At 40.1% G+C, this 119,632-nt stretch overlaps 3 protein-coding genes and 1 long non-coding RNA gene across 5 annotated transcripts; 1 reads left to right on the top strand and 3 right to left on the bottom strand.

The window, feature by feature from the left end:
• Positions 1–728: 728 nt before the first annotated feature.
• On the bottom strand, positions 729–28,830 carry dbndd1 (dysbindin domain containing 1). The gene is made up of 4 exons (XM_059993055.1): positions 28,454–28,830; positions 12,829–12,966; positions 11,182–11,322; positions 729–2,357 (listed from the first exon to the last, which is right to left on the bottom strand). The coding sequence occupies exons 1-4, from the start codon at positions 28,482–28,484 to the stop codon at positions 2,188–2,190; spliced, it is 480 nt and encodes a 159-aa protein (XP_059849038.1). The 5' UTR covers positions 28,485–28,830; the 3' UTR covers positions 729–2,187.
• Positions 28,831–31,589: 2,759 nt separating this feature from the next.
• LOC132406922 (uncharacterized) lies at positions 31,590–52,173 on the bottom strand. Of its 2 annotated transcripts, none has more exons than XR_009516311.1 (4): positions 49,170–52,173; positions 44,108–44,241; positions 37,944–38,028; positions 31,590–31,677 (listed from the first exon to the last, which is right to left on the bottom strand). It is a non-coding gene; the product is annotated as an uncharacterized LOC132406922 (long non-coding RNA). The 2 variants fall into 2 exon arrangements; XR_009516312.1 differs by having other exon boundaries at positions 44,100–44,241.
• A 353-nt stretch (positions 52,174–52,526) lies between these two features.
• Positions 52,527–79,606, top strand: gas8 (growth arrest-specific 8). Its single transcript, XM_059993056.1, has 11 exons — positions 52,527–52,657; positions 54,308–54,400; positions 54,822–55,019; positions 60,319–60,525; positions 61,586–61,640; positions 64,503–64,708; positions 65,730–65,897; positions 70,662–70,748; positions 74,245–74,454; positions 76,779–76,844; positions 79,455–79,606. Exons 1-11 carry the CDS (start codon positions 52,655–52,657, stop codon positions 79,602–79,604), a joined length of 1,443 nt encoding a protein of 480 aa, XP_059849039.1. The 5' UTR covers positions 52,527–52,654; the 3' UTR covers positions 79,605–79,606.
• A 7,218-nt stretch (positions 79,607–86,824) lies between these two features.
• Positions 86,825–103,846, bottom strand: uraha (urate (5-hydroxyiso-) hydrolase a). The gene is made up of 4 exons (XM_059993057.1): positions 103,653–103,846; positions 93,998–94,137; positions 88,816–88,951; positions 86,825–88,178 (listed from the first exon to the last, which is right to left on the bottom strand). Exons 1-4 carry the CDS (start codon positions 103,704–103,706, stop codon positions 88,089–88,091), a joined length of 420 nt encoding a protein of 139 aa, XP_059849040.1. The 5' UTR covers positions 103,707–103,846; the 3' UTR covers positions 86,825–88,088.
• Between the last annotated feature and the right edge of the window lie 15,786 nt (positions 103,847–119,632).

Here is a 119,632-nt window from a genome sequence, read left to right on the forward strand (position 1 = left end):
GAATCCTCCTTTTCCTGCGCTGATCATTATGCAGAATACAAGCTGACAATTTCACTTCATTCCCCAAAGATTGACCAAGTTCCTACGAAAGCCATGCCGAAACATCTGATCTGCATCTCCCACTGGAGACTGATAATTCAGTGCAGTCCTCCCCCTTCTGTATGGTGAGTGTGTGTTCTGCTGCTTTCTCCAGTGATCCGTCCAACTCTGTGGTTACTTGCAAATGAATATTGATGCTGTGAATTTATGCTGCGTCTGGGAAGGTATTCTTTTGGCTATGATCATTCTAGAGCCAAACAGTGAATAGCCTTAGGAGATTCTATAATGTAACTGTTACAACCTGGCCTTTGAAAAGCATGAGATGCCATGTCATTAGCTTTGCTGTCTGTCAACACTCAATCTAACTGACATTCAAAAACACAAAAAATGAAATTTGTAAAATTAAGTATTGTCTCACTTTTTTTGCCTTATCAGTGCTGGGTCCTGTTTATCTGCCTTTGTCCTTGAAGAATAGTTTCTCTAATTAGAGAGAATGATTACTGCTGGATTTTAGCTGGTACTGATATTTAAACATTGCTTCATCTTCTGATTACTTTTGTATTCCACGAAGGAGTAATGGTATTGAATATGGCAAATAAGGCACAGTTACTTTTCTAGAAGTACTCAATGCTCAGGAAACAAGGAATGTATGAAAATGCAAAGCTACAGTACAATAAATAAAAATCACACAAATCAAAAACATTCCTTTTTATTGAATTGTACAAGAAATGACAAATGGTCTATCATTGTAACAACTTAACAAACCAATATAAAAGATGACTTGAGCTTCAAGATTATTTGCAAGTCTTAAAGGCTAAATTTAAAACTTGCAAACAAAGACAATAATTCAGGCAGTTGATTCCAAAGCCAAATTTGGCTTGTTTGACCATAACATGTTTTGGTATTGACATAGGCTTCAAAGTAAGTACCGGTAATCCATCTCAATTGATTTAGCACCTGGTTCAAACCATAGCATTCAAATGGAATGAATAAGGATGCAACTGATTATTCTTGTTGAAAGGAAATGAGAGCAGTGTTCTGGTTACATGGATAAACCTTAACTTACAAAGACAGCTTACCAACTAATAAAGTTAGCAATTGACATAAATTGCTCATTTGTACACAAGTTCAACTAGTGCAATATTCTGGTTTAGAGTAATGAATTCTGTACAACAAAAAGTGAAGCTGAATTCATTTTCTTTACCCATGTAGGTAAATCACACAATATCAGTTAATATTTTGGCTCAGCCAGGCCTTTACTTTCAATGAATATGTTTTGTTTTTCTGCATTGGAGCAAGAAGGACAACTACTTATCAAATGGATAACTGTAACTGGAAAGACAATGCTGTATTATAAGCACAGTTTGGGTAATGAAAAAGAAAACCATTGGTTTCATTTAGAAATTAGTCTAAAGATTAATGATAATCTCCGTACAAATAAACTTGTTCAGTATGATATACATGCCACCCAATGATGCTGCCTGAGAAATAAAAATTCTCAATTTCATCTTGATATGCTGGAAAAATTGACAAAATGTATAGACACTTATTAACTACTTGGCTTTCCTTGCAGTGGAAGAGTTCTAACCATCAAAGGTGAGAGATTCCCTATTTCTATTTGCATAGGTTTAATCCCCCTTTTGTGCATCACTGCCTGCATCTGCCCCCCTCTAGGATGTGCATGTTGCAGGCACTACCTGTGTGAAGTGAAAAGAATATGCCAGAATTGTCCACTGAAGCTGCCAAATGAAGACAAGTATTCTCCGTTTGACAGCAAGTGGCAGCTTTTGCCACGAAATGTTTAACTATATATAATGTAAGGATTTTTTGTTTTAAATGAAAGATGAAGCCACCTGATTGAGTTAGTCAAGGCAATACGAAGTTTTAGTTCTGCAGATATTTTCATATGAAGGCCACAGTACCGTCCCATACACAGCGTCAAAAGCATGAGAATGAACTTTGATTTTCACAGCTTGGATGACCTCTGGTAGAAATGTCACTGCAGGGACAGATTGTGCAAGTCTATTTTCATTAATTTAGGTAAAAACCGAAGAATAGCAGAGAGGAAGAACAATTATGAATGAGGCAGTAGAGATATTCGGCACTGTACATTTAGTTCCATACAGAAGCAAAGCTCCTCTCTTGTCCTTAGGGCTTCTTGTGTGCTTCAACTGTCTGAAAGTGGTCAGACATTTTTAAAGAAGCATCTGGGTCATTTGGGTGCTTCCGGTCATGGGTCTGTTCACTCTTGGCTCTTGTCCATGAGGGAGATTTTAAATGCGTTCCATGTGAAATAATTGGATACAGTTGGTTCAATTCTACAAAACAGAAAGAAACAGTTACAGAATAATACATCTCAAAAACTCCAGCAATCTCCATTTTATTTGGAGATTTTTTATTTTTATTTAGAGATGCAGAGTAGAATAGGGCCTTTGAGCTGCAATTCCCAACAAGCCTGATTTAACCCTAACCAGCCTATCTATAAGTTTCAAATCCCTCTTTAATCTTCTAGGTTCTATGAAATAAAGTCCTAAACTATTCAACCTTCCCCTATAACTCAGATCCTCAAACCTGGCAGCAAACATCCTTGAAATTTTCTCTGCATTCTTTCAATCTTATTTTTTTCCTTACTGTAGATAGGTGACCAAAACTACACACAATATTCCAAAATTAGGCCTCACCAATGTCTTATACAATTTCCATATACATCCAACTTCTGTACTCAATACATTGACTTATGAAGGCCAACATGCCAAAAGCATGCTTTATGACCCTATCTACCTGTGACGTAACTTTCAAGGAATTATGAACCTGTATTCCCAGATCCCTTTGTTCTACCACACTCCTCAGTGCCCTACCACTCAGTGTAAGACCTACCCTGGTTGGTCTTCCCAAAGTGCAACACCTCATGCTTGTCTGCGTTAAAATTCCATCTGCCATTTCTCAACCAATTTTCCTGCTGGTTCAGATCCCACTGCAAGCTTCGATGGTCTTCCTTGTTATCCACTACACCCTCAATCTTGATGTTGTCCGCAAATTTGCTGATCAAGTTTAACACATTATCATCCATGTCATTGATATAGATGACAAATAACAATGGACCCAGCACTGATCCCTGCGGCACACCACCAGTCACAGGCTTCCAGTCAGAGAGGCAACCCTCCATTACCACTCTGTGGCTTCTTCCACATGTCCACTGTCTAATCCAATTTACTACCTCAGCGATAGAAACTTCTTGACTAACCTCCCATGCCGGACTTCGTCAAAGGCCTTGCAAAAGTCCATGTAGAAATATTCACTGCCTTGCCTTTATCAACTTCCTTGGTAACTTTCTCAAAAAACTGGTTAGACGTGACTTACCACATACAAAGCCATGCTAACTATCTCTAATCAGTCCCCGACTGTCCCTGATCAGTCCCCTGTCTGTCCCTAATTAGTCCCGACTATCCAAATATTCATATATCTGTCTACTTGAATACCTTCCAATTACTTTCCTACTACTGATGTCAGGCTCATTGACATGACTATGATTTCCTGGCTTATTCTTAGAGCCTTTCTTAAATAACAGAACAACATTAGCTATCATCTAATACTCTAGCATATTATCTACAGCTAAGGATACTTTAAATATCTCTGCTGGAATCCCCTTCAATTTCTGCACTCACAAGGATGTTTGCAGCCAGGTAGGTTAAAAGGCCAGCAGAACACTGTGGGCCAAAGGGCCTGTACTGTGCCGTAATGTTCTGCGTTCTAACCACAGGACAATTTACAATGCCCAGTTAACCTATCCAGTACATCTTTGGACTCAGTAAGGAAACCTAAGGACCCAGAGACAACCCACGCATTCCACAGGGAGGACGTACATAGACTCCTTACAGAGGATGCCGGGAATGAGCCCTGAATTCCGATGCCCCGACCTGTAATAATGTCGCACTAACCACTTCGCTATCCCCGAAGTACGGGATGTACATTAGTTGGTGTGTCCAAGACTGTAGTTCAGAAATAGACGACAGCTTGTGACTAAAGTGAAGAAAAGCCAGTTTAATCTGTCTCACTGAGGAGGATTCTGGCACTGGAAGCTCCTTTCGGTGGACTGCTCTGAGAAGCTCTCGTTTCTTGAAATCAGCAGTAAACTGGTAGATTATAAACAGAAATCTTTACATATATTTGGTAACTATGAGACAACAGAGCCTTGCAGACATTAAAATTAAATGGGGACTGGACCACTTTGAACATTAGTTATATGTACTACCAGTTTCCCATTAAATATGCTGTACCCTGTCCAGTATGAAACTAATGGCAATTTTTCCCCTCCTCTCCCTTCCTCTTCCTCCTCCCTCATTGCCATCCCTTTGCTGACTGTCAATGGGTGGGAGTTGTGCCCAACCACTGCAGCATTTCCATCCTTTGTACATGCTGTCTGGAGTCGAACATGATACAGTGCTCTCCACTGACCGTCCGTTCTTTCATGGGGCTCAGCCTTTATAGGTGAACCAATTAAGGGAATTAGGTATTCCATAGCAATCTCATGAGCAACAGCCAAGCTCGGAATGAAATAAATGGATGCACTGTTCATAATATAACTGTTGTTGGCCACAGTCTTGTGCTTTGTTATGCTTCAGGTTTTAAAATAATTTTCTGGATATTTTGCTAAAACAATTTTTAAAAAAAACACTGGACTCCAGCCTTTACCCAATTACTGAGGAACCATGTTTTATGGGGTAAATGCAATAAAATTTCAATGTGTTATGTGAACAGATAAGATTAATGGTTGAATGATTTGATTGGACCGGTGTCAAACACCATGTGGGCAAATTGTCAATGATACGAAATGCCAACTCTGATTCTCCTCCCACAGATGCTGACTGAGCTACAGCATGTTCGCTTTTTATTCCAGGATTTCCTGTCTGCAATTTTTTGATTTTTCAATCCAAATTTGCTGCATTAATGCCCCTTGTATATCAAATAGAATTAAGCACTTTTCCCTGTCATCTGAAGGTTTCCTTGTGGATGCTTATTGTCAAATAATAACATCGCAGAAGCATAGTACTTTCAATGGAGCGAAGATCACAGAAACTTTAACAGATGACACTGAGCCACGCAAGGAGATTTAAGTCAATAATTCAACATAAGAATATGCTGCACTCTTCCAGGTCAAAAAGACATTATATCAAAGTTTTTTTTTGGTTCAATTGTGTCACCTCAATCTGTTACAAACACCAGACTTGCTTACATACTGCCCATACACAAGAATGAGAAAGACAAGCAGGGCGATTTGCTGGCTGCTGCCTTGGGAACTTAGATGCAGCAAGATCTGAGTGAATGAGTTTAATGCCCTGGTTTAACTAACTACATGTTGCCCTTGGTTGGCAATGTTTTATTTAAATATTTCTGTGTAGCCACATTTCCAACTTGCAAAATGAAACAGAATCAGGATTAATATCATAAGAACATTAGAAATAGGAGCAGGAGCGGGCAATCAGGCCTGTCGAGCCTACTCTGCCATTCAATAAGATCATGGATGATCTGGCCATGGACTCATCTCCACCTACCTGCCTTTTCCCCAACTATGCAAAAATCTATTCAACCTCATCTTAAATATATTTACTGAGGTATCCTCCACTGCTTCATTGGGCAGAGAATTCCACAGATTCACCACTCTCTGGAAAAATCAGTTCCTCCTCATCTCCATCCTAAATCTACTCCCCCGAATCTAAAGGCTATGTCCCCTAGTTTTAGTGTCACCTATAAGTGGAAACAACTTTCCTGCCTCTATCTTATCAATTACTTTCATAATTTCATATGTCTCTATAAGATTTCCTCTCATTCATCTGAATTCCAGCGAGTACAGTCCCAGGCAACTTGATCTTTCCTCATAGTCTAACGGCTTCATCTGTGGAATCAAACTGGTGAGCCCCTTCTGCACCACCTCCTGAGCCATTATCCTTCACGGAAGGAGACCAGAACTGCACACAGTACTCCAGATGCGACCTCACCAGTACCCTGTATAGTTGCAGCATAACCTCCCTGCTCTTAAATTCAATCCCTCTAGCAATGAAGGCCAACATCCAATTTGCCTGCTTGATATCCTGCTGAACCTGCAAAGCAACCTTTAGTGATTCATGTACAAACACTCCCAAGTCTCTCTGAACAGCAGCATGCTGCAATTTTTTACCATTTAAATAATAATCTGCTCTTTCATTTTTCCTTCCAAAGTAGATGACCTTGCATTTAACATTATACCACCGATATAATCATGAAATCTCTTGTTTTGTGACAGCAGTACATTGCAACACAGTAATAAAAATGATAATTTACAGTAAGTAGTATACATATAACAAAATAAATTAAATAAATAGTGCAAAAAGAGAGGGAAAAATACTGAAGTAGTGTTCATGGGTTCATCAGCCACTCAGAGATCTGATGCCAGACGGGAAGAAGCTGGTCTGGAAATATTGAGTATGTATTTTCAGGCTGCTGTACCTCCTCCTTGATGGTAGCAATGAGAAGAGGGCAGGTCCTGGGTGATGGGGGTCTTTAATGATAGATGCTGCCTTGTTGAGGCATCGCCTTTTGAAGGTGTCCTGGATACTTGGGAGGCTAGTGCCCATGATGGAGCTGGCTGAGTTTACAACTTTCTGATCCCCTTCATGCCATTTGGTGATCATACCAGTCAGAATGCTCTCCATAGTATATCTGCAGAAATTAGCGAGCGTCTTTGTTGACATATGAATTCTCTGCAAACTCCTAATGAAATACAGCCATTGTTGTGCCTTTTGTTTGGGTTAGAAAGAATTCTCAGGAACAAAACCTTGTTTTAATCCTAAAATGTTCAATCTTTAGCAAGTTGTAGGGAAGGGACCAGGTCAACTGCAAGGAAGAAGTCTTCCCCTCCTCCCTTTCCCAAATGCAAGAGGAACGAGTGTGAAGAATCATTTTGTGACTCCTGCACTTGCATTGTTGCAATACTTACCCTCAAAAAGTCATGGGAAAAACAGTACAGCTGTTTCCTCAAAGGAAACATCATGTTCTGCTTAAATCCAAGTTTTATCCATGATGCAAAGCAGACTTGTACAGATTTTTTATGCATTGAAATATAAACAAAAGCATAGCAATATGTTGCCTGGCTCACAGTAGTGTTTATTCTGCACGTAAAGTCATTCTGATTCCGACCTGACCTCATCACATATCTATTTAACCAACTTTCCCACCACCGGCAATTTAACCTTTCCTAAGCTGCTGATGTAATCTGTGGATCAATCTTTATCTCTGCAGTATATTCAACATCCACTAATTTCCCTCGCCATCGGGGACATGCACTCTTCTCATTACCACCATCAAGGAGGAGGTACAGGAGCTTGAAGCTCAGCACCCACTATTTTACAAACAGCTTCTTGCTCTCTGCCATCAGATTTCTGAACAGTCCATGGATGCAACATCACCATTTTCCTCTCTTTTTGCACTACTTACACATTTATATACTTTTTGGTGTAACTTACAGTAATGTTCCTGTATTGCACTGTGCTGCTGCTGCAAAACAACAAACTTCACGACGTATATCAGTGATAATAAACCTGATTCTGATTCATCTTCAATTATTTACATATTTGTTATGCAGCTTCATTGTATAAAAATAAAGAAAAAACTATTTAATGAATGCGATACTTTGTGCAAATATACTGTATTTACTTCCCAGTTTGAATCTAATACAACATACAGTGCCTATAAAAAGTATTCACAACCCTACTTTGGAAGTTTTCATGTTTTATAACATTGAATCACAGTGAATTTAATTTAGTAACACGAGTGAATCTGCAGATGCTGGAAATAGATAAAAACACAAAATGCTGGCAGAACTCAGCAGGCCAGACAGCATCTATGGGAGGAGGTAGTGACAACGTTTTGGGCCGAAACCCTTCACCAGGAGAGTTTCAAATTTAAATTTCAAATTTAATTTGGCTTTGTTTTGACACTGATCAACAGAAAAAAAACTCTTTCGTGTCAAAGTGAAAACAGATCTGTACAAAGTGATCTACATTAATTACAAATATAAAACACAAAATAATTGATTGCATGAGAATTCACCCCCTTTAATATGACACACCAAATCATCATTGATGCAGCCAATAGGTTTTAAAAGTGACATAATTAGTTGAATGCAGATCTGTTTTTGGAGACCTGTGAGCAGTCAAGGTGTTTCAATTGACTGCAGTGAAAATATACCTGGATCATCTGGAAGGTCCAGCTGCTGGTGAGTCAGTGTCCTGGCAAAAACAACATCATGAAAACAAAAGTACGCTCCAAGCAATTCCACAAAACGGTTATTGAAAAGCACAAGTCAGGAGATGGATACAAGACAATTTCCTAAGTCACTGAAAATCCCTTGGAGTACAGTTGAATCAATCATAAGATATAGGAGCAGAAGTAGGTCATTCAGCCCATCAAGTCTGCTCTGCAATTCAATCGTGGACTGATCCAATTCTTCCAGTCATCCCTCCTCCCCTTTGATGCCCTGGCTAATCAAGAACCTATCCCTGCCTTAAATGCACCCAATGACTTGGCCTCCACAACCGCTCGTGGCAACAAATTCCACAGATTTACCACCCTCTGACTAAAATAATTTCTCTGTATCCCAGTTCTAAAAGGAGTCCTTCAATCCTGAAGTTGTGCCCTCTTGTCCTAGAATCCCCTACCATGGGAAATAACTTTGCCATATCTAATCTGTTCAGGCCTCTTAACATTCGGAATGTTTCTATGAGATCCCCCCTCATTCTCCTGAACTTCAGGGAATACAGCCCAAGAGCTGCCAGATGTTCCTCATACAATAACCCTTTCATTCATGGAATCATTCTTGTGAATCTTCTCCAAACCATATCGAATGCCAATGTATCCTTTCTAAAATAAGGAGCCCAAAACTGCACGCAATACTCCAAGTGTGGTCTCATGATTGCCTTATAGAGCCTCAACATCACATCCCTGCTCTTATATTCTAATCATCAAGAAATGGAAAGAATATGGCACTGCTATAAATCTGCTGAGAACAGGCCATCCTCAAAAATTGAGTGACTGTGCAAGGAAGGGACTGGTGAGAGAGGTCACCAAGAGACCCATGACAACTCTGGTGGAGTTACAAGCTTCAGAAGCTAAGATGGGAGAGACTGTGCATACATCAACTGTAGCCCAGGTGATTCACCAGTCGCAGCTTTATGGGTGAGTGGCAAAGAGAAAGCCACGGTTGGAAAAAAACCAAATGAAATTTCAGGTTGTGTTTGCCAGAAGGTATGTGGGAGATTCTGAAGTCAGCTGGAAGAAGGTTCTATGGTCAGATGAAACTAAACTTGAGCTTTTTGGCCATCAGACTAAACACTATGTTTTGTGTAAGCCAAACATGGCACATCAGCAAAAACACACCATCCCTGCCGTGAAGCGTGGTGGTGGCTGCATCATACTGCGGGGATGCTTCACTGCAGCAGGCCCTGGAAGGCTTGTGAAGGTAAAATAAATGCAGCAAAATACAGGGAAATCCTAGAGGAAAACCTGATGCAGTCTGCAAAAGAACTGCGACTTGGGAGAAAATTTGTTTTCCAGCAAGACAATGACCCCAAGCATAAAGCCAAAGCTACACAGTAATGGCTTAAAAGCAACAAAGTTAATGTCCTGGAGTGACCAAGTCAGAGTCCAGTCCTCAATCCAATTGAGAATTTGTGACTGGACTTGAAAAGAACTGTTCACTCACAATCCCCATGCAATCTGACAGAGCTTGAGCAGTTTTGTAAAAAGAATAGGGTTAATTTGCAGTGTCCAGATGTGCAAAGCTGATAGAGACCTATCCTCAAACAAGAAAGTCTGCAGATGCTGGAAATCCAAGCAACATACACAAAATGGTGAAAGAACTCAGCAATCCTGCCGAAGGGTCTCAGCCTGAAATGTTGACTGTACTTTCTTCCATAGATGCTGCTTGGCCTGTTGAGTTCCTGCAGCATTTTGTGTGTGTTGCAGAGACCTATCTGCACAAACTTAAAGACTATAATTGCTGCCAAAAGTGCATCTACTAAATACTGACTTGAAAAGGGTGAGTAATTATGCAATTATTTTATATTTAATAATTGTAATAAATTTAAACCAATTTGTAGAAATTAGAAATTAGTTTTCATTTTGACACGGAGTCTTTTACTGCTTATCAGTGTTAAAAAGGCCAAATTAAATCTACTGTGATTCAATGTTGTAAAACAATAAAACCATGAAAACTTCCGGGGGGGGGGGGGGGAATTCTTTTTATAGGCACTGTATACAGTATTGCTTTAACTCTAACTAATATATTTAAGTGATACACTTAATGGTGTGAAAGATTACCATGTGCCATCCAGACTTGGAAAGACATTATCAATTCTTCATTGTCACTGGATCAAACACCTTTAATCAAAGAAACTAACAAAGAGAAGGTAAGAATGCCCTTAGCACAATAGTGCTTGCTTTTCAAGAGCAGTTGGAAACTGGTACAAGTTCTAAACAATACCAACAATCCAAAAATGAAGTTTTGTTTTCAGCACAAGTTTACAATGAGCAAAGACACAAATGGCAGGATACATGCAAATAGTTCCAGCACTCGCCATGTATGGAGGTCTTCCGATTAGTTTTAGAAAATGAAAATTTAGTTTGTCTCTCATCTCTGTACATTGTATTATTTGCAATGTTTGGCAGGACATCATTCTGGTCTTTTTCATTCCAAAAATTTGCTCTTTAAACACAATTGCACAAAGATCATTCAGATACTTCTTTAAAATAAATGTTTCTCTCACAAATTCAGTTTCCACATAACTGAGAAGTTGAGAAATAAGTTGATATGTATAAAGAGTTGTCTGAACACATGCAGGTGAAGAGCCATGAGAGCAGGGTAGGAAAACTGAGAAAAGGTTCACTTTTCAACATCATATTTGCAAAATGTCAATGACAGACCACTGTTTAAATTTAATATCCTTTTATCTGAAATGTTTTAAAAACTTTTTATAAATTATATTCTACTACAAGTTAACTAACAAATAGGCAATTAATACACAAAGTCAATTTTGCTCCTCCGTTTTAAAATGAGGCGGCAGACCCGAGAATTTGCCCTTGTCTCAGCAAACCCGCACCGACACTGACCTGCAGGTGAATCGTGTGGTTGACTCTCATCATCAGAATCAGCAAAAACCTCCGCAAGCTCTTGATCAGACATGTCAGTGAGCTCAGTCAGATCCATGAGGTCAAAGTGCACCTCGAGAGATGAGACGCTGCTCAGCGGCTCTGTGAATACAAACGCAGACAAGCAAATGCTCTGTACGTGTGCAGGCGTCAGCACTCAAGTTCCAGGGTACATCTATAAAACCTTAGCTACAAAATGCAGGATAAGTAAGAACATTACATGCATTTCTTCCACAGCAACTGAATTATGAAAGTGCTTAAGAAAAACATGGTTAATAAAGAGAATTGGTTCATTTTTGGGTTACACTGCTGTTTACAGTTCAGTCTGGTAGGAGAAGTGGAGGGAACAATCCACCAGCCAGCTTGTTATATGACAGAGAAGAGCAACCCTGGAGCTGCAGGAAAAGTGAAGCCTCTCCCACTGTCACACTCACTGATTCCTGTGAAGCTGTCCTCAGACCTCTGACAAGAAGCAGTTAATCTTGAAGGACTAGTGGAATATGTGTGAGTGCATTATGATAGCTTGGCCTCCACATATGGTTAATATGATGAACATTGTGAAGGTTTTTCCACTCTTAGCATTTCTACTGTCTCATCATCTACATCATGTTCCAACTCACTTTCAGATTTTCTCTAGTGACTTTGGATACAGAGGCAAAAATGCCTGAATGGATTTCTGAGAGGCCGTTCATGAGTAGAGGGAACTTTTAATCCCTAGAAGAAGAAATAAGTACAGCAGAAACAGAAGGAATTAACATCTGGCCTTTGTGCCTGCTCCACCATTCAGTAACTTGGCTGGTCATTTACCTCTGCACCCACTCACACCATACCTTCAAAGTTTAAAAAATATCACTCTCTGTCCAGCACATACTATATTCAAACACTGAGGTTCCACAACCCTCTTGGGTGGAGAATTCCAAAGATTCACCACTGTCTGGAAGAAGCTGTTTCTCAATTGTGTTCCAAATGGCTTCCCACTCACTTTGACACCACACAACCCGATTTCAACCGTCCAGCCAGAGGGAACATATGCCAGCCCTGCTTCTATTCAAACAGGTTCAAAACCATCCTTTTAAAGTTACTTGAGGAAAAGACTTGGGAAGAGCTATGGGAAATGAGTAAGAATATTGAAGATCTGACACAGAAAAGATTGTATGTAATTCTATAAATCTAGAGCAGTGATAAAATGCACAGGACAGATGAGGAAAAGTTTTGCTCTTATTTAACAACATTGCTTTCACCATTAGGCTGGCCTGCTAATTTCCTCTTACCTCCTTGAATCTCGTGTTAACTTACAACAGTGAACAAAACTCTGAACTCATGATTGGGAAAGCTGAGTAGGTGGAACGTAGGACAGTACCGCACCATACAGGCCCTTCAGCCCACAATGTTGTGCTAACCCTTTAGCTGACTCCAAGATCAATCTGACCATAAAGAAAGCATTGTCCCAAGTCATGGTACAATGAACAACAATATTAATTAATATTTTGCATTGGAACCAGGAGGATATTGTGAATCAGAATGACTTCCAGTATCTATTACAATAAATCAGATTCAAGATACGCATGCCTACATTTCAGGCAGTCAAATAAGTTAGTTAATACATACGTCTTCTTTCTACCACCTGCAGTAATCCTGATGTGGAAATTGGGATTCCATCCTCCTCATTTGCAGGGGGAATGTGAGATTCTGACTGTTCACGATCCTTTGGTTTCTTCGGACTATGATTATTTTTGTTGTACTCTCCTAAGTTGGGAGAATGCACATGAAGTAAATATATCATTTTTCAAAATCATACAACAGAATTTTAATTCACCTATCACTCCCACAAAGCTGTTTCTAGTTTACCAAGCTTTAATAATAATTTCTAGTATAATATCTTAATTTATAATCTTAATTATTCATACCAAATGCAAATATATAGCTTCTACATGTGTAGAATAAACATACATACACACTTAAACATGTGCCTGTGTACACAGTACATGTTTGGTATCATTGCTCTTTTTTGCGCCTTGTGATACATCAGGCGACATTTTGGCCGTTTCTATAGCATTTGACTTCTATAGCAGTGGCCTCGAAGTCCAGTGCTGATGCCACTATGCCAACGGCTGGCACATATTTAGTATACCTCTAGTGTATTTGCTTGTTAAGTTTATAAGGCAAGAAGAAGAAAACTGCGTTTGATTGTGTCTGTGTCAATGTGTTCGTACATTGCAGATCTTGTTGGCATGAAGCAGAATTCATTTTTTAAATGGGTTAAAATTTGCATTTGTGATGAAGGCTTTAGTGTTTTAGTACTTTGTAAAGTGAGCAGCAGATTCTGGCACCTACACATGCAGAGTTAAACACAAGAAAACTTTAGTGGCTGTCAATGACATCCTGCGCCTTAACATGATGCACTGCTACAGTCTGCAATGCAAGCTATGTGTTGTTTTTTTTTAACATTCTTGCTGGAAAAACACAAAGATGGTGTTTTCTTCAATGTGTTCTAATTTAGTTTTTAATAGAATATTAATTGACAATTATTATTGAGTCTGTCTGCCCAAGAAAATTAATTTCATGGTTAGAGTTTTATCTTAACATTTTTAAAATTATAACTTTTAAAAGAGGTTTATTCTTGATATTTAAGAACATAATTCCACGTGTATGACAGAATCTGAATTTGCTCTCTGTACTAAGAATTTATAATCTAATCTTAGTGTCCATGGGGATATGCAGTTTGAAACGCAACGATTCCTTGGGCCACAAGACTCCTCAGATTGGAACCACATTCAAAATCTTGTCACAACTGAGAAAAATCAGTGGCTGGTGCACCTTGTCCATTGTGGGCAACATAATCAAGGTCAGCAACCAGTACCCCTTCTTCAATGCAAGCTCAAAAATCTGGACTAACATATATTTACATGTGCAATGACACATATAGTTCCACTGTGTCTCTAATGATTTTAAAGAAACAAGTTTTAGAGGAAATACTAAAGTGTATATGTTTGCATTCAAAACAGAGGATCACATGAATATGAGTGTAGCACTTATGAGAAGAATACTGAGTGTCCATAAATTTCACTGTGCAAATTATTTGTATAACGCAACTGCCGTTGGACTTATCTCTGTCTGATAAGGGTGATAATTAATTAATTTCTCAACCAGTACTCATTAAATATTGATAGGCAATTTGGCAGACAGAGTGCAGTGGTGTGTTGCCAATAATTATATTACATGGCGTGAAAAAAAAATCAAATAGAACCCTTTCATATTTCAGTCATGGTGCATGCAATAAAGGATTCTACAAAACCCACAGAAAAAAGTTCTCATTTAAGACAAAGAAAAATAAATAAAATCTGCTGAACAAATGGGAAAATAATTCCATTATAAGATATTGTAAGGTCAGACTATTTTCCCCCTCTGGTGCAATTAGAACTCCTCTAGAAATTAAAATTCATCAGATATTAATAGAGTTCTACCTTGGGTAAAAATAAAACATAACAAAAACATAACAGCAGCCTTCTGCAGTGAAATATGTCAGTTTAATAAGGACATTGAGTGAGCTTCAATTTTAATGAAAATTAAATTTATCAGATTAAATTTAAATTTGAGTCCTTTAAAAACAACATTCTGAATGTGATCTGGTGTCACAGCAGGTAATTTATTTGTTAAATATATAAAAATACAGCAGGATATTTATATTGAAAATAACCATTAATAGTATTGAAAAGAAAAATATGAAATATACAAGTATTGAAAGAGAAAATATGAAATGTACATGATATTTGACAGCATATCTGTAAAAATAAGACACATAGATACTGTTTTCTTGATGATAATTTCTGATACTTTCAGTTTAGTGGAGAGAAGTTATATTTGTGTTAAAGATATATAGATCAGGTTACTGTATACTTACATTAGTAGAGTTTTTGCTTATCTGATGTAAATAAAAGGATGTACTTTGATCAGTTAACATCAGATGTTAAAAAGATGGAATAATAGTGGAAACTAAAAATGTGAAAATTCCTAATGCTGGTTATTAACTCAGCCCTTCCAAGTCCCCATATGAGCACACACTAAATCATTGACCTCGAGCGCTAAATCTCTGCAAGTATTTTCTAGCTTGATTGTTTCCAAGACCACCTGCCTTTGGCCCAGTCTCTGTCCGATAAGGTGATAATTAATTTGATGTACTGGAAGTCAGCTGCTTCCACGAGCCATACTGTGGCCATTGGAGAAGCAGTATGTGGGAACTGCTCACAGAACAAAGGCAACAAGGAAATATGTGAGGTTTCAGTAACCCTTGTATGTACTCAAGTGTGACTTTCTTTATAAATTTAGTTAGAAATGTTTATTTTATGGTGGTAAAAATAGGAAATGCTGAAAATACTATGTAAGGCAGCTTCTGTGGAGATATAAACAGTTAACATTTCAGAATGAAGGTTATTGATTAGTTTGTGGTGAATTCTGTTTCACTGATTAGAAACTCTATATCTCCCTCCACAGATGCTTCCTGACCTGCTGATTCCAACAATTTCTATTTTGACTTCAGATTTGCAGTATTTGCTGTGTTTTGCATTGTAATCATATGGTCCCTGTATTGGTCCACAACAGAGAGAAGGTAAGGTGTGGGTCAGCTGGTGAATGAAAAAAAAATCTAAGGCTGCGATTATTGAAATTGTGCAGAGCAAGTTCTTTGTGTACGTCCTGGGCAGAATAGGGCTGGCAAGGGTTACTTCATACTTCTGCTTCTTTGCTACACACCATTCAGCTAGCGGGACCTGAGGGAAAGGTAGTGCAGTAAACCATCACAAATTCCAAAATTCACATTGCAAAATACTTCAGCAAGTCCAGAACAGTCCAGTCTGCTCTAGGTCTCTTTAATGAAAGCAAGCTTCAAATACAGGTATGGATTGGAGTTGTGCTCCTGTTTGATTTCAGAGAAACTAGCCCAGCAAGAGCTTCTCAGCTAAAGTTTAGGATATTGTTCCTCACTTTCTGCCTAGAGGTCAGGTCATTCCATCTACTTCACCATCCCACTCTTACCACCACCATTATTATTTTAATCCAGCTTCTTTCTAATTTTTGGGAGAGTTAAGCTTTTATTTCCCAATGAGTTATACAGCATGCTACTTTGCCAACTTTTTTGTTTGTTAAAAACCCACTACATTTCCACCTTCTAACATTGCTGTTTCATCAAAGTATTCTGTAAGTGCGATCCTGTTGTCAGCATGGCTGCTGTTAGTTATCAGTGTTATCCATCACATTGCATCAACACAGCAGTGCACCATCCATCGTATATTCCACAATTAAGTCAATTGACACAGAACTCCACACACACAAAATGCTGGAGGAACCCAGCAGGTCACACAGCATCTATGAAAATGAATAAAAAGTTTAACATTTTGGGTCGAGACCCTTCTTCAGAACTGGAAAGGAAGAGAGAGAGATTCCAAATTAAAAAGTGGGGGAAGGGGAAGGAGGACATCTAGAAGGTGATAGTTGAAGCCAGGAGAGCGGAAAAGACAAAAGGCAGAGAGGAAGGAATCTGATAGGAGAGGAGAGCAGACCTTTAGCAAAAGGGAAGGGGGGGGGGGATCCAGGGGGAGAAGAGTCAAGTGGCCAGAGTGGGGAAAAGAGGGGAGGGAAGGGAACTTTTTTTTTTAATTGGTAGGAGAAATCAATATTCATGCCATCAGGTTGGAGGCTACCCAGAAAGAATATAAGGTATTGCTCCTCTACCCTAAGGGTGCCTTATCTTGGACCAAAGGAGGCCATGAACTGACATGCTGGAACGGGAATGAGAACTGGAATTAAAATGTTTGGCCAAAGGGAAGTTCTGCTTTTGACAGAAGGAGTGGAGGTGCTTGACAAAGTGGTCCCCCAATTTATGATGGGTCTCACCAATGTAGAGAAAGCCACAATAGATGACCCCAGCAGGCTCACAAGGTGAAGTGTTGCCTCAGCTGGAAGGACTGTTTGGGCCCCAGAAAGGAGGGGAAGGGGAACTGTTAGATTGCACCTTAAAGGAACTCACAGTATAACAGTTCATTGGATACCGTATCAATGGGATCCCATACTTGTCGCCAGGGTTAAGTGCTGGGGGGGGGGGGTAGATTAGTGGGGAGGGACAAATGACAAAGGAATCACAGAGGGAGCAATCTCTATGGAAAGTGGAGGGTGGGAGGTGAAGATACGTTTGGTGGTAGGATCCCTTTGGAGATGGTGGAAGTTGCAGAGGATGATGTGTTGGATGAGGGTGGTATATGAGAACAAGAGGAATATCACTATTGTGGTGGGAAGATGGGGTGAGTTTGGAAGTTCGGGAAATGGAGGAGGTGTGAGTGAGGGCGGCATCAATGGTGTAGGAAGAAAAACCCCATTACTTCTGCTGTGTTATTCAAGTAAGAATCAGACCCTACATTGCATACATAAATCAAGAAATTTCATTATAACAGCTTATTTTGGATGGAAGGAGATTTTCCAATGAATTCCTAATTTGATATTTTTCACTGATAAATAAGTGAGTATCTGACTTCTTATAGAAAAATACAAAATTTTGAAAGGGATAGGTAAGATAGAAGTAGGAAAGTTGTTTCCATTGGTAGGTGAGACTAGAACTAGGGGACATTGCCTCAAGATTCAGGGGAGAAGATTTAGGACAGAAATGAGCAGGAACTGTTTTTCCCACAGAGTGATGCATCTGTGGAATTCTCCGCCCAGGGAAGCAGTTGAGGCTTCTGCACTAAATATACTTAAGAAACAGTTAGATAGGTTTTTACATAATAAGGGATTTAGGGTTATGGGGAAAAGGCAGGTAGATGGAGCTGAGTTTACGGACAGATCAGCCATGATCTTATTGAATGGTGGGGCAGGCTCGATGGGCCGGATGGCCTACTCCTGCTACTATTTCTTATGTTCTTATAAAATCACCATTGTCCTTGACAGACAGCAAGATTCCCTTGGTTTGTAAATTTTCATTTTTGACTATTTCATTGATCTAAATCTCAACCTATTCCCCCATAAGTCAGGTGCCTCCATAGTGCCAAGTTCAAACCTGACCTTGGCTGCTGTGTAGAATTTGCCTGCATCGGTTTTCTTTGGGTGCTCTAGCTTCCTTCCACATCCCAAAGTCAAGGATTTGGAAGATTAACTGCCTATAATGTACAGATGAGAGATAAAACCTGGAGAAGAGCTGATGAAAAATAGAACAGGATTAGTGTAAATTGGTGCTTCAGTTAGAGATCTTCCCGCAATAAGTCTTTGTACAGGACTTGCCTAACAACTCAAAACAAACCACTGATAATCTAGCAGTTATCAATTCTTTAAACTTCAAAAACAAGAGATAATCTGCAGATGCTGGAAATCCAAGCAACACACACAAAATGCTGGAGGAACTCAGCAGGCCGGGCAGCATCCATGGAAAAGAGTAAACAGTTGGCGTTTCGGGACAAGACCCTTCCTCAGGACTGAAGGAAAAGGATAAGAAGTCAGAGTAAGAAGATGGGGAGGGTCTTTGAACTTAGTTGGTAAGCTCTCCATTCCTTGGTCCATAATCAAGTGAGCGCTATTGTCGCAAATCTCAAAAGATTTCTCCGTGGTATAATACATAATGAAAGAATTTACTCAGACTATGTTCCACGTTGTAGACTACCAAATCTATCTCGTCCCGATTTTTCACTACTTATTGCTTAATCCTTGCATCACAGGCTAGGCATACCGGGGCGCTCAATGAAAGATTACAATGAACTGAGGACCCCTATAACTATTCCCTTTTTACTAACCTCAAACTTACTGCCAACCTCAGCTTCAATTTAGCCTAAGACCATAAGATATAGGAGCAGAATGAGGCCATTCAGTTTATTGAGTCTGTTCCACCATTCTGTGGCTGATTTATTTTCTCTCTCCTGCCTTCTCCCTGTAACCTTAGATGACCCATACTAATCAAGAAACTATCAACCTCTGCTTTATATACATTAACCTCTGTAGCCATCTGTGGCAATGAATTCCACAGATACACCACCTCTGTATGAATGACAATTCCTTCTATTCTGAGGCTGTGCACTCTGGTCCTAGATTCTCCCACTATTGAAAATGTCCTCACCATGCCCATTCTCTCTAGGAAGGGGAGGAGGGAAAAGAAGAGTGCGGTATTGATAGGGGATTCTATAGTCAGGGGGGCGGATAGGAGATTTTGTGGGGAAGATCGGGAGTCTCAGATGGTATGTTGCTTCCCTGGTGCCAGGGTCCGAGACATTTCAGATCGGGTGCAGTTTATTCTCAAGAGGGAGGGCAAGAATCCAGATGTTGTGGTCCATGTAGGGTCCAATGATGTGGGTAGGATGAGTGAGGGGGTCCTGCGTAGGGAGTTCAGGGAGTTAGGTGCGAAGCTGAAGAGCAGGACCCCCAGGGTAACAATCTCAGGATTGCTACCTGTGCCACGTGCGAGTGAGGCAAGGAACAGAAAGATTATAAAGATTAATACGTGGCTGAGAGGATGGTGCAGGAGGGAGGGCTTCAGGTTTGTAGATAATTGGGCTTTGTTCCAGGGAAGGTGGGATCTGTTCCGAAGGGACGGTTTACACCTGAACTGGAGCGATACTAACATTCTTGCAGGGAAGTTTGCTAGTGCTTCTTGGGGGGGGGGGGGGTTTAAACTAAATTTGCAGGGGGCAGGGATCCAGAATGTGAGAGAGGATAGCGAGAGGAAGAATAAAGGACAGGTGGGGACTAGAATATTAAATGTGTAGTAGAGAATAAAGGACAGGTGGGGACCAGAATATTAAATGTGTAGTAGAGAAAGGTGAGGCAGAACAAGTGATAAGGAGGACACATGTACAGAGGGATGGTCTGACGGAACATGGAGTTAAATGTGTTGAAAGAATAAGTAAATTTAGGAAGGACAACAAAATTCTAGGGGCGTATAGCCCGCTGGGAGTTCGAGGAGCTGGGTTAAGCACAATAGGCAGCAATTCAAACAGAGAGAGGAGAAATGGGCTAAAAATTCTATATCTGAATGCACGAAATAAGGTGGATGAGCTTGAAACTCAGGTGCGAATGGGTAACTATGATGTTGTTGGGATAACGGAGACATGGCTGCAGGGAGATCAGACCTGGGAAATAAATGTACAAGGGTATACGTGCTATCATAGGGACAGAAATGTGGGCAGAGGGGGTGGGGTGGCCCTGTTGGTGAGGAATGAGATTTAGTCCTTTGCAAGGGGGGACATATGGTCAGGAGAAGTAGAGTCTGTGTGGATAGAACTGAGGAACAGTAAGGGCAAAAGGACCCAAATGGGTGTTGTCTACAGGCCACCAAACAGTAGCATGGATATTGGGTGCAAGTTGAATAGGGAGTTAACATTGGTACGTGGCAAAGGTAATGTCGCAGTAGGTATGGGGGATTTCAACAAGCAGGTGAACTGGGAGAATCAGGTTGATGCTGGACCACAGGATAGGGAGTTTGTAGAGTGCCTATGGGATGCATTCTTGGAACAGCTTGTACGAGAGCCGACCAGGGACAAGGCTATTCTGGATTTAGTGTTATGTAATGAACAGGATTTGATAAGCAATCTTGCAGTAAAGGAGCCATTAGGAGGTAGTGATCATAATATGGTAAGTTTTTATTTGCAATCTGAGAAGGATAAGGGCAGCTCGGAGGTGTCAAGGTTGCAGTTGAACAAAGGAGACAATGGAGCCATGAGGGAGGAGCTGGCCAAAGTTGACTGGACGGATAGCCTAGCAGAAAAGACAGTGGAACAGCAATGGCAGGTATTCTTGAGAATAATGCACAAGGTACAAAATCAGTTCATCCCCCAGAGAAGGAAGGATTCAAAGGGGGGAAAGGGGCCACAGTGGTTGACAAAGGAAATCAGAGATTGCATAGCATTAAAAAAAAAGTATGACAGAGCTAAGGTGAATGGGAGGACAGATGATTGGGAAGTTTTGAAGGAACAACAGAACTTAACTAAGAAGGCAATATGGGGACAAAAAATGAGGTACAAACGCAAGCTAGCCAGGAATATAAAGGAAGATAGCAAAAGCCTTTTTAGGTATGTGAAGAGAAAGAAGATAGTTAAGAACAATGTTGGGCCCTTGAAGAATGAATTGGGTGAAATTGTTATGGGAAACAGAGAAATGGCAGAAGAATTTAATGAGTACTTTAGATCTGTTTTCACTAAGGAAGACACAAGCAATCTCCCAGATGTATGGATGGGCCAAGGACATAGGGTAACAGAGGAAATGAAACAGATTGACATTAGGAAGGAAACAGTGATGAGTAGACTGATGGGACTGAAGGCTGACAAATCCCCAGGTCCAGATGGTCTGCATCCTAGGGTACTAAAGGAGGTGGCCCTGGAAATTGCGGATGCATTGGTAATCATTTTCCAATGTTCCTTAGATTCAGGATCAGTTCCTGAGGATTGGAGAATGGCTAATGTTATCCCACTTTTTAAGAAAGGAGGGAGGGAGAAAACAGAGAACTATCGACCTGTCAGCCTGATATTGGTGGTGGGGAAGATGCTACAGTCCATTATTAAGGAAGAAATAGTGGCATATCTAGATAGCAGTGATAGGATTGGGCCGAGCCAGCATGGATTTACCAAGGGTAAATCATGATTGACTAATCTGTTGGGAGTTTTTCGAGGAGGTAACCAGGAAGTTAGATGGGGGAGATCCAGTGGATGTAGTGTACCTTGATTTTCAGAAGGCATTTGATAAGGTCCCACATAGGAGATTGGTGGGTAAAATCAAAGCTCAGGGCATCGGGGAAAAGACATTGACATGGATAGAAAACTGGTTGGCAGATAGAAAGCAAAGGGTAGTGGTGAATGGGTGTTTCTCGGAATGGCAGGTGGTGACTAGTGGGGTGCCACAGGGCTCGGTATTGGGACCACAGCTGTTTACAATTTACGTCAACGATTTAGATGAAGGCATTGAGAATAACATCAGCAAATTTGCTGATGATACTAAGCTGGGTGGCAGTGTGACATGTGATGAGGATGTTAGGAGAATTCAGGGTGACTTGGATAGGCTGGGTGAGTGGGCAGATACTTGGCAGATGACGTTTAATGTGAATAAGTGTGAGGTTATCCACTTTGGGAGTAAGAACAGGAAGGATTATCTGAACGGTGTAGAGTTAGGTAAGGGAGAAATACAAAGAGATCTAGGAGTCCTTGTTCATCAGTCACTGAAGGTGAATGAGCAAGTGCAGCAGGCAGTGAAGAAGGCTAATGGAATGTTTGTCTTTATTACAAAGGGAATTGAGTACAAGAGCAAGGAAATCCTCTTGCATTTGTACAGAGCCCTGGTGAGACCACACCTGGAGTATTGTGTACAGTTTTGGTCTCCAGGGTTAAGGAAGGACATCCTGGCTGTAGAGGAAGTGCAGCGTAGATTCTCGAGGTTAATTCCTGGGATGTCTGGACTGTCTTACGCAGAGAGGTTAGAGCGACTGGGCTTGTACACGCTGGAATTAAGGAGATTGAGAGGGGATCTGATTGAAACATATCAGATTATTAAGGGATTGGACAAGATAGAGGCAGGAAATATATTCCAGATGTTGGGAGAGTCCAGTACCAGAGGGCATGGTTTGAGAATAAGGGGTAGGTCATTTAGGACAGAGTTAAGGAAAAACTTCTTCTCCCAGAGAGTTGTGGGGGTCTGGAATGCACTGCCTCGGAAGGCAGTGGAGGCCAATTCTCTGGATGCTTTCAAGAAGGGGCTAGATAGGTATCTTATGGATAGGGGAATCAAGGGATATGGGGACAAGGCAGGAACCGGGTATTGATAGTAGATGATCAGCCATGATCTCAAAATGGCGGTGCAGGCTCGAAGGGCCAAATGGTCTACTTCTGCGTCTATTGTCTCTAGACATTTCAATATTTGAAATGAAATGAGCCGCCCCCATTCTTCTACATTCCAGTGAATACACGCCAGGAGCCACCAAACATTCCTCATATGTTAACCTTTTCTTTGCCAGGGTTATTCACATGAACCTCCTCTGGACGCTCTCCAACACCAACACATCCTTTCTTAGATATGGGGCCCAAAGCTGCTCACAACACTCCAAATATGTCTGACCAATGCCTTACAAAGTCTCAGCATTATTTTCTTTTATATTCTAATCTTCTTGAAATGAATGCAAATATGACTCGACCTGCAAGGTAACCTTTAGGGAATCCAGCATGAGAACTCTCAAGTTCCTCTGCATCTCTAATTTCTGAAATCTCTCCCCATTTACAAAATAGTCCAGACTGTTATTCCTCCTACCGAAGTGCATAACTATACGCTTCCTTACACTGCGCATTCTCCTGATCTGTCCAACACCTTTTGTAGATTCTCTGCTTCTTCAGCGCCATGTATCACTCCACCGACCCTTGTACTGCCAGCAAACTTAGCCACAAAACCATCAATTCCGTCAACTAAATCTTTAACATAAATTGTGAAATAAAGCAGTCCCAACACTGACCCCTGTAGAACTCCTCTAGGCATTGGCAGACAACCAGAAACGTTCCTCTTTATTCCCACTCTTTACTTTCTGCCAGTCTGCAAATTTTGCTAGTATCTTTCCTGTAATACCACAGGCTCTTATCTTACTGAGAAGCCTCATGGTGCGTCACCATGGCAAAGACCTTCTGAAAACCCAAGTAAACAATATTCACTGACTCTGCTTTGTCTATCCCGCCTCTTATTTCCACAAACAAATCCAACAGATTTGACAGGCAAAATTTCTTCTTAAGGAAACAATGCTGACTTGGGCCTTTTTCATCATGTGCATCCAAGTACCCTGAAAGCTCATTCTCAATAATGAATTCTAACATCAACCACTGAAATCAAGCTGATCTTCTAGTTTAAATATTGCCTTGAATACTGCACATACACCAAAGACATTTCTACTGAGAATTTATTCAATATGTTGGGACAATTACACTACACGTAGCATCCACAAAGGAAACAGCATTATGAAGGACCCAATGCACCCCTCATACAATCTCTTCTCCCTCCTGCCATCTGGGAAAAGGCTCCGAAGCATTCGGGCTCTCAGGACCAGACTATGTAACAATTTCTTCCCCTACGCTATCAGACTCGATACCAGAAGCCTAGACTGACACCTTGCCCTATTGTCCTGTTTATTATTTATTGTAATGCCTGCACTGTTTTGTGCACTTTAATTAGTCCTGTGTAGGTCTGTAGTCTAGTGTAGCTTTCTCTGTGTGTGTTTTTTTTTACATAGTTCAGTCTAGTTTTTGTACTGTGTCATGTAACACCATGGTCCTGAGAAACATTGTCTCATTTTTACTATGCACTGTACCAGCAGTTATGGTCGAAATGACAATAAAAGTGACTTGACTTGACTTTGACATTCATAATCGTGCTTCAGTAAAGTGGTAAGGGAGTAAACGCAATGAAACTCATTCCATCAATATAGCACTAACAATCAACTTCTTGTGAAATTTCTTTTGGTGGTTTAAACTTTGTCCCTTTTTCCTATTGGCCTTACTTTGAAATAATATCATGATGTTAGCAGATGTATACACAATTAATCCTACTCTAAACACCCTTAATGCCAAAAAAGCAAAGTTATTTAAAAAATTAAATATTTATGAACTATTGATCTTTGCAATAATCTTCTTATAAATTTATTTAACAATGTCTTGCAGATGGCCTTTTCACTGTGGCAGCAGTATTAATTTCTTTCCTAATTCCTGTGCTTTAGCTCAGAATTATATTCCAATACTTTGCCAATTAGGCCTATAATATTTTCAGCCAAACTGCAATGGATTCTGATTAACTGTGCCATCAGTTAATCAGGGCAACCATTTATTTGTGGCAACTCTTAAAAAAAATTAATAGAGATAATTGCTGGGATTCCCTTCATTTATTTGGGACACTATGCCGCTTAATTGGGGCAGGAGACAAACAGTTTCTAACGAGCATCAGTCATGTACCTTTGCGTGGCTGTTAGACACTACACCCTGCTGAGAAAGAACAGTTTTTAAATAGCTTCAGTTGTGTGTATTTGTGTTCGAAATGCAGTCTTTTCTCACTGATAGTTTGAGAAAAATAAACATTAAGACGATACAGAACTACTTTGCTTACTGTAGTTTCAAGCATTCAGGCTTGGAGAAGCCAGAAACACTGGGAGTGAAAATGAAACTATTTCACTACTTCAACAAATTAGGCACTACAAAGAATTTGAAGGTATTGACAATCCATTTTGAATGTTACAATAAAAGTGGAGATTTGAAGATGCATTCTATGAAGACAGTCTATTATCCGCACTAGGTGCCTGCACTCATTTTGTTTGCGTACAGTTAGTTTAAAAAAACGCGGCAGTATACACTGGATGAATTCCTCCGTTGATAAATATTAGGAACTAATACAGTTTTGTACTACAGTAGTAGTATTGGAAGTGTTACAATTTGTTCTGTATTCATTTAAATACATAATTTATTGCTGAGTTTGTCCTTTTTAACTATTTCCATTAACTACTAAATTGGGCCAAAGTGTACTGTCCAGATGTGTCTGTTGCAACTAACCAGAATCCACTGTATATACAGTCCTATGCAAAAGTCTTCAGCATATAGAGGGTGCACTGTACTGTATTTGTCAACGTGGAGTGGAGAGCGAGATTGTAAATCTGGCAGAGCAAAGGACATTGGGAATAGTGACGGTGGAGCACCATGGGAGGGGTGTGGGACCGCTGGCAGAGAAGCAGTGCCACCGGCAGAGGGTGAGATAACAGGCAGATCATTTAATTCCAAATGATTGGTTTATTGATCATTATAGAGTGTCTCTCTGGTGCTTCCCACACTCTACCTCTCCCTTCCCCTTTTCCCAACAATGATTCTCCCCTCCCTGCTCCCTTCCCGCTCTCGGTCCACAAGAGAACCATGTCAGAATCAGGTTTATCACCATGCGCATATGGCATGCTTTGTTTTGCGACAGCAGTACAGTACAATATATAAAATTACTACAATACTGTGCAATAGTCCCAGCCACTATGCCTCTCTCTCTCATATATCTAAGACTTCTGCACAGTACTGTATTTTACAGCAACAATGAAGAAATCAAGGGAGATGCTGATAAAGTAAGTGTATAACCTCGAAATGCAGTTTATTATAGTTTGTCAAGTTTGGCTAGCTGGAAGCCTCCTGGAAGAGTAATCAAGGATGTTACTGACAAACATTAATGGCAGGGGAACATTTATAAATAACACGTTAGAGGAGTATGAGCAGACATGTCAGAATGGGAATGATACTCTATTACCACAATGAGGCCAAACTCAGCTTGTAAGAGAAACACCTCACATTCTGTTTAGGTAGCCTCTAACCTAATGGCATGAACTTCTGGCAAATCCTCCTGCCCCTTCTCTTTTTCCATTCCCATTCTGGTTATGGTCTCACCCTTTCTCTTCTCCTCACTTGCCCAACACCTCCCTCGGATTCTCCTCCTCCTTCCCTTTCTGCCATAGTCCACTGTCCTCTCCTATTGATTCCTTCTTCAGCTTTTTCCTCTTCTACCTATCACTTCCCAGCTTTTACTTCATCCTTTCCTCCCCTCTGACACCCAGCCCTCCTTCCCTTGCCAGCCGAGTTCAAATTTATTCCAAAATGTTTGACTTTTTCAAACATTTCTATGATTTTTGGTTAATTTGTAAATCATTTCCATGTTTTTCACTGCAGCTTTTTATGTTGATAACTGCAATATTTGAGAATGCAACTAAATAAAACCATGAATTTCAAAATATCCCACTATCAGCAAAATAACTTCACTCTATTCTTATATTTCTGAATAACTCAGAATTTATATTCATTGTTGTCTTGAGACTTAATAAGCAGTTGGTATAACAATGCCTAAGATTCTATTATTGTATTCACCTTCAGCACACCAGATGAATTCAGTAAAATCTTGGTTTTGTAACAGCTAACAGATGTAGGTGAGATAGTGTTGAAGTGGTTATTTCCACAATATTTACTTCATAAGAGCTGAATGCTTATACAATAATGCTGTCCAGTAAAATTCTGCTTATATCTTTCAGAGCTCAATTTATATGTGTTATTCTTTATCTACAGAATGTTTGTAGACAGATTTTATGTTAAATCACTGAATAGTGAACTAATCAAATTGCCTTGACTTCCCTTTTTTCGGTCTTGGAATATATTTCCTTGTACATTGGTTGATCCAGTGACGAGGTAAAAAAAAATCCTCCGTGTGATCATATGGGAGATAAGGACCTGGTTAAACCCATTTTTCCTAAATCCCCTTCAGCAATCAGTGAACACTCATTAGAAACACTATTCACAACACATTTCCCGCCACCCTGCTGCAGAAATAGTGGGTTAAAATACGATTTGTAACTTAAGAGTGTATATGAGTCAGGTAGAAAAAGGATTTTAGAATGGGTGCAATTAGCCTTGGTGCTCCTTGGTTAAAGGGTTGGAAAATAAGTTAGCTAATGTTGTGTGAGAATTTTGAAATGCACCTGCCTGGAAGCGAGGTAAAGATAGAATTTGATTCAGCTGTCATGCTCCATCTGGTTAAACAATTTATGCTATTCTTACTGAAAGTTCACATCTGAAAAAGGGCAAAGTACAAGATCATTGAAGCATTGTTCGGCTTCAAGGGAAAGAATGCGAATCAAAATAATATCCCGTCTCTCCCACCGATTTTTTTTATTCTTGTGTTCTACCAAATTAATGTAACTAATTCAGTCTTTAAAAACGGATTTAAGCTGCATTTAATAAATTGTTAATGTAAAAATTCTAAAGCTAAAATACAATAACGCCATATAACGTGCACATATGTACCTCTCAATGGGTGTATCAGTTACAAACGGTGAGGATATAGTAAAGAGCTGAATTAAGTGTAATATTCAAAAAGTTTTAGATGAGACCTGTATAAGGCAGTTTTCTCTGCTGGAAAATATCACAAAAATATTTATCATCGAAACATTTCGCATGTTATACAAGGAATGTTAGACAAAGAATGGAAGTTTGCGACTAGTTTTTGTGTGGTGATTGTACATGAAAAAAATACAACCCTCCCTCCATTCTGGTCGCACGATCCTTTCCAGTTCAAATGGTCTATAAATACTTTCTGACTTACTCTCAATAAACACAAAAATACAAATTTGGTGAATATCACTTCTCAGAAATAAGACATTTGCACATTCAGTGCTGCAGGTTACAAAGATCCTTGAGTTACAAAGGTTTAACTTTTTTGTGTGTAAGATTTTGCTTACCCTGAGCTACTGCCCCTCCTTGTTTCTCCATCCAGACAGTTGGACTCGATTCCACCTTCCTGCAAACTCCACACCATCAGAGGGGAAGAGAAAACGGGAGAGAAAGGCGAACGCGTAAAAAAAGAAACAGCTGTAGCACCAAAATTTAACACCACCCCGGTCTCAGAGCCAGCATCTCATCTCAAAAATCTGAGCATTGCACCAGCACACACACACACACACACACCAAAAACAATGCAATGCAAGCATATCACATTGCAAATTGGGAGATTACAGTGCAAAGTAAGCATTGCATTGCAAATGAGGATAAGAGACTGCAGACACCGTCTGGCAGCTAGCCCAGATAGGGAAACTGTGAGTGGGGTGTACCATTCAGCACAGTGTCTCGTTCAATAGCCCTATGAATCGATACATAATTCTTAATCATATTCTTAACAAAAGGACTGAACCAATTTAGCCACGTAGCGCTGTGACAAAGGGAAACAGAAAAAAAATTGTTTATCAATCAGTCTTTCAACGTAAAACTAAAACTACCTCAATAATTCATGTGGACTACACCATCTTGCGTTGTATTGTCCCACGGGGATTTTTGTTAAAACCTCGTCTCTTCAATTTTTTGATAGTTTTCTCTGACGAAAATGCTTAAATGGAATGTGCAAGCCGAGGTTGACCTTTTATTCATCATTAAACCTCACCTCACGTAAAATATAGTATGTGAGAAGCAAGTAAAACATTTTAAAAGAAATATTGAACATTTATCAAGGACAGTGCTGTAACATTGAAAGGGGCTGGGCTGGGCTGGGGTGTGCGAGGGTAGAAGATGAAGCGACTGAGATCGTTAGAGAGGGTGGGGAAAATCAAGGGTGCAATGTGTTTTTTGTGGATTGTATGAAAACTACTGTAAAATGAATAGGTTAGCCTGTTATATGTGGTCAGGTACAAGAACATATTTAGATACAAGCCCGTTTTCAGCAAAAGGAACATCCAAGAGATAAAACGCCCCGCCAGAAACAATAAAATCAGTACTTTATATTTAAAAAAAGCTTATGGGGAGGGGTCCCCTGAGTCTAGACGTTAATTTATTCAAAATATATAAGTGAAAAAAATTTAAGTACGTGTCCTTTGCGACTATTTACAAATTTTATTTCTTAAGCAATGTGCAACATTAGCAGGATATCAGAAAATACAATTTGGTATCTACTTCACATATAAACAAAAAACTTGGTCAAAAAAGAGGAGGCTCTGGGAAATTAATAAAGGTGTTAGGAACATATGGAGGGATTGAGGGACAGAATTCCAAAACTTGGGGACTTGGCAGCTGAGGGCGCAGCTGTTGATGGTGGAGTGGCTACAATTAGCTGCGAGGGGTCTGGGCAAAGCTCATGGAGGGATTTGATGACGGGTATATGAATTTTTAAAAAGAGGCATTGTTTAACCATAAATTAATTTAGGTCAAGAAACACAGGAATGATAAAAGAAGGGGACTTGCTGTGAATACGAATTAGGCTGAAGTTTTTGGACGTTAAGATTACAGAGTGCAGGACAAGGGATCCATTCAGCAGACAGCGCACTGGAATTGTCAATCTGGAGGTAACAAGACCTGACTCAACCTGGCTCCAAATTCCTACAATATTTTCCATACCAGATCCAAGCCAAACGTCACTATAAATACAACAATCCCAAACATAGTATGGTTCTGTTTGAGGATGAAAAAAGAACTTGATCAAAAACACAAATATACTCTCAACAGCTCCAATAATTATATCTTTTCAAATATCCTATTTTAGTGAGAGTACTGAGCAGGTCATCAGGATCCAGACACAGTACTGAGCCAGGTTGTAAGGGCATGAAATGGCTCAACCTAACCTAACTTGGACCCAACACACCAATACTGACTCAAACTCATCATACATCGGAAGGTCCCAGTGGGTTCTAGGATAACTGAGGCAAAAGTGGAATCAAAGGACATGACAGGATGAAAAAGCCTCGCTGGTTGTAGCAATGAAAAACAGAGAAGGTTGGAAACATTCAGCCTGACAAACAGCATTTGTAGAAGTGATAGTACAGATGTGTTCATGACAGCATATGTTCCTTCTCTCCACATTTATATTTAAGGTTCACAAATGAGATCATTACTTTAGAGAACATTTTTACATTATTGCATTTGGTAAAATAACATGTCAGAAGTAAAGGTTAATCAAATTAATGTTTGATGCACCATCAATAACTCTCAGAGACGTGGGTTAAGGTAGGCTTTTATTGGCTGGAAGAAAGCACAAACAGCAAGTGACCACCACACAACATCCTGGAGACTGAGGGCTGGGCTCAGGCCTCAATCGCCTTTATACTGGGGTCTGTGGGAGGAGCCATAGGAGCAGTCAGTGGGGTGGGGGGGCGTCCAGACAGGTATATGTAGTTCACCACAATGTTTTCAGTGGCAAATATGTCAATCAATATGATTACCACAGCCCCTGGCTTTCTCTACTGACTGATGAGGCCACACTCAGGTTGGAGGAGGAACATCTCATAATCTATCTGGATAGCCTCCAGGCTGATGGAATAAACATTAATTTCTCTAACTTCAGGTAATTTCATCTCCCTCCCCCTTCTCTTCTTATGCATTCCCAATTCTGGTTCCCCTCTCACCAATTCTCATTTGCTAATCACCTATCACCTTCCTCTGGTGCCCCTCCTCCTTCACTTTCTTCCATGTCTGCTGTCTTCTCCTATCAGATTTCTTTATCTTCAGCCTTTTACCTCTTCCACCTATCACCTTCCAGCTTTTTACTTCACCCACCCACCTTCCCTGTCACCTGGTCTCACCTCTCACCTGTCCCTCCCCAATTATTCTGTCCTCCTCTTTTCCAGTTTTGATGAAGGGTCTCAGTCCAAATCATCAACTTTTTATTCCCCTACCCAGAGGTTGCCTGACTTGTTGAGTTCCTCCAGCATTGTGTGTGTGTTGCTCAGAATGAATGGGAATGAGATAAGAAATTTCTGAAGAAGTTTATCGTTGTTTTAATTTTCAGGCTACCTTGTTTGCTTGGGTCACGTATTGCATTATCTTATGTAAAATAATGCTAATAAATAATAAATAGGTAATGTATTATTTATTAAAAGAAAATGAAAAATCTCACTTTTATATAATACTCTGTCATGTCTTCTGGGCTGCTTGTTGGAGGGATTATTCTTTTATTCCAGAAGATTGAAGAGCAGTCCTTGAGCTAGAGCAGACCAAGTTGAGAGGCACATCAAAAATTCCAGAGCACCAGGGACTTGCATTGAACTAGCCACCAATTTATTTCTTAGAATTAGAAAACAAATCACCAAAAACATTTGTTTGTATGAATTGGCTACAATATCTGAATATATTTGTGAATCCTGAGAGCATTAAGATATTGGAGAAATCTGAGTACTTTCTTGCTATTTTTCAGTCTCATTAATACCCATCTTTAAAGGTAGATATATTTGAAGATCACTTATGCACAGCAATGATACTAATAATTTAGAACATTTTTTGGAAACTCAGTAAAGGGACAGGAGTTGATGTACCTTCACAGTAAATCCATATTATAGTCTCTCTATGGTGAACGTATACTTCTCCCAGATGCATTGGTAGGATTAAATATTCTCTAGAATGCGGTCTCACTGGGAATCTATATGGGCTGGGGTATAATCTCTAGCACGGTGCAGTCTAATTCTTGTATACCCATACACTCAGAAACAAGTCCTTCCACCCACCATGTCCATCTAGACCATCTATACTACTCCAGCACTCTTTCCATAGCCTTCAAATCTTTGTCCGTATACTAACTAAGTGTTTTGAGAGTACGTGCTTCTACCATCTTCTCAGGCACTGTGTTCCAGAATACAACTATCCTCTAGTTATAAAGGAAAGCTTCCGTCTCTTGTTTGTTTTTTGTACTTGATCATTACATCTGAATTATCTATATACATAGACTGTCTGTTTCTAACTTTTTATCATTCAAAGGGGATCTGAACCTATTCTTTTTAAGTCCATTATTTTTATTTTGATGTGGTAATGGAACACTGCTCACACACTTACTTAGAAGAAAAATTTAGTGATTTTTCTTTGTTCTCATTTGCCTACATTACAATCCATTGCCACTATTTTGCTCATACACAAATAATATATTTGTAATGTTATGGTTCTTTCAGTATTGTAAAGCTTTGTGCCAATGACAGTTCTGAATGTGTGACACTGCTATCATCTGGGTTGTTCATAAATACAATGAATAGTTGAGATACTGACACAGGTTATCAGGGATACCACTAGTACCACCCTGCTAATGAGAGTATCTACCAATTACACCCATTCTGTGTCCTGTCAATAATCTGCCAGAATTCCTTCGTGTACGTCTCAGCATCAAATTTCCTTCATTAACTCTCCTTTGAGATTGGATGGGATGGTTTTACATTTAATATTACTGCATAAATGCTATGTGTTATTGTTGAGGTCAAAATCTGCCTAAAAGTCCGGAACTAAGAGTTCTGAAGAGGATTAGTTACTGCTAATGATTATAGATTCTCATAATGACATCTTCTTTAAAGTGTGCCAAGCTGTGCTATCCCATGAGAATCTGTGTTTGTATCTCTATTCATTTTTATTTATTAGCAGTGTAGATGACAGGATAGTCGCATACTCATATTGTCAATGACACAGAGATAGCCGATACTAAAAGCAATGTAGATAGAACCATGTGCCTGGTGTTGGAAAAAGACTGCTCTAACACACTCAGCATTTATTTATACCTGGCAAAGAACATTGTTCATCTAAGGATTAAATTAGACACCAAATATAAGGCAACTCTGTATCACAATCCCATTTACCTCAATTTTCTGTTATTATTGAGATATCCTTTTTATAAGGTAAAAAAAACAAAGGCATTAGTATCAGAAGATGATTTTCTAAAAAGTCTTTTACCATAAATAATTTGAATAAAAATCAAATAATTCTGGATGGATTTTAAAATCTGGATCACAGTAGATAAATGGACTGATCAGGAAGCTATAAATCGACTAATAGAGCCTTGCATTATGAAATTTTATTATAATAAACATAAACAGGAATATCTTTATATAAACAAATAAAATACATTCCTTTCACCACTTATTTTACATGGATGACATAAAACTCACAGATTAAAAAAAAATCTTACTTTTTGTAGCACCAAGTCACATTGTCTGAAGTGTTATATCTTATATAATGAATTTGTGTTTCAAACCCATATCTCCAGTCACATGCTTTGGTTATTTTAGTACTGGCCTACTTTGCTTTTAGCCTTGATGAAAGGATATATCTTGTAACTATTTCAAAATATTGTGCATCATTCTTGCCTCGGCTGCAGAAGAGATGAATTATTAGGACAACACCTTGGAGCAGGCCAAGCTGACACCAATGAACATAGAACAAGCAACAGAAGGGACATTCAGCCCATGATATTCTACCGATCTCAATACCTATTTATACTAAATGTTCTCTTCCTATGTATCATCTATATCCTTTCATTGCCTTTGTATTCACGTGTCTATCAAAAGCCTCTTAAATTCCACCAAAATACCTGCTTCCACTATTACCAATTCCAGGCACCTATCAATCTCTGCATAAAAAAAAAATCTTGCCCCTCACATCACCTTTGAACTTCTCCCCTTCTAACTTTAAAAGCACATATTCTACCCTGACTGTCCACACTATCTATGTCTCTCGTAACTTTAAAAATCTATTAGGTCTCTCCTCAACCTCAGATGCTCTAGGGAGAACAACCAAAAAGTTTATAAAAATAACAATGGGCCAGAGTGCAGGAAGGAGACGGCAGGCCTAGTGACATAGTGTTAATGACAACAACCTTTCCCTCCATGTCAGAAAAACAAAAGAGCTGGTCATTGACTTCATGAAGGGGGGTGGGGGGGTTAGCGCACATGCTCTTGCTTACATTAACAATATGTTTTCCCCTCTAGTTGGGATCGTCACATACTTTTTCAAGAACCCCTCTTGTGCAAAATTCAAAGTAAATGTATTATTGAAGAATGTACAGCTTATGTTTCCATTTACTACTGTAAGATTAATTTTCTTGCAGGGAAAAAATACAAACTATACATAAACAAAGACTGAAAATAACCCATGTGCAAAGGAAGACACAACTGTGCAAATACAGAAACTACTGAGAACATGATCTCTGAAGTGTCCTTGTAAGCAATGGGAACAACATTGTCTGAAATTGACAGACTGCAATGTTGTTGGACTCCAGAATGGTTTTAATGTAGAACTGTCCAAAGGTACAACTTTCCAGTCTTCTAAGCTAAGATTTAAACTCCTGCTAAATAGCATTATTGTGATGGATGGTGTTTTGGAATCAATTAGTTCCACTGTCAAGAAATGAATTAAAGTGAAACTGTAAGAGGAAAAAATAGGTAAAGCCATTTATCTGAACAGAAAGTGAAAACCATGTAAAGTTATCAAAGTCAGGAGATGTAAGATGCTTGATGTGGACAGAACAAAAAGATTTTCTACAAAGATGTAGCAGCATCCTTACTACACTGGTGATGATTGTCAGTAGTTCCATTATGACAATCAACTGGATAGAAAGAAATTTCTTTAGAAATATTCAATATTCTAAAAGAAGCTGTGATCTTTAATATTATACTTATTATTTTAAACTGGTGTTATATTACCAATATAAAATGTTTCTTTATGTTCATTTACAAAAGCTCAACAGCAAGAGAAATAATTTATAGCTAGATACCAATGGAACATGCACCATTATTTATTTCATATCAGTAAATATTCACAATTAGACAGACCCCTATTAATCTATGTGCCCAGACTCCAATGTAACTTTTTTCAGAAGCAGCTGTGCCACAATTCTGGTTGATTATTCAATTAGTATTAAGATTGATGAACTCGTATCATACATATCAGAATTGGTGTAACAAAAAATGCAGCCCTTTGAGAGTTGGGTCACGTAATTTTCAATTCATTAATGCAATGTGAGCCTTGAATTTGTAGTGTTAACTTCTGCTTTCACAATCTCAATGTGACAATGTATGAGTTCATGTATAGACCAATTTATTTGACATATAAATGGTACAGAAGTCCCATTCAGATTGCTAGGCTAGTATTTGTGACTTAGACATCACTGCAATAGCTCAGCCATTACTCTTGAACACAACAACTCACTAATGGATAAAAGACCCGTCACTAGAGACTGTCATGGGAATTTTACTTGACTCAGTAACAGCACTTTTTACTCTGATTCAGAAGGCTGTGGGCTGAAGCTCTTGTCCAAGACTCGAGTGTATAATGTAGGCTGACACCTCTGACCAATAATCAGTGTGATCTGATTTTCAAATGGAAAACTAAACCAAACACCTGTCTCCCACCTCAAATGAGACTAAGGTATTTTCAAAGAGCAGGCACAGATACAATAGCTTGAGTGGCTTTCTTCTGCTCAGTGTGATTGTATGATAATAACAGTAGCAGCACACTAAAAAGTAAAGCTGTTCATTGACTTTTAAGTGGTTTGGGTATGCTTCAGGTTGAAAGTTATGCCCTATAAAGATTTTTTTGCTTCTTGCAAAGAATAGTAACATTAAAAACAGAAAATGGCTGTAAGGGTTGGAATATTTTTATTTCCTATATTTCCAACTGACATTACTTTAGTCCTAGTATTAAAAGAAAGGCATAGATTACCAACTGGAAAATGTAAGCATGAAAGTTGATTGTGAATATATCAAGGCAGAGAGTAATGTTATTAGATAATTTCATGATGCCCAACAGATATTAATTTTTGAAACTGTGAATATCATGATTCAAAGATATACTGCAGATTCTACTTGGAATGGATAAGCTTTTCAAGGAGTTGTCATTTTACCATTCTGAATGAAATATGTATTTAAAACACATTTATATCATGTTTATTCAAACAATATAAAGCTTATATTTACAAGTATTTTAAAGATATTTTAACAATGCTCAGAAAGATATGATTTGTTAAAAGGAACTAAATTATTGGAGTTTTTTTTATTCAGATTGGTTTACAGCCTTGTCTAATTGTACGCTTTGTTGTGGGTTTCTGGGAGAGGTATTCCAGCTGCCCCTGAATCGGAATTGCATGCTGACAATTAAGCTGTCTGCTGTTTCAGGCAGCTGCTGTCTCAGATCAGCTCACAATAGAAAGGAAGCACTGCACGTTGGTTTCCTCTGTTCACAGTGTGTACATCCTTAAAGGGGCTGTGCTTCAGAATTTTCTGTGCTGGAGCTTTCTAAATCTTAGCCAAATCATCGGAAAACATGTAAAATGGGAGGCTACATGTTTCTGGAGAGAAAATCAGAAGGCAAGCCCCTTCAGGCTTTTAAGGGGCTATGCATATAGTGCAGAAATGGCAATGTGTGTAGTTATGAAAAAGAAGCAGAATGAACCAAAAGCTTTAAGTGGCTACATTCCAATCAAACTGCCTTGCAATATGTTTTTAACTGCATTCATTCTGTTCTTTCTTATTTTGAATTAATGGCACTAATCTACAATTTTGTACTGTCTTGCTGCAGATCTTTGAGTAGAGTGCCTATTTTAGGAGTGAGGGTATATGAACAATAGTGGTCTGCCTCTGAAATTCCCACTGTGCATAAATTTTAATTATTAATACAAGTACATTGCACCATTAATATTGAAGACATTTTACAACAATTTTCAAGGTAGTGGTGGGATGGAGTTTGTCTAACTGGAGGTCTGTGACCAGTCGTGTTCTGTAAGGATTACTGTTGGGATCTCTGTGGTGTATTAGATCTGGATGAAAATTTAGCTAGTCTGGTTAGTAAGTTTGCAGACAACACAAAAATTAGTGGAGCTGCAGTTAGGGAGGATGGTTATCAAAGGATATTACAAACATGTCTGCTACATTGGTATTGATTATGGCACCTCTGAAGTCGCCTGGCACATCATCCTGTTGTCCAATTTGAGAGATGATTGGGCATATACTCTATAATTTAGAAGAATGAGGAATTATCCTATTAGGTTTGGCAGTGCCATTATGAACCAGAGCTTATAGTCTCAAAGTAAGGGAATGGTCACTCATTGCTGAGGTATGACGCAATTTCTACATCCAAAATCTAGAAATTCTTTGGAATACTTTCTCCAGCTGTTAAGTCACTGAGTATGTTTAAGGCTGAGATGAATAGATTTGGATATGAAGAAAATCAAGGGATACAGGGAAAAGGAAAGCGGCGATACGCTAAAAGGTAATTGCAACCATACTGCATGGCTGAAAACAGTGGAGAGGTTATCAGAAAATTCAGGTCAGGAGAGACAATGGATCTTTTAACTACATTAACTTTCTACATTGTCCTCTTAAACACACTCAGGGTTGATGTTATTCTATTCATTCTGCTGGGAAATATGTGACATATCACATATAATAAAGGCCTCTTTACTGATCAAACGTATCCTGAGAGAGGTAAAGTATATCTGCCTACCTTTGAATCTTTGTCGAACAGTCAGAAGATGGAGCTTTGCTTCACTTCCACTGCTCTTCACATTGATAATACATGACATTATCCTCTTGACCCATTCCACAATGGGGGCATGAAAGAGAACAAACAATTCTTTCAGGCTCACTGTAGCAATTCGTTTTCTGCTTGCACGGATTGAAGCTGCAATACCAGTGTCAATTTTCATTGACATTCTCGTTCTTTCATCATTTACTGGTGCACAGAAAGATTCTGTAGTATTCTAACCTATCATGAAGAGTCCGTACAGCCCACTCAGGAGACTCCTTCTTCACTTAGATCATTTGTACAATTTGATATGGAGGACTATGGTCCAAGTGCAGGTGGATGGGACTAGCAGAAGATTGGGTTGGCATGGAATGGATGGGCCAAAGGGCCTGTTTCCCTGCTGTGGTACTTTATGCCACAAGACTCTTTACTATTCTTTCCATTACGCTTTGTACCCTTTCATTTCCTGAATTTGCCATGGTCTTTCTTTGATTTCAAGGAAATTATTGAAATGGCAAACAGACTCTGTGTTTTCTCTAATTAGTTCGGTGCTCTGGTGTTTCCACAGTGATAACATGATCCCTTTTCCTAAAGATGCTAACAAGTCAGGTAAACAAGTTACACTTTTGCTGGGAGATATTCCAACTTCTACACTTGCTTCACCATTGTCTCCACCACTTGCACAATAACAAATGCTTGTCTGAAATAAATTTTCTTCTCACTAAACAGTCGCATAGTGGATTTCAAAGTTATGTGATTCTCAGTGCTACTCCAAAATTACAGTATCCTACTGACAGCATGCAGAAACTGATCTCAAATCTATGTCAAAATCTCCAATAGTTTCACCTGCTTGTTAATTCCAGCTGCTAAGCTTTTACTACTGAACTATGGGCCTGACGGATTGGCACACTAACATTCTTCAATAAGTTTAATCAAATATTTGAATATCTTGCCGTCTGGTTTGACTAGAGCCAGCAGAATTTTTATCATAAACACAAGAGATTCTGTAAATGCTAGAAATCCAGAGCAACACACACAAAATGGTGTTGGAACTCAGCAAATTAAGCAGCATCCATGGAGAGGAATAAGCATCCATGTTTTTGTTTGAAACCTTTCATTAGGACTAGAAAGGAAGGGGGAAGAAGCCAGAAAAAGAAGTGGGGGAGGGGAAAGATTACAAGCTGGCAGGTGAGGGAGGGGGACAATGAAATAAGATGCTAGGATGTGAAAGCTGGAAGAGGTAGAGGGCTGAAGAAGAAGAAGGAATCTGATAGGAGAGGCAAGTGGACCATGGGAGAAAGGGAAGGAGGAGGGGCACTAGAGCGAGGTGATCAACAGGTTAGAAGGAGTGAAATGGGAGCCAGAATGGGGAATGGAAAAAGAGAGGAGTGAAAGGGGGGAAATACTGCCAGAAGTTAGAGAAACTGGCACCTGTGAGGAGACTTGACTACAAAAAGAGAAGCAGGACTGCTAAGATGAAAAATACCATGAGCTAAAAGACATACTGTAATCAAATAAGGCCATAAGATATGGAAGCAGCAGTAGGCCTTTCAGCCCATCGATTCTGCTTCCGCCATTCAATCATAGGCTGATCCAATTCTTCTAGACATCCCCACTCCCCTGCCTTCACTCCATACCCTTTGATGCCCTGGCTAATCAAGAACCTATCTATCTCTGCCTTAAATGTGCCCAGTGACTTGGCCTCCATGGCTGCTTGTGGCAACAAATTCTACAGATTTACTACCCTCTGACTAGTAATTTCTCTGCATCTTTGTTCTAAATGGACATCCTTCAATCCTGAAGTCGTGCCCTCTTGCCCTAGACTCACATACCATGGGAAATAAATTTGCCATATCTAATCTGTTCAGACCTTTTAACATTCGGAATGTTTCTATGAGATCCTCTCTCATTCTCCTGAACTCCAGGAAATATAGCCCAAGAGCTGTCAGACGTGCCTCATATGGTAACCCTTTCATTCCTGGAATCATTCTCGTGAATCTTCTCTGAACCCTCTCCAATGTCAGTATATCCTCTCTAAAATAAGGACCCCAAAACTGCACACAATACTCCCAAGTGTGGTCTCATGAGAGCCTCAACATCACATCCCTGCTCTTATATTTATATCTCTAGAAATGAATGCCAACATTGCATTCGCATTCTTCACAACTGACTCAGCCTTTAGGGTATCTCGCACAAGGACTCCTAAGTCCCTTTGCATCTCTGCGTTTTGAATTCTCTCCCCATCTAAATAATAGTCTGCCTGTTTATTTCTTCCACCAAAGTGCATGACCATACACTTTCCAACATTGTATTTCATTTGACTTCTTTATTCATTCCCCTAAATTATCTCAGTCTCTTAGCAGGCTCTCTGTTTCCTCAACACTACCTGCTCCTCCACCTATCTTTGTATCATTGTGAAACTTATCCACAAATCCATTATAGTCCAAATCATTGACATACAACGTAAAAAGCAGCGGTCCCAACACCAACCCCTGTGGAACTCCACTAGTAATGGGTAGCCAGCTAGAATAGAATCCCTTTATTCCCACTCTCTGTTTTCTGCTGACCAGCCAATGCTCCACCCATGCTAGTAACTTCCCTGTAATTCCATGGGCTCTTATCTTGCTAAGCAGCCTCATGTGTGGCACCTTGTCAAAGGCCTTCTGAAAATCCATGTATACTACGTCTACTGCATTTCCTTTGTCCACCCTGCTTGTAATTTCCTCAAAGAATTGCAGTAGGTTTCAGGAAACCATGCTGGCTTTGGCCTGTCTTGTCATGTGCCTTCAGATACTCTGTAATCTCATCCCTAACAATTGATTCCAACAACTTCCCAACCACTGATGTCAGGCTAACAGGTCTATAGTTTCCTTTCTGCTGCCTCCCACCCTTCTTAAATAGTGGAGTAACATTAGCAATTTTCTAGTCATCCAATACAATGCTGGAATCTATCGATTGATAATGCCTCCACAATCTCTCCAGCTACTTCCTTCAGAACCCAAGGGTGCATTCCATCAGGGCCAGCAGAGATATCCACCCTCAGACCATTAAGCTTCCTGAGCACCTTCTCAGTTGTAAATTTCGCTGCACAAACCTCACTTCCCTGACACTCTTGAATGTCTGGATGCACAATACACATTCAGTTCCTCTGCCCTCTCTGCATCTCTCATTACAATATCTTCAGCATCATTTTGTATTGGTCCTATATCTACTCTTGACTCTCTTTTACCCTTTATGTACTTAAAAAAGCTTTTAGTATCTTCTTTGATATTAGTCATGTTTCCTTTCATAATTCATCTTTTCCTTCCTAATGACCTTCTTAGTTTCCTCCTTCAAGTTTTTAAAAGCTTCCCAATCCTCTAACTTCCCACTAGCTCTGGCTTCCTTGTATGCCCTCTCTTTTGCTTTTACTTTGGCTCTGACTTCACTTGTCAGCCACGGTAGTGTCCTTCTTTTGTTTGAAAATTTCTTCTTATTTGGAATATACTGTATCTGTCTTGCACTTCTCTCATTTTTCACAGAAACTTTAGCCATTGCTGCTCTGCTGTCCTTCCTGCAAATGTCCCTTTCCAGTCAAATTTGGCCAGCTCCCCTCTCATGCCATTGTAATTTCCTTTATTCCACTGAAATAACAACACATTGGATTTAATTTTTTCCCTCTCAAATTTCAATGTGAACTTGATCATATTGTGATCACTGTTCCCTAAGGGTTCCTTAACCTTAAGCTCTCTTATCACCTCCAGATCATTGCACAAAACCTAATCCAGCACAGTCGATCCCCTAGTGGGCTCAACAACAGGTTGTTCTAAAAAGCCATCTCTTAGACATTCTATAAATTCTCTCTTGAGATCCAGAACTGACATGGTTTTCCCAATCCACTTTCATGTTAATTCCCCAACAATTATAATGACATTGCCCTTCTGACACATCTTTTCTATCTCCTGCTGTAATTTGTAATCTACATCCTGGCTGCTGTTTGGAGGCCTGTATACAACTGCCATTCGGGTCCTTTTACCCTTTCCATTTCTTAAACTCAACACCTTCTAATCCTATGTCATCTCTTTCTAATGATTTAATATTATTTCTTATACACAGAGACACACCACCCCTTCTGCCTACTAACCTATCTTTCTGATACACCATATGTCCTTGGACGTTCAGCTCCCAATGGCAGCCGTCCTTAAGCTAAGTTTCAGAGATGGCCACAACATCATATTTGCCAATCTGTAGCTGAATTTCAAGATCATCCATTTTATTCCTTATGCTGTGTGCATTCAAATTTAACACTTTCAGTCCAGTGTTTGTTGCTTTCTGTTTTAACTACACCACACCTCTATCGCCCTGTAACTCATGTCACTGGCTGTAATTAAGCCTCCTCTCCTGCCTGGTCTTTCTAAAATCTCTGTTGCACGCTATCTTTGATTTATTTCTGTTTTCCTCTTCATCAGCCCTTACCACTCCGGTTCCCATTCCCCTGCCAAGTTAGTTTAAACCCTGCCTAACAGCTCTATTAAATATGCCCCTAGGATATTGGACCCCTTTGGGTTCAGGTGTAACCCATCCTTTTGTACAGGTCATACCTCCCTCAGAAGACACCCCAATGATCCAGGAATCTGAAGCCCTGTCCTTACACCAGTCTCTCAGCCAATCATTATTATGACTGATCATGCTATCCTTGCCCTCGCTAGCATGTGGCACAGGCAGCAATCCTGAGATTACTACCCTAGAGGTCCTGCTTTTCAGATTCCTACCCAAATCTCTGAATTCTCTTTAGGACCTCCTCCCTTTTTCTACCTATGTCATTGGTACCAATGTGTACCAAGACTTCTGGCTGTTCACCCTCTCCCTTCAGAATACTCTGCAGCCGATCTGAGACACCCCATACCCTGGCATCTGGGAGGCAACACATCATGCATGTATTTCTATCAGGCTGATAGAACCTCCTGTCTGTTCCCCTCACTATGGAATCCCCTATGACTACTGCATTCTTCATATTCCTCTTTCCCTTCTGCACCACGGAACCAGGCCCAGTGCCAGAGACCCGATCACCATGGTCGTCCTCTGTCAGGTCATTCCCTGGATTGCATCCAATATGAGATGATGATGACTGAGGGGGATGGCCAAGGGGTGCTCTCTACTATCTGAGCTCTTCCCTGACCATCACACACTTATCAAACTCCTGCATCCTCGGGTGACTAACTCCCTGTAGCTCCGCTCTATCTCCTGCTCACTCTCCCTAATAAGCTGTAGGTCATCGAGCTGCAGCTCCAGATCCCTAACATGGTTTCTCAGGAGCTGCATCTCGGTGCACACGTGGCCATCTGGGAGACTGTAAGATTTCCAGTGTAAAGGGGGTTTCTTCTTTTTTCTCTTTGTTACTGTTGGGAAAGGGTTTCTTCTTTTTGTTAACTAGCAGGAATGCTAATTTACTGATAACGAGAATTGATTGTATTCCTTTGTAAACCAAATGGGGATTAATGTTCTTTCTTCTGAGTCTGTAAGCTTTTGTTGACGGGCTTTTGGGCAGATCGGCGCGAGGGGGTCGAGAGAGAGGATGCAATGCTGTAAGCTGGGCGAGGATCGGACCCCAAAGGGGGGTCCGAAGCCGGGAGCTACTCCGAGGAGGGGAGATGAAGCTAGATGTGCTTGGTTGACCACTCGGAGGGTCCTGAGCTGCGAGTCGAGGAGTTCGGAGGGGATCGAATGGTAGCCAGAAGACTTCAGTAATTGAGCTCCAACAGTTGTGCACGAAGTGGTTTGGACTTTGATAAGTTTGGCGCCTTTTCTTTATTTTTTTCTCTTCAGATATACTGTATCGTTATTAATCACTTAGTTATAGTAACCTTTATAAATTGTACTCATTTAATCGCATATGGTGTACTGTCTGTTTTTGGGCGAGCGGGGACATCACACAGCATCCACACCAGCTGATTACCCAGTTTGGCGGGGCCGAAGGCTGCTCCCCCTAGACGAGAATAAGCTGAGCGAGCCTGAGGCAACCCAGGGAGTTACATGGGAGACTGGAAGATTTCCAGGATACCCACATACGACACCCAGAGCAAAATACTAACCCTACTGAATGCTCTCTATTCCTAAAAAAAATGCAAAGAGAAACCAGAAACGAAGTCCACCGACCCACTGACCTTGCTGAAGCCTGAATGAGCCAAAGCCTGTTGCAATACAACGACAAGACATTCTATGATTGGCAGTTGCAACATTCCTGAAGGGAAAAGGAACACATCAACAAGCACTTGAGGCAGCGGTCCAGTCAAGAAACCTAAAGAACAAGGGGATAGAATGGAAATTTAGCAAATTGCTAACAGGAATAACATGCATAGTGACAATGATATGTCACCATCTGCTGTGCAAATGCCAGTGCCCAGGATTGGAAAGAGAAGGGGGCTGTAAGGTCAGGCAGCTCCATCATGGACACTATAGTCTCCCCACCATCTTCACAAGGTGATGCCTTACCATTCATCATTAAGAGTCCTCACCATCCAGGATGTGGCCACTCCTCATTACAAAAGATTAGCTTTATTTGTCACACACACATTGAAACATACAGTGAACTGTGTTGTTTGCATCAAATCAAATCAGTGAGGATGTACTGGGTCACACTTCCAACACCAACCGAGATCAGGGAGGAGTACAGGAGCCTGAAAACGCACACTCAAGAGTTTTGGAACAGCTTGTTTCGCTCCACTATCAGATTTCTGACTGGTCCATGAACCCCATTAACTCTAATTTGCTCCATTATTGCATTTCTTATTTTATGTATTGCATTGTACTGCTGCCACAAAACAGCAAATTTCACAAAATGTGGTATCAGTGATAAAAAAACCTGATTCTGATATTCTTCAGCACTGTCAAGATGATCTATGGTACAAACACCCAAGACCTCAAACAGGTGAGAGCCAGGAATAAAGGGGAATATTAAGCACAGTGATTCAATAAATCCCTGCTGGAGGGATTGCTTCAGACTTCCTCATCCATGACTCTGTGCTTGATGTGAGTGGCCTTGACTCCATTCCACAGCACTCTATTCAGCTCAGCCTTGCTTTTGCTCCAGACAAGTTGCCAAGTCTGTATCCTGTTATGAATGTACCACAGCTCTGAGGGGCCAAAGGGGTGGGAGCAGCCCCCTCCTTCCGGAGAATCGCAAGAGCACTATTAATTCTGGTCTCGGACCCAGGAAAATGAGAGTCAATGTAACGGTTTTGGCCATTGCTCTTAGAGACACCTGTGCTAAGTGTATGACCCTGCTACGTGACAGCTACCACGGATATGGACAGCCTCGGGCAATGTGGGGATGGGGATTGCATCACCCTACTTTGATGGACATCTACAACTCTGCAAGTCAAGATAAAAGGGGACTGCAAAAGGTGGTACCCCAGAGAGACGCACCAGAAGGACTCGATCGCTCAACGTTCCCGTGATAGCTGGAAGCCATTCAAAAACCACGTGTGCTCCGTAACTCCTTTGCCTGGGGAGTGGGTGGCTGATAATACCGAGAAGGACTTCGAGCTAATAACAGGGAAACAATGCTCCCCTGATTCAACGGTGTTGCTTCATCAAAGGCCCGGGCAAGTTTTTCTGTTTTTCCTCACTCTCTCTGAAACACGTGAAACCCAGCGATTCCCCAAAAAGACTGAAGCCTGCAGACTTCTGAGTGACTTTTATATTTCCAACGGACAAAATATATTCCCCTAGACAACAGTCGAGATTATTTCTTAATGATGATTATTGCTATACCCGCGCTTTAGGTTGAGTTTTGCCGATGTATCTGTTCTGAATGTTTGTATTAACCTTACTTTTGTGTCCCCCTTTATGAATAAAACCGTTCGAAAATAGTGCCATCAGACTCCAACAGACCTCTCTATCTTTGCTGGTGAGTTATCCAGTTACGGGATACTTAACAATCCCAACTAAAATATACCAAAATCTTGTAACCAGGTAATCCTCCCTCTGAAATTCTAAACTCAGTATGGGTTTCAGTTATGAATCTATAATTTAATACACCAGAGGGTCTCAGAAAAACTGTGATAATGACTAGCTTTAAGAAAGAAGAAAAATCCAACTATATTGATTATGGAAGGGCTGCTCAGCTCTCTGGTGCAATGTAGCTTTGGTACACTGATTGTGATCTTCGCTGTCTCCAAAACAAAGAGCAGCACAGTAGTGTAGTGGTTAATCTAACACTATTAATAAGACCATAAGATGTAGGAGCAGAATTAGGCCATTCGGCCCATCGAGTCTGTTCCAACATTTCATCATGGCTGATCCATTTACTTCTCAAGCCCATTCTCCTGCCTTCTCCCTGTAATCTTTCACATCCTGACTAATCAAGAACGTATCAATCTCTATGTTAAATATACCCAATGACCTGGCTTTCAAAACTGCCTATGGCAATGAATTCCACTCACCACCCTCTGACTAAAGACATTCCTCCTCATCCCCATTCTAAATGGATGCCCCTCTATTATGAGGTTGCACCCTCTGGTTCTAGGCTCCCCCACCATAGGAAACATCCTCTCCACATCCACTCTATCTAGACCTTTCAAACATTCAACAGGTTTCAATAAAATACCCCCTCATTCTTCTAAATTCCAGCGAGGAAAGGCCCAGAGCCATCAATTGCTCCTCACATGATAATCCTTTCATTCCCAGAATCATCCCCGTGAACCTCCTCTGAACCCTCTCCAATGTCAGCACATCCTTTCCAAGGGGCCCAAAAGTGCTCCAAGTGAGGCCTCACCAGTTCATCTCAGCATTACATCTTTGCTTTTATATTTTAGTCCTCTTGAAATGAATGCTAACATCACATTTGCCTTCCTCAACACCGACTCAATCTGCAAATTAACCTTTAGGGAACCCTGCACAAGAACTCATAAGTTCCTTAGATTTTTTAATTTTCTCTCCATTTTGAAAATAGTCTACACTTTTATTCCTTCTACCAAAGTGCATGACCATACACTTCCCAACACTGTATTCCATCTGCTACTTCTTTGCCTATTCTCCTAATCTGTCTAAGTCCATCTGCAACCTCCCTGCTTCCTCAACTCCCTGCTACCTGGCCCTCCACCTATCTTCATATTGTCCACAAACCTGGCCATAAAGCCATCAATTCATCCAAATCATTGACATACAGCATGAAAAGAAATGGTCCCAACACTGACTACTGTGAAACTCCACTGGTCACTGGCAGCCAACCAAAAAAGCCCCCCTTCATTCCAGTTTTTGCCTCCTGGCAGTCAGCCAATCCTCTATCTCTGTTAGTATCTTTCCTGTTATACCATGGTTCTTAACTTATTAATCAGCCTCTTGTGCGGCATCTTGTCAAAGGCCTACTGAAAATCCAAGTACACACACCAACAGGTTCTCCTTTGTCTATCCTGCTTGTCATTTCCATAAAGAATTCCAACAGATTTGTCAGACAAGATTTTCCCTTAAGGAGACCATTATGACTTTGGTCTGTTTCATCATGTGTCTCCAAGCACCCCAAGATCACATCCTTAACAATTGACTTGTGCATCTTCCCAAACACTGATGTCAGTCTAACTGGCCTATAATTTCCTTTCTTCTGTCTCCTTCCCTTCTTGAAGTGTAGAGTGACATTTGCAATTTTCTAGTCCTCTGGAACCATGCCAGAATCTAGTGATTCTTGAAAGATCATTATTAGTACCCCTACAGCTACTCTTCAGTCTACAATCTCTTCAGCTACTCCTTTAGAACACTGTGGTGTAGTCCATCTGTTCCAGGTGACTTAACTACTTTCAGACCTTTCGGTTTTCTAGGCACGTTCTCCCTAGTAATAGCAAACTTTTGGTATCCCCTTTGTCCTCTTTATTGGCGAGCTTACCTTCATATTACACCCCCCAGGGCTCTTTGGTTGCATTATGTTGGTTTTTAAGTTTCTTAATCCTCCAACATCCCACTAATTTTTGAGCTATTGATTGCACTCTCTTTTGCTTTAATGTTGGCTTTGACTTCCATTGTCAGTCACGGTTGATTCAAACAGCCTTTAGAATTATTGTTTGGGATGTATCTACCCTGCACCTTCCAAATTGCTGCTCTGACATCATCCCTGCTAGTGTTCCCTTCCAATCAGTTTGGCCAGCTCCTCTCTCATGCCTCTGTTATTCCCTTGACTCCACTGTTACATTGATACATCTAACTTCTCCCTAAAAGAAATTTCTGCCAGTGTCTGTAAGGAGTTTGTTCTCCCTGTGACCATGTGGGTTTCCTCCAACATTCCAAAGACATATGGGTTAGTGGGGTAATAGGTCATATGGCTCGTTGGGCTGGAAGGGCTTGTTACCTGCTGTAACTCTAAATAAGTAAATAAACATGCAGTGAGTGGCATGAACCACCTGGGCCAAGCCTTTTCCAACCTCGTTAACCTGTGTGTGACTCCGTCAACCAAGAGGGACTGTGCAGCACTCTCAGATTTTAAATGTTCTTCATGTAACTATGCAAGCCATGTCCTAAACTACAGAGCCACAGCACAGACATCCTTGGTGAGGAAGACTGTCAAAGGAAGATACATCATTCCCCTACACTGGTTTTTCAATCTTACTGACTGGTTTTGTTATTGGTAGATAATGGTTTATTATTAACATGCACCAACTCCAATAAAGTTACCTGGAATGGAGCTAATAAAAACTAATGTAAAACCATGGCATCTACACTCTGAACCAAGGTTACCCAAACCTCAGTAGCTGAGTTGCATTATGCAGATGACACTCACATTTGCACAGGCTAGGAAGCCAATGAGTCATCATAGACTTATTCGCAGTGACATTCATGCATCAAAAATGAATATGAGAAAAACACGAGAAGCTTGGAGGAGCAAGGGAATTTAGTCTTTTTATGTGGAAATCAGCAGTTAATTCTGCTATTTACCTAATGTTATTATGTGCAACCTCTAGGCCTCTTTTTTCTGCCTTTTTCTCCTGACTTCACGGTGAAACATTTAGCTTACCAGGTACATATTGTTTATGCGATATTCGTTATGGATAATTGTCACTTCAAGGTTGTTACCCCTTTAAGTGTTACTTGCATAACTTTTATATGGGCTACAAAATTGTAGAAGTTTCCAGAGACAATCTGATAAATTCATTGAAATAAAAAGTAAAGGTTGTTGGAGCTCCTGAGTTTGTCAGTACTTCACACTATAGTTAAAAAGAGAACCCAAATACCATGTACCTTACACGGACTTCCACAATATCCATCAGCAGCCTTATGGTGTGATATCATTTTCTATTAATAATCATTTCCTGTTTGTACTGATGTGCTCTAATGACTGCATCCCATGATTGTCTGTCACGCTTTGCATCTGAGAAAGACCAGTCACGGGTGCAAGGCTCCAAACTAAGTCCTGCAGTCTGCTGAGATTAGTAGTGAACAAAGTTCAAAGTACAAGCAAAATTGTGCTGAATAGAGTGCTGTGGAATGGAGTCAAGGCCACTCACATCAGGCACAGAGTCATGGATGAGAAAGTCTGAAGCAATCCCTCCAGCAGGGATTCATTGTCTTCCTGGAGTCCATACACAGCCTTGAGATTCATCTTCACAAAACAAAGAAACACAAAAGAATCCTCAAAAAGGAACGACACCACAAAAACTATCAAACATCCAAGGTGTGGAAAAAAAAGCAAACCGTGCAAACAATAAAAAAAGTGAACAGATATTACACAGAACATGAACCACAAAGTCCACAAATGTGAGACCACAGCCACAAAGCCAGCTCAGAGCTGCAGCCGGTCTAGGAGCTCGGTTCCAGAGTCAGTTCAGCACAGAGGTGAGTAAAGCCTCATGGTGTAATGAGCTGAACACCGGTTCTACCTTTGCCACTCGCCTGGATGCCTTAATCTTTTTAATCTGGCTCGGTGCTTAGATCGGATAATCATTGGTTTGTTACTTGTTCCTGGGCCTGGGTTCTGAAGCCTCAATCCAGTCTTACGTCCACTATAACAATGGCTGCTGTGGCCATACCTACATTCAGCCCCAGGAGAGATATCACCAGTCACTGGCTAGTACAACTGTCAGATATAGACTGAGAGGTGGAGTAAGTGTTCCCCTGGGGCACACTGAAAGTCATATTAATTTTTTGTCTCCGGTGACTTTGAGGCCTTCTCAATGGCATCAGCTTCTTCAGTGCTGCCTTTTTCAACTCCCTTCTCTGCTGTTGGTAAGGGAAGTCTAAGATTTGTACCCAGTGACAATGGAGAAATAGCATATATTTCCAAATCAGTATGGTCCGAAGAATTGTTGTGAATCTACTGTCTCTGTCTTCAGTTTAACCACCTCTCCATGTCATGCTATGCAATACCATTGATCTAAGAGGAGGGTAGATGATTTAACTCATGGGACACAGAGCTGCAGGGGAACATATTTCCCCTCTGCTCCAGCATGGAAGGAACAGCAAATTTGCTTTTACTCTTCTCAACCATATGCTGTCTGATAGTTGCAGAATATATGATGCTAAATCTGTAAGCAGGTGATCTCTGAAGTATTAACCATTCTGTGGAACCAGTCAAGAGAATAATGAAGTTAAACGGTTGACTGTTACTGAAAATGCATAAAATTGGACTCAGATATGACTGTACAGTTACTCCTAGAGCATGCAATGTCATCTTCCATAAAGAATATTTTCATTTTACCTATATTTCCTTTCTCTACTTAGAAGAGGCAGATATTCTACTCCCTGCTAAACAATATAATCCAGTTAGCAATGTGTAGTTAAAAGTGTTGTTTATATTCACAAACATTAAACTGTCAGCTTGGATCTACTCCAATTTGCCTGCTGGAATGGCAGGTCCACAGCAGATACCGTCTCATTGGCTCTTCACCCAACCGTGGAACATTTGCACTGCAAAGATGCATGTATCAGGATGCTCTTTATCGATTACGGCTCAGCATTTAATACCATCAACTCCTCAAAACTAACCAGTAAGCTCCAAGACCTCGGCCTTCTTTACCTCCTTGTGCAATTGGATCCTGGATTTCCTCACTGGTAGACCCCATTCAGTTCAGACTGGCAAAAACATTTCCTCCACAATCTCCATCAGCACAGATGCAGCACAGGGAAGTGCTTAGCTCCCCTGCTCTACTCACTTTACACCTATGATTGTGGTCTAAGTACAGCTCTAACATCATTCAAGTTTGCTGATTGTTGTGGGCCATATCAAAGGTGGTGATGAATCAACATATAGGAAAGAGACTGAAAATTTGCCTGAGTGGTGTCATAAGGACAACCTCTCACTCAATGTCTGTAAGACCAAGGAACTGATTGTAGACGTCAGGAAAGGAAACCAGATGTTCACAAGCCAATCCTCATTGGAGGATCAGAAGTGGAGAAAGTCAGTAACTTTAAATTCCTGGGTGTCATTATCTCAGAGGACCTGTCCTGGACCCATCATATGAATATAATTGCAAAGAAAGCACAACAGTGCGTCTACTTCCTCAGGAGTCTGCAGAGATTCAGCGTGTCATCAAAAACCTTGGCAAACTTCTTTAGGTGGGTGGTGGAAAGCGTATTGACCGGTTACATTATGACCTGGTATGGGAATACCAATGCCCTTGAACAGAAAAGCTTACAAAAGGTAATGGCTTTGGCCCAGTACATCATGGTTAAAGCTCTCCCATCCATTCAGCATATCTACATGAAACGTTGCTAAGTTCTTTTCTCACTGCTGGCACCAGGTAGAAGGTACAAGTGCCTCAGGACTGGCACTATCAGTTTCAAGAACAATTACTACCCTTCAATCATCAGGGTCTTGAGCAAAAGAGAATGATGACACTCATCTTGCGTTATTCCCACAGCAAATGATCTCACTTTAAGGACTCATTATTTTGTTACTTCATGCTCTACTGGATCCTTCATTGATCCCATTTATGGTTACTTTTCTATTGATTTGCTGAGTCCGCCCTCAGGAAAAAGAATCTCAGGGTTGAATGTCCTGATATGTATGTACTCTGATAATAAAATTTACCTTGAAGTCACAAATAACTGTTATTTTTTCAGCATGATGATGATGTGTTGTTTTTTTTTACAAGGATGACAAACTTGTCTGAGGTTGTGTTCCACTTTGACCTGAGCACAATAACCTAGTTTGGCATGCTTCTACAATACAGCTGATGGTAGCACATTTTTAAAGTTTCCTCAGATGGACATAGAAAATCACGGCGTAATTTTGAAACCGAGCAGGACCATTATTTTCCTACCCAAAACTTCTCTATTACTGACATCAAGCCTTTGTCCCAAAGCTGTCTGTGGGACGCTGAGAGACCATTAACCGGGTCGTTATAGGCCGTGAAACAATTTAATAAGTGGCGACCGGCTCCCATGAAAACGGCGGAGAGGGCAACCCCGCTTTCACCGCCTGGAATTGCAAGTTGCTCCAGCAAATGGGTTTATTCTCGCGGTGCTCTGATTCGACATGTCTTTCCCCCCATGGATTGGGGAGGGGGTGGGTGATGCTCCAGCCTGTCCAAGATTAACTTTTGCGCAGGCAGGTTCCCTACAAAGAAACACCCCGCCCGTTTCCCGAAACCTCCGTCCCACTGCCCCGCAAAGGTATGGCGGACGTAGTCTCGCGGTGTTTAGTGCGCCGGGCTCTCGCGATGTCTCCATGGCGCTGTTGGTAAACAGAAGGCTCGGAGGAACCCGGAGTGAGCGCCGCCGGCAGCATGGTGAGTGGCAGCTGGTGTTGAGGGAGAGTGGTTTGTGCCTACCGAGAGGGAAGGAGATGGGCTTACACCCACTCCGCCCCCCGAAGGCACTGATTCCTGGCTGGCCGCTCTGGTGTCCCGTGTTCGACTATTAAGAAAGTGCGGCCGTTCCACATCATTTAGTCCGTTTGGGCCAGTTTGTGCCTTCACCTGGTGCCCACGCATACACCCCTTCCAGCAAACGTTTCATGCTTCCCTTTGCTCCAGTCATCAGGGCAAGGGTCCTGCGCTAGCTCTTACCCCACTTGCCTCAACGTGAAACAGGGACATAATCTTTGTTTAGTATTTTATCCACTACTACCGCATCATTCCGTCTGTTCAACCTATAAGATTAAATAATCTGAAAAATGCTGTTAAAGATAGATGTCCAAACAAAAAAAGAAATTGAAAGCGAATACAGGTGCTCAATTTATGAAAGATTTGCAAACTTGGAAAAAGTTTTGTTAAAAAAATCATAAATCATAATGCCATTAGTTTCAATGTAAAATTTTGGTTGCATTCCAGAGCACGAAGATTTCAGAGGAAATGTTGCCTAACACATCATTATTGAAAATAATAAAATACAATTTGATTATCAACTAAGTTTTAAAATTAAGATAAAAATACGTAATATACCCCAGATGACATGAGGATGTTTGGTCTTGTGGGAGAATTTGGAACAGGGGAGAGGGAGATTACTGTCTCTAAGGCAGAGATGAGGTGAATTTTTATATTCTCTTAGAGTATCAATAGTCTTTGGAACTGTTTTCCTGAAAGACCCGAATGTTCTTTGAAGCAGATATTTGATAAGCAAGGAGGTGAAAGGTTATTGCAATGATACAAGTGGTGGTCTCCTAGTTCATGTTCTTGTATGTCAGTGGTTATAGTGCTTTACGTTGAGTTGTCAGTGCAGGAGATGAGAGGCAGAGTTGTCACTGGCGTTTGGATGATGTCAATGACTTTGATGGAGTCTGTGAGTTTGATGGCAACCATCATTCCTGTGACTATTTCTGGCTAGCTGATGAATAATGACTATAATAGATGCCAGTGGAAATCTGGACAACTTTCTCTTTCATCTTACAAAGCTTACAGCAAAACACAGCACTTTCTATCATGTAACCACATTTATTATTTCAGATCATCATCTTTGAGAATGACACTTCTTAGAATGGGAACTAACCTCTCTGAAAGTCTTTTGATCATGAGATGTGTTGGTGATGATACTGCTATATTGTTGACTTCTAGTTTCTCCTGTAACCTCTGTTGCTCTTCATTTGTAATCTCTCTTTTGCCTTATAATTTTAATAACTGTTCCACATTAATCTGGTCTACTGTATCAAACCCAGCTTCATTTGCCAATTTCACGATGTGTTTTCAAAGAGTTTTAAAATTTGTGAATCCATGGGAGTTGTTCGCCCAATCAAGGCATAACATCCTCCATACAACTTTCATTGTTGCAAGAATTACATCAAGCCAAGAGGCACAATGCTTGTCTTGATATCGTACCTCTGCAAAAGAAAACACATCTTCAATATTAAAGTGAATAATGTCAGTTTGACTGGATAATTTCAGCATACTTAGTTGCTTATATCAAAACAAATGTAATAATAATGAAAATTATCCATTAAACAGGCACCAAAGAAGAAAAAGGGGAAAGCTGGCAAGAAAGCAAAAACAGCAGCTGTGATCGATGGCATTTCCACAGAGGATATGTCTAAGGAGCAGGTAACATTCTTATGTTCTATAAAATGAAGCTTTGCATGAACCTTATTCAGTGCACCCCAGCTTGCACATTTAGTTGTTAAAAAAAACAACTTTGGTTGTTTGAGTCCACTCTGGGAAAGTGGTTTTATATTTGTAGGAAGGCAATTCAGAAAAGATCAAGAGGGCTAACGGGGGAGGGGGGGGACACACTAATTTATCATCCCTTTCTTAAGAGTTAGTAGAAGAATTTTCAAAAAGAAATTGGATAAATAATTGGAAAGGAATAATTTACAGCACCATGGGAAAAAAAACATGGGAGTGGCACTAATTTCTAGTACAGGGTTTATGAATGATGGGCAGAGTTGTCACAGTGATTTATTTTAATAATTTATAGTTCAAGATTTCCAATAGGTTAAAATAATTATTTTCTAACTGTTCATAGTTGGAAGAACATATTGTTCGGCTACGTGAAGAACTTGACAGGGAACGAGAAGAACGGAATTACTTTCAGCTTGAACGTGATAAAATCCATACATTTTGGGAGATCACAAAACGGCAGCTGGAGGAGAAGAAGTCAGAATTAAGAAACAAAGACCGAGAAATGGAGGATGCAGAGGAACGGCATCAGGTGGAAATTAAGGTAATGCTGTAATTCGACAAGGTCACTGGAAAATTAATATGGAGGGATGTATGCTTCCCTAGACTTATTTTGGTATTTAATATCAGCAATTTGTATCTAACTTTGTTCTTGGGTATCCATAAGACATAAAAGAATTAGCCATTTGGCCCATCAAGTCTGCTCTGTTATTCAATCATTCATTTTTCTCCTCCTCAACCCCGTTTCCCAGCTTTCTCCCTGTAACTTTTGATACCATGTCCAATCAAGAACCTATAAAATCTCTGCCTTAAGTACACCCAACAATCTGGCCTCCATAGCTGCACGTGGTAACAAATTACCACCCTTTGGCTAAAGAAATTTGTCTGCATCTCTGTTTTGAAAGGGTGCCCCTCTATCCTGAGGCTTTGCCCTCTTGTCCCAGACTCTCCCACCATGGAAAACATCCTTTCCACATCTACTCTGTGTAGGCCTTTCAACATTTGAAAGATTTCAATGAGATCCCCCCTCATCCTTCTGAATTCCAGCAAATACAGACCCTGAGCCATCAAACGTTCCTCGTATGATAACCTTTTCATTCCCAGAACCTCCTCTGGACCCTCCAATGCCAGCACATGTTTTCTAAGATGAGGGGCCCAAAACTGTCAAAGGTGAGGACTCAGCAGTGCCTTATAAAGCCTCAGCATCACATCCTGCTCTTGTATTCTAGACCCCTTGAAATGAATGCTAACAAAAATCCCTGACCAACAAAAATGTAAATATTCAGGTTTTTGAATAATCCAATTCAGCAGGTTTCTGGGATTTCAATTCAGCAGATTTCTATCGCCTTTTGGGGAAACATTTAGTTGTTTTTTCCACAATTAAATGTGAAGAAGTTAACAATTTTTCAATGTTGAAGTTCCCATTGAAACTTACCAAATAATTAAAGTCCTGGATAGAGTGGATGTGGAGACAGGATGTTTCCATAAGTAGGAGAGTCTAGGATCTTGGGGCACAGCTCAGTTTTAAAATGACATCCCCTTTGAAATTGAGATGAGGGAGAATTTCTTCGGTGAGAGGTTGGTGAAACTATGGAATTCGTTGCCTCAGAGTTCCCTGGAAGCCAGGTCATTAGGTGTATTTAAGGCAGAGGTTCCTGGTAGAAAAGGAGATTAATAGTCACGAGTAGAAGGTGAGCGAATGGTGGTTAAAAGTCAGCCATGATCAAATTGGAGAGCAGGCTTGATTGGCCAAAAGGCCTAAATCTGCTCTTTTACCTTCCAGTCTTATGGTCTAAATGTTGGCTTTTAATTGGCATAACTCTGATTTTCAAAATACTGAATTCCTCCAGCAGGAAAAGTAGTTTCTCTGCATTTGCACTGTTACAAAATCTTTTCACTTAACATATTGTTTGCAGACTACTTTGGTCCCTTTCCAAGGACAATATACCTGTTTGAAATTCAGTGTCCAGTACTGCAAAGCAGAATTTCAAGTAGGTTGTGTACAATATCTCACTATTAAACTCCAGCTCTCAGGAGTTAATATTTCATTTTCTATTTTTAGTGATTACATAGGCATGTAAGTATCTTTACTTCCCTACAGATCAGAATTCTTTAGTACTTGCTTCATTTTTCGGTATCAATAATGTTTAAGGTGAAAAACTGAGATGTCAATACACGTTCTTGGAGAAGACCACTTGCCATATATCAGCAATTGAAGAAAGTTTCTTTTATTGCTGTTACCTATATCCTATTGCCCAGCTAATATTAGATTTATGCCATATGCACCACTTTAAAAGGCATATCCTTGCCTGTAAAGACTTTGCAAAGTGTGATTGTATGAGACTAAAGTGGAGCAAGTTGGCCTGAACACTAAGCGGTGTGTGTGGTGTAAATTTAATACTGTGGTAACACCATCCCTGCTGTAAAGTATGGCAGATGTAGCATTATTCTGTGGGGATACTTTTCAGCAGCAAGGACTGAAAATCTGGTCAGGACTGATGGGAAGATGAAGGTTACTAAATACAGAGAGACCCTGGATAAAAACCTCCTGCCTCTACCAGAAAGCTTAAACGTGGAAGTAAGTTTGTCTTTCAGCAGGACGATGACCTAAAGCACAATGCCAGAGGGGCTTCAAATGAAGAAAATCGATGTCTGTGAGTGGCCCAGTCAGAGTCCTGATTTTAACTCAATCAGACATCTGTGGCAAGATCTCAAGTTTGCAGTCCATCACCATTCTCCAACTAACCTGGCACAGCTTGAGCAATTTTGCAAGGTGGAATAGGCAAATCTTGCTCCATCATGTAGTGCAAAGCTAATAGAGATTTATCTAAAGACTGCAGGCTGTAGTCACAGCAAGAGGTGGTTCAACTAAGTACTGAGCAAAGGGATGAATACTTTTGGACTGCTGACATATCTGAGTTTTAATTTTTAATTTTTCATCCTTTACAATTTTTCCCTGTTCTTTTCGGCTCTACTGTGAAAAAAGGAGCATGTGATTCATAAATAAAAATGATCAATTAAATTGATCAAAATCTCTGGTTGTAATACTCATTTTTGTGAACAAAGGGTTGCGGGCTAAATGCTTTTACAAAGCATGGTATTGTCTTAACTTTTTCTGTGGTGTCTTAATGATATTCAGTACTGTATCCAATTATAAATGTTCATTTTTTTATTATCCAATATAACCATGCCTATGTTAATCTTTAATGAACCCATATTTTCTTTTATCACTCTTAAATGTTTATAAATATTTAATAATTCCTTGAATTCATTTTTAAAATTCCTTTCTGAATCTTTTATTACTTTTTGGTATCAGTTTCTTATTTTTGTTGGGCTCGTTTTGCTGGATTTAATCTTTCCCTGGATCAATATAAGACATAAGCCTTGGTTATTATGGCCATAGGTTCCTTAACACTGATAATTGCGATCCAGATGTGGAAGTCCTGATGCTTGCCATCTGGCTTCCCAGATGATGGTTCCTGCTCTTCTTTTCAACATACCTTTGCTTCAGTTGCTGTGCTTCCTTTAAACTCACTGCAGCACCAGTTCCTACATTTCCTATGGACACTCTCAAATTTTGGTCCCTGTGCTCTCTTCCAACTGAATGGAGCTGCAGTTCGTGCTCCCTTCTGACTTATTGTTGATCATGGGGACTTAAACATACAGGTATATTGGGAAAATTAAGTTGATACTGGATCCCAAAAGAAGGAATTTGTAGAAAGCTCATGTGATTGCTTTTTTAGAGCAGCCTGTAGTTGAGCTCAGATGGAAAACAGCAATTCTGGATTTGGTGTTGTACAATGAACCAGATTTGTTTAGGGGGCTTAAGATAAAGGAATGCTTAAGGGTCAGTGATTATAATATCATTGAATTCACCTTGCAGTATAAGAGGGAAAAGCTAAAGTATCAGTGTTACAGTAGAGTAAAGGGAATTGCAGAGGCATGGGAGAGGTGCTGGACAAAGTTAATTACAAGGTGACTCTACCAGAGATGACAGTAGTAGTAGGCCTCCGTTAGTCTTGATAGACCATGGATTTGCGCCTTGGAAAGTTTCCAGGGCACAAGCCTGGGCAAGGTTTTTTTATGGGAGACTGGCAGTTGCCCAAGCTACAAGTCTCCTCTCTCCATGCCACCGATGTTGTCCAAGGGAAGGGCATTAGGACCCATACAGCTTGGTATTAGTGTTGTCGCAGAGCAGTGTGTGGTTAAGTGCCTTGCTCAAGGACACACACGCAGCCTTGGCCAAGGCTTGAACTAGCGACCTTCAGATCACTAGATGAATGCCTTACCACTTGGCCACGCACTAAAGAGATGACAGTAGAGCAGCAATGCCAGAAGTTTCTAGGAGTAATTCAGAGGATGTAGGATTATTTTATCCCAAAGAAGAATTCTAAAGGGAGGGTGAGGCAAGTGTGGCTGACAACAGAAGTGAAAGACACCGTAAAAGTGAAAGCGAGGGCATGCAATATTGCAAAAATTAGCAGGAAGCTAGAAGATTGGGTAGTTTTTATAAACCAATATAAGGCAACTGGAAAAAAAGCAGTAACAGGAGAAAAGATGAAATGTAAAGGTAAGCTAGCCAATAATATAAAAGAGGATAGATAGCAAAAGTTTTTTTTCAGATGTTTAAAATGTAAAAAAGGCAATAGTGGACATTGGATTGCTGGAGAAGTAGTAGTAGGAGATAAAGGAATGGCAGATGAGTTCAGTATATATTTTGCATCGGTCTTCACAGTGAAAGATGCCGCAAAGTGCCAGAAATTACTAGGGAGAAGGTGCTTGGAAAGCTGAAGGTGGATTGGTCACCAGTGATATGTACCTGCATCATTGGATGTTCAGCTCCCAGCCATGATCTTCTTTTAGTCCCACAACATTGTATTTGCCAATTTCTAACTGTGCTTTAAGCTCATCGACCTTGTTTCCTATACTATGTGCATTAAAATATAATACCTTTAGTCCTGCCCACCGTTGAGCACATCTACAAGAAGCAGAATTGCAGGAAAGTAGCACCCATCATCAAAGCCCTCCACCATCCAGGTTTTGCTCTCTTCTTGCTGCTGCCATTAGTAAGGATGTACAGCATGTTCAGGAACAGTTATTACCCCTCAACCATCAGGTTCTTGAACCAGAGGGGATAACTTCACTCACCTCCGCACTGATCCCTCAACATATAAGACTCACTTTCAAGGATTATTCAACTCATGTTCTCGCCATTTACTGCTTACTTATTTATTATTATTATTATTTTGTTTATTTTTCTTTTTGTACTTGCATAGTTTGCTGTTCCTTGCACATTGGTGGTTTGTCCGTCTTGGTTGAGAGCAGTTTTTCATTGATTCTATTACGTTTCTTTGTACTTACTATGAATGCCTGCAAGAAAGTGAATCTCAGGGTAGTATATGTTGATAATAATAAACTTACCTTAAACTTTGAACTTTGTATTCATCACCCCTCTTAAATTTATCTCCATGTTGCCTGAAGTTCAGTTCTTAACCCTTTTTAAACTTTCTTATATTTTGTTCTGGACACCTCAGTAACCTTTAATAATAATGTAAGTAAAGTGTAATGGGAGAATTTTCAAATTATGGAGAACTCAATTTATTAAAAGCAAATAGTTTATTTGAAATTTCTAAATTTTACAATTCCTATTTTACATGTAAAAAAATCCAAGACTAGCTACTATTGCTGCTTATTTTTACTTATGCTCAAGGAAATTTAACACTGTTGGATAAATAACCACTACAAATATAGGGGTTCATAATTCCTTAAAACTTCTTGTACATAGGGTTCTTAATTGCAAAATTAATTTGATTCCTTTACTTTGGTTTACATTCTTTTAATAGGTCTACAAGCAAAAAGTCAAACATCTGTTATATGAACACCAGAATAATCTTGCTGAGGTGAAGATAGAAAATACAGTGGCCCTGAAACTGGATCAAAAGGAGCATCATGATCAGGAACGTCATTTAGTAAATGATATGAGAAATCTAAAGCTAGAACTGAGGGAACAGGAACTCTCTAATGAAAACATGGTGAAAACCTTGAAGCTGGTACGTTTTTGCAGAATCATGGTTAAGTCCTTTTAATGTGTTTACTGCAAATTCAACTGTAAATTTATAGGTGTTGTAATGATTAGCTAGATTTCAGATCGGCATTTAGAAGTATCTAATATCCTAAAAAATTCAAAGCAGTTGATAGATGATAAATATTTAGGCTGAGTTGAGAATGGGAGCAAGGTGGTGGTCTTGGTGAAAGATGTTTGAAAATTGTGTTCCAGAATGAAAAAATATTGGGGTCAATATCTTTCTGTATCACTTTGAGTCTAAAATGTTCTCCAAGATGTCTAAGTTGGGGAATATAAACTTTTGAAAAGTATTGAGAGGAGAGGTTAGAATTAGCTAAGACCCTTTTTATGAACAGATAATTTGAGAAGTGCAAACCCAGAGCATATTTAAGGATATCTAAAGCAAATGTGGTTCAGTAAGTATTGATAAAAACTTTGAATACTTTGCCAGATATCTTGAATTATTTGAATACTAGGACAAACATTGAATGCATTATTAGAATACTAATGTTTCTGGTGGAGAAGTTATTGGGAAAAAAAATCAAAAGACAGGATTAATCTACGCTTGGAAGCACAGTGTCAATTAAAGTGAATGGATTTGCTAGAGCCAAATTCTGCCTGCCAATGTGATTGAACTTTTTTGAGATCACAAAATGTATTGATTAAGGCTGTACAGTTATATGGCTGTACAGCGCATTGGACAGAGGTATCTAAAACTAGAGGGTAAAGGCTTAGGGTAAGGGATAAGAGGTTTAAAGCAGATTCAAAGAAGAAAATTTTCACCTAGAGGGTAATTGGAAATTGAAGTGCTCTCCCCAAGTGGTCAGCAAATCCAGGTACTCTCACAACATTTTAGAAGAATCTAGGCCAGCAAGTCTAGATTTGCTGACAAGACAAGACTTAGAAGGCAAATGGTAGCAAAATTCTAGAAAATTCTGGAATTCTGAGGTAAGGACAGAAATGCTAGAAGTCTATCAGTAAAAGTTCATCCTTCACTATTGCTGTAATACATTTGTGATGAAAATTTGCTTCATGTTCATCAACAGAAAAATGATGAAGAAATTACAAGATTGTGGAGTGACTTTGAGAAACAAATAGAAGGTTGGTATGGTTTATCTATTGGTAGATTTTAAAATGAAACCTATATTAATCACATTAAAAATTCAGATCTTTGTAGAATGCAGAAGGCATTGAGTTCTAACTTGTCAATAAAAGTGAAAGACTTATGATTACTCAATTTAACTAACTAGCAAAAAGGCAGGGGAGAAAAATAGGCAGCAGCCAAGATAACTTTTAACTAGTATAATGCATACCATGAAATAAGATACAGAGCTGCATTTGTGAGACCTTCTCTCTAGTGAAAATGGATGGTAGCATTTCAAAAATTTTGGAGTCTGACGTGTGGCTGCAGCCCTGCTGATCGTGTGGTTGTTGCTGGTTTACTTAAAGCTTAATATGGTTTCAGAAGCACCATCAAAAGCAGGTTAGTTGCAGTTTAATATGAAAATTAGAATCTAATGACAAGCAAAAGGCTGTCGTTGCTGTTTTAGTAATTGTTTGGACAAAAAAATGTAGCATTCATTATCTGTGAAGTTTCGACTGGTGGTCCAGTTTCAGAGCAGTCCAGAATAGATGCCCTTACATTTTCCCAATGTTGAATTTATTTTGACACTATTTGATCCATGCACTTAATCAACTCATGTCACCTTCCTGTTCTCATCCCCGAAATGATCAACTTCTGGATGTTTTATACTTCATTTCTAAGTCATTAACACACAGGAGAGGATTAAACAGTGGTTGCCCCTGTACAGATTCCTGGAAAACACAAGTTGCCAATCATAGTTGTTTGCCTTTATTTCAATTTATTGTCTTATACTTTCTAGCCAGTTTCTGATTTGCAGTTATTCGTACTTATATTTTGTTATTAATTGCATGCAGTATTACTAATCTATTTGAATGCCTATGTAAATAAAATCCCCAGTTTACCCACAGCAGTGATCTCAAAAAAAATTTAAAGTGGCGAAGGTCAAATATTAGATTTTCTTTCCCCCTTTGGAGTCAGTCTGGATGTTTTAATGATGATGCTACTTGTTTCAGCATCTGCTTCCTGCTTTTGGTTAGGCACATACAGTATATGCTGAATATAAATAACATGGAACTTTGACCTGGATTGTGTAGTTGTAATGATAGCAAAAATAGCATTCAGTGCATCTTTTGAGATTGAGAGATGTTCATGAGTTCTTTAGAAAACTAAGTGTAATCACTGGAAATTCAAAACTCTCCACTGTTGTCAAGGAAAGTCTGGAAATAGAGAAAATGGTTAATTGTTAATTATCCTTACTGCAGAAATCCCTAAAACTTTACACTTTGTTGCACTAGGTGGAGGCAAATTCTCAATAGCATTCTGGATCATTAATTCAATGTGATTAAATTAATGTGGTTTGTAGTTAGGAGAAATATTTCATATTAGATAGATTTTAGAGTGACATTTAAAAATATTTCATTAGTCTGATATTTAAGCTTCAGTCTTTCTCATTCTGTAAAGTGTTCTAAATGTTTTACTTCCTGCTTTGCAATCTGTGAATATTCCTTTTTGTGAATGGCTATACAGTGAACCTGATGTCATTTCTGTTTCTGAATTCTAGCAATCCCTTTGAGCTGCTGTCTGACAGTAACCATTGTCAGAGAAATGCAACAGCGCTCCAGAGCTTTGTGGGCAGATTCCTTTGACAACAGTGGCAGGAATTACTGCTTTGTCAGTAACTGCAGAATCTAAATATGAATGCGAAAGTTCTTCTAGTTAAAGAAACCAGACTTTTTAAAAAAATTATACATAGAATTTCCAGATCAAGTGTTATCACTATACTTTGCTGGATTCTACTGCTCTTTAAATAGAGTCCATAAAAAGTAAACCATGATTTGAGTGTTTGTCATTTGAGTACTTTTTAGATACTGCTTTTGGAACTTTTAAGACATACACTTTAAGGGACCACATCTTGCTGTTAGAAATATGGTAAGGCAGGCTTCATACTGTCAGTAACTTTGGATATATGATCATGCTTCATATTCTAAAAATAGGATGATTATGAGGTTAGTCTGTGATCGTGAAGCCACTTGCCCAATGAAAAGATGAGCAATCAAACTTGTAACTTGCCTCTGATAGGAATTGAGTCTCTTCAGAGGTTTATAAAGAAAATCATTGCTGTTATTGCAACTAAATTGATTATAGGTTTCCCCTGCTATTGGAAGGTAGAGCGTCCCTATGAAACCGTTTGTAAGCCCAAATGTCATAAAGCGAAGAAGCAATTACCATTAATTTATATGGGAAAAATTTTTGAGTTTTTCCAGACCAGAAAAATAACCTAGCAAATCATGCCAAATAACACATAAAACCTAAAATAACACTAACATATAGTAAAAGCAGGAATGATATGATAAATATACAGCCTGTATAAAGTAGAAATATTGTATGTACGGTGTAGTTTCACTTATAAAAAGACAGTGAGCCAAAATCGATTTGGAGAAAAAAAATTGGCACGTACATGCCTACGCACGTACACGCATACGTACGTACATGCGTACGCATGTTCACGCATATGCACGTACACGCATGCGCACACAACTACCTGCACAAGGCTTCACGGTCATGGTAGTCTTTCTTGGGCAAACACAAGTATAAAGCAGTCGTTTATTTTTTATAAAGGCGAACATCCTCTTTGGTTAGCGAAAACAGGTACTAATGTAGGTCTTTCGTAACAGCGAGCTGTCGTAAAGCAAACGTTCGAAAAGTGGGGGCCACCTGTACCTTCAATCCAATCAAAGGTCTGCCCAAGTTTCACTCTCCTGCACTTCAGAAACTTCGAGCATTAGGATCTAACATATGTAATTGAATTATAGTTTCTAAGTGGAAAAAATGAAAATTTTGTTGAGTCAGAAAATAATTTAACCGTGATTTTATACTAGATATCGAAGCCAAGTATCAGAAGAAGATGGACATGCTGCGTGAAGAGATGGAATTGAAAAGAAAAACAGAAATTCATGAAATTGAAGAGAGAAAGAATAGTCAGATCAATGCATTGATGAAAAATCATGAAAAAGCTTTCAGTGATATTAAAAATTACTACAATGACATCACTCTTAACAACTTGGCACTCATTAATTCATTGAAGGTTAGGGGTTTTCACATCATTAAACAGATTTGCTGTAAATGATTGTACATGGTTACAAGTAAAATTGGAACTGTTGCATTCTTTGCTGAGTGACATGAAAGCTTAATTTCTGCCAGAAACTAACAGCTGGATATATTTGTATACTGTCTTATCCATTCCTGGATCTGAGTTCAAATCAAGTTCAATTTGATGTTAGCACCCATGAAAAATGGGTTTAGATAACCACAACACAGTTTTAGGTTTCTAAGTCATTAATCCATTTATTTTTGTTAATTTTCCATTGGAAAGCAATCAACTCTGAGGAACGGAGAGCTTTTTCTTTGAGGGTTGGATATGAGACATTTGTCAATTAAAGGCTTCTGATATATGCATTTGTACGCAAAAGGTACTCAGTAAATTTCTTCTGTTCTACTCTTCAGATGAATGTAAGCAAGGCAGTATAGCAATATTGCAGGTTATCTGCAATATTGATCACTCACTGAACATTGATAAAATATAGATTTTACCAAAAAAAAATGTAATCTCTGAACCATATTTATTTCATGCATTTACCTTAATCTAAATGTTACTTCTTATTGTAAAGGTTCATTATAAGGGAGCTACCTTGCATCTAAATGTATGAAGATGTTTTAAGTTCCATCAAATAATTTTGCTTTTGCTAGCAAGATCAACATTTAATGCCTACTCCTAATTTCCTTGGAGAAAGTGGCAAAGAACCAGAACAGTACGTATGGTGTATATATTCTCACAATGCTATTTGGGACAGAGTTCCATAGATTTGACCCGAAGATAGTAAAGTAACGGCAAGGTCTTCGGAGCTGAACGAAATAGACCAAATATATAATTTCCTGCACTATTTTAAAATTCCTCATATTCATACACAGTGATAAATATTAATAAGTTCATTTGGATACACAATTGTAAGTTATGTTTCTTGCGTGTGATTTGCTGCAACAAAATTGCTGTTCTGTCACTGAGCGGTGGGGAGATGGGATGATCAGATGTTGTTCTCATTCTTCAGGAACAAGTAGAAGAAATGAAAGCAAAAGAAGAACGAATGGGGAATGAAATGGCAGACCTTCGCATTCAGAACAAACATCTGACAGAGCCACTTCAGAAGGCACGGGAAGAGGTGGCAAGACTTACTAAACTTTTGGCTAATTATGAGAAGGATAAAGGTTTCCTTACAGTAAGTTTTTTGGTAACTTGGCAATTTGTATACTAGTTTGTCAATTTCTGGAATTGATTTAAGGAAATAATTATGATTATGATACTGATTTTTGAACCAATATTTATTTTATCCAATCTATCTGTATATTATAATGAATTGTAATTTAATATTTCTGATACAGCTCTGCTAAATCCAGAGAATATTATCACAATATCAACATAAATATCACAACACAAATATTGAATTATAATTCAGGTTATAATTTTACAAGATGATAACAGAATAACTTGTTACTTGTGAAATTCTTGAAAATATTCGTCCATATGTATCAAATATTACAATGTCATATTTTATTTTCTGTAACCAGGGTTTCTCAACTGGGGTTCCGTGAGAGGTCGCTCAGGTTTCCACAAGAGATTGTGATTTTAAAAAAGTCATTTTTTAACTTTGCACAATGCTAGTGCTCACAGTGTTGGACAGTGACTGAGCAGCCTCATTAGCAATCTCATTAGAGGCTTCTCAGCCCAGTATGGTGGTGCACTGTATGACCGTGTTTATTTGGTTGAGTCCAATTCTTAGTTTTTTGATGCAAGATAGGGGAGGCTGTGGCAATTGGTGAATACTGTGGAGGACGGTAGGCTGAGGAGGAAAGTGAAGTGCGTTTTATGAGCATTGAATAGACTTGCCTGTTTTTGTATTTTATTAACCCCTGTGTTTTACAGAGATGTCAGATGGTCAAATGTGGCGATTTTTGAATTGCAATCTTCTGAGTCATTTCATGGCACGAGTGCAACAACGGACACAAAAAATGCGTCATTACATGAAAGGTTTTGCATGGACTGGTGATCCTAGTTTTTGATTCTGTTGTGCCTAGTCTGTGACAAACAATTTACAAATGCAGCAATGGCATCAGCAAAATTGAAAAGACGCTTAACTTCAAATCATAGCCATATGACACATAAATGTGATAATTATTTTAAACAGCTATTGGAATTGCAAAACAACCAGAGTAAAGCTTTTGTTAATAAAGTCACAGTTAGTAAAAGGGACCAGGATTTAGGCTACTTAGTAGCAGAACTTATTACCAAGAAACGCAAAAGTCCCACAGTTGTTGAGAACCTAATAACGCCAGCACGTAACATTATAGTGGGTAAGATACTGGACAAGATGCAGTACAAGAAATTGAAAAGGCTTCATGCTCAATGATGGCTGGTTCTTCGCTTGCGAAGATCAGGAGGGAAGAAGAATCCTCAGGAGTGAGAGCATTATCGTTGGTGACTGCAGAGGCGAATTCTGGATCTGCGGACTCTGGGCCTGTAGGGAGATGCGAGCGGCTGGGATGCAGGTGCTGGGCAGTAGGATCCTTCCTATGTCTCCTCTTCTCTTCAGCAGTCACTCTTCTGGATTCCTCAATATTCTTGGCTGTGCCTTGGATCAGCATTCTCCAGTTGCTGCCACTCGTTGACCTTGAGATTTGCCTGAGAGAGCTGCTGCTTAAGTTGATCTCTGTACCTCTTGTACGGGGTACCATGATCTCTCTTGCCCTGAGAGAGTTCTCTGCAGAGTACTGCTTTCGGTAACCTGGAGTTGTCCACACAAGACACATGGCCTGGCCAGCGGAGTTGCTTGAGCAGCAAAGTGGTCGATTGGCAATGTCCCTTACTACTGTAGTGTCGTTAGAGACGATGCTGCCCAGGACAGTGAACTGCTCAACTGTGGTGAGAGGGTGTTCATCAATAATGATCAGAGGTTGGTTGTAAATGCCGCAAGGGGGCTTCTGATGGAGGATCATTGTTTTCTTCAGACTGTCTGTTAACCTGAAAGCTTGTGCAACCTTGGCAAACTGTGACTGCAGCATATAGCATGTCCTCTGTGTGCGTGAGAAGAGTACAGTTGTCTGTATATAGTAACTTGAGAAAGGGCTCTTGCATGGTTTTTGTTCAGACAAGAAGGCAGTTACTCAAACAGTATGATAAGTTGACTTATTAATGATGTCTCATGAAGCTGATGAGGATTTGTGTGATGAACTGAAAAACAGCAGCTTCTCTATCAAGGTTGATGAGTCAACAGGTTTCACTAAAACTGTCATGTAGCATTTGTTAGATTTGTAAATGATGGTGAAATTCAAGGAAACTTTTTCTATTGCAAAGAATTGCCAAAAAACAAGCAAAGGCCAAGATATATTTAATGTTTTGTCTTCATATTTGGAAACAAAAGATCTGTCTTGGAGGAACTGTGTTGGCATCTGTACTGATGGTGCCCCATCAACGGCTGACTCCGTGAGAGGTTTTGTTTCTCATGTAAGAAAAGAAAATCCTGACTTTGTTCACAACACACTGCTTTCTTCACAGGGAGGTGCTGATGTCAAAAACTCTTGGAGATGAAATGAAAAAAGTTCTGGATCATTCTACAAAAATGATTAACTTTATTAAACAAAGACCAGTTCACTTGAGTATGTTTAAAAACTGTGAAAACCTGGATAAAGAGCACACCAGTCTCCTGCTGCATACAGAAATCTGGTGGCTTAGTAGAAGAATAATTCTCAGTAGGGTATCTGAGCTGAAAGGTGAATTGCAAGAGTACTTTCAGGAAAATAGTAAGCCAGATTTTGCAGAGTGCTTTGAAGATGAAGAATGGCTGCAGAAATAGCCTACTTAGCAGACATTTTTCATCATATGAGCCATTTGAACAAATGTCTGCAAGGCCCTGGAGAAAATGTTTTAACTTAAAGTGACAAAATTCTTGGATTTAAAAGGAAATTGAATCTTTGTTGCAAAAAACCCCCACAATGTTGCAAGAGGAAATCTTGAAATGGTTCCACTGCTGCTTGGGTTTGAGAGCTGGGGAGGATCAGAAAGTATCAAGTCTTATTGAAAACCACCTGGAAGAACTGCAGAACAAAATTGAGCAGTACTTTCCTCCCTCTCAACACAAGTGTATGGCTCAGTGAGGAGCCCTTTCAATGAATCTTCTGCTCAGCCTGAGGACTTGACTTTGAGAGAAGAGGAAAAACTTTGTGAGAGGCAGTCTGTTCTTGCACTCAAGATGTGTTTTACATGATGAATTCTGGATTTCTGTAAAAGAGTTTCCTGCCAATCAGAAGAAAACAATGAACTTTTTGCTGCAATTTTCAAATTCTTGCATGTGTGAGCAAGCTTTTTCTTGTTTAATAAGCATCAGTAGCAAGGATAGAGATTGTCTCATTTCAGTTGAAGGTGAGATCTGTATGTGCTTATCTCAAGTTCAACCCAGAATTGAGTATTTGTGCAGCAAAAAACAAGCACAGGTTTTACATGCTAGGCCTATATTTGAGTCTGATCATGCCACTTAGTAAGAAAATGATCTTTTCAAAGTCTTGTATAAAATTGTGCATTAGGCTATATTTTCATTCATATTGCTTTGGTTTATGGTTTTTAGTAAGTTTACTATTCAACTGTCAATAAATTTCATGTTGTAAATAACATTAATTAAAATCAATTTACAATCTTTATTTAAGTTAAATCTCCTGAGCCGTTAGAAAAAATAATCCCTTTTTGGCTTAAGCCAGTTAGTTAACAGAAATTTATATGTTTGCCTTATGAATTTTTAATATTTGTGAAAGGGAAAGAGATAACTTACCTTTCTTGAAATTAATCTAAGCTTAACTACCTGTTTTTTAAAAGGAAAGCTAGCTAAAAATTCTTCCTGTATTCAAAAGAGCATTGACAATTATTTGTGGATTATTATATCTACAACTTACTGATAATACTAATGTACTGTGAGTTGTCGATAGAATAATATTTATGCGGGGTTTCCCTGAGACCTAAAATTATTTCAATGTTTTCTCCAAGACAAAAAGGTTGAGAAAGGCTGTTGTGGATGCTCTGAGCAAATTGTCATTTGTGATTAACCTAAATATATAGGGGTCAGCAATGAAAGATTGAAGTCAATGTGCTAAATGTATGCCCTCAAAGTTGTTTTGTAAGGAGTTTCAAGATTCAGATATAGTAACTCTAACCTTGGTTCATTACTTGTCCTCTCTTGGTGTTTTCTATCACTACTTTGTGGATAGAAACTCAAAAGGTGAGCTACTTAAAGAAATATCTTATGTAGCTGTGCTATTTCATGGTGTTTTTGTGATTTTTCTTGAGTTTCTGGTAAGTGGTGACCCTCGTGAACTTGGTGATAGAAGGCCTGATGATGATAAGGTAGATAGGCTGTTGTAGATGCTCATTCATCACTTGGTGGCTCTGCTCTTCTTTTGCTTCACTAACCTGCTTACTGTACCATGGGTTCCTTTTTGAAAATGGATGTGCTGAAAACTATTTATGAATTACATGGGGCTTGTAAAAATGCAAGGCTATCAGCACTTTACATTTGTGATACTTGAGTATTTGACCAAGATATGTATTTGTTTTATAGAAAAAGCTCTTTTATAAACTTAAATATACCAGTTTGTTCATAGATAATAAAAATATATTAGTGTTTTTTAACAAATGTGAGCAATAATTGCTTTAGGTATATAAAAAAAATTGGAAGACTGAATGATTTCTTGGCCATTTCTGAGTTATAATTGTCGTACTAATATAAGCTAAAGATTTTCCAGAAGTAACACAGCTCCATCTTATGGCTGACAATTATGTGCACTGTCAATAAATATGAGAGTCGTATTAGTGACTACTTACTAAAATATCCGAGCTGTGGTTGACCCGTCCCTTGACTTCAAAGTAAAGATGGAAGGCACAAGCCACTGATAAAGAACACGGAATTTAACTATTGAATTAATTGATTTTCTTCTTGCAGCTAGCTAGAGCAAAGCTTAAAATGATGGATAAAGAAATGAAGCAATTCAGGTGGGAATATGAAGTACTGGAGCAGCGTTTTTGCAAGGTTGGTCACTATAAAGTTACTTATTGAAATATAACTGATGAGTTTAAAATGCCAATGATGAAAGCGCACCCACAGCCCTGCACACCAGAAGAGGAACTTTATTAAAAGTAATTATTTGTTTAAAAATCATGAGCTTTATAATCAGACGTCATTTTGAGAAATTGCATTGGCAGTGGTTGAATGACAAGAGGTGTACTGAAACCAGAGTTTAGGAAAAGGAGTAAATTATTCAGCTCCTTGAACATTCTCCTGATCCAGTTAGGTTATAGTTGTTCTTTACCTCAGCTGTATTTACTCACTTTAATTCCATTTTGCTTGATATGCATATAGAGCAAATTACAGTTTAGCAACCTGACCTGAGTCATAAGGGTCCTAGTTATATATTGGTAGCTTCAAAAATTCAAATAATCTTAGTCTTAAGTCCTTTCAAGCTTTATAAAATAAATGTATGAGTACTTTATTTAGAGCCTGATTTTCAACTTGAGTTTGATGGGATCCAACAATTTGAGTGTGGTGTGGTTAGGGCATCAAAAAAATTATAAATCCTTGCTCTTGGGTTCAGTTTGGTTAGGTTAGTTTTGATTTTTGTTATAATGTTAAACCTGAGCAGATATCCTTCACAAGTCTGAGTTCGGAGAGACGTAAGTGAAATTTAAAGATCAAGATCAGAGATAATCATTAGTAATAAAGTAATAATAATGATGATAATAATTCTGATCTTCAGTTTCAATAGTGAAATGAATTAAATATGAAATGTTTTCTGAGTAAATGTACTGGTGAACAAGTTAAGCAAGAAACATTAACAGATGATCATTTTGATAAAGAAAATAGTATTAGGATAGGTGATAGCCCAATTATAGTCCATGAAAAGGATATGAAAAAAATATAATTAATTATATGAAGTAAATTCACATTATACTTTATACCGACATTGAACTCTCTTGGAAAAGTCACAGTCTCTTTTTCAGCAAGACTATTCAAACTGTATTCCATTGACACAGGGAAAGGATGGTAAGCAAGATAAGTCTTGTGGAATATATTCAAAGTTCAAAATAAGTTTATTATGGAAGTATGTATATATGTTACCATGTACAACCCTGAGACTTATTTTCTTGCAGACATGCACAGTAAATCCAAGAAACACAATAAAATCAGTTAAAGACTGCACCCACCAGGATGGACAAACAACCAATGTGCAAAAAACAACAAACTGCAAATACAAAAGAAAAAAGAATAATAATAGTAATAATAATAAATATTGAGAACATGAGAAATGCAGTCGTTGAAAGTGAGTCCATGGTTGTAGTCATGAACAAGGAAGGAGCATACTTAAGGTTTAGGAAGCAAGGATCAGACAAGGTTCTTGAGAGTTATAAGGGAGCTTAAGAAGAAACTGAGGAGAGCTAGAAGAAGACATACGAAAGCCTTGATGAGTAGGATTAAGGAAAACCTCAAAGTGTTCCACCCATACTTGAAGAACTGGAGGATGAGCAGACTAGGTAGGAGCAGTTAGGAACAAAAACAGGAAACGTGCTTGGAGTTGGAGGAAGTCCTTAATGAATACTTTCTTTCAGTATTCATCAGTGAGAGGGACCTTTGCAAATGTGAGGACAGCCTAAAACAGACAGATATGCTGGAACATTTTAATGTTAAGAAAGAGTATGTGCTGGAACTTTTGAAAACATTAGGACAGACAAGTCTCCGGTTCCAGGTGGAATATGTCCTAAGTTACTATAGAAAGCGAGGGAAGAGATTACTATACCTGTGGTGATGATCTTTGAGTCATCACTGTCCACAGGCGTAGTACCAGAGGATTGGGGGGGGGGGGGTAGCAAATGTTATTCCTTTGTTCATAAAAGGTAATAGGGATGATCCTGGGATTTATAGAACAGTGAGTCTTACATCAAATGTGGGTAAATTATTGGAGAAGACTTTCAGAGACAGGATTTACGAGCATTTGGAAAGGCATAGTCTAATTATGGGCAGTCAGAATGGCGTTGTGAGGGGCAGGTCATGCCTCACTAGCCTAATTGAATTCTTCAAGGAAATGACAAAACAAGTTGATGAAGGAAAACCAGTGGATATGTTGTATGTGGATTTTAGTAAGGTATTCAACAAGGTTCACCGTGGTAGGCTCATTCAAAAAGTCACAAGGCAATGGATCCAGGGAAACTTGGCAGAGTGGATTCAACGTTGGCTTGCCCATAGAAGGCAGAGTGGTAGTGGATGAAGTGTATTCACTTGGAGGTTAGTGACCATTAGCATTCTGCTGTAATCTGTTCTAGGACCACTGCTCTTTCTGATTTTTATATAAGACTTGGATGAGGAAGTGGAGGTGTGGTTAGTAAGTTTGCAGAAGGTCATCGTAGGTTACAAAGGGACACTGATAGGATGCAGAGCTGGGTTGAGAAGTAGCAGATGGAGTTCAATCCGAAAGTGTAACATGATACACTTTGGAAGGCAGAACTTGAAGGCAGAGTAGAGGGTGAATGGCAGGATTCTTGGCCATGTGGAGGACTTGTTATCTACATCTGTAGATTCCCCAAAGTTGCCATGCAAGTTAGTAGGGTGGTTAGAAAGATGTATGTTGGGTTACTGAAGAGGAAAATCAAGAAGCATTGGAGAGACAGACAGAGGCAATGAAAACAAAATTAACTGAGGAATAATATAAAGAAGTTTCACGGGATATTGTTAGTTGAGCAGCTGCGAGGTAATTCTGCAGCTTTATAAAACTCAGAGCATTGTCTTAATTTCTGTCACCTCATTATATGAAGTTTGTGGAAGATTTAGACCGAAGGTAGGACTGATCAGGGATAAAAGAGGAAACGTGCTAGGGTGCTGCCTGGATTAAAAATTATGTCTTATGAGGACAGGCTGAGTAAGCTAGGGCTCCTTGTAGCAAAGGGCGATGAGAAGTGACTTGATAGATATGTATAAGATGATAACAGGCATAGATAGAGTGGGCAGCCTGCACCTATTTCTTAGGGTGAAAATGGCTATTACAAGATAACATAATTTTAAGGTAATTGGAGGGAAATATTGGGGTGAGTCGAAGGTAGGTGCTTGGAACATACTGCTGAGGGTGGTGGTACAGGCAGATACATTAGACCTTTAATGGACTCAGTGGCACATGGATGAATGAAAATTGAGGGCTATGTGGGAAAGAAGCGTTGGAGTAGGTTATAAGATTGGCACTACATTGTGGACCGAAGGACCTGTACTATTCTATGTTCTATATCTAAATCTAAATTGCTTCTGAAATTTAGTTACCAAGAACTGGATGCAATAATACACTGTCAGATAACTACAAGAAATAAACCAATTCGAGGAAGGGAAAAATGTTTATTTTACATAAGAAGTTAACAGTTTTCAAATACTTTCCAATATCTGTTCAACTAATTGGTATGTGGCATACTTTCAGCAGAATTAACATGGTTGATTCATATCAGCATACATTACTACTGTTACAATCTTTTAAATATTCTTTTGCATTGAGGTTCAAGAAGAGCGAGATCAGCTGTACAAGAAGTTTGAAAAAGCCATTCAGGAGGTTCAGCAGAAGACGGGTTTGAAGAATATTATTCTTGAACAAAAACTTAATGCGCTGTCAGACTGCTTGGAGAAAAAGGAAGCACAACTGAACGAGGTGCTTGCTGCTTCCAACCTTGACCCAACTGCACTCACTATGATCACTCGCAAACTGGAGGTAATAATAATCTTTCTTGTTTATTCTTGTGGTTGGTATGGGAACAATACCCATCTCACTGGGAAATTTCTTAATGCCAACAAAATGTGATTATCAGATACAAACCACAATGGATTCTGGTTAATTGGAGCCACAGTTAATCAGGGCAGCTGCTTATTTGGGACATTTCTTAAAGAAATAAAGCTAATTAAGAAAATAGCCGGGATTCCTTTCGTTGATGTGGAACACTACATTGCTTAATTGGAGCAGGAGACTGTTGCCAAACACTTTCAATTAGTGTGCCTGTGTATGGCCATTAGGTACTTCCCTGTGCTTAGAGCGAAAGTTTTTTATATAGCATCAATTGTGCATGTAATGCTCAAAAAGCAGTGATTTGGTTGCTGATAGTTGATGAGAAACACAATTCAGAATTGTTTTTCTCACTGCGGTTTCAAGCATTCAGGCTTGGAGAAGCCAGAAATGGCCAGGAGTGAAATGAAACAATTTCACTACTTCAAGTTAGAAACTATAAAGAATTTGAAGATACAGTCAATAATCTTAAATGTTACAATGAAAGTGAAGAGATGGAGGATGCAATTGTCGATAGCATTGAATGAAGGCAGTCCATTATCTACACTACGTATCTCTGCTGATTTTTTTCATTTACAGTCAGTCAAAAGAACACTGGATGAATTCCCCATCGGTAACTTAGGAACTAACACACAATTTTATAGTACTGTGGCAGTATTGATAGTATTCTAATTTATTCTGGATTTCATTTAAACATATAATTTATTACTCAGTTTGTTTTTTTATACCTTTTCTAACAGTTTCCATGAAACTTTGGTTAATTTCGGTAGGCCCAACCAAGGTGGGTGTTACACAGCGGTACGGCATTGGGTGCAGTAGAACAAAGGGATCTGGGAATATGGCTCCATAGTTTATTGAAACTGGTGTCACAGGTAGAAAGCTTTTGGCACAGTGGCCTTCATAAATCAAAGTATAGAGTACAGGAGATGGAATGTTCTGTTGAAGTTGCATAAGACATTGGTGAGGCTTAATTTTGGAGTATTGTGTGCAGTTTTGGTCACCTACCTACAGGAAAGATGTAAATAAGTTTGAAAGAGTACAGTGAAAATGTACAAAGATGTTACCGGACTGGAGGACTTCAGTTATAGGGAATGGTGAGAGTGTGGAATGAGCTGCCAGTGCAGGTGGTACATGTGAGCTCGATTTCAACATTTAAGAGAAGTTTGGATAGGTACGTGGATGGTAGGGGTATGGATGTGCAGGTCAATGGGACTAGGCAGTTTAAATGGTTTGGCATGGACTAGATGGGCCAAAGGTTCTGTTTCTGTGCTGTACTTTTCTATGACTCTGTGGCTCTAAATGGGATAAAATATACTTGTCTCAATGTACCCTATCTGTACCCAGAATCCTTTGCCTTTGGCAAGATTCCATGAACAAACTGAAGATAAAGGATTTATTTGTGAGATAACGTCATATTAAAATCATGTTGAAACAGAATATTGCAGATGCTGGAAATCTGAAATATAAATGGAAAACGGTGTCGGGTTTGGCAGAATCTTTAGAGAATGAAGCATTTCGGGGTGCATACTGTGTACATTTCTCTGATATTAAATATCTCTATTGAGTACATGTTATAGGTTGATAATCCTTCATCAGAACAGGATAAAATTTGAGATAAAAGAGCTTTAAAAGATCAAAGAAAGGCACAAAGGGAAGTGTGATCATAACGGGATAGAGGACAAAGAGACTACTTGACAAATAGATTGAAATCCTTAAGGCCAGCTTGGTTCCTCCACCAACCACTACTCCCCAATACCATCGGGTAGACATTCAGTGCTCACATTTTGCTTAGAATATTTCAAACTACATCTTGCAAGTCAATGAAGATTACTGAGAAATCAAGTATTGTTTTTGGAACTGAATTTACACAATGTATTCGATTTAATTTCATGGATTGGTAGGTGAATTGGAAGATATTTCTGTGGAACAGTGGTCTAAGACAAATAATAAGGCAAACAAGATTCTGGTTAGGGTTATTTGGACTATGTGCATTCAGAGATGTTTGAAACATTTTAAAAAATATCTTAAGTAATTTCTAGAGTAACAATAATTTGTTGGAATAATTTATGTTTAATTTAACTTTTATTGTTCCTTGTGAACAAGTATATTTTGTGTTACATTACTTACTGGATAGAGCGTAATCTTTAACTACATACCTGTTATTTCAGATTCATATACCTTTGTTGATATTTTTATTAGCTGTTTCAGATTCTGAATATTACATCAAGCTCATTTACCTATTGGTTCTCTCTTAGGATGTTCTGGACTCTAAGAACAATGTAATCAAAGACTTACAGTATGAATTGGCTCGTGTTTGTAAGGTAAGTTATAAGTTAAATATTCAAAAATTGCATTTTTCGCAGGCTGCTGGTATCTTGCTTCGTGTATTCAAAACTAGAAAATTCATTCAATAACGTCTGGTATTTCAGTAAGACGTTTTCCTTCCTCCGTGCCTTTAAATCATTATGCTGTCTTTGAGTACACTGCCAGCCGCAGAGCAGATTTTTGGATTCTTGATTAAAAAAAATTGGATAGTTTGGTTTACTATTAATGTCATGTTCCGAGGTACAGTGAAAAATTTGGTTTGCACGCCATCCATATTGATTATTTCATTACAGATGTGCATTGAGTTAATACAAAGCAATATAGTAAAGCAGAATGCAGAATAAAGAGTTACAGTGATAGTACAGTGCAGGCAGACAGCAAGGGGCAAGGCCATAACAAAGTAGATTGCAAGGTCAAGAGTCTATTTTATCATTTTTAGGGGACTGTTAAATAGTCTTATGATAGCGGGATAGATGCTGTCCTTGAGACTGGTGGTGTGTGCTTTCAGGCTTTTGTATATCCTGCCCAGTGAGAGAGGGGAGAGGAAAATACGCAGGGCGGGTGGAGTCTGATTTTATTGGTGCTTTACCAAGGCAGTGAGAAGTATAGCCAGAATGCATGGACAAGAGGCTGATTGCTATGATGTACAGAGTTGTGTCCACAGCTCTGCAGCTTCTTGTGGTCTTGTGCAAACCATTTGCCTTATTAAGCTGTGAAGGTTTCAGATTAAATTAAATTGTAGATCTTAATAGCAGTCTATAAAGTTTAATGGAGGTTTATTACTCCTTTATTTTGTTAAAAAAGACTATTTGCTTTGGATATTTTGTCAGAGAATCCCTGTGTCAAGCTCTCTGTTATAAATAATGACTGGTACTTCAGTAATTGCTCAGTGACATATTGACAAAAAATAGCCCAAGTAATAGGCAGAAATACATTTTCACTTTTTTTTCCAAATTATAAATTCTCTCAAGCAATAAAACAGCATGACAATTTATGAACAAAAAACAAACTGCTAGAGGAAATCAGTATTCGTAGAGGCAGAGGCTCAGGTGATGTTTCAGGTCAAAGTGCTGCATTAGCATAAGGAGAAATAGGTCAGTGTAAAGAGGTTAGGGCAAGGGGTGACACAGGAACTGTCAGACAAGTGGAAACAGATGGGGAGGGAAGTGATGGCCAGGTGGAATCAGGTGGGGGAAGGAAGAGAAACTGGGTAATGGGAGGCTTAGAGGAAGTTGCCTGGAAAGAAGTGGCTAGCCAGCTTCTGCGTCACTTCTCCTCATCACCTCTTTGTGCTGGCTGTCCCTCTTCTACACTCTTAGTCTAGATGCAGGCTGTTGACCCACAACATTGACATCCCTCTGCCTCCATAGACCTACTGAGTTCCTCTAGCCATTTATTCTTTGCTCCAGATTCCAGCATCTGCAGGCTCTTGGGTCTCTCGTGACAATTTATGGTTGATCCCATTTGTTTGCATTAGTACTACTAGCCCCAGTGAGATAGTGGGATATTCTGGCTTTGGGCCAAAGAGTGAACTGAAGTATCACTGATAGTACCATTTTTAGATGATAAAACTACAGCTTTCCGCTGTCTCCATGTTAACAATTCCATATGACATTTGATGTAATAACTAACTTTGCTGTCTCAGACAGACATACTTTATTGATCCCGAGGGAAATTGGGTTTCGTTACAGCCGCACCAACCAAGAATAGTGAAGAAATATAGCAATATAAAAACCATAAGTAATTAAATAAAAATAAGTTAATCATGCCAAGTGGAAATAAGTCCAGGACCAGCCTATTGGCTCAGGGTGTCTGACACTCCGAGGGAGGAGTTGTAAAGTTTGATGGCCACAGGTAGGAAAGACTTCCTATGATGCTCAATGTTACATCTTGGTGGAATGAGTCTCTGGCTGAATGTACTCCTGTGCCTAACCAGTACATTATGGAGTGGATGGGAGTCATTGTCCAAGATGGCATGCAACTTGGACAGCATCCTCTTTTCAGACACCACCGTCAGAGAGTCCAGTCCCACCTCCACAACATCACCGGCCTTACGAATGAGTTTGTTGACTCTGTTGGTGTCTGCTACCCTCAGCCTGCTGCCCCAGCACACAACAGCAAACATGATAGCACTGGCCACCACAGCCTCGTAGAACATCCTCAGCATCGTCCGGCAGATGTTGAAGGACCTCAGTCTCCTCAGTAGGACGGCTCTGACCCTTCTTGTAGACAGCCTCAGTATTCTTTGACCAGTCCAGTTTATTGTCCATTCGTATCCTCAGGTATTTGTAATCCTCCACTATGTCCACACTGACCCCTTGGATGGAAACAGGGATCACCAGTGCCTTAGCCCTCCTCAGATCCACCACCACCAGCTCCTTAGTCTCTACCAGCATTATCAAATCAAATTGGTTAATAATCTCATACAGTTAGATTACTTCCACTGTAATCAAAACAGCTGCTGAATTTGTCTCTATAATGATGTTAATTTGTCATTTTTCATAAAGCAATGCCTATTTAAAGTTGTATGGTTACAATGGATAAGCCAAAAACATATATTTTCTAAGGAATTTCTATTAAAAATCACCTTTCTGCTTGTTGTACAGGCTCACAATGACTTGCTGCGAACATATGAGTCAAAACTTACTGCATTCGGAATTCCACTAGAGGAGCTTGGATTCAAACCCCTGGAAACTGCCTTGTGTGGCCAGACTATTGGTCAGGGTCCAGCTGGGCTGGTCGCTTCTGGGTCATAAACTGACAATAAATTACACTTTCCTGTGATATCAATAAATATAATTGGTAATATTTCTAATTATGATGCATCAGAAATTTATCGGAACATCGACTGGTCATGTTCTAGCCCAGTATTGTGAATACATTACTAAGGGTCTTCTGTAGAAGTGAAGTGCCATCTTTGGATTATGATAAAACACACAGCACATTCTGGTAGTTCAGATTATATGTTAAAAGTACCACGGTATTATTTGAAGAAGGTCTCTTAGTTTTGTGTTCAAGATTCCTTTCTCAAATGATGACTCCCAAAGCAGAAGAACAATCATTGATCTTACACTTTGTCAGATTTCATTTCTATCAAAATAGCCATCTGGCTGTTTAGACTTTTTGAAAATGAAAATGAACAAAATGTAAAACTACCTTGATTTATGAACATGTGTCTTTCTAAATGAATAAAATTTTCATATATATATTTAGTGAAAAATTGTTATGGTCTTATTAGATTCTGTAACCCAAAATGAGTTATTTTGGTTAAGAGAAAAAGCCTGGGAAATATTTTGTTACCGTAACATTTTGTTGATCACTGAAGACTATATATAGCTTTTTGTTGTGACATTTCTCACAATTTCAGTCATAGGAACCGGAATGATAGAGCTAATAATGGGGCAGTTGGTGTACAAATCAATGCAGTTTGTTGTGCAAGCTTCTGGTAAAATGGCAGTGCACTTGGACGCAGAGGTCTCTCGGGGGCCAATCAAATGTGCTTTTGTCTTTTTTTAAATGTAATTTTTACGATCACAAGAGATTGCTGGACTTGCAGAAGCATGGGTACTGCAGGTCTATCCCATCAGTGAGCTGCTCTTTGGTGCAGATCATAATGCTGCCTGCTACAGGAATGCATCGAAGGTATTAGAGTTGGTGCACAAATGTGGTGTGTAGTATAATGACAAGTGATTGTCTGGGACGTCTCTCTTGTGATCACAAGATCCCGTTGGACATTGATAATGTAAGATGCCGCAGGTCCGTTTCCCTTGTTTGTTGGTGTAACAGATGGTGGGAGAGCTGCGTGGCCTTGGTTGTAGTGAGGACTAGACTTCAAGCTGTGGTCTTGCCTGCTGCTACAGTCCCTTAGAGGAGACATCAGAGACAGTGTAGTGTAGAATCCATGCTCACTTGGGGAGTGGCTTCTCTCATCAACGTTGTCCTCCAGCGTTTGATCGGTGGAATGATAAGCTGGATTGCATGTGTTCATTTGCGGACTGCCAGGAACTGCACCATCAATTTGCGGGGCATGTCACTCAGGGAATTGGGCGAAATTTTTTTTTTGTGTGACTTTGTTTGCTTGCTATCTTGAATGTTTTGCACCTTGGCTCTGGAGGAGTGCTGTTTCGTTTGCTGTATTCATGTATGGTTGAATGATAATTAAACTTGCACCTGAATGTGAGACTATGAGGAAGGACAGGGAGATGATAGGGCAAAATCGCAGACAGTGGAATGAGTTGAAGTCTACAGATGTTTGTAGATGAATCACTAGATTTCAGAATGGTTCCAGAGGACTGCAAATGTCACTCTACTGTTTTAGAAGGGAGGGAGGCAGAAGAAAGGAAATTATAGACCAGTTAGCTTGACTTCAGTAGTTAGGAAGATGTTGGAGTCCAGTATTAAGGATGAGGTTTTGGGGTATTCGGAGGTGCTTGATAAAGTAGGTCAAAGTCAGCATGATTTGCTTAAGTAAATATCTTGTCTGACAGATCCTTTGGAATTCTTTGACAAAATGTTGATACAACTTAAAAAAAAGGGAAGACAGTGGCTATATTTCATTAGGAATTTAAGGAGAATTGGTTTGTCAACTAAAACACTCAAAAACTTCTACAAATGTACTGTGGAGAGCATTCTGACTGGCTGCATCACCATCTGGTATTGGGGATGGGGGTGGCTACTGAAGTAATTTGCAGAAATTTGTAAAATTAGTCAGTTCTATCATGGGTACTCACCTCCATAGTATCCGAGAACTGGTGCCTTAGGAAAGCAGTGTCCATTGTTAAAGATCCCCACCACCCAGGACATGCCCTCTTCTCATTGTTACTATTGGGAAGGAGGTACAGAAGCCTTAAGACACACACTCAGCGAATCAGGAACAGCTTCTTCTCTGCATCCACTTTCCAAATGGACATTTAACCCTTGGTTAAACTCACTACTCTTTATTTCTGTTTTTTTTTGCACTAATTATTTTGACTTAACTATTTTACAGACATACATGTACACACACTGTAATTCAGTTTTTTTCTCTATTTATTTATCAGGAATTTCATTGTACTCCTGCATTTAACAATCTCATGACATATGCTGATGATACTAAATCTGATTCTGATATAACAGGCAGAATAGACAAAGGAGAGTGAGTGGATGTTGCTTACTTGGATTTTCAAAAGGTCTTTGGCAAGGTGTTGCATATGAGGTTGCTTAACAAGATAAGACCTCATGGTATTTCAAGAAGGATGGTAGTATGGATAGAAGATTGGCTGACTGGCAAAAGGCAGAGTCAGAATAAAGGGGGCCTATTCTGGTTTGCTGCCAGTGTCTAGTCGTGTTCCACAGGGATCGGCATTGGGACCGCTTTGGTTCGTGTTACATGTCAATGATTTCGATGATGGAATTGATGGCTATGTGGCCAAGTTTGCAGACGATACAAAGACAGGTGGAGGGCCAGATAGTGTTGAGGAAGCAGGGAGTCTGCAGAAGGACTTGGATGGACTGAGAGACTGGGCAAGGAAGTGGCAGATGGAATATGGTGTAGGGAAGTGTATGGTCCTACATCTTGGTAAAGGAATGAAATTGACTATAAACAGGGAGAAGATTAAAAAATCAGAGGTGCAAAAGGACTCTGGAATCCCTTTGCAGGATTTCCTAATGGTTAACTTCCGGATGAGTTGGTAGTAAGGAAGACCAATACAATGTTAGCACCTATTTCGAGAGGAAAAGATGAAATGTGAAAGCAAGCTAGCAAATAATATCAAAGTGGATAGTAAAAGTTTTTTCAAGTATGTTAAAAATAAAAGAGAAATGAGAGTGGACATAGGACCATTAGAAAATGAAGCAGGAGAAATAATAATGGGGGACAAGGAGATGGATGATGAACCAAATGAGTATTTTGCATCAGTCTTCACTGTGGAGGACACTAGCAGTATGCCTGATATTGTGTGTGAAGGAAGAGAAGTGGGTGCAGTTACAATTACAAGAGAGAAGGTGCTTAAAAAGCTGAAAAACTTAAAGGTACATAAGGCACCCAAACCAGATGAACTGCATCCTAGAGTTCTGAAAGAAGTAGCGTTAAGAGATTGTGGTGGCATCTTTAAGAAATCTTTGGACTCTGGCACGGTGCCAGAGGACTGGAAAATTGCAAATGTCACTCCACTTTTTAAGAAAGGAGGAAGGCAGCAGAAAGGAAATTACAAAGTTTGTATATAAACCAGTTAGCCTGACCTCAGTGGTCGGGAAGATGTTAGTGTCAATTGTTAAGGATAAGGTGATGGAGCACTTGGTGACACAGGACAAAATAGCACAAAGTCACCATGGTTTCCTTCAGGGAAAGTCCTGCCTGACAAACCTGTAGGAATTCTTTGAGGAGATTATAAGTAAGATAGGTAAAGGGGATGCAGTGGATGTTGTATATTTGGACTTTCAGAAGGCCTTTAACAAGGTGCCACACATGAGGCTGCTTACCAAGTTAAGAGCCCATGGTATTACAGGAAAGTTACAAATATGGTTAGAGCATTGGCTAATTGGTAGGAGGCAGTGAGTGTGAATAAAAGGATCATTTTCTGGTTAGCTACCAGTGACTAGTGCTGTATGCTGTATATAAATGATTTAGGTGATGCAAAGTTTGCAGATGATACAAAGATTGGTGGAGGGTCAGGTGGTGTTGAGGAAACAGGTGGGATGCAGAAGGACTTAGACAGATTAGGAGAATAGGCAAGAAAGTTGCAAATGAAATACAATGTTGGAAAGTACATGGTCATACACTTTGGTAGTAGAAATACAAGCGTACGTAAAATGTGCAGACTATTTTCTAAACGGGGAGAAAATCCAGGAATCTGAGATGAAGAAGGACTTGGGAGTCCTTGTACAGAACATCCTGAAGGTTAACTTGCAGGTATAGTTGATGGTGAGGAAGGCAAATGCCATGTTAGCATTCATTTCAAGAGGTCTAGAATACAAGAGCAAGAATGTGACGCTGGGACTTTATAAGGCACTGGTGAGGCCTCACCTTGAGTTTTGGGTCCCTTAGAAGACACGTGCTGGCATTGGAGAGGGTCCAGAGAAGGTTCACAAGATTGATTCCAGGAATGGAAGGGTTATCATACCAGGAACATTTGATGGCTATGGGTCTGTACTCACTGGAATTCAGAAGGATGAGGGGGGAATCTCATGGAAACCTTTCGAATGTTGAAAGGCCTAGACAGAGTAGATGTGGAAAGGATGTTTCCCATGGTGGGAGAGTCTAGGATAAGAGGGAGCAGCCTCAGGATAAAGGGGTGCCCATTCAAAACAGAGATTTGGAGAAAATTCTTTGGCCAAAGGCTAGTGAATTAGTGGTCATGTGCAGCTGTGGAGGCCAGGTTGTTTGGTGTATTTAAGGCAGAGATTGATAGGTTTTTGATTGAATATGGCATCAAAGGTTACTGGGAGAAGGCCAGGAACTGGGGTTGAGGAGGAGAGAGGAAAAAAAGGGATCATCCGTGATTGAATGGATGGGCCAGATGGCCTAATTCTGCTCCTATGTCTTATGGACTATAACATAAAAGTAAGGATATGATGCTGAGGTTTTATAAGGCATTGGTCAGACTGCACTTGGAGTATTGTAAGCAGTTTTGGGCCCCTTATCTAAGAAAAGATGCGCTGACGTTGGAGAGTATCCAGAGGTGGTTCACAAGAATGATTGTGGGAATGAAAGGATTAACATATGAGGAGCATTTAGTGATGGTTGTGGGCCTGTACTCACTTAACAGATTGAGGGGGGATCTCATTGAAATGTTTTGAATATTGAAAGACCTAGAGTGGATGTAGTGAGGGTGTTTCCTATAGTGTATGAGGGCACAGCCTCAGAGTAGAGGGGCACCCTTTTAGAATGCAGATGAGGAGGTCTTTCTTTAGGCAGAGAGCGGTGGATCTGGAATTCATTGCCATGGACAGCTGTGGAGGTCATGTCATTGAGGTTATTTAAAGCAGAGGTTGATAGATTCTTGGTTAGTGAGGGCATCAAAGGTTACGGGGAGAAGACAAGAAAATTGGATGAAAGGGATAATAAATCAGTTGTGATGGAATGGTGGTGCAGACTCGATGGGCCATGTGGCCTAATTCTGCCCCTATGTCCTGTAGTCTTATGGGTTTATTCTTCAATTCTTCTTTGAAGAAACAATTATTTATATTTTACATCTTTTGCTGGAAAATCCTATAAAGAATCAATGGAGGGATAAAAACCAGTGAACTGAAACCTGTAAGATTCACAAATAGTTAGCAGTACAAAAGAACACATTTAGGGCCATTTTGTTAGAGAAATTCAGAGTGACCTCACTTGTCATCTAGGCTTGAATCTACTATTGCTTCTATCACTAAAAGATTTAACCATTCTGATAATTCCCTTATTAATCAATTTGAAAAACTTAACTCTTTGCTTTACTAACCAGAGAAAACAAACTTTTCCTGTATATGATACAAAAACTTTAGAAATGTTCATGCTTATGTTTACAATAAAGCAGTATCTGAATCTCAGATCCTTCTTTCAACTATAGTTACTTGTCTTTGATGTGCTGCTGAATCTATGTAACAATACACCTCCAAGAATACAATACCCTTTTCACAGTGGGGCATTCAGAACTACCGATAGTGCAGTTACCAGTTTGCAACTTACCCAAAAGCCAGTACGTTGTTTGTCAAAACTAGAAATTATATAATCTCAGAGTGGAGGAGCAACATCTGATATTCCATCTGGGTAGCCACCTATGGCATGAAATTTAGTTTCCTCCTGGTAAACCCTCCCAACTCTGACACTTCCCGTCTTTTCACCTGCCTATCTCTTCCACCTGGGTCATCCTATCTTTTCTCCTATGGTCCACTCTTATGTCCTATCAGATTCCTTCTTCTCCAGCCCTTGACCTTTCCCACCCATCTGGCTTTACCTATTACCTTCCAGCTAGCCTCCATCCCTCCCTCAACTTTTTTTATCCTGATGTCTTTCCCCTTCCTTCTCAGTCCTGACAAAGGGTCTTGGCCTGAAACGTCAACTGTTTATTCACTTTTGTAGGTGCTGCCTGACCTACTGAGTTCCTCCAACATTTTGTGTGTGGTGCATTATATAATTGTATTTTTAAGACATTGTGCTTACAATAACATTGCTTGTTACTGCTTCTCATGTTTTAAAATTAAAGTTTTCCAAAATATTTCAAGAATTACCTTTTAAAATCTCAAATATCAGCTGTAAAGTTAATATTTGCCCACAATGAAGTTTTTCCTTGGGCTGTTCCACCAACATGCCACATCAAGACCTCACCCTGAATCCTCTTTCCACCAGGCTTCAATCTCCTGCAAGTACAGTGACCTTCCTTAGGCAGTATCAGATCTGCTTTGTGATTATGCAGACTAATACACTGGTTTATTAGATGTCTAATTGTGACTGTGGAGACATCCTTGGAAAATACTCTCCACCCCCACCCAGCCCATTCTTTCAGCAGACTAATATATGAAACTCATGAAAATGATAGCTGATGTAATAACTTGGCTTAATGATGCAGCCACCATGCCTATTGAAGTGTAATTTCTTCATAACTTTCATCATTTGTGCTTTTATTCAACTTCAATTCAGTGAGGGGCTGCAAGTTCTACTTACCAGATGGTTTAGCACAGAACACACAGAACATTTGAATTCTGTCTTGTCAATTCTATTTTCAGCTTATACAAAAAAAATCCTCAATTTATTTGGGGAAATTACATGAATAATTTACAATGTACAAAATGCTCTGTACTATTATAAACGTTCAGAATCCTTCTTGGTCACAATTGTTCCCTGTCTCCATGGTTTAAAATAAATGAGATTTTGTCAGTGCCTGTGTCTAGTATTTTTAAAAATTGAATCTAATGCTCAATGTCTAGGTTTTCCAGCAAGATCACATGTTTACCTGGCCTTTTTTTTGCCTTATTTGAACTTGGGTATGTTCTTTAAATTTAAAATAACATGGTTTTGCTTCTCCTTCAATATTTTTATTAATTTCTACATAGAAGAATACAGAGTACAAGAAGATATATACTATAAGTCAAAAAAGATAAAATAATACCGAATACATTATATTTGATTCACACATGCAATCTCATTATCCTGTATTCATGTAAATTAAGTTAAATTGTAATATTGAAATGTGATAATTTTGTTATACCAAAAAAATCTAAAGCCACTACCAAGATCAATGCTCTTTGTTAAGAATTTTTTTTCCTTTTTTCTTACCTTATCGTATAGTGAAATATGTTATTAGCCAACATCTGTACTTTAACAGCAAATCAAAGGTTTTGAAAATAGTTCAAAAATGGTCCCCACAATGTCTGAAAGTCTTGACTAGATTCAGAAATTGAATAGTGGATCTTTTCTAAATTTAGGCATGGTATAACATCACGTAACCATTGAGCATGAGTAGGCGGAGCAACATCCTTCCATTTAAGCAAGAGCACCCTCCTAGCTATTAGAGAAATAAAAGCCAAAATGTGCAAATCAGATGTCTCCAAAATAGTATCTTTTCCTCCAACAAATAATTGTTGTTTCTCTTCAAATAATTATATTTATGATTTGCTTCCCAACAGCTTTAAGTCTGTAGCCTGATTACATGTGAGCTTGAAACAATTTTCCCCACTAAAAAGTAACTTCATCATGGATACTCTCAGAATTTTAGCCTCTTGCAACATCTGATCTTCAAATTTGCAACCCAAATTACAGAAAGATTCCTGATGTTCAAACAAGTTTCCAGGTTTTAATTACACTTACAAGATTAGCCCAACTAATTATGTAGTGGACAGGTCCTGCTCATTTCACCAATCCAGTTTCAAATTTGGTATTAAAATAAAAATTCTTACTTCAGGGTATTCTTTGCTATCAGTGATGTATCATAACCTCTCCCTGGGAATTCTAGGAAACATTTAAAACACTTAATTACATTACTTTTATTATTGAAGTGAATGCAAGCCAAGTTGAAACAATTTGTCTTAAAAATAAGTCTAAAACCCGGGTCCCAAAACTTAACACAGTGCCATAAACAGGGTTTGACCAATGATAAGAAAATATAGCAGATACATAGCTTCCTCAATTTTGTGCAAATAAAGGCCATGCTTTTATTTTTCCATTTGAATCTATAATATTTTCTATTATTGTATAGTCAGTGAAAAATACACATATTAACATACAGAATCTTATTACAATGTAAAAATTAATCCACACTGCATTATTGTAATGATAAGGACACTTAGGATCCTCGGTAGGTAGTATATGAGAATGGATTCAGGAGAAGAGCAATGTGGTACTTCTGACTTGTATCTGAAATGTTGAAGACAATCTAAGAAACATAATGAGAAAATTAAATGTATAATCAAATTAAATAAATTTGCCTTTCAGCTATTTTATCTTTTTACAATAGATGAAACTGGAAAATATTGGGAGAGATTTAAAATTAGTTAGCAATTTGCCATCACACATTTTACATTGCCATAGAATGTTGAAATTACCCCATATAAAATCATTTAAATCTATCTTAAGCTGTATCCTGATGTAAAAATAAAGATTTCTTTTTCAAATAAAAGCAAAAATTACTGAAAATACTTAGCAGGTCAGAAAATATCTGGTAGAAAGAGAAAAAAAGCATTAATATTAAAATGCTGATTTTGTTTCAATACTGAAACTATCGAACCTGCTGAATATTTCCAATACATTTTTAAAAAATCCTTTAATTAAGTAACATTTACCATTTAAAACTGCTGTACATTTATGACTGATTTTACCTCTAGTGGATAGGTACTTTGCAAATGGAAACAGATATCTTCACTGCAGTTAATGATGTTCAGTTACATGTTAAACTAAAATCATATTCCATTAACTTTTGAAGCAACTTGAGCATAGTAGATGTTACTTTTCATTTCTGAAAAGTGTGATTTCTATTGATATGTATAGAAAATTAAAGCTTTTGTTGTTATTACCTCTACATATGGGTAGAAACTGGCCACTTTTAATGATTGCCAATATTCATCTGTTGCAAATTTCATCTTGTATATCCCAGGAATAAAAGTCTGTGATGTTAGCAAACCAGGGCATCTGCCATCTGAATTAGTAACCCTACACACAACAGAAATGCAAATAAATTTACTTGCTTTCAATATTGTTTTTAACCAATTATTTCCTTAAGTTATTAATGCAAACACATTGTATAATTCATCCTCTTTGTTTTTAAGTTACTGTATATTGTGGAAAATAGACTGCATCAAACTCATTTTTGTCAACAGTATTTGAACTAAGGAAGCAGTACCATATGAAGATGATTCTGTTTCCTGATATAAGATTTCTCTTGATAAAACTGCCAACTCTAAACATTTATATTAGTTACAACAGTTAAAAAATAAACTTCTGCAAGAGAGCATTTTGTAAAATGGATGCTAAGTTAATGACACAGAGTAAGGTTACTTAAAGTTTGATCAAGAGGTAACTATTGAGGAAGATCTCAATGAAAGGAGAGGAAATGGATAACAAATTTTATTAGAGCACAGCATGTGAGACCATTTGGCCCATTGGGTCTGTGTTGGCTCTCTATCAGAGCAAGTCACTTGTTCTAATATCTGGCTCTTTCTTGTAGCCCCACAATTTCTTCCTCACCATGTATTTGTACAATTCCCCCTTGAAGGTCAAAGTGGGACCTGCCTTCATGCAGGCAGTGCATTCCATATTCCAACCATACACAGTGTAAGAAAATAACTTTTTAGTTGTGTTATGCTTAATTATCTTTCTCTGGTCTATACTTGTGATCTCTGGTCTTAGAACTCTGAACTAGTGAGAATAGGCATGACACCTCTTCCTTTAAAATATATTTCCATCAAAGCTCCCTTTAGTATTTTTGAAAGATAGAAGTCTCAGTCTCTCTTGTCCTTGTATTTGAAATCCCTCATCCCAGAAATAATTCTCGTAAATGTTTTCTGAACTCTCCCAATGCAATCAATCCTGTCCTATAACGATGTGACTAAATTTGAACACAAGTCTCCAGATGAGCTCAAACCAGTACTTTCTAAAGGTTTAGCATGGCTTTCCTGCTGTTGTAGCTTATGCCTCTTTCTCACCATGCCTTGCCTCTTTCAATGACTGGGTTACCCATGCCCTTCGATCGTTCTTCTCCTGCATTCCTTCTATAACAGCATCCTTTGTCCCAGCATCTTATCTTGAAAGATTTCCCACTAAAGATGTTAAATTATTTAGCCTATAGTGACTTTGATAAGAGAGTAACATTTGCCACTCTCTAGTCCTCTGGCACCATCCATGTATTCAAATAGCATTGAAAAATTATGGTCAGTATCCCCTTAATTTCCTCCAGCATTCCCTCCCACTCCAAATCTTACAATGTATCCCATCTGGTGACTTACCTATTTAAGTTCAACTAACTTTTCTGATAATGTCTATGCTGTCAACTTTTCTCAACTATCTCACATTAGATGTGCGTATAAATGCTTTAGATTATACTGTATAGGTTTAATTTAAAAATTTAGGTGATCATTTATCTGGTATAATTATTTATATTATTAGTATATATACATTTCAAAATTATTAAATATTAAATATTTAAATTAAAAACTAAAATAATACTTTAGGAATGACATATTCACAAGTGAAGATAGGTGCAAAGTACTCATCTAGTGCCTTAATATTCCCCTCAGCATCTGTGTATATATTGTTGGGCTGGATTGACAAACTTCCCATTGAAATTGATCTTCCTCCAATGATTTTCTTTTACTTTGAAATGTACCTTTTATATACTTACCTGAACTATGAACATAAATATTAAGATTGCTCCCTAAATGCTTCCTGTCAAAACTTGATACACCTGGCTCAGTTCTTTTTTTGCTGCTTCAAGGACAAATTTCTAAAGGATATAATGGAAGTGTCTTTGACATAGTAACTATTATGTCAATAGAGGAAGAAGCCCCAGTTGTCTTTACTGTAGATATTATGAAATTTTGAGGTAAAAGTCAAACATCCTGCACTACAAAATATCCCAGACACATTTCAGAGAGTATTCAACTACTCTACCTTAACTCATAGTAATAGTATGACATCCCTATTATACCTACCCTGTAGTTTTTACACTTCTCTATTATCTCCTAGATATCTGCTCCCATTTATCTCTCCCAGCTATTGAAGACCTACAGAATACATTCACCAGTGTAATGTTCCCTTTTTAGTTTCTTAGTTTTACCTAATAAGGTTGTTCTTGACTTTTTTGTGACATAATCTCACTGGTGTATTGCAATATCAACACAGCTAAATTTCTTACACTGATCAAGTGTGAACTGCCTTCCTCATTTCATCTTGCTTTATTGCCTTTAACTTTATCATTTTCTGTCTCAGGCTTCCGAAACATTTGCATACTGTGCAAACAATAGCTCTTGTTGCACTGCACTACAGTATTGCTTTTTCCTTCTGAATACCTACTTGCCTGAACCCTCCACCCCACCTTCTGCTTCTAGTGTCTTACTTCTCTCTTCCTTTCATCCCACTGCCATACGAGTTTAAGTCCTAACAAACTCAACTACTCCCAGTGAGGCTCCTCCTCACATCAAATATTTTGAAGAGCAAGCCAATAACCCCTAGCACTCAGAAGCCAATAGCACCAGACAACAAAGATTTTTCTGACAAATCTGACAAAGGGTCTTGGCCCAAAATGTTGACAGTGCTTCTCCTTATAGATGCTGCCTGGTCTGCTGTTCCACCAGCATTTTGTGTGTGTTGTAAAGATTTTTCTTCCTGATTACTTTTGGGTATATCTTACAGATCATGAAAATTACCATGAAGTTTCCCTATCATGCACCATTTAAAAAAATAATCTATATTTGTTATTTCGATTCATTATTCGAGTTAATTAAAATGTTGCCCACAATAGAAGCTGAAAAGTTTTCTATCTTGTCCAGGCATGCTTAGGCAGGGCCAATGCTGCATGGCAGAACAAGTTTTAGGAAGGCTGAACATTTCAGCAAAGGATTTCAATATTTGAGATGGATATTTCACAGAATAATTGATGCAAAGGTTAAGGTAGGCATTTCTGTTGGTCCACAAATCAACGACAGGCAATTTGAGGAACTTCTAGTGAGACTGGAGAAAATTGCATGAAAGGCATTTAAGGGTGCTGTTAAAAATTTTCTAGCAGCCGGTTGACAAATTGCTTCAAGTGTACAAAACCACAAAGTGCAACATGTCACTAAAGATTCATTCTCTGCATTTCCATTTAGAATTCTTCCTTGCAAATCTTGGCACTGTCAATGACAAACATGGCGAAAGATTTCACCAAGACGTTGCAGTCATAGAGAAATAATATCTGGGAAACTGGAATCCATCAATGCTGGGTGATTGGACACTGAAGCGAGAAGCCTCAGACGCTGAGTACAAACAAAAGTCATCGGTAAAACATCTTAACTTAGCTGAACTGTTGCAAATCATCAGCACCATTATTCAATACATCATATTCAATAAAAGCTAATTTCTTGTTTCTCCAAATTCCTAAGAGATACAAGTAATCTGAAATTATGTTTGTGTTTAGCATCACTGGGTCTATCATTTAAAAAATTATGAGGAAGCAACACTTAGAAAAAATTTGTTGTCCTGTGTATTTACTCCTTTTTAAATATTGAAAATTTCCTTCCTTCTAATTGACTACAACAGGGACCATCTTTCAAATACATTAATTAGCCTGTAGTTATAAGGATGTGAAAGATGCTTTAGAAATTCAAATCTACACAGTGTGTGTTCAGGCGGTATATGTAAGAAGGACATCCCTGCCATCGATTCTCATGTTTATACGAACTGATTCCTACATTGTCTGATTACGTTGTCACCATTGGACTTAATAGTGTAGAGGCTGACGTCTCTGACAAACTGGAACAACACTGATTTAAATAATTCTCCTTTAATGTGTCGGTAGCATTGAAGGCCCCCCTCCCACCCCTGGAACTCATTCGGATTTACTAAGATGCTAACTGAGGCCAGAATTCCTTCTTTGAAACACAACAGATATGGTCTTGACCTGAAATGTCAACTGTCCATTTCTCTCCATCAAGTCTGCATTACACACTGGGTTCCTCCAGCATTTTTTAAGTGTGGCTCTAGAACTTTTACTGTCCTTATGCGCCCGAATCACTTTGATCACTGCACTAACATGGATTTTATTTTATATTGTTCTGATTGTGTTCTTTCTTGTAAAAATTGTTGTATATGTGACGAGATCCTAAGGTTTATTCATAATGGCTGTGCCTTTATAAAAGAGAGAGAGTGTGTGTCATTGATTCAGAGAAAGAGAGAGAGAGCACTGAGCAGCTCATGAGTCGCTATGGTGATGGAAGGACAGAGCTATATGATGGACAGTTGATGTTCAGCATGTTTGGGATATATACAAGGTCAGCTGGCTTTTCAGACAGACACTGGGTGAGCTTTGAGTGCCCATGAAAGGGTGAGTTTTGCTCGCAGTGTGGAACAGGGGTGACTAGTGGAAAGCTATCGGTGTGCTTAACCCTTGCCTGGGTTGAAAACTTTACCACGTGAAGACGGTACCCTTTAGTGTGGTCACAGTCGGTGACTTTAAAAGGACTTCGGAGGACAATGTGGCAAGATCGACGGCATTGGCTTACTTGGAAAACAAATCACCTCTCTCTCTCTCTCTCCTCAATTCTACTCAACTCAGTATCACGAATTGAACTGACTTCATACCTATACTATCGTAAGACCATCATTTGCCACCTAAACTTGAAGAAGTTTGGGGTTTTATATTTACACACTTATATAAGCATAAACTCTGCTAACCAGTTTGATTTATCTGGTTTTATATTACTATATTACGTTGATACTAATAAATAGTGTTTCGTAAATAACAAAACCAGACTCCAGGTGTGTTCCATTTCTGCTGGTTCTTCTAACCCGTTACGGAGTATGTAGCAAATAATTTATGTTTATTTTTGTGAATGTTGTCTATATGATGCAACACTGTAAGTTTTTCGTTGTAATTGTGCATACACATACTTGTGCATAGACAATAAATTCGACTATGGAATTGAGATTGAGAGAGGTCTGGGCCTGAGTAAGGCCGATGAAAGCATTTACATATAGCTCATTGTTTATGGTGACAGGACGTACCCTCTTGCTACCTCTTTCCATCCCTCGTTCTCCAACCGGGAAACAGTGACCGCCAGGCGAGCAGCGGGGATCCCTCGGGCCGTGTTGAGGGCATGAGTCGTTAGCGGGCTCTGAGACATGTCGCGCTCCCAGGAGTTACTCTGTTGCAAAAAGGTGCTCAAAAGTTCATTGAAGCTACTATGTTAAATGAATATTTCTTTATTCCTAGAAGAATGTTAACAGAAAATTGCCTAAAACATTCAACTCATAACACATTCCCCTCAGATCTTCAGTTAGTGAAGGTGGGGAAACCGCCAGGTGAGTATTTTTTTAATATCTCAGAAATGTCCTCCTGTTCTGTCGAGGATTCCACATTAAATTGGGGCACTGATTGGTGTTCTGAGCAGCCTGGTAGAAACGGGCAGTAGTACACCAGACTACAGTCAATGATGTACATCATACTGTCCTGCCCTTCTCGGGAGCAACCACTGCACCCCAGTTAGTATAAAGGTGTTGCTACAGCAGACAACAAGGCTTGTGTGTATCTTCTCCCAGCCCAATATTACCTTCTGCAACAAATGTGTTACATTAGAGGGATAAAACCGATCTCTTGGGGTTCTAGGCTGACATTATTTGCTCATCTCTATACAACCGGAGTGACATTATTGGACATGGAGTGCCCAGATTTTCACCCAGTTTCCGCAAGTGAATGGGTGAAAACTGGCGGCATGTGATTTGGGAATGAACTCAGTTGTTTGTGTACAGATTATTTTGTGCTGTCGTTGACCTTTCAAGGCTAAAGTCTTCCCCACCCTATTGCCACCCCGTCATTGTCTAACTCAGCTCCTGTGTTTTATGGATTAAACTAGTAATCAGCAGGTTGTGGCCACTCAGATGTTAGTGACCACGTTCATTTCAGATCTTATTTTAGCTCAAAGGCGATGTGTGGGTCCAGTTTTTTTTTCACACAAAAGTTTCCGGGCGTCTGGAATGTGCTGCTGGGTGTGGTAATGAAAACAAATATTTAGGCAGTTAAGAGGATTTTAGCCACTGGAATTTGCAGAGAATGGAGGGATGCAGACATGTGGGCAGAAGGGATTAGTTCAGTGTTTAACTGGTGATTAGTATGACACAGCATAATGGGCCTGTTCCTTTGCTATTTGGTAATATTTCTGTTTGTTTCTGGAATTGGGGGATATCCAGAAATATGTTACATCTGTTATGATTTAAACTTGATGCAACCTTTCCTCTGCTGCCTTTTCAATCCACCCAAGAAAAATAGTTTGTCACCAGCTTCCTTCAGAAACAAAATATTGGTGCTAGGTAACAGAAAAGATGGAACTTGAAAAAAGTTTTCGAGAGGTTACTGATCTATCGATGAAGAAAAAGTGGTGGATTTGCCACGTACAGACTGACATGTTCCAACTCGTGACATCACAGGCAAGTCCGGTGGAGATGATTGAGGGAAATGGATTAATGTTGAGGCTAAAACAAATTGGATTAAAATTAGTAAAGTTAAAGTGTAATTCATTTACAGGTGTCCACCCCCTCTCCTTTACAAAGGTAGAGCGTTCCTATGAAACCTTTCTTAAGCTGAAATGGCATAAAGTGAAGAACCATTCACTTATGTGGGAAAAATTTCCGTAAAAGTGAAATCCTCTTTGTAATGTGAAAACAGGCTACTAATGTAAGTCTTTTGTAAAAATGAAGTGGCATAAAGCGGGGGAAACCTGTATTTATTTTCTATATTAACTTGTACTCCATTGTACTGCTGCCAGTAAGTTAACAAATTTCACGACAAGTGCTGGTGATGTTAAACCTGATTCTGATTACAGAACTGAGCATGTCCTGGTTATGTCCCACGTAGTGTGCTTTCACTATGAAGAGGAGTAAGGGTGCACCAATTAGCATGGTTTAATTGGATGTTTGGAAGGGTTTTGAATTGAAGAAATATATTACTCAACAAAATGAAAGTACACAGTATTGTGGGTAATATACTGGTGTGAACTGAGGAATTGGTTAATAGTTGGACAGCAGAGGGTAGGAATGAACAAGTCATTTTCAGATTAGAAATCTGTGACATGGGGGAGGACGGATTACTACTGCAGTTCCAGCTGTTCACAATCAATAACAATAATTTTGATCATATAATAAATCCTGGTTTGCTTACATTGCAAGTCTGAAGAGAATGTATTGATGATGTAGATTGGATTTCAGGGACTTATATCAAGTGAATGAACAAGCATGTGCTCCGGGTCACGGCAGGATTCAGTCCTGTGAACTGTTTATAACCCAGACAGCTCACAAACGGGAAATGTGATTGTGGATGCCTGCAGCAAGCAGCAAAACCATCCTGCCTGTCTCCCAAATGCCTATTCACCTGCATGGGCTGCACATGGGGTGGTGGTGAAGGCCACTTAGAGCTGAGGGAGCATCTGCTGCAGCAGAAACGACAGATGGGATATGGCGTGAGAAAATTGTGCCTCCATCCAATTTAGTTCAAAGTGTGATGTTCTTCAAAAGCTGAGAGACTGAAAGGAGATGGTGTTCAGAGAGACCAGAAGACCTTTATATACAAATCACAAAGTCACACTGTGGGCGTGATAAACAATTAGGAAGCCTAATGCCAAGAAGCAAGGGGATAGAAACATCTTGCTCCATTTATGTAGAGTGAGACCACACATAAGATATTTTGTGTGAGTTTAGTTTATATTTGTGATAGTAGAAATACAGTGAATATCACTTGTTTGACACTGTGATGTTATAGATGTACAGAAACAGGCCCTTTGGCCCATCTAGTCCATGCCAAACCATTTAAACTGCCTACTCTCATTGTCTTGCATTGGGACCTTAGCCACCCCACCCCCAGCAATACCCCTACCATCCACATACCTATCCAAGCATCTCTTAAGCACTGAAATCAAGCTTGCATGCACCACTTGCACTGGCAGCTCATTCACACTTTCACAACCCTCTGAGTGAAGAAGTTTTCCCTCATGTTTCCCCTAAACATTTCATCTTTCACCCTCAGCCCATGGCCACTGGTTGTAGTCCCACTCAACCTCAGTGGAAAAAGCCTGCTTGCATTTATTGTATCTATACCCCTCATAATTTTGTATATGTCTATCAGTTCTTCCCTCAATCTTCTATGTTCCAAGGAATAATTCCCTAACCTATTGAATCGTTCCTTATAACTGAGATCCTCCAGTCCTGGCAATATCCCTGTAAAATTTCTCTGCACTCTTTCAACCTTATTTATATCTTTCCTATAGGTTTGTGACCAAAACTGCATGCAATATTCAATCAACATGTTATACGACTTACCATTCGTTGTGTAAGACCTACCCTGGTTGGGCCTACCAAGTATAACACTTCACACTTGTCTGCATTAAATTCTACCTTTCATTCTTTAGTCCACTTTTCCATCTGGTCCAGATCCTGCTGCAAGCTCTGATACTCTTCCATGCACCAGCAAGTCTTGGTATCATCCACAAGTTTGCTGATCCAGTTGTAGGGTTCTCAGTAAAGCTAAGGCTAATGGAATGGTTTCTCTGTAGCTGCGACATTTGGGTTATAACTCTAGATAACAGGTAGTTAATCAATGGGAGGCACATTATTCTTGTATGTCTGGGAACCGGTTTTCGGTTGAGGAGGAACGAGAGGAAGGACGTGTGGAGAGTGGGGAAACTACCAGACGGCGGAGACGGGAATCCAAGGGTCCGAGTGTCAGTGGCATTTTCGGCGGAGGTTGTTTGGTGGATGAGAGCTCCAATGATTTATTTGTGCACAAACTATTTTATTAAAAGTGGTGCCTTTCTTTTTTAATTTTATTTGATATTTTGTTTCTCTACTAACCACATAGCCCGGTTAAGAGTTATAAAGTGTCATCATTTAATTGCATATTGTGTACTGTCTGATATTTTATGTTGTTGGTTTGACCGTTACATAGCATCCACCCAAAGGTATTACACCATTTGGCAGGGCCAAGGCCAGCTTCCCCTAGATGAACATGAGTTAATCGAGCCTAATGTTTACCTCATTATCATCCAGATCATTGCTATAGATGAGAAACAACAATGGACCCAGCACTGATCCCTGCGGCACACCACTAGTCACCCTGCAGTTTCATCACTTGCCTCCCACAGGGTCTGAGGGAGCACCTTGTCAGTTCCTGGGGGTTTATCGACCCTAATTTGCCTCAAGACAGCAAACACCTCCTCCTCTGTATTTTGTACAGGGTCGGTGAAGTCTCTGCTGCTTTGCCTCACTTCTATAGATTGTGTATCCATCTCCTTAGCGAATACAGATGCAAAATTTATTTAAAATCTATTGGCTACGTGCATGGATTACAAATTCTGATCTTCCACAGGATCAATTTTGTTTTTAGCAATCCCTTTGCTCTTAACATGTCTGCAGAATCCCTTAGGATTCTCTTTCACCTTGTCTGCTAGGGGAACTTCTTGCCTCCTGGTTTCTTGTGCAAGCGTTCTCTTGCATTTCTTGTACTCTATAAACACCTCATTTGCTCCTACCTTGTCTATACTTGCTATGCACCTCCCTTTTAAACCAGGGTCTTAATATCTCTTGAAAACCAAGATTCCATAAACCTGTTACCTCTACCTTTTATTCTGACAGGCACATACAACCTTCGTACTCTCAACATTTCACTTTCGAAGGCCTCCATTTCCAGAGGACGGCCTGTCCCAATCCACACTTGCCAGATCCTTTCTGATGCCATGAAAATGCCTTTCCCCATTTTAGAACCTCAGCTCACGACACAGACCTCTCTTTCCCATGTTTACTTTGAAACTAAGGGCATTGTGGTCACTAGGCAAAAAGTGTTTCCCCTGCACAACCTTTGTCACCTGCCCTGTCTCATTCCCTTACAGCAGATCCAGTATCACTCAAACTCTCATTGAGACTTCTACACACTGATTACAGAAACTTTCCTGAACACATTTGAAAAACTCTTATCACATCCAGTCCTTTTACATTATGGGTGTCCCAGTCAATATATGGAACGTTAAAATCACCTACTATAACAACCTTATATTTTTTGCAACAGTATGCAATCTCTCTACAAGTTTGTTCCTGTAAATCCCTAGGACTGTTGTGTAGTTGTAATATTAATGTGGTCATGCTTAATACTCAGTTCCACCCATAATGCCGCTCTAGGCAAGATCTCTAATCAGTGCTGACAGTGCTCTGCTGCGGCATTCTCCTTGACCGGTGACGCCACTCCTTCTCCTTCAATTCCTCCCACTCTGTCACACCTAAAACAAATGAACCCCGGAATACTGAGCTGCCTGTCCTGGCTCTCCTGCAACCAAGTCTCACTAATGAATGCAATATCATAATTCTAAGTGTTGATCCACGCCCTGAGTTCATCTGCCTTTGCTGTGATAATTCTTGCATTGAAATATATGTCATTCGGGACATTAGTCACAACATGCTCAACCTTTAGATTACAGATTGTGTCTGAGGTCTTGCCAACGTTTGTCCCTGTAACCTCCCCACCAACTGTTCTGGCACTCTGGTTCCCATCCCCCTGCAGCTGGGTTTGTTTGATAAGAAGCTATTGAGCAGACTAGAGTAGTAGTCTCTTGAGTTGGCAGAATGACGGGTGATGCCATTGAAAATTACAAGATACTTCTGGGACTTGACTGGCTAGATGCAAGTTTGATCCAGGTGCCCATGGGCAGACATCTAAAAGCAAGGTCTTAAAGTAAAGGCTGCTCTTCAAGATACAAATCTCTTTGCTAAGGTGGTAAAAAGAATCCTTAGCATTTCTCAGCCGAGAGAATGGTAGGCATTCCAGTGCAGGAATTCATATTGGGAATAGTGGATTGGTGCTGGAAAGTGGTGCTGAGATAAAGTATTGGCTGTAATCTTATCGAATGCTGAAGCAGATACAGGTGTTCAAATGAGCTGCTCCTGAACATGTTTTTTATATTGCTGGATTCTCTGTACATCTCTGGATACACGTCTAACAACACTGGTCACATTTGAAGAGGATGCTGAAGCCAGAAGTACAGTAAATTTTCCAAGGATCAAAAAGCTTCAAGAGATTATTAGTAGGATGGTGGAATGAGAAAAAAATAGGCAACAGTGTTGTGAACAGTGTGGCTTCATCAATGATAGAAATATTGTTTGGGTTTGGAAATCTTTGGTGAAGTGAAAGAGCAGAGGAATCTGTAGAATAAGAGAAAATGCAGGAAATATTTAGCAGGTCTGGCAGCACCAGTCTAAAGAAAAACTAAATAAATAAGAATATTTACTTGAGAAGATTTATTGTAACTAGTAGGAAAAGAAAAAAAGGCCACTTTAATTTGCAGAGAGGGTGGAATGATAGAACAAAGGATGACGTCAGGGTTAGCATGATGATATGCAGCCAGTGAAGCCAACAGGTTGAGAGGTTAATGAAGATAATTAGAGAGCGAGAGAGATTGAGAGAGCAAGAGGGGGAGAAAACAAAGAGACATGTAAAAGTTGCAAACACAGCTGAGAACTGCATTATTGGCTGTGTTTTTCTCTCTCCGTTTACAGGTTCAGCTTCACAAGGTGGCACCTTAGGCCTTGTGCTCTCTCTTTCACTCTCACCTTCCTCCCATTCTTTGCCATTGACCTTCTGTGATAACACGTACAGCAAGCTCAGCAGGTCAGTTAGCCTCTATGGAGAGGAATAAACAGTTGCCGGCTCGGGCTGAGACCCTTCATCGGGAATGGAAAGGAAGGGGGAAGAAGCCAGAATGAAAAAAGGGAAGGAGTACTTGTGGTGTGACTAATGTCCTGAGCTGCGTATGTTTCAATGCACGAAGCACCGTAAGAAAGGCAGATGAGCTCAGGGCATGCATCAACACCTGGAATTATGATATTGCATTCATTAGTGAGACTTAATTACAGGAGGGGCAGGACTGTCAGTGCAATGTTCAGTTGATTTACATGCAATGGAGTGGGAGGGATTATTGGAGAAGGGGTGGTGTTACTAGTCAGGGAAAATGTCACAGCAGTGCAGTCAGGACAGGCTGGAGAAGTTGTCTAGTGAGGTGTTATGGGTGATGAACTGAGTAATAAGTTAAGTATGAACATGTTAATGGGGCTATAATTCAGAGCACCCAACTGTCCTAGGGATTTACAGGTACAAATTTGTAGAGAAAGTGCACACGTTTGCAAGAAATAGAAGGTTGTTGCAATGGGTGATTTTTAACTTTCCGCATATTGATTGGGACTCCCATAATATAAAAGGACTAGATGTGATAGTTTGTCAAATGTGCTTGGGGAAGTTTCTTTACCCAGTACATAGAAATCTCAATGAGACCATGTGTGACACTTGAAGCCAGTGAGGGGGAAGGGAGATGAGGTGAGGAGCTGAGAGGTGATGGGTGAAAAATGTAGAGGGAGAGGAGAGAGAACCATGGAAGAAAGGAAAGGAGGAGGGGCACCCAATGGAGGTGATAGGAAGATGAGGAGAAGAGAGGGGGAAGAGGGGAGCCAGAATGGGGAATGGGAAAAGAGAGAAGGGGAGGGTGGAGAAATTACCCAAAGTTAGAGAAGTAGATGTTCATGCCATCAGGTTGGAAGCTATCCAGATGGAAAATGAGGTGTTGTTTATCCATCCCGAGAGTGGCAATAGAGGAGGCCAAGGACTGACATGTCAGAATGGGAATGGAGAGTGCAATTAAAATTTTATGGCCACCATAAAATCCTGCCTGTTGGGTTCTGAAGGTGCTGAACGAAGTGTCCCCATTCTACGTTGGGTCTCACTGGTGTAGGGGGGACTGCACTGGGAGCCCACAATGGTCTTGTGAGTGAGGTGTTGCCTCACTTGGAATGAATGTTGTAAGGACTAGATAGGGTGGATGTGGAGAGGTTGTTTCCTATGGTTGGGTATCCAGAACTAGAGGGCACAGCCTCAAAACTGAGGGGCAACCTTTTAGAATAGAGGTAAGGAGGATTCATTTTTAGCCAGAGTGGTGAATCTGTGGAATGCTCTGCCACAGATGGTGGTGGTGGCCAAGTCCATGGGTATATTTAAGGTGGAAGCTGATCATTTCCTGATCGGTCAGGGCATCAAAGGATATGGCAAGATGGCAGGTATACGGAGAATGGACTAATTCTGCTCCGATGCCTTATGGTCTTATGGACTGTTTGGGGCTTCAAATGATGAAGTTGGAGGTGTAGCACTCTGCTTGCAGGGATAAGTGCCAGCAGCGATTTAAGTGGGGAGGCATAAATGGATAAGGGAGTTATGGAGAGAGTAATCCCTGTCGGAAGCAGGGTGTGGGGGGAGAGGCAAAGATATGTTTAATTGAAGATGGAGGAAGTTTCGGAGAATGGTGTGCTGGAGGTGGAGGCTCACGGGGTGGTCGGTAAGGACAAGAGAAATTCTGTACCCTTTTATGGCAGTAAGAAGACGAGTTGTGGGCAGATGTCTGGGAAATGAAGAAAACGCAGGTGAGGACAATGTCAATAGTAGAGGAAGGAAACACTGTACTTTGAAGAAGGAGGACATCTGAGATGTTCTGGAATGGAAAATTTCATTCTGGAACAAATGCAGCAGAGAGGAAGGAACTGAGAAAAGGGAATTGCATTTTTACAAGTGACAAGGTAGTCAAGATAGCTGTGAGAGTCAGTGGCTATTATTAAAGATATTATTAGACTGGCAGTCTCCAGAGGTAGAGATCAAAGAGGTGGAGAGAGGTGTCAGAGATGGACCAAGTGAATTTGAGCAGAAACAAGAGAAGACCCATAGATGCTGGAAATCCAAGCAACATGCAGTATATGCTGGAGGAAATCAGCAGGCCAGGCAGCACCTATGGAAAAAAGTGTTGTTGATGTTTTGGGCTGAGACTCTTGGGCAGGACAGGAGGAAAAGAAGCTGAGGAGTAGATTTAAAAGATGGGGGGAGGGGAGAGAGAAGCACAAGGTGAGAGGTGAAACCTGGGGGGGAGGGGTGAAGTAAAGAGCTGGGAGGTTGGTGAAAGAGAGACAGGGCCGGAGAAGGGGGAATCGAAAAGGAGAGGTCAGAAGGCCATGGGAGAAAGAAAAGGGCAGAGGGGCACCAGACAGGCAGGCAAGGAGGTAAGGTGAGAGAGGGAAAAGGGGATAGGAAATGGTGAGGGGAGGCATTACCAGAAGTTGAAGAAATTGATGTCCATGCCATCAAGTTGGAGGTTACTCAGGCAGAATATAAAGTGTTGTTCCTCCATCCTGAGTGGGGTCTCATCATGACGGTAGAGGAAGCTACGGACTGACATATTGCAACGGGAATGGGAAGTGGAATTAAAATAGGCGGCCAAAAGGGAGAGTGTAGGTGCTCGGCGAAGCAGTTTCCCAATCTACATCGGGTCTCACTGATATACAGGAGGCCACATTGGGAGCACCAGACACAGTGTTTGACCCCAACAGAGCCCGGTGAAGTGTCGCCTCACCGGGAAGCACTTGTTTATCGTGTCCGGTTAGATAAATCTCTAGTTATCATTTATATGGTTGCCCCAAAAGTGGAAGAGTTAGTAGTCTTCAGGTGGCAGTTGTTTGGGCTCTGGTCTGCCCTGATGGCCTTTTGACAGCTTGAGGGAATTCAAACCCTGGCAAGTGGTGAAATCTCTCAGAAGATTCAGCTGCAAAGCTACCGTTACAAACCTGACTTGTTGCTTTGTACATTGAGCCATCTTACCTTTTCTGATGTTACAAGATGATGTTGAATGTGCTGAAGTCGTGGTGCTGTCATTTAATTGAACAGGTCTTCCAGAAATGACTGATTATGAGCTGTTGATACTTTAAGTTAATGGGAAGAGTAAATTTAAGTTCTAGTCCTATGATGTCCCTCTTCAACCTCACAGTGTTTGCCTCTTTCACAATAACGGCTTCTGTTAATAATTGTTAGCTCGTGCCTTCTGACTCTATTAATATTGGTGAGCTATGTTGCATATGCAGTGAAAAGGTAAATCCAGTTAATATTGTCTTTTACTGAGTTGCTGTGTAGAAGGTTCAGTGTACATGGTGAACGTTTGGATACAGAACCCCAGGGTTTGGGACTGCCGAGGGTTGCTTGCTTAACTCCTTCATACCTACAGGGGCACTATTTTGTGCTAGGGTCAGTAAGAGACATGTTAATGAATAGCAGATGCTCTGTTTAAAAAAAATGGTGCCAAGTTTGTAAATATTTGGATAAATCTGTTTTTTTTTTAACCCTCTCCCCTCGTCAGGAAAGACAAGAGCAAGAAATCCTCCACAGCGATTAAATCTTCAGACCTGAATGGGATAATTTAAAATTTACCCTGCTGTGGATGTCTATTTAGTAGTTGTATTACATAGTATACTGCGTATAAAAGATGACTAGAGAGCAATACGTTACATATTTGAGTTGAGATGCAAGTTGCATTGAGTTGGAGTTTAGAGCTAAGCTGGGAGGAGGATAGCGCATTTAATATTTCAGTAACATTGTAAATGTTTAATAAAGCATTTTTTGTTGTTTACATAATTCATATGTAAGAAGTACATGAATGACAAATATCATCATGTCACCACATCACGTGCGAGCACTTCACTAACGAAAAGAAACTAAGTACACACACTTTCCCGGCTCCTGTGTTTTTCCTTTGAATAGTTTCCGGAGTTAAAAGATACTTTACAGATTTCACTTCCTGTCATCCTGTATTACTTCTGTTAATAAAATGAGCTCGTGGCAGTGCGAGTTTATTAGCAGAAGCAATAGTGATGACTCTGCGCAGTTTAAGCAAAGTTCAGGAAGTTGCTCATTAATAGAGGACCCAGGTTATATAAAATGAACACTATTGCATTATATAACATTTCCACTAGCAGCTTCCCCTTTGCCTTTTCTGTTCTCCACCTCAGTCTATAGTTTAGAGTGTCAATGACATTAGTAGCCTGAAATTCCATCATGTCTTCCATGTTGAAAGAGGATTGTTGGAAATGGGATAGAAATGTTGCTGAGCATGAGAGGAAAATATTTAAAGTATCTGATTGACTCATCACTGATTGGATAAACTCCCAGGAGTCTTTAAAAAAAAGAGCAAATTGGAAGAGCAGAGTTGGTTTGGGAAATGAATTTCAGAGAGTGGATTACAGACAGTGTGCAAAGGGTGAGGTGACATTGGTGCACCTTATATATGGGTCACAACACTCTGCTCTAGTAGTATCCACATTTGAGGTTACCCATCTTTTTCCGGGCGAGGCAGACGTTCACATGTACTTTCTCCAAACTTGTCATTTGGTGCGACAAGTGTGGACCGGGCGACCATTTTGCCAAGCTCCTGGGCTCTGCTGGCAGTGCCCACCTTGAGCACTTGGTTGCAAGTCATTTCACCTGCTCCTCCCATTTCCCACCATGACTGACCTGTGCTTTGCTTCCTTCACTACCTGGGTGAGTCCAAACATCAACCAAAACAAGAGTGCTTGCACTCTAGCTGGGTTGTACATTGAACATTTAACCTTCCAGTTCCTGGTAACCTTTATACCCTGCTTCCTTTGGCATAGCCCAATGACCCTCACCAAATTTTACCATGGAAAGCATTTTATCAGGATTGCGCTAAACATGGTGAAATGTCTTAGCGGCCATGCAAATGCATGTGACTTACGCTAGTTAGAAACTTTCTGGCAGCAGTTTCCTGCCCCAATTAAACAGCATCGTGTCCCAAATAAACAAAGGGAATCCCAGCTATTTTCTCGATTTATTTTTGTTTTTAAGAATTGTCCCAAATAGGCAGCTGTTGGGTTTAACTGGAATCCACTGTATCCCTTTGCCTTCATAGATTGTGCCTGACCCACCGATTTCCTAGGACAGTTAGTTTCTTACTCCAGATCACGGCATCTGCAGTCCCTTATGTCCCTTCATGTCCTGCACACGACATGCTTCAATGTAACTCTTCTGTGGAATTGAAGACATTTTTCTTATCTTTTAGATAAATTGCCCATTATTTGACAAAAAGCACTCTGTATTATTACAGTTGTGTTGAAGGAAGCCACAGGAAACAGAATCTAATGGGTCCAGCCAGGAACCTATAACTAACCCATGTCGGAAAATCCTCAAATGTCACTTGTTAAAGTGTAGGAAAGTGATAATATTTCCTTTAAGAACATACAATTCCATTAAAAATGGCATTAAAGTCTACTGGTCTGTCCATTCCATTAGAATGTCATTAGCACTTTAAATTCCAGTAAGGTCAAGTGGTGTCATTTACTGAAAGTGACGGGGGAAGAGAATTTTCAAACTAAAAATCTAATTTTTGGGCAAAACAACACTTGCTCATCTTGTTCTGCAGCATCTTGCATTCATTTCTAAATGGACGTTGAACCCACGAGTTCACTACTTTTTTTTGCACCACTTATTTTAACTTAACTATTTAATAGTTATATACAGTTTATATATATATATAATTAACTATTGTATAGTTAATGTAATTCTGTTTTTTTTCTCTATATTTATTTATTGTGTATTTCGTTGAACTGCTGCCGTAAAGTTAACAAATCTTACGACACGTGCCGCTGATAATAAACCTGATTCTGATTCATGGAGCTACCTCTTGTACCAAGTGCATGTCAGCTGTTTACACAATACAACCGGCTGATACCTAAACATGATGGAATCAAACTCCATTTGCCATCTCCATCCACTTTAGTGTTCCAGAGGCCAAATGTTTCAATGTGGGAGAAAACTATTTGGCTGACATCCCTCTTCAGTACCTGCAGCTACTGACCTCATTCTGCTGTATGAGTCAGCGTCATATGGAGTTTAAGTTGCAATTCTTCTCCAAAAAAGGTTAGCCTTTGAACAATAAAGGAGATTTGTAAATGTGGTTGAAAGGAGAGTGCTTCTGTTCCAGCTAGAAGTTGCCCAGTCCTGTCCTGACATGGTTATTTAAACGTTCTGCATGAAAGCCTATGGTTTACAGTAAAGGACCGGTTTGATGTTTTGTAGCTTGGCTGATGTCTGGTTGGGAAACAAACCCTCTTGCTTCACTACTAGAGTCTCTGGCTAATAGTGATAATAGTGATACTGCTATTACACAATGCAAATACGTTTCTGAGGGTGCTGGCAGGAAGTGTCACGCCAGCTCTTGGATTTTGCTAGCTTTTACAACTCAAGAGGAGAGAAACCTCACATGAAGCTGCTTTATGCCGTTGTTCAGAAAATATTTTCCATTAGCCAGACCTGGATTTAATATGTTGTGCCTTCAATCCTTAACAGGTTCACTTTGGGGAAAACATTTTTAATTTTAACATATCTCCAAGATGGAAATTGTAATTTTTTTTGGGATGTTGGGGGCAAGCCTGATTCTCATATTTTAAGCCAAGTAGTGTTTGACCTTAGTGTTGTTTGCAAAATACCAGGAAATTACCTTAACAGGCTGGGACAAAGATCAAGTCTGTTTACCTCAAATCATCATAAGCGCGGCCCAGGAAGTCAAATGTTCGCGCAGTCGCCCTGCGATTGCAATATGGTCATGTATTGACTTTTACAGGGTCCTGATTACTCTCTTCCTTACAAGCAAATGTTCTTGGACAGGCCTAGTTAAAACTCCTTTTAATGCACAACTCACCTACTTGATGTTTTTCCCTTTTATAAACACAAGAGATTCTGCAGATAATGGATATCTTGAGCAACACGCACAAAATACTGCAGGAACTCATCAGGTCAGGCAGCACCGATGGAGAGAAATAAAGAGTCGATGTTTCAAGCCAAAACCCTTCCATAGAATTGGTAAGGGAGGGGGCAGTGGGAGGAGAACAAACTGGTAGGTGATAAGTGAGACCAGGTGAGGGGAAAGATTTGACTTAGCTTGAAGCATCAATTGTTTATTCCCCTCCATACATACTGCCTGATTTTCTGAGTTCCTCCAGCATTTTGTGTATGTTGCAAATATTTTCCCATTTATCCTCCCAGTCCTGTTGCAGTTTACTATTAAAGGGGAGCCTGATCAATCTATTGCTGAATTGCAAATTTCAGCCACCTTGTTACATGCATTTTTTATTTATGTTTAAAGTCTGGGTGAAATTAACTACACTTACATAATTTTTTTTGCTGGAATCTTAAACAAGTTATATTTATATCTTTGATAATAAGTTTACCTTGAACTTTGAATATCTGGTTCCATAACAAACCTTTGCTGCACTACCTTTTCTAACCACCAGGTGACACTGTGCACCACAAACAATACAGCTGAAGTTACAATCAGGTTTAATATCACTGGCATATGCCCTGAAATTTGTTGTTATGCAGCAGTACATTACTGTACATAACAAAAGCTAAATTACATAGGAAGTATATTTAAAAAGTTAAATTAAATAACTAGTGCAAAGAGAGAAAACCATTGTGCAATAGTGTTCATGGGTTTCATGTCCATTCAGAAATCTGAGAGCAGAGGGGAAGAAGCTGTTCCTGAATCATCGAGTGTGTGCCTTCAGGCTTCTGTACCTCTCCCTGATGGTAGCAATGAAAAGAGGGCATGTCCTGGGTAATGGGGGCTCTTAATAATAGATGCTACTGTTTTGAGGCATCGCTCGAAGGTATCCTGGAAGCTGGGGTGGCTAGTGACTGTGATGGAGCTGAATGAATTTACAGATTTATGCAGCCTATTTTGATCTTGTGCTTTGCTTCCCCCTCCCCCCCTCCAACCACACATACCAGACGGTGATGCAGCCAGTCAGAATGCTCTCCACGGTACATCTGTAGAAATTTGTGAGAGTCTTTGGTGACCTACCAAATCTCCTCCAACTCCTGATAAAATATAGCCACTGTTGTGCCTTCTTTGTAATTGCATCGATATGTTGGGTCTCAGAGAGGATGACACCCAGGAACCTGAAATTGCTCTTCTGATCTTTCCACTTCTGATCCCTCTATGTGGACTGGTGAGTGTTCCCCTGTCTTACCCTTTCTGAAGTCCACAATCAGTCCTTTGCTCTCACTGACGTTGAGTGTCAGGTTGTTGCAGTAACACCTCTCAGCCAGGTTATCTCTCTCGCTCCTGTACACCCTCTTGTCAGCATCTGAAACTCTGCCGACGGTAGCGGTGTTGTCAGAGAATTTATAGATGGCATTTGAGCTGTGCCTAGCTACACTGTCCTGGGTGTAGGGAGAGCACAGCAGAAGGTTAAGCACACATGTTAGTGTTGATTGTCAGTGAGGTGGAGATGTTATTTCCGATCCGCACAGACTGTCGTCTTCTGGTGAGGAAGTCGAGGATCCAGTTGCAGAGGGAGGTACAGGTCGGATCTTTTTGATTAGACTGGTAGGAATGCAAATGTTAAATTCTGAGCTATAGTCAATAAACAGCAGTCTAACATGAATAGGTCCCGCTTGGTGGCGCAATAATATCAGCGCTGGACTCCGGAGCGAAGGTTTCCGAGTTCGATTCCAAGTTGGGTTGAGCATCAAGCTAGCAACTCAGCCTCATAAAAACAAGAATATCTTGCTATGGAAACACCGTCATGACGGTGCCCTGATAACTCCACTGCCGAGTTGAGGGCTATTCCTCTTCTTCTGACATAAATAGGTTGATCCAAGGCTGCATGAAGAGCCAATGAGATCACATCTGCTGAAGACCTGTTCTGGAAATGGGCAAATTTCAAGGCCAACGTCTCAAAGCATTTCATCACCATAGATGTGATTGCTACTGGACAATAGTTGTTAAGGCAACTCACCCTGCTCTCCTTGGGCACTGGTGTGAGTGTTGTGCGAAGCAGGTGGGAACTTCTGACTGAGGTTGAAAATGAACACACCTGCCAGTTGGTTGGCACAGGTTTTCAGAGCCCTACCAGGTACACCGTCAGTGCCTGTTGCCTTGCAAGGATTCACCCTCTTGAAAGACATCGGCCTCCTAGACAGAGATCGCAGGGTCACCGGGTGCTGCTGTAGTTGTATTCGCTCATTCAAAGCAGGCATAAAAGTCATTGATAGTGAAGCATTGCTGCCGTTCATGATGTTGGGTTTCGCTCTGTAGGAAGTAATGTCCTGCCAGAGTTGATGTGCATCTGATATCACCTCCAGCCTCGCTCGGGTTTGTTCTCGAGGTAGCCTCCTACAGTCATACCTGCACTCCTTGTGTAGTCCTGGTGCACCAGACTTGAGTGGCACAGATCTGGTCCTCGGCAGACTATGACTCTGATTTGGCTATGTAGAGTAAGTCCTCGTAGGCACACAATCGTCCAGTCAGGTTTTAATAAGGTCAGTGACAGCGCGGCTTATTCATTCAAACTTGAGGGTGAATTCCTGAATATTGTCCAGTCCACCAACTCAAAGCAGTCCTGTAGGTGCTCCTCTGCCTCCCTTGTCCAAACCTTCTTGGTCCTCACTACTGGTGCTGCAGTCCTCAGTCTCTGCCCGTGCTCAGGGAGTAGAAGTGATCGGGCTTTGGAAAGTCTGGGTTGGCACAGTAAGCACTCTTGATGGTAGTATAACAGCGTGTTGGCTTCTCTGGTTCCACACGTGATATATTGGTGATAATTATTTAGAGACTTTTTCAAGCTGGCCTGGTTAAAGTCCCCAAGATGAAGGAGAAGGCATCAGGATGTGCTGTTTCATGCTTGTTGATTACGTTGCTCAATTCGTCTAGAACCTGTTTGACACAGACTTGTGGTGGGATGCACACCGCTGCCAGGATGATGGCCGAAGACTCCCACAATGGAGAAAATGGACGACACTTGATCTCTAGATGTTCCAGGTTGGGTGAGCAGGACCAGGATAAAACCGCCATGTTGGTGCACCATGAGGACTCAATCATAAAGCATAGCCCACCTCCTCAGAGTACGCTTTCCTCGTTACAAAAACAGGAGCAGATACACTGCACCTTTTTTTGTCATTTTATTGGGAATGATTAAATAAGTTGGAAACGGACACATTTATTGCATTTTTAAATTGAAACCTACGTTCCTATTTTTTGCATATTCTATGTGGGTGTTCTGGCTGCTGTTTACTGAGTTCAACACCATCATCCTGTCAGCAAGTGACACAGCTCTTGGCAGAGACGCGGGCGGAGATGAGGAGGCATACTGGAGTGAGATAGATTGGCCGACCGAGTGGCGTCACGACAACAACCTTGCACTCAACGCCAGGAAGGGGAACACACAACAGTCCTCACTGAGGGGCCAGTTCCAGGCTGTCAACATCTCTGAACACCTATCCTGTGCCCAACATATTGATGCAATCATGAAGAAGGCACACCAGTGACTATATTTCTTCAGGAGTTTGAGAAGATTTGGTAGGTCATCAAAGACTCTGGCATATGTCTTCAGATGTACTGTGGAGAGCATTCTAATAGTTTGCATCACTGTCTGGGATGGGGGGGGGAGTGGGGTGGGATGGCACCGATATAAGCTGCAGAAAATTGTAAACTCGGTCAGCTTTGTAATGGGCACTGGCCCCAGCATCCATGACATCTTCAAGGAGTGATGCCTCAAGAGGGCGTCATCTGTCATTAAGGTCCCCTACCACCCAGGACATGCCCTCTCCTCATTACTACCACAGGGAGGAGGTACAGGAGTCTGAAGACAAACATTCAGTATGAAGGGCCTCGGCCCAAAATGTCAACCGTTTCATTTCCCCGTAGATGCTGCCCGGCCTGCTGAGCTCCTCCAGCGTTTTGTGTGTGTTGCTCAGATTTCCAGCATCTGCAGTTTTTCTCTTTGCCTTTGAACATTTCGTCTGTAATATCTTTGCTCATTTGAAAAAATGTTCTCCAGCCCACTGTAGTCCTACCTTCTGGCATCAAGTTTATAACTTCTTCAGGGTAGGCATACATGAACATCGAATTCTCCAACTTCCAGTAATTCCCTCCCTCTCCCTTTCCCCATCCCACTTTCACTCTGCCTCCTCTTCCAGCTGCCTATCACCTCTCTCATGATTCTGCCTTCTTCTACTACCCACAGTGCTTTCCCCTTAGATTCCCTCTTCACCTCTCCTGCCTATCCCCTCCCTGCTTCCCCTCCCCCACCCCTTGATCTTTCCTCTTATTTGTTTTTCATGTGGCACCTACCAGCCTTCTCCTTCCCACCCTCCCCCCACCTTCTTTATAGGGTCCTGCTCCCTCCCTCTTCAGTCCTGACGAAGGGTCTCGGCCCGAAATGTTGACTATTCGTTTCCATGGATGCTGCCCGGCCTGCTGAGTTCCTCCAGCTTGTTGTACAAGTTTATAGCTTTCTAGTCAGAGCACTTCAAATACATGTCCTTACTGTGAGGAGGGTTTTGCTCATACTAATCTTTCAGATTCCAGACTCCCACCACCCAGAAGTTTCCGCGTCCCCTTTCTAATCATTCTACTGCTTTAACTCCATATCCCCTGTCTTTCCCTCCTTCTGCTAAGGAAAATGAATCCTTCCTCTTTACTCTTTCTAGACCTCTCACAATTTTATACACCACAATTAAGTCTCCCTTTGACCTTCTCTGTTCCAGAGAAAATAACCTTAGCAGGTCCAGTCTTTTCTCATTGCGACAGTTTTCCAATCCTGACCAGAACAATGTAAATCACTCCGCAGTGAGCTCAGTCCAGCTCAGAAAGTTCCTGGAGAAGTTCACAACTGACTTATTGGAATAATAGCAGGAATAGGAAGCTTCAGTTAAGTGCAAACACAAGAGGAGTAAACAATGTTTGTTGATGGATGGGTTAATGCAGATTTAAGATCATTGGTAAAAGAATTGGAAGGGCAACTCTGGGAATTATTTTTTTTAGCCCTGTAGCTTCTTTCTAACAGGCAAAGTCATTTGTCTTCCTAGGTTCTATGATTACCCTAATAAATGTAATTTTAGAAAAGAGTCTGTGTCAGTAATGCACATCACAGAGCCGGTAACTGTCATGTGACATTAACACCATTGGACCGTTTCAAAGCTCCACCAGGTTAACTAAAGCAACACCTAGAAGAACTGGAGTAGCTCAGTAGGACAGGCAGCATATATGAAGGGAAATGGATAGTTGAAATTTTTGGTCAAGACCCTTACTCTGAAGTTTCATCAATCCATTTCATCACCCTCCCCCCACTGGAATCCTGTGAGACCCTCTCTCACTGCCCCCTTCTCTGCGATCTCGTTTGTCCATTGACTCTTCGACCAGGTGCTCATCCTGACCCAGTCCTCAAGAAGAGTGTTTACTCGATACAACGACTGTCCATTTCCTACTATAGACTCTGCCTGACTCACAGAGTTCCTTCATCTCCTCTCCGTGCTGCTCCAGATTTCCAACATCTGCAGTCTCGTGTCACCAGATTAACCAATACATGTTTTTAATCGGTTCTAGCCTATGTGGCTCCAAACTCACAGCATTGTGGCTGACACTAAAATGCTCCCTGGAAAGTTCTTATAAGCCTTCAGTTCAGAGGTTAGTTGAAGATGATAAGTGCTGGACAGTATTGTGTATTTTCTAAGAATGAAGAGATAACATTATTTTTTTTTGTTGACACACAGAACCCAATGATATGAATGTAGATTCTACATTTTGAAGGTAGGAGGAGAGATGTGGAGGGGGAATGGTTGAGGAGCAAACCCAGAGGTTAATTTGCTGTTGTACCTCAACTTTATCTTCCAGGATGTTCTCCCAAGCTCTGCAGCTGGTGTGACGCCCATCAATATAACGAAACACAGAGGTACTTAAGAAGAAACCATACAAATGGAAATTGGAGATATTCACAATGGTCGGTGATCCAAACTGTGGACGATATTTAAGTTTAATGAAACCTCATTGTATTACTGCACGTTTCAATTAGGAGAACCATGGTTTTTCTCCAGCAACAAGATTAAGAAACCTTTTACTCTTGCACTGAAAGCACACATCTGGAGATAGCGGAAGCAGTGAACCAGAAGTGTTATTCCCAAGTCGTGAGCACAATGCAGGAAGTGGACAACTTCACTAAGCAGGTATGGAAAAATGACTGGAGATGTTTAAGCAAACTAACCCACAACTATAACCAAAATCTTCACTCTGTTCTGCAGAATGTTTTCCATCACAGCTGCTCAACTTTCAGGGGCATCACTTTCTATGTACCTTGTTGTGTGCCCATTTCTCCATCTACAGTTGATACTCATCCAAACGTTATGCACTGTCCAGTACTGTATCCTTCAAGTGAAAAAGTAGATTTTAGTCGTGCTCAATGGAAAGCACTCTCACCTCTTGAGAGTTCAAATTCTAGCACAGAGAATTAAACACAAGGATCTAGGCTGATGGTGAAGGAATGCCTGAGGTCTGGTCTTTCGGCTGGCATGTTAAAATGAGGTCCTGCCTCCTCTTTCAAATGCATGTGAAAGAGCCCATGGCATTATTTTGAAGGCAAATAGGGGAGCTTTTCCTTTTGCCTCAGTCAATGGTATCTCTTAATCAACTAAGCTCAGACAGCTTCTACGTCTCATCTGTGCATCAAAGTTCGAAGCAAATTCTCTTCACACAAAGCCCACACTATTAAACATTGCTGGAGGGAACCAAGACAGCAGCTGCAATAGTCAGCTTTTATACTGAAAGCACAATGAGCTTTAAGCACCTACCAGAACTGCTGCTTCTCAGATTCCCCTTTGTTTTCCCCAGACATTTTCCTGGGTCCCATGAAGCACGTGTCACTTACATTAAATTTAGATCTATGATAAAAGCAATTTAAAATGAATTCACCACCATTTCCTTACAAATTAACGGAATTCAAGAAATACTCGTGAAGTCTGGTTCTCAAACTTCCCACTTAAGCTTTCTTAGCAGTCCACAAGCACGTCTATAGAGAACATGTTGCTTCAAAAATCGAATTTTCACTGACATTTGCTCCCAACCAATGTTCCCTCTAAGGTGTGTACACGTGCACATATCTTTCTCTACTAGCACACAAAGGAATTTAAACTGCGCACAAAAGTTTGTCACCTCCTAGCTCATTGGCATGTTAAGTATATTTCACGATCGGACACAATCGTGTCCCCATGACTGGGTTAAAGAACCAGCAGAAATTGAGAACGCACTGGGCCTGGTATTGCTATAAACTAATAGTGTTTATTAGTAACTACAGTAATATAAATGCAAATACATTGAACAGGTTAGCATATATATGTGTGTGTGGAAATAGGAACACAACCAGGCTCTTTCAAACCCGGGGGTGAATGGATAGAGTCTTACGTTGATGGAGAGTTCAGTTCAGTTCGAGGTAGTTAGTTGAGTAACACTGGAGAGAGAGAGAGAGGTGTTGCCGTCGATTGTCCCGTTGTCTTCCGAGGTCCTGTTGTGGTCACCAACTATGACCATAACACGTCCGACCATTCTTCAATGGTGGAATTATCATCCAGGCAAGGGTGGACACACAAATAGTTCCCCACCAGTCGCACCTTTTCACTCTGTGAGCCCCTGATCAATTCCTCGAATCGATCCTCCAAAACCCCACCTTCCTGTGGGTGCACCAAAGCTCGCTCAGAGTCCGCACTGTGTGTGTCTCGTGGTGTGTCTGTCTGTGTAACAGCGGACCTGGTTTTTATCTCCATCAACCTGTTCTGCCCTCCTCTTTCTGCAGGAACTCTACAGTCAGGCAAGTGACCTTGGGGAAAGGTAAACAATTTGCAGAGAAACCATAACATCAATCTTTCGAGCAGTTTCTGTCTGTCTCTTTCATTGCGCTGGACGCCTCCCTCTCTCTCTCTTAATAGCAGCACAGTTCATAGGGTCAATTCTGGACCCCGTTCCAAACTAGGGTTACCCGTGACAGTGTGCACGTATCTTTTTCTACTAGCACACAAAGGAATTTAAACTGCGCACAAAAATTTGTCGCCCTCTAGCGTGTTGGCGTGTAAGTTTATTTCACAATCGGACACAATCGCAATTCCTTTTCCAGTTTCTGATGCGGACAGTGGAGTTTGCGGTGATTTGACTGCAGATTTTAGAACTGACTTATTTATACTCTGTTTATTGAAGAAATTGTTCAGTGCACACACATTGTTGTCACTGGGCAAACAATTGCACAGCACAAGATTTTTGCACACATCAGTCATTACAAATTAGAAGGAATATTGATCCAAGCCACTGTGCTTCAGGCTAAACTCTCCCTGAGGAATGCTTTCTGAGATATACTTTGAGTCCTGTCCCAAACAGTCCTGGACTTTGTTGAATCCGCATTCTTTATAAATATGCCTCATATGAATGCAGGCTCCACAAGAGAATATACTTTTATTTTCAAAGATGAGCTTTGTCACTTGTGCATTGAAACATACAGTGAAATGGCTTGTTTGCGTCAACGATCAATACTGTCGGGGTGTATGCTGGGGGTAGCATGCCCACAACTTACTAACTCTTCCCACACAGAGGAACGCCACGCGGTTACAGGGAGAACGTACAAACTGCTACAAACAACAATGGCAGTGTAATCCATCATGGGCACGACCCTCCGCAGCCTTCAACAGGCTGATGCACCATCAATAACTCACTCTGAGACGTAAAGGCGAGATATCGGCTTTTATTGACTGGAAGAAGGAACCAGCAGTGAGTGACCACCATACTACATCCTGGAGACTGAGAGGCCGGGCTCAGGCCTCAATTGCCTTTATACTGGGGTCAGTGGGAGGAGCCACAGGAGCAGTCAGCAGGGGGGGCGTGTCCAGACAGGTATATGTAGTTCAACACAAAGGCAATGCCTCAAAAAGGTGGCATCCATCATTAAGGACACCCATCACCCAGGAGATGCCCTCTTCTCATTGCTACCATCAAGGAGGGGGTACAGGAGCCTGAAGAAGCATTCTCAATGTTTCAGAACAGCCTCTTCCCCTCCGCCATCAGAGGTCAGAATGGACAATGAACTCACAAACACTACTTCACTTTTTTTTACTTTTCGCATGACTTGCTTATTTTTACATATAATTGTTGTAATTGATAGTTATTATTATGCATTGCAGTGCTACTGCAAAACATCAGCTATCATGACATGCGCCTGTGATGTTAAACCTGATTCTGATTCTGGGCACTGACACAGTAAAGTGTTATGCTAACCGCTACGCTGCCATCTCACCCTGATTGGAATGTTCCAGAATTGTGCCTCAGCTTCTGCAGACACCTTTTCATATAACGTACTCGGAAAGCAGACGAAATTCTCCTGTTTTGTGTTTGCATCAGTCCTTGCCTCTGTGCTGCATTCGTTCCAGGATTCAGTGGCAGCTCCCAACGTGTATGGCGATCTGTTTGCTGACACTAAGGCTGAGGTAGCATCGTTTCTGAAGTTACATACCAAACTTAATGACATGTTAACCATTTGGATTCGCTACAATGAAATTCTTGCTCCTTAGTCTTATAATCCTCGGCTTTCATGAGCGATGTCGTTCAGGTTGGGCGACACATGGAAACTGAACTCCTTTCGGACTTGGGCTGAACCACAGAGGGCAGGGAAGATGTCTGACTCCTGCACCCGTAGCACGCAGGCCCACCGGTGTGTGGACACGCCCTGGTGCTCATGAACCAGATCCCTGGCTAGGGGCAATAGCCCCACTGCCTGAGGGAAAGACGGAGGCTACTGAAGTAAACTCAGACAGCAAGTCCAGAACGGAGGCTCTAAGGAGTCTGGATGTCATTGAACATCCTCCCGGCGGCTCCTGCAGCCAAGCTGGCGCCAAACGTATTGCTTCATAAGCTTTCCTTCGGACTGCACTGGTGAGGCTGAGAGGGGGATCTGGACGACTGGGCATCTCAGGCTTGTGATAATCATCACCATCACCCATTGTCCCCTGAGACGGACAGATGCCAACCACCATTCAGGTCGAGAACAGCTACTTGAGCAGAAACTAAAACTATTGTGCCCCCCCATTGCAATTATGCTTCCAACGATTAATAATGCTAATTATTAAAGTGTTAGTAAATGACTGGAGATGTTATGAATTGCATGTTGCATTTCCTCTTGTCTCCAGCCACCGGGACAGGGATCCTTGGTTGCCGAAAGGCAACAGTTGGTCTCATTGGAATGGAAGCAGCTGAGTCCAGCTCTTCCTTTTGCATGGGAATTTAGCTAAAGTTGGCCCTTCACTCTAAGATAATACCCTGGTTAAAATTGGATAATCCAACACTAATCTAGACAGAGCAAATGCATTTGCCTAAATGGCACCTAATGCATTAGCATTACATCACTGGTGAGTCTTCCTAAAGTGCCTGTCCCTGTAATGGATGTATCTGCTTTTGTTTTGGATTGATTATCCATTGTAACAGGCACAGTCGGAATTTGAAGGTCCTGATTTTAATCATTCCTGGTGCTATAATTTACATTCCAAGGACATCCACCCAATTTAAATTATAGGATCCTTCAGACCTTTGTGGAAGTGCTTACTTTTCTTTTGAGCTTTGTTAACTGCTAAGTTAATCAATTCTATTTACAATAAATGTTATCCACACAAGTAATTGCTGGCCTCAGCAAAGATTTTACCAGTCGGCTGCAATGAAAGACATGCAGCGAAGAACAGGGAAATCTCCTGTACCAGCCACACCCGCACTGAGGAACATAGTTGGCAGTTTTCACAATGGGGGATGGCCTTAGGCATGCACGCCATTCAGCAGATCAACTTCAATAAAACTCACACACCCGTGTATTAAGGAAGAATTTTAATTGTAAGGTTGGTAATTTCACCTGAGAAGGCTCCAGGAAGGAGAAAGATGTGCTCTTTGAAAGCAGAGAAACTATGTTAATGGTATTCAAAGTTTCTGCTTTAAAACAACAAGACCGTGCAGTCTAAACAAGCTGAACAATGGTTTGCTTGAGGTAATGAAGAAAAAAGGAGTTTTCTGATTGCATTATGTATCTCACTCACCTTTCATACTGGTTTGTCAGTTCCTGTCTCCTTTCCCGTCTGGAGTGGGTAACAAGGGGTTTAATGAATCTTGTGCTTCCTATATGTGTCCATAGCCTGTCAAAGCTATTAGCAGTCTCAAATCTAAAGGGAAAAAATGGATCAGTGTCGTCTTTTGAACAAATTGTGGATAACTGAGCAAAAATTTTATTTATTTATTGGAGGTGGGGGTGGAATTAATGTTTTGCTAGCATTTATTTTAAGACCATAACACAGAGGAGCAGAATTAGGCCATCTGACCCATTGACTCTGCTCCACCATTCAATCATGGCTACAACACACACAAAACGCTGGTGGAACACAGCAGGCCAGGCAGCATCTATCGGGAGAAGCGCTGTCGACATTTTGGGCCGAGACCCTTCGTCAGGACTAACCGAAAGGAAAGATAGTAAGAGATTTGGAAGTAGTGGGGGGAGGGGAAAATGTGAAATGATAGGAGAAGACCGGAGGGGGTGGGATGAAGCTCAGAGCTGGAAAAGTGATTGGCGAAAGTGATACCGAACTGGAGAAGGGAAAGGATCATGGGACGGGAGGCCTCGGGAGAAAGAAAGGTGGGGAAAGCACCACAGGGAGATGGAGAACAGGCAAACAACTAAATATGTCAGGGATGGAGTAAGAAGGGGAGGAGGGGCATTAATGGAAGTTAGAGAATGTCAATGTTGAACTTCCGTTAATGCCCCTCCTCCCCTTCCCCTTCTCCAGCTCTGTATCACTTTCGCCAATCACCTTTCCAGCTCTTAGCTTCATCCCACCCCCTCCGGTCTTCTCCTATCATTTCGGATTTCCCCCTCCCCCCACTACTTTCAAATCTTTTACTATCTTTCCTTTCGGTTAGTCCTGACGAAGGGTCTCGGCCCGAAACGTCGACA

Source organism: Hypanus sabinus, chromosome 17 (assembly GCF_030144855.1).
Source record: "Hypanus sabinus isolate sHypSab1 chromosome 17, sHypSab1.hap1, whole genome shotgun sequence".
Taxonomy (NCBI): Eukaryota; Metazoa; Chordata; class Chondrichthyes; order Myliobatiformes; family Dasyatidae; genus Hypanus; species Hypanus sabinus.

Excerpts from the sequence above, each read along its gene's own strand:
- uraha (XM_059993057.1), bottom strand. The coding sequence starts at position 103,706 with ATGACAGCACCACGACTTCAGCACATTCAACATCATCTTGTAACATCA. Across the intron at positions 94,138-103,652 it reads ATCTTGTAACATCAGAAAAG|AGTAACTCCTGGGAGCGCGA; the intron begins GTAAGATGGCTC and ends TTTTTGCAACAG. Across the intron at positions 88,952-93,997 it reads TGGAAAGAGGTAGCAAGAGG|GGTTACTAATTCAGATGGCA; the intron begins GTACGTCCTGTC and ends TGTTGTGTGTAG.
- gas8 (XM_059993056.1), top strand. Across the intron at positions 65,898-70,661 it reads AGGATAAAGGTTTCCTTACA|CTAGCTAGAGCAAAGCTTAA; the intron begins GTAAGTTTTTTG and ends TTCTTCTTGCAG. Across the intron at positions 76,845-79,454 it reads AATTGGCTCGTGTTTGTAAG|GCTCACAATGACTTGCTGCG; the intron begins GTAAGTTATAAG and ends CTTGTTGTACAG.
- dbndd1 (XM_059993055.1), bottom strand. The coding sequence starts at position 28,484 with ATGGAGAAACAAGGAGGGGCAGTAGCTCAGG. Across the intron at positions 11,323-12,828 it reads GCAGGTGGTAGAAAGAAGAC|AGCCGCTGAGCAGCGTCTCA; the intron begins GTATGTATTAAC and ends TTGTATTCACAG. Across the intron at positions 2,358-11,181 it reads ACCACACGATTCACCTGCAG|AATTGAACCAACTGTATCCA; the intron begins GTCAGTGTCGGT and ends TCTGTTTTGTAG.